Here is a 144179-nt window from a genome sequence, read left to right on the forward strand (position 1 = left end):
TACTGCACAGTTTTATTGTAGGGCTTGGATGCATGAGTAAAAACATCCCACAAGCCCCTCCTCTTGCGATGGCCATTCTGTCCTTTCACTGATGGAACTCGCAAGATCTGGGATGTTCGCCTCCTCTTCTTCCAATTCCATAGGTGGCACAGTTCAGCATCTTTTCCTCCCTCTAGCCGATCAATCAGTTCTCCTTGCTCGTCCTGATGGGAGGATTGGGCGGTACCCCGGGCCCCTTGGGTCTCTGCTCCCGGTCTCGGGATCGTCCTCCTTGGCCAGTCTCCAGGTTTTCTTTCTCCTAGGATGACAAAGAAAAAGCGGCAATACCTATTCGTAGACATTTTTCCATCACTACTAATGGTGTGGCAGACATATACATTTTATACTTTAACATACCTAACATTTTACTTTTGAGATACAAGTTATCATTCAAAGACAGTCGCTTACAAGAGTATAATATTTTACAGACTATATGTGGGATATTTTAGGGTTGGAACTGAATTAATCTGGAGCGGTCCCCTCTGGTATTGCAGAGGAATCCTCCAGTTGCTGCAAAGTGTGCCTGGGATGGCAACACTTTAGCTGGTTAATATGGACCCACTTGTCTTCCCCTTCCGCCAGACTGCCTTTGGGGATGCAGATCTTATAGGCAACAGGGGAGATCTTGTCTATAATTTCAAAGGGTCCCTTCCATGTAGGCAAGAATTTTCGCTGTTTGGCCTGGTTCCTTTGGAAATTGTATAGATAGACCCGATCACCCAACTTATATTACTTTCGGGTAGTTTTTAAATCATAGTGGGTCTTCATGCTCTCGGCTGATCTTTCTAGATTCCGCTGAGCATAGGCAAAAGCATGCTGAAGGTGTTTCCTTAACTTCTCCACATACTCATGAGTTGTGGAGGCATTTATCAACGTTTGCTCTTGGGTTCTGTAGAGCAAATGCTGGGGAATCACCATCTTGCGTCCAGTCATCAACTCAAATGGTGACATTTTGGTTGCAGATGAAGGGGTAGATCTGATGGCCATTAGGACCAGAGGTAATCGGATATCCCAACTTGGCCCAGAATCTGCCACAAACTTTTTAAGATGCTCACAATGGTTTGGTTATATCTCTCCACTGCTCCAGAAGAAGCTGGCCGGTAAGCAATAAGTAGCTTTCTTTTGACCCCCAGTATCTCCCACATCTTTGTCATTACTTCACTGGTGAAGTGGCTACCCCTGTCTGACTCAATCCTTTGAGGTAGACCAAAACGGGAAAAGATGTGGTTAATCATCAGGGCAGCTGCTGTTTCTGCCTTGCAGTTTGGGGCTGGGAGACATTCCACCCACTTGGTAAACAAGCATGTAACGGTCAACATGTACTTGTTTCCTCTAGACGAGCGAATCACAGGGCCTACAAAGTCGATTTGCAAATCTGACCATGGTAGTGTCATCCCCCTCTTTTGGAGAGGCGCACGGTGTGTGAGGGATGATGGCTGAAATTGTGCACACACAAGACACCCCTTCAAGTATTGGTCGAGGTCCTGCCCCATGTGTGGCCAGTATGCAACCTTTCTTAAGATTTCCAGTGTTGTGTGAAACCCCCTATGACCGGTGGTGGCCGCATCATGGGTGTGACTTAACATCAGGCTTCGGAATGAGGTAGGAACCATCCACTGATCGTGGCCAGCTTTGGATTTCCTTACCAGCAAACCGTCTTGGATTTGGAACATTTTTGGACATTTCATCAACACTCTTAGGTCCTCTTTCCCAATGTAATCGGTATCCGTCAGGGGAAAGTTCGCAGGGTCCTCAAGGTGTTGGTAAAACTTACCAATAATTGGATCCCCCTTCTGAGCTGTAATTAAATCAGCATCAGGGGTCTCCTTACTCCATTGTGCAGTTGAAAGATCATTGTGAGCATTTGTCTGGGACCTAGTGATAGCAGTGACCTGGATTTCCCCCAACAGGGATTCTATTTCTATTAGATCCCCTTGGATGGCCCCGGTTTTGGCCAGCTGATCAGCTAAGTAATTTCCAGTTTTGTCTTGTCCCTCTACTTTGGAATGACCCTTGATCTTTTTCCAGTAGATGGTCATCCCATTCGATGTGACCAGATCATCAATGTTTTGGATTAACTTCCCATGTTTCAAGGGTTTGTTATTAGCACATAACATGCCTCTGGTTTTCAAATTAACCAGGTGCTCCACGAACCCGTTTCGTACATAATCCGAATCTGTGATTATGACCAGTTCGTGGAGTTGATGTTGGACAGCAGTGAGGATGGCCTGATGCACAGCCATCAATTCTGCCACCTGACTACTTCGGTGACCAATTTTGTATCCAGCCGAGGGTTCTGGGAACTACTTCACCCATGCATTCCCTACGCCAGCCACCAGTTCTTTCTCCCCGTCGTTGTCAACATGGTAAGAGCATCCATCCACATAGACAGTGGGCATTCCCTCACACTTGTCTTCTTTAAAGACTTTGGGTGGGGAATTAAGGTATGCCTCCATGTTGTCCTTGATTTTTAGACTTTCGTCCTCAAGACAGTTTTCTCTGGCACAATCATGCAAGTCAGCCAGACCTTGCGCGAGGGGACTCTTCTTGTTTTGGGCATATCTGACCTCCACAGGAAAGCCTTGCATTGACAGAATCCAGGAAGTAATTCAGGAATTACTCACATTTCCAGCCCGGATTCTGTTACTTTGGAGATATTGCAGAGGCTGGTGTGGAGTCTCCACTATGATTTGTTCCCCCTGGATAAACGGGCAGTAATTCTTTAATGCCCACACCGTTGCCAGGAGTGCCTTCTCCCAATCGTTGAATTTTTCCTCCACAGAGGATAAAGTTTTGCTCGCATAGGAGATTACTTTATTGACCTTGTCATGCTTTTGGTATAATACTGCCGTCAAGCACGTATTAGAGAACCCCGTCTCCAGGAAGAACTCCTTGTTTCTGACAGGGTAAGCTAGGCAAGGCGCTTGTGAGAGGCTTCTTTTGAGTTGTCTTACCGCCTCAGATTGTTCTGGACCCCATTCCCACTTGACCCCCCCTTCAAGAGATGAATCAGGGGTCTAGAGATCTCTGCGTAGCCTTCAATGAACTTTCTGCTGTAATTAGTCAGTCCAAGGAGGCTCCTTAGTTCCCGCAGAGTTGTGGGGTCTTTCAGTTTCTGGAGTGCTTCCACTTTCTTTTCTTGGGGACAGAGACCCTGAGGAGTAATCTCATGCCCCAAGAAATTAACACGGGTTCTACACCACTGTGCTTTCTGAAAGGAAAGTTTTGCTCCGGCGGCCCTCAACTGTGTCAGAATATAACGGATCTCCGCTATGTGTTCCTCCACAGATGAACTTTTGATGAGGACATCATCTACATAAGCCAGGTTACCCCTCGCACCCTGGTCGGGCATGGTCTTATGTAGGAAAATGTTGAATTCATTGCCCGAGTTGAGGTATCCGAAGGGAGTCCGGGTCCATGTGTACTGCTGGCCCCCAAAGGTAAAAGCCAGTTTGTATTGGTCCTCCCTACTGACAGGCACGGTCCAGTATCCATTGGTCAGGTCTATTGCTGTGAATACCTGTGACCCCTGAATCTGGGCCAGCCCTTGGTCAATGTAGGGCAGAGGCCATCGGGAAGTATGGACCCGTTTGTTGAGCTCCCTAAGGTCGGCACAGAGTCTCCACTGGCCGTTTGGCTTCAATATTCCCAGCACCAGATTATTGAAAGTGCTGTGGACTGGACGGATTATTCCCCGGGACTCTAGGTTCTTAATTATTTCAGTAAGGGACTCCATGGATGCGAGAGGCAAGCGATATTGCTTCACAAACACTGGAGTCATTCCAGGGTCCGTGGGAATTGTTGTGGTGTAGATGTCGGTGCGACCACAGTCATATGAGTCTACCGCAAAGAGATCTTGGAAATCCAAGAAAATTTGTTTCAACTTTTGCTTCTGTTCCAGAGTCACACAGGCATCAGCTAGGTTGACTCTCTCTTCCACCATCTGCCTGAAGCCTGGAAAGACTTCTGGTTTGGCTATCTCAGCGGCCTCCTCCAGCTGGATGGAGAAGTCCCTGGTCAGAGTGCTGATTTGGACTGGAGGCTTCAGGTGGGAAAGGCAGCCCTCATGGACCTGGAAAATCACCTCATCCCTCCTGAAGTCACAAGTCACATCTTCCTTACCGTAAGGGCAAGAAGTGTACACAAGGAAGTTCCCCCCATGCCGGGTGAAGATCCTGTCTGGTATTGTTTTGTCATCACTGTCACTGTCAAAACAGTCCTTGGGGATTGGTCCTAACAGTTAATTTCCTAGATCAATGGAGAAATGTCGGTCATCAACCGCCATTCCAATAATGGTGCCTGCGGCTAGAGTAATACTCTTTAAGTCGCTGTTATCCACCTCTATTAGAATGGTGTCATGTTCTATGTTGACTAATGTAGTTGGGTTTACCCCCAACCCTTGCTGTTGGAGAGAAGCATTTAGATGTATATAAGCATCAGGGTTTTGCAATTTTTGTCCTCTTTTAACTTTCACTTCCAGGGACAATTGTCGGGTCCTTTCTGGGATGGTGACTTCCTCTTTGATCTGAATTTCAACTGCATAAGGTAGCAATTGAGCTGACCTAAATGCTTTTTCTGGATCATCAAAGCCCATGGGATTATCCGCTAATCGGGACCAAGCTTTGAAGTTTATTAGGTCCAAACTAATGGCAAAGCGATTGAGAATGTCACTGCCTAAGTAAAAGGCGGCAGTGACGTCTCGCACGACCCAACAATTATGGACTATGCTCTTGTTGCCAATGGAGATTTTGAGCATACACCTGCTTGGCAGGAGATGTTTGGAATTAGGTGCTTCCAGGTCCATTTCCCATTTGTCTATCAGTTTGAATGGTGGAATGGCTGGATCTTTAGGGAGTTGGCGGAACATGGCTTCGCTGATGAAGCTCTTACCGTTGTTCACACACACTCGATCGAGAACAGAGTCCTTCCCATCATTTAACTGAACAGGGATGAACAACTGCTCTCCAATTTGCTGAATATCAGCCAGGCTCTGAGCTGATTTCACATCTTTCTGGACTATAGGAGTGGGAGTTTCTGATTGTAGATTGGTGAAGAATTTCGGAGTGCTTCCTTCCAGTGTGGAATACCACCTTAAACTGGAAGGAAGGTTGATTTTCAGAAATAGAGAGGACCCCCCATCACCAGTCTGTTGTCCTACTGCTATTACTGTCACGTCTGGAGTTTGGTTGTTCTGGAAGTGAAATTCTACTTGGTCAGATTTTTGTTCAACCATGTGGCAGGTGCTGTTTAAACTAACTTGGTTGACACTCTGTTTTAATTTTATTGGTCGGCTAGTCTGGGTCCAGAGGACCTTGTTTACACAATCTATTAGGGGTGACAACCTTCTCAGGAGGTCATTCCCTAGTAAAGAATGGGTGCCCTCTGGAGTCACTACTATGACCGGGTGTTTCACCTTGTGTCGCCCAATTTTGATGTCCAAATCTGCAGTCTCCTCGACAGGAATTTCCTTCCTGTCAAAGTTCTGCAGTTGTCCAGGAAGAGATGTGAGAGGAATTTGGTAATTCTCCCCCCTTCCTGCATTTAGTTCCTCAAAGGCCCTTTTGGACAGAAGGGTAGCTTGGGATCCAGTGTCCACCAGTGCCAAAATTGTACCCTGCCCCTGTACTTGTACCGGAACACAATATCTTCCCTCCTTCTCCTCAAGGGGGCACAGATAATGCACATTTTTGGACAACTGGTGGGCTAACTTTCTGGGTTTGGACATTGCTAGCGAAGAGGTTTGGGCAGAATTCTGTGGAGAGCCTTGGGAATCTGAAAGAAAAAGTTGGCAACTGGAGATCAGCGCCATTGTGGGTTCCCCTGGTTCCGGTTCTGGGCCGCCCCGCCCTTTTTGGAGGCAGTCATCAGGATGGGTTTGACCCTTGGGATTTTGGTATTGTCGGTTCTGGGATGAGATGATGGGCGGCGGTAGCTCAGTCTCTACATCTCCCCAGTCTGGATTGGAATCCCTTGGGACCCGTTTTTCCTTGGGAGGAGTTCCCCCATCTCTGAAGGAGAACATCCTTTTCCCAGGATCTTCTGAGGATCCCCCTCCCTCAAATTGGAAGACCTGTACCTCCTCCACAAAGTGAGTCTGTTTGGGTCCTTTGTTTCTCCTACCTCCTCTCTGCTCCTTGGGTGGCAGACTTTCAGGGGCAGGAGATTTTGTTTCCGGTTCCTGGTTTTCCAGAGGCTGTTTACAAGTTGGGAAGGAGGCTTCCTCCAAGGCTTTACACCCCCCTTCCCCTTGTGCCTCCTCCCTGGGAACCGGTGGGTTATCGGGGTGCTGCCCCCGTCATTGTTCTGGAGCACCCGTTCCAGAGTTTGGGGCATTCTGCGGTGGCATGCTCAACTGAGGGTTCTGTTGAGCCCTCAGTATGTGACCCAGATCTCGTGCCATATTTTGGACCTGGTGCTCAAGTTGTGAAACCCGCTCAGGCTGATACGGGGCTCTAATTTCTCCCCTGGGCTGATCCCGGGAAGGGTAGCTATCCCTTCTCTGGTAGTACCCCTGGTTGGGAAGATTTTGGTACCCCTCCACCCTTGGCCTCCCCTCTCCCGGATTAGGTTGTCTGGGCTCAGGGAATTGGGGAAATAAGGATGGATGATTTTGGGGCTGGAAATTGGGTGGATACCTGGGGAAAAAGTTCTGCCCAGGATTTGGAGAATTTCTGCCCTCCTGTGGGACGTTGGGAGGGAAGTTCCCTGGGTTAGGTGCTTGGCTGGATCCCCCCCCTTGGGCTGGAGGAGTCCACCACACATAACCCAGGATTGGTCTGTTTCCCTTGTAGCGGGGACTTACATAGTCAGGGGGCGGGGGACCCCATTTGTGGGACTAACTCCTTGAATCCCTGTCTGTGACTGGCCCGAGGGCCTTCTGGGCTGTGAATTATTTGGAGCAGGCAGGTTTTTAGGCCCCCCCATCTCCAAATCTAAAACGGGGGCAACCTTTACCTCTGCCACCTTGGCAGTAGCAGGGGTGCTGTGGGTTTTGGGGTTTTTCGGTGCATTATTTTTATTTTCGATGGGCTTCTGCACCTCATAGATCCGGGTAGCCTGTTCAATGACCCAGTCTAAAGATCTTTTCTCATGAAAATCTCTCACAAGCTGGGTCATTATGTATTTGGGTAAACGTATTGACAAATTCTCTGCTATCCCTTCTGGTGGTCTGCGCAAAAGCACATTTTAATTCTTGCACAAACTCTTCTGGGGCCTGATTCTCCCCACATTGCAAATTGTAGGCTGCCTTGCGAGCCTCTTGAGGATTTCTGTGAACAGAAAAATGTTTCAAGATGGCCGCCTTATAGGTGGACCATCTTAAATGATTTTGGTCCTCCAGCCCCGCAAAGAAACTGGAGTATTCTGGGGAGAATGTCCATTTGACGTACTGGATGCAGCTACTGCTGTCCTTCAAATGGAAAGTCTCCATCATTTGCTCATAGAGCTCCAAGTGTTCCCAAACGGAATACTTGGCGTTCTTATGATAAGGAGTGATGACACTCCTGATTGCCTTTATTTGTTTCAATGGGTCCTTAAGCAAGGCCCTTCTTGCCTTATTGGCCTTTTTGGTTCGGGTAACCCTGGTCCATTCATCCTCCGACTCAGAAGCGCTGCTCCCAGAGGTGCCCGTCTGATCTTCCAGGTTTTCCCGGATTCTGCGAGCCTGGGAATGGCTGGCAGAATGTGGGGACCTGGTCTCCTGTGTCCTGTAATGCTCAGAGGAGTCTTCAGACCCCTCCTTGCTGCCAGGATTTGATGGGTACCCCCCCCCACTGACCTAACTGGGCAGAGGTTTTCAGGATGCCCTTAATGGGCCTACTCTCCTGGGGTTCCCCACTAAATTGCACTGTGTTTGGGTGCCCATACCCGGATACCCGCCCATCCATTCCTGGCAGGTACTGGACTATGAGCCCCATACTTCTAGCTGGATAGTAATCTGCCATCCCCGTGGCCCTGGGCTCATGTGCGCGAGGGGACATGGGGGTGGCAGAGTCCAGGGACTGGGAGAGATGAAGGCCTCTGGTACTAGGGCTCCTGAGGTTATGCTCAGGAGTTTCTCTTTCCCAGCGAACCTCATCTCTATCTGCCCCTGCTTCCTGTTGCAATGCAAGAGCCTGCGCTTTCAGTTCCTCAGTTAAGGCCTTACTAGACTCTATCAGTCTCTCCTGCATCACTACCTGTTGCTGGAGCCTATCATTGTGCTGACTGAGAGCCTCATTTTCACTCTGTGCCTCCTGATTGCTCCTGGAGTACTGGGCCAGTCTTTGCTGCAGGAGGGTTACCTCCTGAGCTGTGTCCCTATTGGCCTGCTCCTTTCTTGCCAGAGCATCCTCCACCCTCCTGGTGTGCTCTAACAAGTTCTGCTGTTCTTTTTGGAGGTCACCCAGTCCCTGGAGGGCCAGGTGATTTTCTTCCATTTTCCTTTTTAAGTGGCAGACTTCCTGGCCAAAGGTATCCCTTTCCTGACTAAGAGCCTGCATCTGTGCCGCCAGGACGTCCCTTTGCCTTTGGAAGGCACCAGCTTTCTGGCGCTCCTGGTCAAACTCTGCCTGGGTATCCAGGTCTTTCAAAATCAGTTTATTGCTCTCTGCCTTCTCCCTATCTAGGTGGCTTTGCAGGGTGACTACCTGCTCAGCACATGCCCTATTGAAGTCTAACTGTTGCTCCAGCTTTTTCTGGCTCTGCAGTAGGGAGTCCAAACCTTCTTCGTACTCCTTCTGCAAGGCCAGAAATCTGGTATCCTGGTCCGCCTTTTCCTGTTGCAGCACATCCATATCCTCCTTTATTTTAGTGATGTACTGTTTGCTGTCCTTTTCTGACTCCTGGCTCCTTAGCAGCCTATGCTCAGAAGAGTCCAGATCAGATTGGGCCTTCTCTAACAGCATCTGTTGCCTATTTGCCAGATCTTGGCCTTCAGCACATTTGTCCTGCATGGCTCCCATATATAGGTACAAATATGCCACTATCCTGGCAATCTTATTATGTTCATCTTTGGCTTTATGGGCCATATATAGTTCACTCAGGGCCACATGTAGAGGACCCTGATCTCTCCATATATCTGACCCTGTTTCAGTGACCTGTTGCGCGATTGCCTGCAACCAGACCGTTTGGTTCTGATGAGTCCACTCACCACTCACAAATAGCTTATGTAAGAAGTGCTCTCTGGCTATTTTGATGTCTACCAGTGTCGTCGTTCTGGAATTTGAGTTCCTTCCTGACTTACAGAAGTTTGTATTTTATTTTTGCAAAACAGACCGTTTCCTTAGAGCGTTCCTTTGAGGAGTGCTTTACAGCGTAACACAGCGTGGTGATCCGACCGGATGTATGTCTCCTGTCAGTTAGCACACTGTATTAATCTGCACAAGTGATAAATCTAACCCAGAATATCTATACTATATATGCTGAGGAAAACCCTTATTGATGTATTTGTATATTCTGTTCAGTACTCTGGATGACAACCCTTGTATAACACCCCCCTCTTAGAATCCACCTGACCCCACTGGGCCAAGAAGTTTGTTTTGCAAATTAAAAGGTTTATTTGAGAATTTAATGTCATGATCTCTGCTTCCAAAAGGTCAGGGTTTTCCCAACTCCCTTGGAAGCAGATCCATAACCCAGGTTCCGAGTGCCAACCATTCCCAATTGGGACCTTTTGGACCCAGTCCTGGCGCCAGTGGCACCAGGCTCAATAATATGCCCAGTCCCAGCGCTGGAAGCGCCGGGCTCATAATGCTTGGGTGGACTTACCTGCAGCAGACCATGCTGCTTACTTGCCTGCCAGTTGAGCCTCTGATCCTCTTCTGTTTGGAACTACTTTTCCTATTGGGTGGGGCAGGAGCCACTCCCTAGATTCAGAACACTGGAACTCTTCTGGAAAGCAGGAACTCTTTTCTTACCTAGGCGTGGCCGTGGAAGGAGACACCTAAGCACTACAGGAGGCTATTTAAACCACACCCGATGGATGAATCTTGCTTTGCGTTATTCTGCATCCTCAGCAGCAGAACGCTCATCGTGTCTTCTGCATCTGATCCTGGGCCTAAGGAAAAAGGCTTACCATCCTGAATCCAGTCTTCAGCAACACCTATAAAGACAAGAAAGAACAGGTTAGCATTACGGTCTTCAGTGACAGCTCTTCACTTAGCTGGTCCATCGGGTGTCACCAACGCCTCGCGCTGCATTCCGGCATCTGAAAGACAAAGGCTTACCTACTCTTCGTGCGCTCCGGAGGTCTTCACACTGCATTCCGGCATCTGAAAGACAAAAGCTTACCAACTCTTCGCACGCTCCGGAGGCCTTCGGCGCTGCATCCCGCATCTGAAAGACAAAACAAGGTGCGTTTAAAGACATTGGGGAACTTTAATTCTCACGTGCCATTACTCCTTTCCACATCTAACCCAGTGGGTATTCCGGCACCCTGCAGCCGCCCTGAACTTGTACCTGCAAAATAAAAAGACAGTTAGAGCGCATCGTGAAGCAGGCAACAAGCGCTTACTTACGTGCTTCCAGGCGCTTCTATTCATCACACGGGCTCCATCTTCAACTCACTTCAGCCCGTCATCCGCCATCGCCGGAACCCTGCAAAACAAGAGACATCATTACTAAAGACTTTAAAGACATTAGAATTACTCGAAACTTACCGTTCGTGCAGTAAACGACGGACAGCAGTCCTCTGAAGTCAAGAGGCCTGCTCCCCTTATCCAGTGAAGAAACTGGTTACAGCACCCTGCCTCGAGGCAGATGGAGAGCACAGCGTTCACTTACCTAAGGTGAGAGCGTTAACCTTTGGGGTTCTACAGGAGAAGAGAAAGGGAAGAAGAGAGAGACATTCAATAACCCAGTTCATTAATCCCATATTTTCTATCTGCAGACATCTTACCCTTCGAGTCAGACATACAGTGCACAGAGGTCCAGCCCAAAGAGCCAGCCGTGTGTTACACATCACCTTTGAAGATACGGTATACGCCCAGTCAAGACCGGCGCCTCTACGGGAATCAGGTGAGCGTTACAGAACGCAAAGCCTACCACAAAACTCCCGTCCAGGCGCTATGGAAACCTCGGTTACCGACCAGCTAGCCCAGTTACTTGGGGAACTAAGGGCAGAAGTGCATGCAGCCCGTCAGGAAACGAACGCTCTAAGAAGGGAACTGATTATTTCCAAGGAGCGAACAGATGATCTCGCTAGACAATTGCTACAGTCACAAGCCGGACAGACCCCGTTACCCGCATCTGGGGGAAATCTTCCCTCTACATCCTCTATGAATCCAGTGCAGATCAACCTACCTGGGAATGTACCTCTGGCTCCGCCCGAACGATTTTCTGGTGACCCAAAGAGGCTTGCAGTATTTATCAATCAGTGCCGGTTGCATTTCTTATGCCGGCCAGCAGCCTTTCCAACTGATCAAGCTAAAGTAGCTTTCGTGCTTTCGTACCTTAGTGGCAATGCGGCAGACTGGTCAATCCCTCTAGTAAATCAAGATGATCCGGTCCTCCATGATTTTCAAGCTTTTCAGCTCAGTATGGAAAAACTGTTCGCAAGACATTCACAGAGGCAGGCCTTGGACAATGAGCTTCTTTCGTTGCGACAAGGTAATCGAGACCTTTTGGCTTATATTGCGTCTTTCAACTGACTGATAGTGGAAACTCAATGGCCTGAGGACAAAAGGATTACGCTGTTTTATAGAGGTCTACGTGGAGAGCTCAAAGATGTGTTAGCCCAAGTAGTGAATCCCCCACAAGATTGTTCGGACTATATAGACTTAGTCGTTCAAATAGATCACAGACTGCAGAACAGGAAGGCCGATCTTTCCAAGTTTGATGCTCGAGTATTTTCCAAACCGCCAACTCCTTCCAAAGGAGTAGACTCCGGGGAACCCATGCAAATAGGGGGTCTGAAAGGTCCTCTAACACAAAAGGAGCGGGAAAGGAGAAAACAGTTGCAATTATGCCTCTATTGCGGAAACTCAGGGCACTTTCTTCGAGACTGTCCGGTGAAACCTGCCAAGAAGGCAGTAGGAGCTGCAGTTACCAAAGTTACAAACTCTGAGCAGGGAAACGACCTCGCCGGACAAGAATAGAGGTCCTCTTGCCGAGCGTGAAAACCAGTTCCGTGACCTCGCATTTCGTGATACCTATGGTCCTCATTAGCCCTGATAATCCGGATCGATTACATGCAATTGAAGCTTACGTCGACAGCGGTGCCATCGGCAATTATGTGGATCATGAAATGGTTTTGAGGATGAATCTAACTCTTTGTCCCAAGGCTGTAAAGGAAGTCATTATTACGGTGGATGGTACGGAGATAGCCTCCGGGCCAGTAACGCATACCACTCAAGAAGTGACGCTAGTAAGTCAAGATGGACACCATGAGAAGATCGTGTTCGATGTGATCAAGGCCCCTCAGTTTCAGATTATTCTAGGAATACCTTGGTTAGAGAAACACAATCCTCTGATCGATTGGCGAGCAAGAACGGTCCAGTTTCCAGAATGTGTCTCTACTTGTCACCCTCCACCTGGTGTTGCACTGGCAGCAATTTCTTCAGAGACTCCCCAGTTACCTCCCGAATACCTAGAATACCAAGATGTTTTCCGGAAGGATCAGGCTAACTCTCTACCTCCTCATAGGTCTTATGACTGCCAGATAGACCTGATACCTGGATCTACTCCTCCTTGTAGTAGAATTTATGCCCTCACCGAGCCTGAGAACCTTCACCTTCGACAATACCTGGATCAATACCTGGCAAATGGGTTTATTCATCCTTCCAAGTCCCCTGCTTCTTCAGCTTTGTTCTTCGTTCCAAAAAAGGAAGGAGACCTTAGAACTTGTATAGATTATCGCTCCCTGAACCAGATCACCGTTAAGAATAGATATCCGTTACCTTTGATCCCTGAACTCCTGGACCAAGTCAGAAAAGCATGCATATATACAAAGCTGGATCTTAGAGGAGCTTGCCACTTGGTACGAGTAAAAGAGGGCGATGAATGGAAGACGGCCTTCCGCACCAAGTATGGGCTATTTGAATATCAGGTCATGCCCTTCGGACTTTGCAATGCCCCGGCCGCCTTTCAATATTTTATGAACAATGTCCTCAGAGAGCTCATAGATGTGTGTGTTGTTGTTTACATTGACAACATCCTCGTTTATTCTTCATCGGAATCTGAACATCGGAAACACGTGAAAATGGTCCTCGAAAGATTGCGTCAACACAAACTTTTCGCTAAGTTGGAAAAATGTGTTTTCAACGTGACTGAAGTTGAATTCTTGGGATTCATATTATCACCTGGCGGAGTGCGTATGGATTCAAAGAAGGTCGATGCAGTTCTCAAATGGCCATCACCATCCTCCGTAAAAGGTGTGCAAAGCATGTTAGGCTTCGCTAACTTTTACCGCAGGTTTATCCCCGAATTCTCTCGAATAGTCCAGCCCATCACTGCCTTGTTAAAGAAAAACAAACGTTTTGAATGGTCTACCGAGGCGGAACAAGCTTTCCAGGATTTGAAGACTAAATTTATCTCTGCACCAATCTTAAAACACCCTCGCCACGAACTCCCCTACATCGTGGAAACTGATGCTTCAAGCCTTGCCATGGGGGCAGTTCTATCACAAAAGGACCCGGTAACCAATCAGTTGCATCCCGTGGCATTTTGGTCCCGCAAATTCTCGCCTCCTGAAATCAATTACACGATTACTGACAAGGAACTTCTGGCTATCAAGTCTGCCTTTAAGGCTTGGTGGCATTATCTGCTGGGGGCCCGACACACCGTTACTGTGATTACGGATCACCGAAACCTGCAATATTTGAAAACCGCAAAAGCCCAATCCTCTAGACAACTCCGTTGGGCATTATTCTTTGCCGAGTTTGACTTCATAATTACCTATCGACCTGGTACAAAAAATGGTAAAGCTGATGCCCTTTCTCGGATGGGAGTGGAAGAACACTTGATCAACCCTAAACCTGTACCAATCATTCCCGAACAAAGAATTCTGGGTGTAATCGCCACAGAATCCATAGAGGAAGTTAAGGAAAAAGCCAGGCAACTTGTAACTCCAGCAGACATACAGAATTGGCATCTGCAGGGAAAGGACTTTGCAGTAAAGGACAACTTATTGTATTTCCAAGAACGATTATACCTACCCAGCACAGATTTACAGAAAAAAGTAATCTCTTGTTATCACGATTCTTTAATGGAAGGACATCCCGGTATGGCCAAGACCTCAGAAAAGATCAAGCGCTACTTCTGGTGGCCGTCTTGGAAAAAAGATATCAGAGACTTTATAATGTCCTGTGGAGTATGCGCCCAAAACAAGAGTCAAAAGGAAAGACCAGCAGGCCTCTTACGCCCTATTGACATCCCACCTCGCCCTTGGCATACGCTTTCTATGGACTTCATCACCGATCTACCTCCATTCTCCGGATACAATACGATTCTAGTAATCGTGGACTTATTCTCCAAGATGGCGCATTTCATTCCGCTCAAAGGCTTGCCAACAGCAGCAACTCTGGCCCAAGAATTTCTCGAAAACATTGTCCAACTGCACGGTTTTCCTTCGGTTCTAATTTCGGATCGAGGTAGTCAATTTATTTCTCATTTTTGGCGAAGTTGCTGTCGGTCGGCTCAAATTGATGTGAGACTATCGACCAGTCACCACCCTCAGACCGACGGACAAACCGAGAGGACCAATCAAACTCTGGAACAGTATTTACGCTGCATGCTGCAACAAACTGAAAAAACTTGGAAAGACATCCTTTGGATAGCCGAATATGCCTACTATAACTCTGTCCATTCGGGAACTGGGAAAACCCCGTTTTTTCTTTTGTACGGCAGTCACCCTCGAACCTCGGAGTTGGATCCCCTCCAAGATCTTGAAACACCAGCAGTAGACTACCTGCATTCTACAATCACCCAAGCCTTTAAGGAAGCTGTTTCTCACCTTCAAAGGGCTAAAGAACAATACAAGAAAGGAGCAGATCAACATCGGAAGGAAGCCCCTCAATATCAAGTAGGGGATCAAGTCTGGTTATCCACCAAATATCTACCTCTAAAAGGGCCACGCACATTCAACCCAAGATACCTTGGTCCCTATTCCATCACTACCATAGTAAACCCAGTAGCGGTCAAGTTGGACTTGCCCCCGCACATGAAGATACATCCAGTCTTCCACGTCTCTCTATTAAAACCCGTGCAACCTCAAACCCGACTAACCAAATCTCCAAAACCTATCCTAGTTGATGGAGAACTCGAGTTTGAAGTCAAAAGCATTCTGGACTCCAAGATCTCCAAATCTGAACTATTTTACCTAATTGACTGGAAAGGCTACGGCCCCCAAGAGAGATCCTGGGAACCTGCTGAATACGTCCACGCTCCTCGCCTAATCAAAAGATTTCACCGAACATTTCCTGACAAGCCAAAACCCCCGGAGAAGCCCGGTTTGGGAGGGGCCTTGAGGGGGGGTACTGTCATGATCTCTGCTTCCAAAAGGTCAGGGTTTTCCCAACTCCCTTGGAAGCAGATCCATAACCCAGGTTCCGAGTGCCAACCAGTCCCAATTGGGACCTTTTGGACCCAGTCCTGGCGCCAGTGGCACCAGGCTCATAAATATGCCCAGTCCCAGCGCTGGAAGCGCCGGGCTCATAATGCTTGGGTGGACTTACCTGCAGCAGACCATGCTGCTTACTTGCCTGCCAGTTGAGCCTCTGATCCTCTTCTGTTTGGAACTACTTTTCCTATTGGGTGGGGCAGGAGCCACTCCCTAGATTCAGAACACTGGAACTCTTCTGGAAAGCAGGAACTCTTTTCTTACCTAGGCGTGGCCGTGGAAGGAGACACCTAAGCACTACAGGAGGCTATTTAAACCACACCCGATGGATGAATCTTGCTTTGCGTTATTCTGCATCCTCAGCAGCAGAACGCTCATCGTGTCTTCTGCATCTGATCCTGGGCCTAAGGAAAAAGGCTTACCATCCTGAATCCAGTCTTCAGCAACACCTATAAAGACAAGAAAGAACAGGTTAGCATTACGGTCTTCAGTGACAGCTCTTCACTTACCTGGTCCATCGGCTGTCACCAACGCCTCGCGCTGCATTCCGGCATCTGAAAGACAAAGGCTTACCTACTTTTCGTGCACTCCGGAGGTCTTCACACTGCATTCCGGCATCTGAAAGACAAAAGCTTACCAACTCTTCGCACGCTCCGGAGGCCTTTGGCGCTGCATCCCGCATCTGAAAGACAAAACAAGGTGCGTTTAAAGACATTGGGGAACTTTAATACTCACGTGCCATTACTCCTTTCCACATCTAACCCAGTGGGTATTCCGGCACCCTGCAGCCGCCCCGAACTTGTACCTGCAAAATAAAAGACAGTTAGAGCGCATCGTGAAGCAGGCAACAAGCGCTTACTTACGTGCTTCCAGGCGCTTCTATTCATCACACGGGCTCCATCTTCAACTCACTTCAGCCCGTCATCCGCCATCGCCGGAACCCTGCAAAACAAGAGACATCATTACTAAAGACTTTAAAGACATTAGAATTACTCGAAACTTACCGTTCGTGCAGTAAACGGCGGACAGCAGTCCTCTGAAGTCAAGAGGCCTGCTCCCCTTATCCAGTGAAGAAACTGGTTACAGCACCCTGCCTCGAGGCAGATGGAGAGCACGGCATTCACTTACCTAAGGTGAGAGCGTTAACCTTTGGGGTTCTACAGGAGAAGAGAAAGGGAAGAAGAGAGAGACATTCAATAACCCAGTTCATTAATCCCATATTTTCTATCTGCAGACATCTTACCCTTCGAGTCAGACATAGAGTGCACAGAGGTCCAGCCCAAAGAGCCAGCCGTGTGTTACACATCACCTTTGAAGATACGGTATACGCCCAGTCAAGACCGGCGCCTCTACGGGAATCAGGTGAGCGTTACATTTAAACAATAAATATATATCACACTTTATAATAAATGAATATCTGATAGTGCACTTAGACATATGATGTTGATCAACAATGGGTAATCTGGCACTAGCACACTTCTTTACAATCAATGAGGAGTTAGTATAGGATGGATAAAGTAGCAAAAATACTTTTATGATTTCAAGGGAAAAGCAATGAGGAATAAAATGCAGTACAGAAATACTTGATATGATTTTAGCAAAAGATAAGATAATCACTTTTTCTCTGGCAATTCACGCCCTCCCCTATGTAATGTAAGAAATGGAAGGAGATGGAAATAGGAGCACACAGTTCTCAGGAATGCAATCAAAGACAATACGAAATTCAGTTCCCCCCCAGAAAGCTTAGAGGAAACAGGTAGGAGTTTGAAACACAGGCCCAAAATGCTTTTAAATGTGATGGCAATGGATGGGAAAATGTGCCAACTGATTTTAATTCCCTCTAGAGATTCAGGGTGAGTGGGAGATGCGTGTTGGTATTATTTCAGGCTCACTTTAGCAGTGCTCTATGAGTTATTAAGAGACAAACGAATTTTTAGCACAGGAAAGCAAAAAGCTGCTATCTTTTTACAGGTAAAGAAATCAGGCCAAATCGCAAATCGCTGCAAAATTCGCGAGTGCGTGAATCGCAATTACGGCGAAAGGAGCAAGTCGGTTTTGGGTTTGTTGGAAAGCTTAGATTCGTTCCTAGCCCAAATGGTTCCAGAGATACGGACGATTAAATAAAGATAGATTTTCGGATTTAAAGTAAAACTCAAAATGACAGGTGACAGCTTGCAGCTTCAGAATTGACAGGTGACAGTTGTGCAGCTTTACAAATGACAGATGACACGATTTCTAGGAGGTTGTTCTACTTAGGTTAAAATAGTTTGGATTAGATTATTTTAAGTAAGAGATTGGTTCTGCACAGTTCTGCTAGGTACTCACAATATAAATTTGAAATAGGCCTCGCCACGGATCTGGTCAGGTTTTGGACTGGACTCTGGTTCTGGTCTCGGCACTTCACAGTGATCTGGGTCAGCTCTCTGGTTCTGCTCACAGCGGTCTGGGTCACTCTGGATCTCTGGTCTGGTCTCTGGCAATTGTTCTTGGCAAAAGAATTCAAACAGCTCGCCCGGCTGTGGAATAGTTTTCAAATGATTTTAAGGTTGCTGAGGCCTGCTGAGAAGAGTTCTCAGTTTGTGGGTTTAGGCCCTTGCTTTAAGTTCTGAAGTAAAGTTCTGGTCTTTGGAGATTGATGGATTTGAAGTCTGGATCTCTGGATGTGAAGTCGTCGGTCAGCATGCTCCGCAGCAAATGGAATTCAATGTCTCTACCTGTCCCAGCAGTCTCTTTTTATGTGTTTTGGAAAGTGGGTGTGTGCGTTGGTCATAACTAAACCTGCCCCTCTCACTTGTCATTGGCCCAATTCTCCCCTCTCCCATGATTGGGGGAAGGAAATGTGAGTCAGAGTGATGCTGTCTGTTTATGGGTCAGAGGATCCTCCCCTGGTCAGTTTGCCCACAAATCTATATTTGATTCAAATACATCCTTCCCAGATATACAATGTGTTGAAATTGCATGTACACATTATATATTCCTTATGGTCCATGCTTGTCCGCCTCTGATCTTCCTGGGGGCTTGCATTCAAAAATGACAACATTTTGCGCTTTGTAACTGGTTTTGCACTATCGGACATTTACCCATAATTACACACATGTGCGCAAGGAGTATGGACATTAATTGATGAAGTGTCAGATTTTTAACATGCAGACATTTGGAGTGAGACCCTATTTTCCGCTAGCAACCCCCCAGAATACACCACAGAGTCCTAACGCCTCTCAAAATGTTCACAGAAAAATCACAAAAATAATGATATTACTTATATAATTCTGACAAGTCCGCACTATGAGTTATCTATCTTTTTAAAATTATGCCCTGGTCAAAAAGGGGTGTGGCTTCCCACATCACAGGGTGGAATAACTGGTTTATCCACTTCCCCCAAGCTCAGCTGCTAGCAGAGACACTGCCCCTCCCAGTTTCCCCTAAGAGGAAGCCACTTTACGGCCCCCCAATATAGCATTTGCCTGAGTCCAGGACAGGCCTTTGTTCAACTCCCTGTAGTCCCAGCTGCTCCACCCTTAATCTAATCAGAGAGGTGACAACTCCTTTTGGCAAGGGGAGTGGCTGAGCAGGTTTCTACTCCTGTCGGGGGTAGTTGTCAGGCAGAATCCAGTTTCATTAAGCCAGGTTTCAGCTAAATGTCACTTTTTGTTCCCAGTTTTCTACATTCAAATCAAACTGACAATTTTTACATATACATTAAATAATTACTTCCTTCAAGTCATTTCAGAATATAGTTTTACATTGTATCCACCTCTTAGCAAGGCTTTCCTTGGTCTGGTTTGGGTTCCTCTGTTCAGTTTTACACAAAAGTCTGGTGGTTTTAAAACGCCGGCTTTCTGATAGTGGTGAGTACTGGTAATGCAACCATTTTTGGGATTAAGAAAATGAATTCCCCACAGTTCTGAGTTGCTTTTTTGGCAATCAGCATTGCCATTCCCAATGGCTTCAGGCTACTGTGTGTGTAGCCCACTGGTGGTTTTAGGCAGTGCCCTCCTGTGCTCACAACCTAGGCAAATATGGGTGGCGGCCTATTCTTCATGTTTTCCCTGTGCACTCTCTGGGGAGTTCTGGTCATCATGATGTTTTCCATGCCAGTACTGCACAGTTTTATTTTAGGGCTTGGATGCATGGGTAAAAACATCCCACATTTCAGTGCATCTTCGTGTCTTTCCTTCATGATGTCACTCTGCCCTCATCCGATTTCGCTTACAGCTCTTTGATGTCCCATGGTGTGTGCAGACATCCTTCTACCCTTTCAGTGCGAGGGCACATTATATATGGTTCTCTGAGTGCATATTGTCTTTAATACACTCAATGCAGTATTGGGATAATATCTGGTGTCCCAAATAGGGCTCTTCTCCTGCTGTTCCAATATGTTGGAGGTGCGGGCGCAAGCGTTAGGGATGATGTGTCCACCAGCTCCTCTACAGTCAGTTCAGTTATTAAAGATTTCTTTTTGCTGTGAACTCTCACTTGAACACAATTTTCAACCATGTGAATGGCTGTATTGTCTGGTGCTGTCCATTTTGCTTTTGGTGTCAGGTACTTACTGGGCTTTTTATATACTGTTAGTGATCCACCGTGGAAATTTTGTAAGGAACACGCTGAAATGTGGTAGAAATATACTCTCTGATCCTATCTGATCCTATCTTTCACTGTTGTGGACTGAAATTGTATCAGTTCAAAATGGCACGGCGGGGCTGACAATACTCACATTGTATACTGTAAAAGATATTGATGAAGTTCCTTTATGAAAGGTATACAGCGCCTTCCTATAGAGCACTGGCACAGCCGGTGTCCTTTCCAGATTAGCATTGCCTTCTGGAAGTGGTGCTTTAGGGTTGTCTGTTACAGGGGTTGATGTCAATGAAGGAGGAAGATGGGGTTATGCCATTGGATGTCAGCAAGTTCATAACAGCTAAGAGCCATGCTCAGTGGGGATGGTGTCATGGTGAAGAGAAGGCTGCGAGGTACAGGGTTGCTGTGTACAGATGATGAGCAAAGATATGGCGAGAAAGCTTGGCTGAGGCGCACTGGCATTAAGCCATAAGCTGCCACTTCGCATGTTTTTGATTGACAGTACTAAGTCTGTCAAAAGAGTCCCCTCTTGATTTTTGCCCTGCTGCTTGGAAGGAGCAGCCGGTTCCTCAGGCCCCTTCCACAGTGATTTTTTAAAGGAGGAGTTTGATTACTAAGCAGAAACAAAAGCCTATTCTGGCTGCACACCTGAGGAGGTTTCTAGACAAGTCCGATCTATGAAAGCCTCTTGCAAACAGGTGGACCCTTGCCCCTCCAAAACCATCAAAGACAACATTGATTCTCTAGACCTCTGCAACCTCTCCTTCACCACTGGAGTTTTCCCCACTTCTCTCAAGCATTTTCTTGTGCACCCTCTGCTCAAAAACCCTCTGCCGACCCTTCTATTCCGGCAAACTATCATCTCATCGCATCACTCCTTTCCTGGGCAAACTCCTGGAGAAGTTGAAATCTGTTGGTTGTCTGACCATCAGTCTGGCTTTAGAGCTTCCAGAGGCATGGAAACTGCTCTTCTGAACACCCGTCAAGACCTATTTGCAATCCTTGACTCCAACTCTCCCTCTGTCCTCACTCTCCTTGACCTCTCCTCTGCTTTTGATACAGTAAACCATAACATCCTGATCTCCTGTCTCCATGATACCCTGGGCATCACAGATCAGGCCCTGACATGGCTTGCGTCCTTTCTCTCTGACCGTCCTTTCAAGGTGGAACTTGGGTCCTTTCTCTCTGCTATCACTCTCTCTATTTGTGGTGTCCCCCAAGGATCTAATCTATCCCCCTGGTTTTTTACTGTCTTCATGACCTCTTTGGCCCACATGTCTCTGACTTCAGCTCCAACTTTAAGTGTTATGCAAGTGACACTCGGCTCTCTTTCAGGCTACCCTCGGCCTCTTCTTCCCCCTCGCTCATTCCAGACTGTCTGTACGCAATTCAGTCTTGTGTGCTGCGAATGATCTCTGCCTTAATGACAGCAAGACAGAGATCGGCATCGTTGGGACACCTGCTCCCACTTTCCCACTCTGACTCTGGCCGGCCTCCCTTTGTCATGCGCACCCACCCACTGGTGAGGCAAAAAATCTGGGGGTCTTCGACTCTACTCTCTCCTTCTCTTGTCACATGTCGAACATGTCAAAAAACTTTCACTACCAGCTGCACCTCCTAGGAAGTATTCTACCTTTTCTCACCTTCCCCAGAGGCTCACTGTCTCCAGAGCCCGGTCCTCTCCAGACTGGACTACTGCAACAGTCTCTTTCTCAATTTTCCTACTTCTTCTCTCCGACCTCTCAACTTATCCAGAACAGAACCGCAAGACTTATCCTTGGCCTCAATCCGAGGGACGCCATCTCTCTGGTGCTGAAATCACTCCACTTGCTCCCTGTGGCTGCAAGGATCAAGTTCAAGTCCCTCTGCATAGTGCACAAGGTTTTCTGGGGTGTGGGCCCCTACTATCTACAAGGCTCTCTTCCCAAATATTCACCTTGTAGAGGCCTTTGGTCGGCCTCCTCCAACTCTCTGCGGGTGAGCCGTTTTTCCAAACAGAGATTTGGGGGTATATCCTCATCCTCTGCAGATGCCTCCCTCTGGAACAGCCTCCCTCCTCCAGACCTTACTTTTCCATTCCTCTTTCTTTCTCTCTCTCCCCACTAACCTCCTCTCTCCTCTCTTCATTCCCTCCTTCTTTCTCTTCCCCAAACTGCTCAGCTCACTGACTGGTTGCCTTGTGCACCTCCAGAGCCCTACAGGTGCCAGGCTCCCCCGCCAGTCCTGCACCTGCCTCTGGGATTCTGAACTTTGCTTGGGACTACTGCATTATGCTCCATGAGAGGAGAAAATGCCCTGCACTTAACCCTGGCCCCTGCTGGACTGGCGCATGTGTTACCCTCCCCCTACTCCTCAGTCGCACTTCCTGTCTCTGGGCACTTCACGACCTTGAATGTACTAGGCCTAGCAAGTCTGTCTGTCCAGTCCTCCTCTGTCCCCTCTCCCTGGCCAGGCCTAGTACTGTTGTTTATTGTACTGTCCCCCCCCCCTTCTCTCGTCACTCTTTGTCACGCACTTAGACTAGTAGATATGCCTCTGGCTTAGTATGCTAGTTATTATTGTTTGATCATTCAGAGTCTTCAAGGCCTAAGAATGACGACTGTAATTCCTTGTTCCCTTCCTGCCTTGAAGCACTTTGAAGCACTTCACTTGTGTATAAGCATTTTACAAAGAAACAATTACAATTACAATTGCAATTACAGTTCATTTTACATCCTCTGCATCAAGGAGCATACGAGGTCGGGGAGGCTGGACCCAGTAAGTTCCATGTTTTTTTTCGCTCTCACACAAATATCCCACTTCTACATTGGAAGTAGTTCACCATGACTTTGGAGGGGGTCCAAATTTAGGTGACAGAGATTAACGTTTGTTTGGAGGTTGATGAATTTTTCCAACAGCATGATTCCACTGAAAGACATGATGCTAGTCTGAAGAGTGAAAATGAGGCCAATGCTGGGGACCCCCTCCAGCTAAGGGTGAGATGCCAAGAAGGGTCCTAGGAGGGTACGCAAACAATCTAAATGCATATTTGTAAATGATTTTGTGTAGCTCATTTGGTTCAAAATGTCATTGGGTAAATAATGCACGCATGCCCCAAGTCAATCTCCTCCATAGCCTATAGAATGTTTATTGGTTCTTAGTAGTTTGCATGTGATGCCCTGGCGATACGGCTAGGTGTGGAAGAGACAGGAAAGAAACATATGGTACATTATAGTAACTTGCCTTTAGAGATGAAAAGGCTCATGTTCTTTCTCAGGGCACTGGGAATATTTTGGCCTTTTCATGCATTGGGAGCGTGATGTTCTCCTTCTTTCCTTTTCAAGATATGCTCTTCACTTCCAAACATTGATCTATCCGTGGTCTTCAGCTGTTTGTGTCATGGTTGGCCTGGAGTAGAACTTCTTTGCCTACATTTTGACCTCTGTAGCCCCATCAACCGGGGTCTTGGCAAGCACTGTGTTCAGACTTCAGCCTGCATCAATTCTTTTTTGTTTTTAAACTTGTATTTATTAAGAGAGCAGCTCCATAGCAAGATCAGTTACATAAATATTGCACAGTGGTTAAAACATATTTGGTTACACATATGGATATAGCAATCAGGTGAATGCCACAATTTAAGGCGAGGATGCAGGTGTTACATCATCACAATAAACTTAAGAGAGACTAGAGGTAATATTTCCTATGACCGATAGTGAACAGCCCTCTATAAACAGAACTCTTAAACAATACACAATGTTCACTCGGTCCCTTGCTTCCCCAAGTCCATATTTGGTTGAACCTTACTGTATGAGGTTAATAGCCATTAAATTCTCATACTACACCATAATGTATCAAAAAATAGTATTTTATTTTTCATATTTCAACAGTAAAAAACTTTTTTCTTTTGTCTTTTCTTCTTCACAGTTCCAATTTTTTAATCTTTTTTTAAAAAGGAGTATTTCTGATAGTATGCAAATCAAAATAACTGCACCATTACCATGCAATATCGTTGTGTACATTTAATCTCATGTAACAGTTGACCATTTAACAATTAACAAAAATTCATCTCTTAACCTGGATCTACAAGTTGCTCACCCCTATCGTCGAGACAAGCAACCCAGTCCGTAAAAACCTTTCACTTATTCTTCCTAAAAATCATGCTTACTTTCATACCACATCCATACCATACCCGACATGTTTCATTCCTTAAACACTTACACACTATTGACAAGGAAATTCTTCAGGGGTAAAATTTACACAACATTCAATTAAATGCACAATCGTATCAGTCTTCTTGTAGACTTAATTTCTTGCGGGGTCAGCTTTCAATGAGATCCCATCGCACTTTTCTTTAGGGTCCAAACTTCAAAACGAATACACTGTGAGAAGCAAGTGTGGGATAATGGAAATTTAGTATTCGAGATAATATCCCGGTCGACATTTATATTATGCACAACCTGCTATGTGTCAATCATCAGCGGAAGGGTGTCATTACTTAGACCATCACCTTCTTTACATCTGTTATATCTTCACACCTCCACCCCTATCTGCAACTCGGTCCTTCAAGACCACACCCATGCTGTTATCACTTCAGGTCTAATCTTTAACTACGACACTGAGTATTTCACAACTTTATAATCAATTAACCCAATCATGCGGTACAGTTAAGTTGTCCAAGTATGTCTATGAATTTGCTTTACCTTCTACAGGCTGACTTCTTCTTATGTGTCTTCTTGGGGGGTCCCCCTCAATTTACAATCCTCTTCCTAGTTAAAGTCTGTCTGATGTTGGGGTGTGCTTGGCTCTCAACTGGATACCACTATCTGCGATCACTGGGAGGCATTCCTATTTAAGACAAAGTCACAGGTGAACCAATTGGCGTAGCCTGGCTTGATGTTTATTCTATTTGTCAGTTCATCATGCTCAAAACTACCCTGCATATCTTTATACTGACCTAGCATGATTACTTTGTGGATTCCTGTTCTATTTAATAGTTGACTTTATCCCGTGCCGCTCCTCATTTAGATAAATCTTCTAAATTTTCTCACGTGGGATGGGACGACTCTATATATCGTTTTCTAGAATGGAGAGAGGCACATCAGGTACTCGGTCGTGATTCTTCTTCGTACCGCTGTTCATTTAACATTAGAGTGGGGATATCGCCAAAAGGCTTTATGCTCTTACCTTTAACGAGCTTGCCTTTGCCGCCTTGTACGGGGTTACAGCCGCTGCTCACATGTGGCTGTCCTCTCTCTTAAGTCACACTCCTATCTCCGCCTGGTGTCCGTTTCTACCTGTTCTCATTACGTTCTCTCGCTTTTTATTGGATTTCGCCCCCCACATGACCAATTAGTCATGTGATCAGGAGGCAGCACCTTAAGGGTCTCTTTCTCTTTAAAGACTATGTCATAACCTATCTTGCCTTCGGCCCCCACTTAGCCCAGCCAAATGTGGTCGCTACATCATCCCACCGCACGGGAAAACCTCATGGTTTCTATTGAAGTCGGCAGCCAAAACTCCATCGGCATTGGCTAACACATATTTCCCGCTACGTAAGTATCGTTGGTTTAGTTTTTAATGTCCAAACATCCTACCCGCTCATTTTTTCTTAACGTTCGCTTAACATCGTTTCAACTCGATGGTTAATGTCATTTGTTATTTGACTGGCGGGTCACCAACACCGCGCCACGGCATTTCCACACATTGTAGTCGCGATCGTATGATATTCACGGGGGTATGTGCACGACAAACAACCAGTACTGATATTCCTGATTGAGTCATTTGAATATGGATGGGGGACCCATGGGAGTGGATTTTAGGGTTCCCTTACAAAACTGGCTATACCACATTGACTGTTTGCTATTTCCTGTTGGACCTTACTCTTGGTCGTTTTTTCTTCACAGTCATCCTAGAGAGGTTGTACATAAAACAGCACAGGCCAGAGTTGATTTTATTTATTCACTCTTCTCGTTCAGTCCCAATTCTGTACTTTTTGTGAGGAAAATTGCTCGAGAATGGCTTCTCTGTTGTTATTATCTGCCCTCTTCATTGCTTTTTTTGTCAATTTAGCCGGGTAGCCTCTTTCGTGTAGGTTCGACCTCAATTTTTGTGCTCCTTCTCTATAATCTGCACTATTAGTGCTGTTCTTTTTTAGTCGAATGAACTGACCAAAGGGCAGGTTGTCATGCGTGTGCCTCGGATGGAAACTTGTATAGTGCAACAAAGTATTGCGATCCGTGGATTTTTTAGATGGTTTCACAAAGAGTTCTCCCCTTGCTGGATCCACCTTGATGGTAATATCCAGATAGTTAATCTCTACCTTGCTTGTGCTTTCCGTGAATCTTAAATGTTGGTTTTTATGGTTAATCCAATTGAAGAAACTGGTTGCCTCGTCTTCATCACCCCTCCAGATGATCAACACGTCATCTATATACCTCCTCCATACCAATATGTTCTTCTTGTATGGATTAGTCTCAATATAGATGCAGTGTTTCTCAAAGGCTTCCATATACAGGTTTGCAATACTTGGGGCTAGGATGGCTCCCATAGCCGTGCCCTGTATTTGTTTGAAGAATGAACCATTAAAATGAAAATAGCTTTCCATAAGTGCCATCTCGGCACACCACATAATGAAAGACACTGGAGTGTTGTTATTCATCGTTTCTGTTAATAATCTTTCTTCCAATACCTCAAGCAATGCTCTCTGTGGTATATTTGTATACAGAGCTATTACGTCTAGGCTGATCAACATCTCAGATTTGCTGTCAAAAGGTCTACCTTCCATCTCGTTTATTATCTGTGTTGTATCTTTTACAAACGAGGCCATCTTCCTCACCATTGGTTGCATAAAGTGATCTGCAAATTTAGAGAGTGGCTCCAAAATTGAATCACATCCCGACACAATCAGTCTCCCTGGTGGTCTAGTCAGAGATTTATGTATCTTGGGGAGTATGTAGAATTGTGGAGTCCTTGGTTTATCGACAACTAGAAACACAGCTTCTTTTTTCGTTATCCATCTTCTTTCTTCCGCTTTTGTTACCTTTTGATGGATTCGTTTTTCCAATTTGAGCGTAGGGTTTTCAGCCAATTTCTGATAGTTGTTGCTGTCGCCCAGTTGATTCATACACTCGTCTATATAGTCCTTTCTGTTCAGGATAACCGTGGCTCCACCCTTATCTGCTTTTCTGATTACTATCTGGTCGTTGAAAAGTAATGTGTTCAGGGTGGTTTTTTCTGCCTGGGTGAGGTTTTGAAATGTTTTCTCTGTCTTAGTTTGATCTTCCAAAGCGGTGACTTCTTGGATCACCCTACTTTCAAAAACTCGTGCTTCAGCCGTATGTGTTTGCGATGGAGGACAGTATTCAGATTTCCTATGTAGGCCACTATCTGATTCGCTGTTATCACTTTTGTCTGAGAAAAATTGTTTCAGATGGACTTTTCTCATAAACTCAGAGAATTCTTCTCGGAATTGGAAATGATTGTGTATGTTAGTAGTGACAAACCCTAGGCCTTTATTAAGGGCCTTGGTCTCTTCTGGGGTCAGTTCATAATTTGATAAATTTACCACAGTGTCTTCATGCTGCGGGTCATTACTCGTTGGTCTGGGTCCCATTCCTGTTGGTCCTGTTCTAAAAAATGTTGTCCAACTGGGTGTCCTATATTACTGTTCCGTCTTGTACCACCTCCTCTCCTAGGGCCCCTTCTGCCTAAGTTTTGGTTTTGGGCACGACCCCTTCTTCCTGTGTTACATCATCATCAGACATCAAATCACACAAATAAAGGGGCAATAGTGTCCATATGTCCTTGGGACGACAGGGTGTCGGGACAGACAGAACGAAAAGTTCCTCGTCGTCGTTTACCAGTCTCTCTCAGAAAGTTAGCTTGAGTAGGCTTAGTTGAGGATTTCCAACATTTCAGGATGCATCGCTTGGCAACAATACATGAGATGTTAAATAGTCGCCTCATGGTTTCCTTTACCTTACCAATATCTCCAAACAAATACTTTAAGGGGGACAGGGTCGCCGGAATCAACATGATTTCCTCAAGGAGCCCCGCCACCTCCCTCCAGAATTCCACAATCAGAGGACATGACCAATACATATGATACGTTCCAGCATCAGGGGCATTACATTTTGGAAAGGCTCCTGTGCAGTTCTCAACAAATTTGGCTAACTTGGCCGGGGCATAGTGCAATTGGTTTAAAATTTTAAGTTGTATCAGTCGGAGCCCAGAATTCATTGAAACAGATTTGGTAAGTTGACAGTAACGGGACCATTTATCGTCATTGATCGGGTGCCTGTGTCATGTTCCCAGGTTTCTTTAATTGTATTACATGTAGTAGAGTGTGTCTGCACCAGGGAGTATAACCTCGAGACCCCCTTCGCCTGCCCATCTGTGGCCACCACAGCTCTAATACATTCGTGCGACTGGGGCTCTAGCGGGAATGTTGGCCATCTAACAGCGAAAGCAGCCCTCATCCTGTGAAACTGAAAGCGTTTGAGCTGTCCCCCCCCCTACTGCATCAACGAAATCCGTAAATTCGCAGAAAGTGCCGTCCTGGAACATGTCCAGCATCTTGAAGAGCCTGTTGGGGTCCCATGACTGCTGTAGAACCTTGTCAAAGGTTGGGGTGATGTTGGGAAAATTCCACAAGGGTACCGCCGGGTCGTACGGGGTCTCCAGGCCAACCTTTTTATAGATCCTGGACCAGGCCTGTATGGTGGCGTGTACCGGGTCAAATGGGCAGGTGTCTTTGTAAGTGCAGTTAAAGATAACGGAACGTATGTCATTGGGATGGGCAGTGTGTTTTTCAAGGATTATGTGTGGAGCTGTGTCTTCGGGATCGAACCAGTGCTTCGCAAATTGTGCTTGTGCCACTAGATACTATAGTCGGGAGCAGCAATACCGCCCTGTGAGAATGGTTCCACCATCTTAGCCCACCCTAGCCTGGCCGTCTTCCCATTCCAGATAAAGGAGGAGGTGAGTGACTTGAGTTTTGGAAAAAAGGATTTACCAGGCCAGATCGGAATGTTGTTAAAATAGTATAAAAGTTTGGGCAGAAGCACAATTTTAAGCAGTGCCACTCGACCGTACAGTCATAATGGAAGACTGGCCCACAATTGGAACTTGGTTGCCAGATTTAGTAGTAGTTCACCGTGATTCAGTGTATATAGCGTTGGTTTATCCCTGGTCACCATAATTCCCAGGTAGCGTACCTGAGTTTAAAGGCTTAAAGGCTTAAAGGCTTAAACCCCCTTATCTCGGATAGATCTCCAGTATTTGGGGTCAAAGGGAATATTTCGGACTTTGGAACATTAATTTTATATCCTGTGCAATCAGAGAACATGTGTATGTCTGACAATATGTGTTGTACATTTTCTTGTGGGTTTCGGACATACAATAGGGCATCGTCCGCATATAGCGATATGATCTGTGGGGGACCAGTCATCCAGAGACCTCTATGTGAGTGGTTCTTACGAATGTGTTCAGCCATTGGTTCTATGGTAAGTGCAAACAGGATGGGTGAAAAGGGACAGCCCTGTCGAGTTCCCCTATGTAACAAGAATGTAGGGGATAAGGCGTTATTGGTTAGAACTTTGGCAGATGGCTGCATGTATAATAGCCGTACACATTTTATGAAGTACTGACCGAGAGCGAACCGTTCGAGTACCAAAAAGAGGTACGTCCAGGAGACAGAATCGAAGGTCTTTTCGGCGTCTAATTCGGCCACTACCACTGCCTTCGCCGTCGGTTCTATCTGTGCCATCACGCCAAACAAACGTCTTAAGTTCAGGGCTGTGGATCTCGTTGGGATAAAGCCAGCCTGGTCTGGGTGTACCAGGATTGGCATATACGGCAGAAGTCTAGTGGCCAATACTTTAGCGAAAATCTTCGCATCAGTGTTTATTAAGGAAAGGGGTCTATAGGAGGCCATGCCTTATGCCGGTCTACAGGGTTTCAGGAGGACTGTAATGTTTGCTTCGTGCATTGACTCCGGGAGGACATCACGGTCCATAGCCTCTTCCCACACTTTCAGTAATACAGGGGCTAATACGTCCTGAAACTCCTTATATAATTCGGCGCCCAAGCCATCTGAACCGGGGGCTCGACCAGCAGATAAGGATTTAATAGCAGCAACAAGTTCCTTGATAGGTCGATCAAGTATGCCTCGTGTTTCGGGGGTTAATGTTGGGAGGTCTAGGTCATCTAGGTACTTGAATGTATCTTCCTAGGTCTTTACATCGTGATTGGAGTATAAAGAGGAGTAGAAGTCGGTGAATGTGGAGTTAATGTCTTGTTCCCTGTTAACTATTACCCCGGCAGCTGTCTGTATGCTGGGGATCGGATTGTGGTGTTTATCAGCTTTGAGCATATTGGCATATTGGCCAGGAATTTACCCACTCTATTGCTTTCCCCGTACCTGCGGGCTTTAGCTGGGGCTGACATGTATAGGATTTCCCTCTTAGCCAATTCATTAAATTCCTGTAATGTAATATGCATTTTCGACAGAGTTTCTTTATTAAGTGTAGCGCTGTATTCGGTTTGAAGCAAGTCTATTTTAGCTTCAGCTATGCTCAGTTCCCTGCGCACCGACTTCAGCATACCCGTGGACTTTCCCAGGATGGTTCCCAGAATCCAGACTTTGAATGCCTCCCAAAGGGTAGCATAGGTGCTCACTGACCCCTCATTTAGTTCCAGAAATTCCCCGATTTCAGTATGTAAGGCTTCACATATATGGGGGTCTCTCAGGATCATGGGGGGCATTCTCCATCTTCTAGCCGGAGGCGGAGTGTCACCTAAGTTGATGTCAAGTGTTATTGGTGAATGATCTGAGAGGGTGCGGCGGTGTATTTCACAGCCAGAAACCATTCCAGCTAGGGATGAACTAATAAGCCAGTAGTCTATGCGCGAGTGGGAATCATGGACGGACAAATAGAAGGTACATTTCTTCTCATATGGATGTAGTGTACGCCATGCATCTATTGTATCTGTCTGTTCCATCAACTGTGTCAATACGAGCGCTGCCTTGGATGGAGCCCTGGGGGTGGTCGACGAGCGATCCTGGGATTGATCGAGTATTGTGTTAAAATCTCCTCCCCAGATTATTTGTGCCTCTCCCGACATGGACAGCATATCTAGTATCGTACAGTAGAATTGCAGGTCATCCACGTTGGGTCCGTAAGTAATGATTAGCACTAACTGGCACCCCCTATCTCCCCCCACACCACTACATATCTGCCTTGTGGGTCTACCCTACTAGAGTGGTATTTAAAACACAGTTTGGGATGTATGAGTGTCAACAGTCGCCTAGATTGAGCTGAGTATTCCAAGTGGTATCTGTGGGGGGCCCATCGTGGCAGGAATTTAGTGTTAACGTTGCCTAGTGCATGAGTTTCTTGGATAAGAAGAATATGAGGGTTATGGCGTGTAATAATTGCTGCGATCTTCCTGGCCTTAACCAGGTTGTTAAGCCCACGGATATTCCAGGACAACAGTTTAATATTTAAGCTTTTGCTAGCCTGTGTCATGGTTGTAAATAGGATCACCCGTTTGCCTGTTGTGTTTCCACATTTCTATGCAGTGCGGATTCCCCGCTACAAAACAGCTCTCTGGTTTTAATTTTATAACTTCCCCAAACAGTCCTGGCACATTACCAGGGGTAACCCTTTCTGGAATTCCCCACCCGCCCCCACCCGCATCATCAACCCCAACCCGATGATGTAACCCTTGACCCATAACTTGGGAAGTTTTGTGGGGGTGTGAGCTGTACTCAAATGGCCGCCCAACCAAGAGGGCTCACGGCCCTACTTCAAACAGATAGTGATCAGGGCCACCTCGCCACCCTCGGGTTTTTAACTAAATACCAGTGTAATAGCAACGGATACCTGTCAGCCAGCAGAGTTGTCTAATTCCTCAGCAGGACGGGGCGACAAGTTCGGATTTATCACCCAATCTTGGGGGGGGGGCAAAGGAATAGAGGCCTCGACATATGACATGGCCTCTGTAGGATTTTAAAAAAAATGTGCCCTGCCCCGTGCTAGATCCTCATCTTTGCTGGGAAGATGAGTGCATAAGGAATCTTCTGTAGTCTCAGTTGCCTCTTAACTGGTTCGAGGGACCTTCTTACTGTTTGCAAATGTGTCGAAAAATCTGGATATATATCTATTCTGCTGTTCTCGTAAAGCAAGGTGCCTTTTTCTCTGGATACTCTCAGGATAGCGTCTCTGTCTCTATAGTTGAGGAGACTAGCTATTATCGTACAGGGTGGTGCTCCAGGTCTAGGAAAAGGTGCTAGGGTACGGTGTGTTTGTTCCACAAGGAAGTGGTCTGAAAAGGAGGGCCCAGAAGGGTTTTCAGGAGGGTTTCCACTTGGCGTTCCATGGATCCCTTGCCAAAGGATTCAGCTACCCCAACTAGGCAGATGTTATTCCTTCTGGACCGTGATTCAAGGTCTTTGCATTTATTTAGAGTTTTTTGGAGGTCCCCTTTCAGCATGGCAATGTCACGGCTGTGTTGTATTATCGAGTCCTCATTGGTGCTAAGCCTATTTTCCGCCTCCGTGATACGTGTACTCTCCTTATCAAACCTTGCCTTAAGGGAGCTGTTTGTCGCCACAATGTCATCCAGCTTGCTATTAACTGCAATGAAGCCATTTTGAACCATTGACATTAATCAGTCCATTCTCTCGTCCATCGGGGCTTCTAGATGACTTCCCGTTGGTTTTGGTGATGGTGTGGTAGACCCGGAAGGCTGGCAGCTGGCAAAGGAGTCCATTGGGCCTCTTTTCTTGGAGCTCGCCACCTTCTTTTCGTGGCGGCCCATGTGGTGGGCCAAGTGGCTTGTGTTCTCCCACGTCTCCCTGCTCTCTATAATGATATTAGCCTTGAATGGGGTATAGAATGTCTGTGCACCTTGAAGGCGATCCCTCCTACCTCCCAGCCCAAGCCTGTATAGTTCAATTGTAGTACAAAGAAGTGCCAAGGTTATGCAGTATTTCGCACCACAAAGGTTGGGCTGCAGGCCGAGCTATAGATGCTTATGTGGACTCCGCTGGCCACTATGGTTTGGTATTCCCAATGTTTCCCTGCAGATGCCCTACTGTAGTCTATTGCCAGGATCCGGGATTAGTATGTGACCCTCTGCGCACGGAATGCCCAGTGCTAGTGGCAAGCACGGTGTGTACCCCACTTATTTGCTGCTCTGTGTGAGCACCAGTAGTTGGGGGATCGTGTTTTCAGAAATAGGGTGTACGTGGTATCCACCAACAGTGCTCTTCATCCCTTATACACGTCCCAGACAGGGCCCTCCGTGCTGCCAGACAGCCTGGTCATCTGGTCTGTGATCACAGCGCAGCATCAGGGCGCAACCCCAGCTCAACAGTGCATTGCCTTCAGGGCCCTGGAATAAGAGGTTGGTGTGCTTTGGGCCAGTGGAAATCCCAAAACAATTAGGCTCACCCGGTGCAGGGCCACGTCACAGGTTCATACCGTGCGTGTGTAGGTCTCAGCCAGCAGAAATAATCACATTGCAGAAGCGGGCTGCAGAGTCCACCACCGCGGGGCCCGCTGGTTCATGTGTGGGCCCGCTCACTTCAGGCTGCCCCAGACACAGACAGACCGCAACGCCCGCCAATGCGGGGTTCGCCAGGTCCCGGCCCATTCTACTATGGCGCACCCGGGAGCAAGCGGCCCGCAGTGCCCGTTGCAGCGGGGCACGTCAGGTTATGGGCCCGTCCTCACCAGCCAGACTCAGGCAAAGGCGGCGGGTGAATCCGTGTCCCCTCATTGTTCGAGGCGGGGGACCGTGAGCTATGGGGAAGGCCGCAAGAAAGGATTTTCTGTGGCAGTCCACCGCCGTCGTAATGCAGCGTTCGGCCAGAGGAGCCGGCCCACTTCACATGTAGCACCCATCCGCTCCGGGGGCACTCGCATAAGCTTGTGTCAGGGTGGGTGTGGAGCTAGCCGCAGGTCAGCCCAGCAGTGTCCCGGCAGGCTCCCGAATGTTGAATCACGTAGCGCGGACCTTCCCTCACTCGGCCCACAACCGCAGTCACGCCTCCGGGCTGTAGTGATTTCGCCGTGGAGCCGCAGCACGGGGCCGTTTCCAATGCACCCACGGCACAGGTTCCCTGGGCACTATCTTTGGACCACAAGTCCGTTTGTTCACAGGATTTGTCCAAACAATGCTGCATATACTCCGCTGCCTCTGGTGAGTGCTTTCAGGCAGTCTGGTGGCCCCAACGAGGATTAATTTCGAGATAGGATTTATTACGGGCCGGAGCTCCTCCCTCAGGCAGCCATCAGAGTTGTGCGCAACAGTACCCCCCCACACACAGACTTCATCAATTCTGACACATTGGAATGTATCTCTTATTTTAAGCACCACAAGGTCAACTGTCACATTAATTTCTATGAGCCAGAGTGATTTCCTTTTGCAGTAGCATATTGCTATTAGGGTCCTCCTGGGAGGAGTGGATAAACACAGCACCCTGTCCGGTTGGAATGCAACACAAAGCAGCCCTTCAATTGCCCTTACTTGTTACTGTGAGGAAGAGAAGCAACTGGACACACTTTGCCCATGAGATGGTGGTGGGATTGAAGAGCCACTGCAGACTCAAAGAAAGACTTTAAATCAAGAGTTTGGCTCTAAATAGCTCCAAAGATATGTTGATATTTTACAATGCATTCTTGAGGGTAAAGGACAGAGGTAAAATAATATTTGTTAAGAATAAGAGGTCCCCTTTGGGGAGGATCAAACCCACATCTCCGGTGGCTTGTTTGCTTCACAGGGGAGCATTTTCTCCTCTTGTCCACCAGCAGTCTGGCGCTGTTATGCACTTGGGGAGATAGGAACCTGCTTTCAGCTTACAACGACCAAGCATATTGTGGACAAAGCAAGCATGAAGACCCCATTTGAAGGACTAAGCAACGCCTAGCGGGGAGGTGACAGGCTAGTTCTCTGCAGTGGTATTGGCTGCCTTTCAGTTGTATTATCGGCTGCATCTAAAGGAGATTTTGGATCCAAAATGTGGTCATATATATTAAAGTTAGGGCTAATTCGGGCGAGAGAAAATAGTGGTACATTCCAATCTCACTCTCATGTACAGTATCTCAAATACTTAAACAATAAATGCAAAATGTGAACCTAATTGTATGCAAAGGCATTCTGTTGTGTTACCAGCCAAAAAGGGATAAACTATGTCTGAGGTACCAACAAGACAAATAAACAAGAACACATGCGACGTTAATGGTGGCAGTGTGGATTGTACATAGAGCAATGGCATGCCATTCCGTATGTAGGAGACTGCATTTCCTAGAAAAGCGTATGGTCCCAGAACGATAACGTGGGCCTTTCCAGCAATGCAGCACAGCTATTATCCAGCGAGGCTGAGAGTCTTCTGTGTGCCTTCTTTTTAATAAACTCACATCGGGGATTTCCTCAGCCATGTGGGTTTGACCACATCTGTGACATTTTCAAAGCCATGGCTCATCCAAGCAAAAAGGGGATTTTTCATCTGGATGAACTTCGCCGGAGCCTATAATAACAGCGATTTGCTCTCGTCTGGCAGTTTTTAGCCGTGAAAGATCCTGCCTGTGTTCAGTCATAACACAGCATTAACTAAGAGTCTGTCTACAAGCAGAAATACCACTTAACAAATATATATATATATATGTGTCGAGCGACACAAAATAAACACTGGCAGCAAAGCGTCAAATGCCAATGAAAAAAGTCTTCACTCTTTCATTTTTTAAGATCAAAATGTGTTTTCATTTTCATTTATGTAAAATGAAAGATTTTCGGGCACAGGGTTTGCCAGGTTCTACCGGAGTCATACAGTCTTAGAATCCCTGCGTGTAAATGTACACACATACAGTACAGGCTTTCTCCCATACACCCGGGGGACGTCTTAGTCATGCTTCACGCGGAAATCACAAGGATGTCGACAACATTTAATGGAATGAGCATATCCAGCGTCGACTGCGGCGTATCCACACACTGCGCATCACATCAAGGATGGGGCTATTATCATGTTCGCGGAATGTCTCTCCCTGGCTGGTTTTACGCTTCAAGTAACTGCTTCAGAACAACTTGAGTGATGGAACCAACTACAGCCCCACGCAATACCTGCAGAGATAAAACAAAAAAGTACTCTGTGTGCCCCCAAAGCGCTCTACTGCTCAGCAGAGAGAGAACATGAATGGCGTTACTCCGAATAAACAAAGGGCATTGAAACAGAGCAATGCGGACCACTCTTCAACATTATATTGTGGGTCATGCATAGGTCAGGTCTTATCCCTCCTTACTGAGAAAGCATTTCAGAGCGAAAAAGAGGTAATAAGGGCCTGGCCAGCTTTGATTCCACCGCGAGCAAGTGTAGCATTCCATCTACGGTGCATTGCACACAAATGAACACGAGAAACGCCCCGACCCCTGAGTTAGGGGAATGCAGCATACAATACGAAGTTCTTTATTTATTTGTATTATTTGTGCCTTGGTTTAACATATGGACCTTTCACAAAACAAATATAAAAGAAAAAATATCTGATAAACCCAATTAACATCATCCAATCAATTGAGAATACTTGAATATTATTTTTAAAAAAATTCAATGCACAGAGTTAACATCATCCATGCAGTTATTAAATTCGTGAATGTTATATGAAGGATAAAGGGTGATAGAGAGTGATACACAAAAGAAGTGCAACCACGTTCATGTTATTTTCAATCATATGTACAATACTCTTAATAACATCTATGTAAGAATTCATTAGACTAATAGAATGTAAGGGTCATTTTGCATACCCAAATTATTTTTAAACACAACCAATAGCTTTTCAAAATCCTAAGAGCTTAATTGTATACTCTAAGCGTTCCCCCTTCAAAGCAGCCTTGTCAGTGGTACTGGTTTCCCAACCAGGTATTCCTGTATTGAACTTCCCCCAAATGCTGAGTGCGAACATCACGTAGAGCTGGACAGTCAATGGCTACATGCCTAATTACGAAATGTTCCCAACCAGGTATTCCTGCCTTGAACTTCCCCCAAATGCTGACAGCGACCATCACATAGAGCTGCACAGTCAATGGCTACATGCCTAATTACGAAATGTTCCCAACCAGGTATTCCTGCCTTGAACTTCCCCCAAATGCTGACAGCGACCATCACGTAGAGCTGGACAGTCAATGGCTACATGCCTAATTACGAAATGTTCCCAACCAGGTATTCCTGCCTTGAACTTTCCCCAAATGCTGACAGCGACCATCACGTAGAGCTGGACAGTCAATGGCTACATGCCTAATTACGAAAGGTTCCCAACCAGGTATTCCTGCATTGAACTTCCCCCAAATGCTGAGAGCGACCATCACGTAGAGCTGCACAGTCAATGGCTACATGCCTAATTACGAAATGTTCCCAACCAAGTATTCCTGCATTGAACTTCCCCCAAATGCTGACAGCGACCATCACGTAGAGCTGGACAGTCAATGGCTACATGCCTAATTACGAAAGGTTCCCAACCAGGTATTCCTGTATTGAACTTCCCCCAAATGCTGAGAGCGACCATCACGTAGAGCTGCACAGTCAATGGCTACATGCCAAATTACGAAAGGTTCCCAACCAGGTATTCCTGTATTGAACTTCCCTCAAATGCTGAGTGCGAACATCACGTAGAGCTGGACAGTCAATGGCTACATGCCTAATTACGAAAGGTTCCCAACCAGGTATTCCTGTATTGAACTTCCCCCAAATGCTGAGTGCGAACATCACGTAGAGCTGGGCAGTCAATGGCTACATGCCTAATTACGAAAGGTTCTCAACCAGGTATTCCTGTATTGAACTTCCCCCAAATGCTGAGTGAGAACATCACGTAGAGCTGGACAGTCAATGGCTACATGCCTAATTACGAAAGGTTGCCAACCAGGTATTCCTGTATTGAACTTCCCCCAAATGCTGAGTGCGAACATCACGTAGAGCTGGACAGTCAATGGCTACATGCCTAATTACAAAATTAAATATTAAATGTCAAATAAAGTGTCAAAACAAAGGGACTCATACATTTAGCGGTATTTGCCCCCAAATACTGCATGTGGAAATTACCATTACTAAGTTGGCAACCTGAGGTCTATTGTCTAATAATAATAAATTTACGGGTAATGCAATAAAGAAAATAGATCATATGTGGAAATAAGGCCATTGTTGGGGATGTTATCTACAAACGATTTCACCCTATGGGATCGCCAGTGTGATGCGTAAACATTTCTTTCTGGCCAGTTACAGGTTATGCTCAACAAATAAGTAAGGTATGACATCACAATGGCCGGACTCGGTGAACAATCTCTGTTTAGCTACTGACTGAATGCCACCTGCATGCCACAGCTGGATCACCACTGATGAAAATGGGGTCAGTGGTACTGCAGGAAGAGTAGAACTAGAACCCCCAGCATGCTTGAACAAGCTGCTGCTTCAACACCTGTTAGCACTGCACTGACCTTCGCTATGGCTGACATCAGGACTGCACACATTGTTGTAATGTGAGTTAGTCTTGTTCTGTATCACTGGTCAGGAGTGCATGCTAATAGAATGTTGGTGTATGTATGATAGACAGATCAGGATAATGTTGAGTGATTGTTGTGTGTGAATGTTCCTGAGCACGAGCTGAGAGGATGGCCGCTGGCTCTGTTCCTTATATGTCTACTGATGTCTACCTGATCCTGTTATGTATATATCTGCAAGTAACTGGAGTTGTACATATGTAACTATGTATAATAAAGTATCCTGGTTCAATCTACGTGGCTCAACAGCTGGTCTGTGTACATATGGTCAAAACCCTACACCCCATCATAACATTGGCGGCGAGGAAACCAAAGGGACCCACAGCAGGAAGAGAGATACTACAGGAGAGATGCACCAATCCGAAGTAAGGAGAGCTGTGGGAGGAGGAACCAGTTGCAGTCAGACCCGCCGTTCCACCCATACTGTGCATAAATCCATCCTCTCCCAGGGCATGGGTACAGGCTTTCCCCATGGGTCCTCTGGGTGGAAGGCCTCCACCAGCAGTTCCCACCCAGAGCACCTCCACCACGGGAGCAGTGGCATGGCACAAATTGGAAGTTCTGGTAGCATATGCTTGCTAGCAGCATAGGCGCTCCAACAGTTAAAAGGAATTTAAAAAAATCCACTACACCTACCGTGACAGTCAGAGTATGGTGCCCGCTGCCGCTGTTTTGTTTTTATAAGCTGCCCAAGCCCTGCAGCACTGAGCGCCACTGTGGGAGGATTCTGGGACACGTAGTCCATCTCCAGATAGCATTCCAGTGGATGGATCAGCCTATGGAGGTGAAATGAGACCTTGGGCATTGGCTGCGGGACCATTGGTGGCGCGCTCCAAATGGATCCTTTGCGTTCACAGCAGCTGTTGGGTGGAATGCACACTGAATAGCCAGGTGCCACGGGTTTGAAGAGCTGCCTTAAGAGAAGAGGACCTTCAGACATTCTACGTGCATGATGATGCACAGGGAAGTGATTCCAATAGATGAAGCATACCCCATTGGTCATGGCGTAACTGAGACTCTCTCGGCGGTCGCAAACGCAAAAGGGAATGAGCGATGCACAACGGGTCCAGCACTTTGCCATCACCGTGCCACAATATGAGGAACGATAAAGTAGGGGTATCACTTAAGGATGTAATTACGGGTGTTGTTACTATTTTGACTTGCTGAAGATTCAAATACTGCTTTAAAGTTATGTGGCTGCATTTGAAAAAAAAATGAAAAGTGTTTTTTTCGTCCCTACGTTTAAGACAATGTGCTGGCGTTCTGTAGGTGCTTCTAATGAATGATTGCAACAATACTCTTGCCAATGTGGAGTGGCTAAGTGATTCAAAGATGACCTTAGGCAGTGTGTTGAAAATGTTCCTGGTATCTAGAGGAATCAGGGATTTATATCTGTATATGCATCATGATCGATTGGTTTCTATTACCATATGGTCAGCGAGGATGTAATATAGAACCTCAAAGGTTGGAACTGCTGCGTGCAATGAAAATGTTTGGTATGTGTTTATGGTTAGTGAGTGCCCCAAAATCAGTCAATGAGTTATTATAAAGTGACCTTTGCAAGGTTCAGATCAAAAAGTTACGTTTGCTAATCATGTGCATTAGGTGTGTTATGCACAGTGTGATGTTGCAACATAAAGGACATTCGAGTGGGAACAACACTGTTGTTATATTAAGACATGCAATTGTGTGGTCTCTGCCACTAGGTTGTGAGCAGTGACCATAGTGATACCAGTATGGATAGTGTCGAACAGATGCAGATTTCATGAAGTGCAAGTGACATGAGTTGTGACTGAAAGTTATGTAACCATTTATTTTGAGTTTTGGGCCGTTGTCGTGTCAACGTGGTGTTTTGTGTCGTGGCCCACTAATGTTACATCCATTGTTTTAACCTTTTACCACATTGTTTTGTTGGTGCTTGGTCTGATAAGTAATCCAATCTCACGAGGATATGTTTGCATCCAGAATAGATGTTTCAAGTAGTGGCTATGCACCAGGTGCCTTGCAGGGTGCATTCATACAGTATGAGTTTCTCATCCAGTTGATATGTTAAAGATTTGCTGACTGCCTCAAGGGTATTTGCGCAGCAGCAGCAGCAGCGGATTAGGGAACACGCCCTGGACTGTTCTTCGGACGGACATTGGAAAAAAGAAATGGAAACGGGTAAAAGTTATCCATTGTTTTCCAAGTATTAATGGTGCACAGGCCGGAAGTGGTAAAGTAGTAAATTGTTCATAGACTGGAAAAAGTTGTAATTGGTGCATGGAGCCAAAATGTTAAAGGTTGTTGATAGTGCACCCAGCAGAAAAAAAATGTAGAATATTGTGAATTGACTCGAATAGCTGAAAAGCTGAAATATAGCTATATTGTAGAAATATTGGCCAAGTTTCCCCATTAGTTGCTCAATATTTTATTAGAATGTTATATTTATAGTTAGTTCTTGGGTGCTACCAAGAGCACTGCATCTGCGTAATATGTTATATATTTTGTGATGATGAGTGTGCTGTAGTGACAGTGTGGTGGTACGTGTGTTGTGTATGCTTGTGGGTTATGGGTGCATGCACTTGGGTGTGATTACACTGGGCGTATGTGGCGTGGGTGGAGGATGGATGATGAACATGGTAGAGATGAACATGGTTCGCTTCCGAGTTGTCATGTTGGGTTTGACATGACACCACCTGTGTGAGAGCTATCTTTGCACGTGTTGCTTTGCTGCCTCGTTCCATTTATCCCAATTGTGTATGTTGAGTGTTGTTAGTGCATGCATAGATAGGGATGCGTCAGTGTACAGTGTTTGGTGATTCTTGGTGACGGTTGCTAGCACAGATGTGATGAAGTGATGATTGAGTGTTTGCTGAGTACCTTGGTGCTTGATACTCTTGTGGGACTGTCTGACTTGGTTGATGTTTGGGCGCTAATTGCAAATGCTTGTGTCTGGAATGTGAGGGTGGAAGTTGGTGGCTTACGTATCCCTTCTATTTTTGTTGTTCCTGTTATGGGCAACACCACCTTCCCTGAGTGTTAGTTTGTGGATTCCTGTGGCAGTGTTCCACTTTGGCTCTGCATCGATGTTTTGCGTTGCATCGAGGTCCGGTGTCTGGCAATCAAGTGATCCCTTTCCCTCTTCTTGGTGTGTAGTTGGTTTCTTGTGTGTTACCCTTTTGTCGTTTGTGCCAGAGTGTGGCAGACTCTGAATTCTGGGAGTGGCCGATCCGGATGGAATGGAAGGGAGATGTTGTAACGTGAGTTAGTCTTGTTCTCTATCACTGACCAGGAGTGCATGCTGAAAGAATGTTAATGTATGTATGATAGCTCAGGAGAATGTTGAGTGAGTGTTCTGTGTGAGTGTTCCATGAATGTCAGTTGGGGGCCTGAGCTGGAGGTGAGAGTATGGCTGGTGGTGTGTTCCTTATATGTCTACTGATGTCTACCTGATCCTGTTATGTACATACCTGCAAGTAACTGGATTTGTACATATGGAACTATGTATATGTATGTACTTGCGCGATCTGAATGACACCTGACCTAATAGGATCGTTGTCTGTCTCCCCTCCGCCTCGTCGCGCCTTGAAACACTTGTGTATAGGCACGTTACAAATGCCATATCATATCATAAAGTATCCTGGTTCAACCTACATGGCTCCACAGTTGGTCTGTGTACTTATGGTCAGAGCCCTAAACCTCATCATAACACACATCACCATCATCAGCACTGCCATTCCCCCGCTCCCTCTTCCCCTGTCACCAACAGTGTTGCACCATTCTCAGCATGTAGCCAGAGCGTTTGGCACAGCTGGTTCCCCACCGGGAGGGATCCTGATAGGGCACACAAGAAACATCACACCATCAACCTGCCCAGCCTCACAAGCTGACCCAGATAATGTGCTTAATGCCCTGAAGACTGGGATGCCTTGGTAGTTGTTACTCTGGGAGGGAGGCCAATAGCCTCAACCACAACAAGTGACCATGACAGCAAAGGACGGGGAGGATACATGCATAGGTGGCAATTATCAACATCAGCCTGTCCAACCCACTCTTTATTACAAGGAAAATGGCAAGTGTGCTGATATTGGCCTAGTAGGACTTGTACCACCAATGACAGCACCATTCACTGAGCAGCAGCGATCCCCGGTCAATAAAAGAGAGAGGTTGATGACCTGACAGAATGTTCTATATCAGGCAGTCATTCCACATCTGAGGACAACGGTGATGCAGCTGATACACATGAGGTGGGAGGATCTGCTGTGTGATCAGGTAGTGGTCCTCAGCACCATACGGCAAACCCTGGCACACATGCAGAAGTCACAGAAGCCATACAACACTACCAAGAACCATAGAGTGCATGGAACTAGCACTCACTGTGGTCAAGAGAGAGTCATCTTGGTTAACCATAAATGTATCTCCATCAGCAGCCCACGGAAGTGGTCATAAAGCAAGGATAGCTTGCCTCCAACCTCCCATTCCAGCAGAATGTGGCACATGAGGTTGTAAAAAATATAATGTGAATTTGTTGTTGTTTTGGGGTGTGTGGTGAGTTTTTCTCTGTTTAGTGAGGTGGTAGGACTGTCCATCATGGCTAATGTGTGTGCTGAAGTCTTGTTGGGATGAGGGAGGACATAGGATAATTATTCTTGGGTGGGGTGTGTGATGGGGTATTTTTGGTGGTTGGGTGGTAGATTGGGATTTAGATTCATGTAAGGGCATCACATCCAAATCCTGGTGTCCATGAATTTCTTTAGAAAAGTATGATAAAATATGTTTTTTACAAGTGAGAATATTGGCCTCTTGTTTGGACAGAATATTGCCAAACCAGGCCTTAAAAAACAACAAAAAAGCACAATATCTTCCTGTTTCATGAGTTCCCCAGCATGAAGATCCTGCTGACCAAGTAGATGCTCCTTTTCCACCCGATCACTATTAGAATTATCATGTTCCAGGACACCTCCTTGTGCAACATGCAACAAAGGAGGATAATGTTACCGACCTTCTTGGTTTGCATTACATACAGAACATGTATAGTGCAGGACTAGAAACCTGTCCTTCATGAGGTCAAAGAACATCTCTATGGGTGCACAGGTCCTGAAATGCACCTTATTCAATATTTTTTCACATCAGTTTTTGGAGTCCCAAATGGATGTCAGTAGCAGTGGTAGGAGTGGAGCCCCATCCAAATTAACATGGATATAGTTGGTGTGTGATGGACTTAAGTGTTGCAATAGCGATACACTGTACCTGCAGTGACTATGGATACCTTCTTTCATCCAACCTTAATTCCTGTGCGTTGACATCAAATGTCTATCGCCATTTCATAACATGGGTCTGTAAGAGATTGTATATGGGAAAGAAACAGAGGTTAGTGTTTGAGATGGAAAGCTAGTGACTTATGTCACATGCTTAACAGGTAGGCCTTTGTTGAGCCAGGGTGCAGTTTGACTGGATCATGGAGTCCTGCATAGATGCTGGAAAGCTGGCACAGCAGTATTTCATGCACAGGCTGACATCACATGTTCTCTGGTAAGTGAGTATTTGGTGCTTCTTCCTTTTTTCAGAATAACTGAGATGGCCTGCCTGGGGATTGGTGTGTAAGTAATCAGACTTGCTTTATCATTTTTGGTGATGGTAAAAACAATAGGCAAATAATTAGTTGGCTTCCAAGACAGACAGCACCCTATTTATTAACCCGTTCCCTCCTTACTAACTCGACCCACCCTTGAGACGGGATCCCTTCATAGAGCTCCGACCACAAGACTTTGTAACTGGCGAGAAGATTTAGACTAGGCCTTTCAGCATGCTGTTCCAGCCTCCTGCCTTAAAGAAAATATATTTTCATAAGGATGTTAGTCTATCCTCTCTATCAGTGTCCAAAACTGATGTGTGATACTAGCACTTCCGATTCCCCTAACAGTGTTTCGAGGTACTTCCAGTCTCACCAACAAAGGCGAGGAATGCAGGGTTTCCACCCCCATGACAGGTTCAGTATCCAGTGATATTACCGAATAGAAAATAGAGAATAACTTTTTTACCGAAGCACAAATAACGAACAAATATCGATTGTGTCTGCTGCCTTTAAGGGAGTTCACTCAAGAAGTGATCCATCGATGACCCGTAGAAGAACTCTGCTAAACCAGCTACATTGCGGTAGTAGAACATTTATAGAAGGAACCAAGGTTATTTTAAACATATACAGACTGGGCTTGCCAATATACTTTATTTACAGGTTGCCCAGGTGGGGGGATCCTCACCCAGAACTGTGTCTTTGGTAGAGAAAAAGTATTCTGCCATTTGTTTAACCCAACTTGGTTTCCTCCCCCTGTTTATTGTTGATTCACTTTAACATTTGATTTGTATGCCATTGAGACTATCAGCAGTTGGTGCATTTTAATGGAGTCAAGAGTTAATTGTGGACCCACATAGACATTGTACGTATTTATCATATTAGTATTGCCAAAGCACAAAGTGTGTTATTGATTGTGTATATATATTTGAACCTTATTTATATAAAGAACTGTGTTATCACTAACATAGAGTGTGGGCATTCCTTTGTTGGGGGCTTGGGGATTACACCGTACTTAAGAACCAGCCTGCATCACCTCCTGAGAGCTTAAGCCTTGATTGTTCGTCCAATGTTATCATATAGAGAATCTTGGCTGGGGTGATCTGTGCTTCTACTCTGCCATATAGAAGGCAGGAGTACAGATACCCCCTCCAGTCTTTACACTAGTTATGTGGGAGGGGAAGGGAGTTGGGTTGTGGTGGAGAGGAGAGATGGGGCAGCTGAACGGCAGATGTTTTCGATTTTCTGTTTTGGGAGGTGTAATATCTGCATGGAGACATGGACAGGTGGGTAGTGAGGGAGGTGAGATATGAGTTGCAGATGAGTGTTGAACTGGGTGTGGTGAAGAGAGGAGAAGGGCTGTGCATAAGAAGGGGTGGAGAGGGGCAGGAGTGTGGAGGAAGGGGGAAACGTTTGGCTAGCTAGGTCATTAGTTAGGTTTCTGGAGTGCCAGTGTGCAGCTCTGATCTGGGGAGTGTGTGACATGGTGGTGGGGGTGTAGCCTGAAAGAATTGGAAAATGTGTGGTTAGGGCCAGATTGTGGTATGTGAGTGATGCTATGCGATCAGTCTGACATGATAAAAGGACAAAATATGAGTCTGGGTGGTGCCTGACGCTGTTTACGACTTGTGTGCCTGACTAGTAGTCAAAATCTGAGTACAAACGCTGACTGAGAATAGTTTGATTCAGAGGCAAGACCAATGCCTGCAAGATTGTTTAATTTCAAAAGTTAGGCTATGCCTGGAAATTTGTCTAAATTCAAGACATGAACAATGCCTGCAAGATGCCTAAATTCAGAACTTGACCATACTAACATGACTTATTGTTGCCAACAGGTTACCCTGGAGCACTCTAATCTGGAATCTCCCCTTTCTTCTCTTTCTAGAAAAATGATCTAGGGTCCAGAAACAATATTTGTAGTAAAACAAAGTTAACAGCATATAATTTACCCACAAAAACCAATATGACATATTCTAGTTCACAGGCAATGCATACTTTGGGTTAAGAAAACAGTTTAAAATCAATTATTATAAAAGAAAATGATCTATTACAACATAGAAAATGTAGACAGCATGGTCAAAAATGATTGACATTATGATGATGCTGATGTGTTTCAGATATCCCAATGACCCAATGTATCCTACTTCCAAGGCAGAAGTGCTACCATCTTTATTTAAATATTAACATTCAATACTTCCTAAAAGAAAGATCAATTTCTTTTGTCAATTTCTATACGTACCCTTCTGCATCCATATTTACATTTGAATGACTCTCAGTCACTAACCTCTTAATCTGTTGATTAAAATAACTGTATAACTATCAGCTCCCCAAAAGAATATCATAGTTGATCAAACTAAACATTTAAAACCCAATTGTTCTTACACGACTCCAGGTCGGCTGGCACGCAGTTGCACGTAGTTGCTTTAAAGTGTTTTCAAACCCACATTGCTTCACCAAGTATGGCAAACCCTAATGCGAAAAACAAAGCTCTCAATATATGCTCTAATGTTGGTGTGGATGTTGTGCATGCCTCTATTGTCCGCTACTTACTTTATTTGTACTGCCTTCGAACATGGACCACAGGGCACCCGACCAGCGAAACCAGTCAGGCACCTTGCGTCCATTGTTTGCAGCAGTCATCTCCATGGTACCAGCTATGGAGGAACTCCGCTTCAGCGTCACACAGGAGGCGGCCATCTTACCGTGGCGTTAACGTGGTAAACTCGAATGTGCACCGATGTGTGAAGCGTTCCTTTTTGTTTCCCTTAAGGCACTATAATAAACATTAATGTCCAAAGCCTTGGACACTAATAAACAACTGTAAAATTTGCTATGCTTGTAACCTTAAAGTTTACCCTGCTGTTTTGCTTTTCTGTCATGTGTAGTGACCCTAGAAACCACTTATCCAAATTACAAGACCAAAAGTTCCTGGACTTAAGCATACAATAATACACGCTTAGACGAATAGTTAGAGTATAATAGGCTCTTTAACGGCCCTTTATTGACATAAGGTAGAAACATACACACAATTCTGTAGGTGAATAAAGTTGGTTATGCATAGACACATACCTAAGTAAAGATGAACAAGTTACATCACCGTTAGTGTAGTCGAAGAAGAAAGCTTAATCTCAGCCACCACAACACTATCCAGTCCCAATGCAAGTAGGAAGAGAGATCACACGTGCTAACAGGGTCGGGAGCGGAGCGTCCTCCCACTCAGCGAGACTTTGTCATCCGGGGTTCCAATGCTAATCTACTACCCAGATACCTCTTCACTTATGGGGAGCAAATCCCTGCCCAACCTAGGTTGCCAAACATCCATGGCCGAAGGACAGCCAGCAAGCATGGGGGGAGGGGGACACAGAGCAGAAAAATCCAATAAATAGTGGAAAAACATAGCACGTCTCTTCCACGCTCGTTCCCAATACCCCTTATCATTGCACCTGCACAACTCCTACTCCCTTCTAAACGCGTCCTTGATTGAACAATACGCCAATTGTCCTCCATAATGAGGTCAACTGCTTGCTAATCTACAGCTTGCAACTGTGGCAGAACTCATGTCTGCTAATTGAGTTCACAGAAACGTAGACTTCCATTGCGGTCATGGAAATGAATGTCCAAAATGGCCACGCACAGGCGCCACGTTTCTTCTCGCTCGTTTTCGCCCACGCATTACACCAGTGTGGGAATATATTCATCATTGCTACATGATTGTGGTCTATTAACATCTTCATCACTAAGTGAACAGTACTAGCAATAAATTAGCATCTATTTTTCATTGTTATGTGTCAGTGTATAACCTGGCCGCTTCCATGGTAACGGCCAATCTGAGAATAGGCTGTGAGATCAGACCAGTTGCAGCCATTTTAAGCAGATGTGCATCCTATTGGTTCAATCACAAAAAGCCTGTTAAGCGTCTTTGTGGTGCTCTTGAAACACTTTCTTAATGATTTGTTTCTTAAACCATAAACCACAATATGCTCATGACTCTCACTGGTCTAACCATCTTGAAATCTTCAACATGCATTTAAATTCATTAGGTTTATTCCATCTCCCGGGCTTCTGTTCTGTTCACAAACCCATTCCTGCCATATAATAACATCAATCAACTCAAAATATAAACATTGCAGACCATGAATTTCCATCCATGTTTTGCATCCATCTAACCTATATATGTAAGATGTACATGTACATCTTCTCAGGCACTCCAACAACCTAGGTAAACCAAGGTTACTGTGTCGCATTAACATACCTAACTAATTATTTATTATTGATTGGCGTGCGTCAAGGAGTGCACGTTCAGTGCTGTTTGCTGTGGGGAAATGCTGTGAACATTGTCTGAAGCAGACATTCAATCTCTGATTGCTGGATCAATTTTAATTACTTACTTCACTCTAATTGTATAAGTGAATTGAATCCCCACCCAGTCCCGCCAGAAATCCTCAAAAACAATGGCCATGCAGATCTGCGCACGCACATTGAGGCGTTCACATTGAGTTCTGTTTGCTGTTGGGTAACGCTGTGAACTTTGTCTAAAGTTACGGCGTTACGACTCGCCTTGTCCACAAAAATGTACTTTATTTGGATCACAACTGGCTAATAACCATCTCCTTCATCTACTTTACAGCAGACATTCAATTTCCAATTGCTGGATCAATTTGACGTACTTACCTCACTGAAATTGTATCAGTGAATTGAAGCCCTGCCCACTCCCACCAAAAATCTTAAAAACAACAGCTGCGCACATCTGCACGTATGCATTGAGGAGTGCACATTGAGTGCTGTTTGCTGTTTGGCAGTGTGGCGGGGTAAGGAGGGGATTGCGTTTTAAGATCACCTTCATTATCTGTTGTTATTTCCTTGGGGAATTATGCATGACTAAGCAACGTGGCTCATTGTGCTGGTGATAGGCTTTGTGAAAGTGAACTGTTTCTGCTCATTGCCCATTTCTCTAGGAAGAGGAGTTGGATAGAGCTAAATGGTACTGTTCCTAACATGAGGCTACGTGGAGCGATTCATTGTATACGTTTTTGCTTGAGTAGTGGCGTTTGATTATGACAATTGGCCTCTTTTCACAGCACCAGTTTACGTGAGATCAGGATAAGCGCTGTGTACTAGAAAGTGGGGATTTATAAACCGCTTCTGACGATCTCTGACTAACAATCTGATGTCTTATACATACACTTTAAAAACTGCTATGATGCGAAGACTAGTGGAGGGGATGTGGGAGGACGTAAATGGGAGCATTACAGAGGGGAAGATTCAGGGAAGCGGAAAAAAACAAGGTCAGTCTCTGTCCCGATATTCGTACATGCTGGCAAAAAGGGATAGATAAAAACATGAGTGAACTAATTGTGAAAGTAAAATCCCCTATTGTCCTTAATGTGCCCCCCTTACACTCCCTGCCCCCCCCTGCTCTAAGTCTGGCACTCGCTACTTGTAATCCTGCTCAGCCACAGGAAAAAAGGCATGAGTCGGGAACACTGGTTAATTAATCTTGAGGAGATTCCTGATTCTGCCTTGGTTGAGAAGGCAAGACAGATTGAACAATTAGAGAGATTAACCACCCCGAGAAGGCAAACACTCAAACCAACAAAGATAATCTGGTGGAAAAGGATAGTGGGGAGCAAGACTCTCAGCTGCCAGTAAGAGTAGAAGCACAGGTTCATATGACAGAGTCAACTGGTAGATCGCTTCTGTACTCTGAAGTGCTGACAGACTCAAAACACCTTAATCATTAAACACCCATACAGGATACTGACAAAATTTAGAGGGGGTGGGCACAGCACCAAACCAACTCCAAGAGTACAGTTTCTGGTTCAAGATACTCAAATTGAAGAAAACCCCCAAGTCTCCCCTCTAAATCTTTCAGGCTCATCTATCCTGTACCCAGAATCAGCAGATTCCTCATTAAATACATCAACAACCTCAGTCCTATCTTTTGCTAAACCAACACTGAGACGATTGTTTGGAATGAACCCCATGAGTAATCCCCTACTCGAAATAACACTATCAGCAATGAATAATGGGAATATAATGCTGACTAAACTATTTGAATCCCTGGAAAAAAACTGATAATCATATCTGTATACTTAACTCATTTTGGGGGAAATTTGAAACACTAGAAAATAATTATTTGACCAGGCAATTTAGAGGAGGATAGGGCGGAAAATCCAGGATTGACGGGGAGGATGATAGGATTACACCAACTAATCCCATAAATAGTTTACCTCGACCTGAAAAAAGTTGGTGGAGCTCCAATTCAAAAGGAGAAAGTAACTTTTTCTGAGATAATTGATTTGAACATACAAGAGACAAATCAAAGCCGGTCACAACAGGGAGACTCACCGGACCTGGTTGAGATAAATGATTTGGGCTTGGAGCTGGTATTTAATCTATTTAAAATACAGAGGCCAAAAAATAAAAACCAAAACAAGTGCCTATTTGAAAAATAATAATCAAACCGCTCTACAAAAGTCATTATCCAGGGCTCGTAGAAGTTTATAGATATCCTGACTACTCCTCCCTGTGATTTGAGTCCCCGGCTAAAACATTACAAAGGAGGAGAAAAAAATAGCGGCTCTTGAAATCTAAAAAACAAAAAAAATATGATAGCAACTAGAAATAAGAGCCTGATCATTACACCCAGCTCGGTACTAGATCAGAGCACAGCATAAGGGAATCCCCCATCAGAAATTGATCTAATGGATATTTCTACTTATTCAATTTCCACCTTGCCCACCACAGGGATATCTTATGTCCCTTCAATGATCAAACAAACTACATTTGGGATTAGAGAAACTACAGCAGTCAGAAGTATAGAAGGTGGTAGCACGGATATAAGTGCTGATACAGGAAACTTTTCCACACTGGAGCAAAGAAGGCTGCACACCTTACTACAAAGGGAGGAAGATACCCATTATACATTGTCGGAACATGTCAGAGGAGGTCCTTCCCAAGGATTAAGAAATCAGGAAAAGGGTATGGGTGGAAATGGCATAGTAGAAAATGGGGAGGAAGGGGCCATGGGTAGCTCGGAAAGGCCTCTGTCTATCCTGCAGAAGAAGTGGTCCAAGGGGGATTCTATAGGTGGGTCAGCTAGATACAAATCAAGCTCAATTGCTTCACATGAAAGACAGACATAGAAATTATCCATTCCCAAACAGAACTTTGATCTTGTCCCTAATGAAGAGCATTCCTAATCTTTAATCCATCTAATTAAGGGATATTGAACGAATCGAATGTATGGATACCCACAGATTTGATAGAGTGAAATTAACTATCCTTTCTCAGTTAGTCAAGGGGATTATGTTGAACTCTAAAGATCATTAAAGAACAGGGTTTTCGACTGGAGTCCAACAGTGAAATACAGGCCCATGGTTCTGGGAAGTGTTTACATCAGGGAACCAAGATAGAAGCCAAAGAATCCAGATTTTTCAACCTCTACGAATTCTATGTTTGGGGAAACAAGGAGAGTTGAGAAGGGAAGTGAAACTTGTGGGCCGCCAACAAGTAGAGATAGAGTTTAGGGGATCCCGGACCTTAAATACCCAAATGAGGGAGGGAAATACTGGAGGCATTTAACGTTTAACTCCCAGAAAAGAAAAGGAAGTAAAAATTGTCTCATGGAACAATAGTGAATTTAAGCATTTGATGGCCGAGAAAAAAAAGAATGTATTATTACCCTTTGTTATTATACTACTGAAAGAACTATGGCTGATCTCTCCACCAATCTGGGATGGTTATGCAATGTGCCTAAACCCGGCCGTAAAAGGCCCAAAAGGGAGACCGTCGGCAGGCCTGCTGACGGCATGCACACTAAGCTTGGGATTCACATTGAAACCTTGGGCCTCACCTAATCCTTATATACAACTGGCTAGATTCCGATCAACGGAAATTAGCGGCAAACCAACAAATGAGTGTAGAATCATGAACCTCCATTGGATTCTACAGGTTATTTCAGACGATAACTTTTTATCAGCATGGGAACACTTCTAGATCTTATTATGATTGATGGCAAAGTTAAAACTATCTTAATAGCTGGGGATCTCAATATCAAGTGGCTAAAAACAAAAAAATCTACCCTAATGGATAAAGCTCAGCACTGGCTATATTTAATGAAAAATTGAAATGTCATAATGCTTAATGGGGCATTCATAGCGGATACTCCACCTCAGTCTACCTGGCAGAAGTCGAAACAGACGGGGACAATTGATCATGCCTTTGCCTCCAGAACTGCGTTTAATGAAATAACAGACTTTCATATTATCCAGACCCAGAATAGTGACCATGAAATCTTAACTTTTGACTGGCTACAAGCATTCCATGATCCCTCACAGCTATGATATGATATGATATGATAGATTATTTATAACACGCTTATACCCAGAGGTTTCTAAGCGTTGACCTGGGGATCAAACCTGTGTTGCTATGTGTCGTCTTGCTTCCTAGGCGAGCATGTTGCGAATAGAGTTATAGTAGAAGGGGGTAGAAATAGATTGAAATGGACCGAACTGAAGCTAGAAAAACAAACAAAGTGTTTCAGTGAAAACTGTCAAAAGGACCATGACAGGGAGGGCCTGGGATATATTTTCATGCTAAAGTATGTAGTAGTCAGTGTCCATACTTCATTTTCAAACATATATTTGATCAAGAAGTACAACGGATGTAGTCTCAGTATAGAAAGGAAAAAAGATTAGTCCTTCAAGGGGACTATAAAACCAAAGGGACTATGTTAGAAAAGATAAAGCTCAAATATAAAAACTAGCTAAGAATGCATAAGTCCACCATGGTTCAGAAGGCTGGAGGGAGTATGTTGCAGGCACTATCCTCTAAATCAAGTGCTCAAATATGGGCCCTATTGAAAATAGGGTCAAATGATCTGACTTTTCCTGTAATGATTAACCTGATTCATGAAGGAGTGTGGAGGGCCTACTTCTCCGATCTGTTTGCTAAATCGGGTGAAGGAGTCATAGGGGTTAAACAGCCAGACAGGATCGATCTGTCTGACTGGGTGTTCAGTCAGGAAGATATCTTGATTGAGATGGAATAATTGAGTTCCTCAAGAGCACCGGGCCCAGATGGTCTAGAGAATGTAATGTTGAAATCATACCCTGAATAATGAGTATCAATAGTATTTCTGATTTTTTGCCAAGTAGTGGAAACTGGGAAGATTCCTCACTCCTGGAAACAATCGGTAATCGTTCTGATTTTTCAGAAGGGAGAAAGAGAAAACCCTAAAAACTATTGTCCGATAGCACTCTTAGATGCCCCAGGAAAATTGTTTGCCCGATTATTATTGAAGGAGATATTAGATTGGATAAAGAGATACGAACATTATGACATACAACAATCAGGGTTTGTTGCAGGTTTGGGCATGGCTTGCCTCATCATCCTGCTTTATCTCTCTTCTGCCTTTGACACTGTCAACCATGCCATCCTGCTCAACCGTCTCCGTGATAACCTGGGTATCACTGGTCAGGCTCTGGTGTGCCTGATTTCTTTCCTCTCCGACCGACCCTCCCAGGTCCAACTTGGGTCCTTCCTCTCTGCTATCTTCTTCCCTACCTGTGGTGTCCCCCAGGGGTCTAACCTCTCTCTCTGGCAGTTCAACCAATACCTGGCACTCCTGGCCCACCGCATCGGCGCTCTATGCCCACACTTTCAGTGTTATGCAGATGACACCCAACTCATCTTCAGGCTACCCTCGGCCTCCTCCTCTACTTCCCTCATCTCTGATTGTCTGTCTGCTATCCAGGAGTGGTGTGCCACCAATGACCTCTGCCTTAATGCCAGTAAGACTGAGATTCTCCGCATCGGCACACCCACTCCCTCCTTTACTGTAGCTGTCTGGCGGCCTCTCTTGGCCCTCCTCCTTCTCCCACCTGCAAGACTAAAAACCACAGGGTCATCTTCAACTCTACATTCTCTTTCTCTCCTCACATCTCTGATGTCTCTAAGAAGTCACACTACCAGATGCACCTCCTCTGAGGTATTCTTCATTTCCTCTCCTTCCCCCAGAAGCTCACTGTGTCTAAAGCTCAGGTTCTCTCTAGGCTTGACTATTGCAACAGCCTCTTTCTAAATCTGCCTGCTTCTACTCTCCGCCCTCTGCAACTTATCCAGAACAGGACTGCGAGACTTGTCCTTGGCCTCAAGCCCAGGGATCATATCTTTCCAGGACTGAAATCTCTGCATTGGCTCCCTGTGGCAGCGAGGATTAAGTTTAAAAACCCTCTGCATTGTCCACATGGCCTTCTGGGGCCTGGGGCCTCAATACCTTCAACTCTCTCTTCCTAAATATCCTCCCTTCTCGAGCTCTTCGCTCATCTGCCTCAAACTCCCTCAGTTCATGGTAGATATCTTTCTTTGGCTGGTGCCTCCCTCTGGAACAGCCTCCCTGCCTCCCTGAAACTTGAGGAGAATCCTCTTCGGTTCTGGCAGCACCTCAAAATCTTTCTCTTTGCTTCTGCTTTTTCTCCTCCTCTCCCTTGCTGATTTCCTGGCTGACACTGAAACGGCACTGGTTACCTGGCCACCCCATGATCTTGGACCCAGGTCCCCGCCTCCTGCAGTCGCGCTCCTGCACTGCCTTCCTGGCAACCACAGCACTTGGAGACTCTTTTCTGTATCCCTACAGTACCACTACCAGCACTTGATTACTGATGTCTGCACATACCCTTGCACTTGCCACCTGTTGGCCGTACTTTTATTTATTGTCTATTTATGTCTTATCCCATGTACTGCACTGTCCTCTTCCCCTTCCCCCCACACTTCTCCTCCCTCCCCGTCCCATGCACTTGCACGATCTGAATGACAGCTGGCCTAGTAGGATTGTTGTCCCTCTTCCCTCTGTTCCCCCTCCCTTGCCTCGTCGCACCTTGAAACACTTGTGTATAGGCACGTTATGAATGCCATATCATATCATATATCATAACTTGTTAACATTAACCTAAATAAAAAAGCAGGTCTAGCAGACTGGGCAACCAATCTATCTTGCGTTTGTGGATTTCAAGCAGGCATTTGATCACTCCCAAGGGAACTCCTCTAGAAAAAGATGTGAAATGCGGGATATGTGATGTTTTTTAAATCTTATTATTCAGCTTTATTTGGAAACCTTCATTCAAGTAAAATTAAACCAGGAGGGCACACTGACAGGACCAATACCAACATTCTGTGGCCTTAAGCAAGGCTGCATTTTGGCACCAATCATGTTTAATATTTGGATAAGAGATTGAATAAAATCAACTAATTTCCTCCTAAACTAGGAATGGTCCTCATCTCATTGCTGTCATATGCCTATGACTTGGTGCTATTTGACAACTCTCCAATTGGATTGCAGAGGCAACTAGAGGCAACTGGAGTCATTAGAACAGTGTACAAGGGAAAACCCCCTAACAATTAATGTAGATAAAATCAACATTCTAATTATGTTACAAAAAAAGGGTCTATAAGATTTATCCATTCAAATGGACGATGTATAATAAACCGCTGGAAATCGTTTCAGAGTACAAATACTTGGATCCGAGTGTAAACACAAGTAGGCAGGAAATCCCTTATACAAACGGCACCAGGCTTAAAATGGAGATTATGGCTGCACAGGGAGCCATGATTCAGAGGAGATATAGTACATTCTCATGCATACCAATTATAACCTTCTACAAACAAAAAACTGTTCCCACTGTAATCTATGGATCGCAAACCAAGCTATGTGAACACAGGCCGAGTTGGGAACTACTGAAGGGGGTTTATTGGAAGAGGGTGCTTGCACTTCCTAAGAGCCTGCCTATACAGATTATTCATTTTGAATTAGGCTTCCTATCGTTTAGGATTACAGTAGCCTGGCACACCCTATCTCCATATAGAAAATGTCTTTTAAATAAGCAAATAATGTCTAGTATACCCCACTCCATTGCACATATTCTAGATAATCAACAAGATGAATCTCTGACATCCTGGAAGAAATACACTGTGACATTAATGTTGGAGGCAGCTATCAAAGAAGACACCCTCAACCATAACCGAGCAAAAAAGAAATTGTGGTTTTACGATTGGACAAAGACCTCGGAAGAATGTAATAGATACAACTTATTTAAGGCGGATGCTTTCATAATTAAACCTCTCCACCAGATTTATCTGCACAAATTCCCTGATCAAAAATACTGTAATCAGTTCTTAAGATTCAGATTTAATTTATGGATTACTAGAGAAGTAGAGGCAGACGGTTAAAATGGTCAATAGAATAGAAGTCTTGCAGTTTCTGTCAACATGTGAAAGAAGGAGAGTCTTTAAAGCATATTCTAGTATTTTGCCCTAAGCTTCTAAAGGAAAGGAAGCTATTCCTTCTTAAATATTTTGTGGAATTTAAAATATTAACTTCAGATGAATTATGGGGAAACATTATTTAATGGACATTTTGTATCATTAAATTTAGCAGTGATGAATGTTTTGATGTTTTTAAAAATGTTACCAAAAGCTCCTTCTTTTTAGGAATTGTAATAACTTGCTTTTCATGGAATGAATTTGACCTTGAAAGAAATATGTTCTCTGGGGTAGACTTGCCTAGAAATAAGCAGAATAGAGCGTATGTTTGATGAATAGTGGAAGTCTAAGATAGGTGAACATATTATATTCTATGGAAAGAGATTTTGAGCAGCAAACGTAAAGATGTGTATTAATCGTCTGTTTTATGCAAAAAATTCTTATTTGTAAATGCTAATACTTCTTTTAATGTGATAAAATGTTCTAATTGTGCTATTATGCAACAACAACAAAAATATTTTCTTCTTTTTCTATTTGTAAAGGTTGACATTTCTCAGCCAAAACAATAGAATCATAATAATTATAATAATTATAATAATAATAATTTTTATTATTATTATTATTATTATTATTATTATTATTATTATTATTATTATTGATGTCACATTTGACATATCCCTTGTGACCTACTGAAACCTCTAATGATTCTTCAAACTCCGGGTGACTGGTCCCTTCAAAATCTAGTTTGGAGATACCATGTACATACAATTCAACACTCCCATATTCATATTGCTCTCATGCTGTCCTCATGGTGTTCAAATAAATAATCTCAAAACTCTCATGTTGTACGAGGGTAGTTCAAAACGATCTGTCCACTCTTTTACAAGAAACATGACAGATCCCATTCAGTATTCAGACCGTGAGGGGTCAAGGATTCTAAAGCCACTATCCATGCTGTTTCTCTGTGTAACAGTTTCTTCTGCAGATTACACCCTGTACGTACGTGCTTAAGAATAAGATATTGTAGTTCTGCAATGTTGTTTTTTGCTTCTAAAACATGTGTTGCTACTGGAGATTGTTGGTTCCTAAGTTTGACTTGTGCTCCATGCAACGTGTCTTGGCTTTGCGCGATGGTATCCTTACAGAGTATTAACCACAAGGACATTTTAACAATAGACAATGTTGGAGGAGTCAGACGTACTTGAATGCTTCAATAGAAACTTCTTGCCCGAGTACGGATGTGTAATAAAATTGCCTTTTAGAATGTTACCTCAATGTTGGCAATTGTGGCATGGCTGTGTACCCATGCATTTAGTCTTGGACGGCCCTTTTTGTTTAAACTCAGCTTGCACTAAAATGTTTTTCAGTGCCGCACTTGTCTTAAATGCAAATACTGGTGGATTTTGGAAAAACATCTCCATGGTATGACTTACTTTCAAAATCTTCCAAATTCTATTCAAAATTTGCTTGATTGTGTGACTTTGGGTAGAGTAGGTCATAACATAAACCAATGACGGATTCTCCTTGGTTGATTTAGACTTCAGAAGGTCCTCTCTAGGGATCTGTTCAACTTTGTTAGCTACTGCTTAAATCAGTTCTGGGTCATATTTACTTTCTGTAAATGTATCCTTCAGGTTCATTGCCTCGATCTTGCATCCTTCAATTGACGAGATGGTACATCAGTACCTCATAAATTGGCTTAATGCAACGCTATCTAGTATCTAGTGTCCATTTCAGGTAGAAGCTGGTAGCAAGCAGTAAGCTATTTCGGTATGTGGACTTCGTGAAGATCCTAGATTTAATGCATTGTTCTCACAGTATACTTCCACATCAAGACCATTAACATTTGTCAAGTTGTATTTCGAAGTAAATTTGATCTGCAATGCATGTTGTCCATCATTTTAAAGAAATGTTCAAGTTCATTCAGGGGACCTCTCTATATACCGAACACTTTGTCTATATATCTCGTATACAGGTGCAGATGTTTTTCCATCTTTCTGATTTTAAGACATGTTCAGTCTCCAAATATAGCATAAATGTATTTGCATAGCTTGACGCCATTGCTGCCCCCATGCCAGTAGCAGAAATGTGTACAAAATATCTATCTCCAAACCTGAAGAAGTTGTTGGTTAGAACTAGCTTCAACAATGTTAGGAGAAAAATCGTATCCGCCTTACAGTTATCTGTCGACAGTAATAGCCATTCTGTGGCTTGCATCCTTGCTTCATGTACAATATTTGTGTACAGTGAGGTGATATCCATTGTGAAAAGGATGTCACACCCTTGGTCAATGTCAGCATCTTTGTTTTAATACGAGCTGCTTGTATCCCGAAGGTAGGTTGGACTGTCCTGTATTAAAGGTTATATTGCCTTATCTATGTATAGTGCAAGGGGCTCTAAGAGACACCCCATGGCTGAAATAATTGGTCTCCTTGGTGGATTGGTTAGACTCTTGTAGATTTTCAGAAGTGTGTACATTACAGGCATCATCAGATGGTCTACCTGTAAAAATACTTTTGTGTGGTCTGTTATTACACCCCGCCTTTCGGCCTCATCCACAACCTCTTTAATCAATGCCCTCACCTCGTCGGTCGGGTCATATGAGATCTCTCTATACGTTTCCTCATAATCAAGTTGTCTGTGGATTTCTCTCAGGTAATCTTGTTTGTCCATCAAAACAAGCCCTGCACCTTTATCAGCCAATTTTAATAAAACCTCTTGATTATCTAACAAGTCCCTTAATACTTGTCTTTCGCAATGAGTAAAGTTCATGCGCCTACGCTGCTTAAATTGCATCTTCCCAAGGTCATCAAACTCCCTTTTCTCAAAGATGGTAAGTACTGAGTTTTGGATAGGAGGATTAAACATACTCTTTGAATTAATTTTAAAAAATGTGGGTATTTCAGGTTCATCTGCTTCCTCTAATGATTGAAAGAAGACATACAGCTTTAACTTTCTCATCAGCCTGGAGAAGTCTATTTTCTCTTGGGGAACGGTACATGTACATTGAGGTACAAATGAAAGTCCCTCTCGAAGTACATTCTTCTGAAATCAAGTAAGTTGATAGCTAGAGATATTAATCACTAACTCTTCTTTGTTTGCACTATCTTTCTCTGTTGATGTTTTCTTCTTACTTCTCCTGGTTGGTTTCCAAATAAAAAGACATTTGTCTATTGGAAGTTGACGCCATTCCCCTTTCCTCTCCTGGCTCACCAGTGATTTGCTTTATTTCTTTTTCAATTCTCCCTTCGGATTCACCAGTAGAGATGTCTAATGAGACAGTATCGGAGGTACCCCCACTCCGTTTTCTTGTATCTTTCTTACTGAAGTTAGTATTCCTGCCAACTATACACAAGTCCATCTTATAATCAACTGAGTCTCTTCTAAATGTTCTTAACTTTTTAGACTTTAGCTCTAAATTCAGAACATGAACATTGCCTGAAAGTTGTCTGATTTCAAAACAAGTGAATTTTCTGAACAGATTATCTAAATACCAAACATACACTGTGTGGATCAAATACACCGAGATTCAAGACATACCCGGTTGTGGGAAAAAGCATCTAGATTCAAATCATATACTGTGCAGAGAACACACCATTTTTTTGAATGTACCATGTAGTGGGAAAACACCTATATTAAAGATATATGATGTGAGGAAAATGTCACATTGATTCAAAACCTGCCCTGCTGTGGGAAGATGCACTTAGATTCAAAACATACACTTTACTTGGAAATGCATCTAGATTCAAATCATACAAAGTGAGTAAAATTTCATCTAAATTCAAAGTATACACTAGAGTGGGAAAAATGCACCTAGATTCAAAGCACACAATGTGGGGAAAATGTAATCTAGATTCAAACATACAATGTGAGGAAAGTCCCCCCGAGAATCAAAGCCTTCACTGTAGTGGGAAAACGCACCTAGATAAAAATAAACACTGTATTTGGAAATGCCCCCAGATGCAAAACATAAACTGTAGTGGAAAAAGTCTATATGCAATAAATACACTGTAGTGGGAAAATGCACCCAAAACACTTCAGTGGGAAACTGTAAGAGGATTCAATTCAACACTACAGCTAAGTCAATGCCTAGTCTGGGATACTGAATGGAAACCCTTATTGATATATCTTTATGTCCAGTTCATGCGTTCTGGATGACTACCCCTATATAACACCCCTCTTTTGGAATCCCCCTGACCCCACTGAGCCAAGAAGTAGTTCTGTTTTGCAAGTTAAAAGGTTTATTTGAGAATTTAAACAATAGATATATATATCACGCTTTATAATAAATTAATAATTGAATATCACACTGAATCTGATATGATAAGGATTAACAACGGAGAATCTGGCACTAGCACACTTGTGAATAGGAACACAAGAATAAGGTGGTAGAGAATACTTTATATAAGTTCCGATGGATGTAATGTTGAATGAAAATGCAATACAGAAAATACTCAATATGATTTCAACAAAACAAGGTAATCACTTTTCTCTGGCAATCCCCTCCCCCCTTTATGCAATGCAAGGAAATGGAAGGAAAGCACACAGTTCTCAGAAATGCAATCAAGTGTGATTCAGTTCACCCCAGCAAGCTTAGACTACAGAAGTTGGAAACACAGGCCCAAAATGCTTTTATATGTGCTGGCAATGAAGTGAAAAATACGCTAAAATGTTTTTAATTCCCTCTAGGAGGTTCAGGGTGAGTGAAATATATTTGGGATGAGTTCAGGCTCACTTTAGCAAGGATCTAGGAGTAACTAGCAGGTTAAACGAATTTTTGGCAAATGAAAGCAAGAAAACTTCTGTTTTCACACGTGGAGAAATTTGCAAATCGCGGTAAATTCGCGAGTGCGTTTTTCACGATTGCGGCAAAACTATAGGGGGTAGGAATGCGTTTCTAGGTTCCTAGAAAAGCCACGATTCCCAGCTTTCAGAGGAAAGTTACTGCAAGTCTCTAGCACAAATGGTCACGGAGATATGAGCGATTAAATAAAGGTCGTTTTTCAGATTTGAAATTTTAAAGTTCAAAAAGACAAGTGCAGCTTGCAACTAGAAAATGACAGGTGACAGCTTTGCAAATGACAGGTGACAGTTAGGAGGCAGTTCTACTTAGATTAAAATAGCTTGGATTATATTATTTTAACTAAGAGATTGGTTCTGCACAGTTCTGCTAGGTACTCACACTATATTCTTGAATTAGAATGGGCCTCGCCACGGATCTGGTCAGGTTTTAGACTGGACTCTGGTCTCTGCACTTCACAGTGATCTGGGTCAGCTCTCTCTCTCTCTCTGGATTCTCGAGATTGATGGATTTGAAGTCTGGATCTTTCTGCACAGCTTTCTCTAGAGATTGATGGAGGTAAAGTATGGATTTTCCGGCAGAGCTTCCAGCTCCAAATGGATTTGAAGGTCCCTATCTGTCCTGCCTGTCTGCTTTTATGTGTTTTGAAAATGGGTGTGTGTGCAGCATCACTAGGCTCTACCCCTCTCCACTTATCATTGGCCAAGCTTTCATTTCTCCCCTGATTGGGGGAGCTAAGTTGTGTCAGAGTGATGTCATTTTACAGCCTGCAGAAAGTCCACTCCTCCTATCAACTTGCACACAAATTTAGATTTGAACCAAATACATATTTGCAGAGGTACATATTGTTTTAAAATTACACGCACCCATCACATATCACAGGAGGTATACCCTGTCCAAATCTGCTCTTCCTGAGAGCTTGCATTCAGAAATGGCAATATTTTTCACTTTTTAACTGGTTTGCAATACCGGACATTACCCCAAATTTACACACATGTGCGCAAGGAGTATGGACATTAGTTGATGAAGTGTCAGATTTTTCACATGCACACATTTTGAGTAATATCCTCTTTTCCGCTAAAACCCCCCTGAACATACCACCGGGTCCTAACACGTCTTAAAATGTGGGCAGAAAAATCACAAGAATTATGGTGTCATTTAAATAATTTTCACAAGTCCGTACTATGAGTTATTCATCTTTTTAGAGTTATGTTCTGGCCCCAAAGGGGTGTGGTTTCAGGTCACATGGTACAGAAACCAGTCTTTCCAGTTTCTTCAAGCTCAGCTTACTTTCACAGGCAGTGCTCCTCCCCTGTCCTTCCAGGAGGAAGCTCCATTTACGACTCCCGCCAATAAAACATTTGCCTGAGTCAGGACAGGGCTTTGTTCAGAGCTCCTGTATTCTGTGGGGGCTCCCCTTAATTCAATTATCAGAGAGATGGCATATCCTTAGTGTGGCCAGCAAAAGGCAGATAGGCCTGGGAACACAGCTGTGACTCAAGTTTCATCTCCTGTCGGGGGTAGCTGGTGGGCAGAATTCAGTTCCTTAAGCCAGGTTTCAGATAAAATGTCACTTTTTGTTACCCAGTTTAAGTCAAGACAATGTTTACATATGCAGCTAGAATGCTGATTCTAAGTTTAAAACTATGACATTTAAACAATTGAAACCTATGTGACACTCAAAAGTAGGTCACTCAGTCAATTTAAACATTTAGATTTTTAGTGTCTTTCAGTCCAAATTTACTTAAACTGCTGAAATCCAGAGCTCAGCCAGTCTTGTTATAAACCTTCAAGTCACTTCAGAATAAAACTTTACATTGGATCCACCTCTCAGTAAGTCTTTCTTTGGCTTGCTTTGGGTTCATTTATTCAGTTTTCTACAAAAAAGTAAAATCTGGTGTTGTTTTAAAACGCCGGCTTTTTGATAGTGGTGAGTACTGGTACGGCACCCCTTTTTGGGATTTAAGAAAAAAAAATGAATTCCCAACAGTTATGGGTTTGCTTTTGGCAATCAGCATTGCCATTCCCAATGGTTTCAGACTACTGTGTGGGTAGTCCAATGGTGGTTTTAGGCAGTGTCTTTCTGTGCCCATAACATCGGCAAAAATGAGTGGCAGCCTATTCTTCATGCATTTCCCTGTGCATTTTCTGGGAAGCTCTGGCCATCATGATGTTTTCCATGTCAGTACTGCACAGTTTTGAGGTAGGGCTTGGATGCGTGGATAAAAACATCCCACAAAACGCACTATACACTGTGTGAGAAGATTCAATTATGCACAAGTATAAGTCCACCTGAAATCAATAACTTTACCAGGTGCAATGAATGCTTATCCTCCCCTCTTTTCCCAGCGTAACAGTTTGGCCACCCTGCCCGATCTTCTAGATGTGAAGTGGTGGCTATGCAATGATGAGCTGAAGAGCACAGTGTGAATGAAAACAGTGCTAGGAGCAGGTAGGTAGTAATGTAAGAGTGGTAGGGTTTTACCTGGGCACAGTAATGGCTGTGCTCACTGCCTATACCACCTTACCTTAGTCGTTGCTGTAGGATGTTCCGTCAGATGTCCATGGGCGAACAGGGGCAAACAGGGAGATGAGCTGCTCATGTTGTCATGGAACAATTAACTCAACAAAATATAAAATGCGTGTCCATATGCCAACCCTTGCAAGCTGTAGTCAATGCAACGATGCAATGTTGAAAAATGAAAGGCAACCCATACTTCATATCAGCTCCACAGACAAACTAGAAGTGCATAGCATGCCACTCCCTATATGTCAGCAAGTAACAGCACGACTAAATAGCTTAGAAAAATACATCTCCAACACAGTTGGATTAGAAAAAGTATTAACTCTGTGTCTAAACAGCAGAGTAATTCTAAAATGTAACCTTGATGTAGAACAAGGTATAGTCAATATAGCAATTAGTACAGTTGTTGACTTCCAAACATATCCACATGACAACAACATTCAGTTGTCAACATCCACTTTGACAAACTTGCAGAGGTACAAACAAATAGGCAGCACAATAGCACATTTCCTTCTTTTCAAAGACATGTACGTACAGAGAGAGCAATTCTCTCTCTCTCTTGCACATGCTGTCACTGTTCACAAATCGCAAGGTCTAACCCTAGATCACAAATTGATTGACATTGGCAGCACAGTCGTTAAAGAAGGTATGAGTTATGTAGCATTTTCGCATCTGCGTGAATGGTCTATTCTTAGTTAACGTTGATGCAAATAAAGCCAATGTTGACATTCCTTGTATCATAGAAAACAACAGGTGACGTGCACAGTCCACCCTATCTAGATATGTACCCTGTACCTTAAAAAAGGAAACCTTTCAAAAGAAATCTATACAAACATAACCTATAACACATCTCCCAACAATACTGCTAAATAAACAAAGAACAACTGCTGATCCAATAAAAAACTGTCTAGTCCAAAATTAACTGCACATCCATCAGAATACAAAGACACAAATGTCTCTTCTAAGAAACAACTGCAGGCCCATCAAAGGAAACAGAGTCACAACTATCTGGTCCATTTAAATTAAGCAACACAACTGGGGTAAATTGATATGCAAATGTAGCAATCAATCTTCCCTTCCAATTGCCACCAATTGTTCACAACATTTACTTAAACGGTTCGGGGCAGTTGGGTTTGCAAATGCTCGTCCTTCATTGAAATGCCACAAATATTCCTGACAGAACCTACAGTGTCTCAGGCATAAGGCATGAATTGGCCTACTGTGCAGGAATGGTTAAATTCACCATAAACACACAGGAATTCGTAATGTACTTACTACAAGCACTGGAAACCAAAAACATCCCTATAAATCAAATCTTCCAAATTTCATACATGTGGAAACATACATGCACTCTATGCAACCATGTTTCACAAGACCACATGCCTAATGAACGATTTGTATATGTATCCATACCAAACTCTGAATCCATTCCAATTCACCAGTTGCTTTAGAATGCAAATCATAGCATATTATGCCCTTTTTGTAATTGAGACAATCGTTCCAACATACAAATAAACTCACATAGACAGTATGTGATACTAGTGCTTCTAAGGTACAATGCAGATGATACTAAAAACAACTGTAAGCTTACTAGCTTCACACACGGCCAAGTATCTCTTAGCAAGAATTCCTTCACAACAGTGGGCATAATCTACCACACTGATGCTACAACCACTTCAGGCCACTATACTGCATTTGTCAAAAAAATAATGCCTACTTAATATTCCATAAACCCAAATTTTATCACTAAACGATAGCAGAATAAACAGTTAGAATACGCCAATGGGCATGTAACTAAACCTATAATACTAGAATAGTACTTTTAAAAATCAAGATAGTTAGAAAAGTTAGAGGCAAAGGATAACCTACAAACGGGTTTCCAAAAAAACGGAAACACTTCAATTAATATCATGATCATTAACATCTTAAAAGCCAAGGTAAAGGCAGGGGCTCCAAAGGTCCATCTAGCTTTTATCGACTTATCCAAAGCATTTGATAAAATGATTGAAATTTGCTGTGGACTAAACTAAACACATGCAATTGCCCCCAGTCGGTGCTTGACCCAATCAAAGCACTCCATTCACAAAACACTGTAAAAGTAAAACTAAATCAGCAAGGATTGCTATCTGAAGAAATAAAGGTTAATAGAGGAGTCAAACAAGGCTGCCCTTTGGCACCAGCCTTATTCATTGCTTTCCTGGGCGACCTACAATACTCTGAAGCGGAGTTGAGAAGCTTCCCCCCGAAAATGGGCAAAACTAACATCCCTAGACTATTATACGCTGATGACGCGATTCTAATCGACCAGACCAAAATCGGATTACAACGAAAACTTTCAAATCTGGCAAAATACATCAATGACAATCGACTTGCAATCAATAAAACAAAACCAAAATCCTGACGATTGAAAAAGCACCGAACAAAAAATCTAAACAGCTGACTTGGTTTTTGGATAACGTCAAAATTGAATCAGTCAAAAACATCAGATATTTGGGCGTAGAAATTGACAGTTCGGGAACAGACATGGCAATGCAAAACATGCTATGGGTCAAAGCGAGAAGATTAACATCGCAAATGAGAGTCATCGACAGAAAATTCGGGAAGTTCTCACTAAGCCCCGCTTTAAATTTCTACAATGGGACAGTGGTTCCAGCACTAACCTACAGGATGGAGGTTTCACTCTTCATACCAACCACGATCTGGAGTAGACTGGAGGGAATGGTCTGGAATGCAGTCCTAGAAGTCCCTAAATCTACATCAATGGCGGCTATCAGAAGAGAGCTGGGTCTGTTATCCTTAGCATCCACGGTAGACCAAAGAGCCATGAGCTTTTTTAGGAAGATGATACTGGCTGAGAATTTGCCGGCTCTGAACATCATTAAAGATGAAATGGAAAGCAGGCAATGTCTAGCCCTGAACAGCTGGGTGGAAAGGAGGAAAGACAAACTACAGGAAATTGTGTGCACAGAAAAAGAGCTGATAGAGAATCCTGACAGAATTAAGCAAAAAATGGAAACGATGGATTGGGTTCAGACACTTGAGTCAGCTACAGAGAACAAATTACTATCGCATCTCCCTGCAAACTCTGAGACATTTAGTGATACATTGCCCTAACACACAATATAACAGAACCGTTCACCTACTACCTCTAATCGAGAACCCGTGGATATTGTGTGAAAACGACCTATGGAATAGGTTAATATCGGGAGAAACCACAAGATGGACTGTGGCAATGGCGAACATAATCGAAGCAATTTTCCGACAGATTCGGGAGTTGCTGTCACTGATTTAAGGGGAACGCCGGATTGACACACTGTCATCAGGAGTGTCGAGACGACTGAAGCTTCAACAGCTGAAAACGTTTTGATAAATTTGCTCAGGTTTTCCCTGATCAAAAAAGTCAATAAAAAAAAAAGATAGTTAGAATACTTCAAAAATACCCTTCATTGCAATACACATCAAATATGCCATCACAGTTCTTGTTACTGCAATACTTTTTGCAAAATCCAATACAATTACAATACGCCAATGTTACCACCAAATCTAACAAATGCCTATTTAATAATCCTTCACCCCAAACCTACTCACTAAGGTACAGTACAATAAACAGTTAGAATATGCCAACTAGTATTTAAGTACATATACAACACTAAAATAGTACTTTTAAAACCCAAAACAGTTAGAATATGCCAACAGGTATATAACTACTTCTAACATACCCTTCATTGCAATACACTGTACATATAACATCAAAGTTATTCTTAGTGCAAAACTTCTTGTAAAGCCCAATATAGTTAGAATATGCCAACAGATGTCATTTCTTTAGTTACAACACACGTCAAACAAACATACTATCACACTTACACTCACATAATTATAATAGTTTTTGTAATCCTCTATGGATTATTTTCCCAATGACCCATGGTTATTTCATGTCAATACAACAACAGTGTAGCACACACTAATGTTGTACCAAACATAGTACATAGAATGTACTGTTTATGAGGGGTAGAAAAGTTAATGTATATGTACAAATGTATGCAATTAAAGCTTTTAAACTATCCTACTTAACAAATTATACTGTTTTTTTCCACAGAAAAAAGTACCAGAGATTCCAGCTTTACTGCTGTATGCAACTAAGTAACGATACCAAGTATTGTCCTATTTGTTTTCTTCACAAAGAATAAAAATACATATTGCATAAGCACTATCCTCAATTGTACTACAATCATAAATTCCATATACACTTCAATTATATCATTCCACCATATTATAAATAATGTATACTCCCCTTACAGCAACTATAATTACTATATACATATTACTATACAATGGGCCTCATTACAAGTAGGGCGCAAAGGGATACCGGGCACCGGTAATGACACTGGTGCCGGTAAACCCTTTGTGCCCTACTACGAGTTCCCTTTGCGGTTCCTTCCTTAACGCCTGCTTTTAGCTGCCGTTAAGGACGTGACCCGCAAAGGGACACCGGGGTCAATAACGGTAAAGTAATTTACGGTACCGTTATTGCCGCCTTCCCATTGAGCCCTATGGGGGCTCAAATGGGAATGAGGAATGGGTCCCAGAATGGGGACTTAACGGTCCTGCAAAGGTCGGAATGACATGGTAAGTCCCCATTCCGGGAACACGGACCCGGAATGCGGTAAGGGGGTAGCCATGGCGCTAATAGCGCCATGGCTACCTCCTACTTCGTAATGAGGCCCAATGTGTTGCCAGTGGCCACAATCACCAGAATAGAATAAAACCATATAACAAGTATGTACAATACACCTTCAAATAACAAGACTCACCCTGAACCCCCTGCAATCCAAATGATGTCTGCAGACAATAAAATTGACTGTGGACTCGGCGGCACCTGCACACCTTTTTTCACCTATAAAAACAGCTCCATGTCATCTTTATTCCGTTCCCCACCATTTTCAAATGCTCTTTCGGCCACCAAATAATCCCACATGTGTTTTCCAGACTGTTTTCTCACTGCTCTTTTCGTGGTAAGCAGTGATGTCTGCGGACTCAGTGGCATTTGGAAGCCCTTTTTTCACCTATAAAAACAGCTCCATATGAAATGTATTCCACTCCGCCACCCTTTCCAGCCCCTCTTTCGGCCACCAAATAACCTCAAATGTGTTTTCCACACATTTTCCTCACTGTGCTATATGTGGACACTGGTGGCTGTCCGCGGATCCAACATGGCGACCGCTCCCAAAAATATGACGCAGCTCAGGTTTTTCAACATCCAATCTGTGGGCATGTAAGATGTCGACCCAGATATCACTAATGTTTGTTTACCTACTTTTTGTCCATTGAAAAAATAAAATACTGGACAGATTTACATCAAATTTACACAAGCACGTTTTTGGGACCAAGCCACAGCTCCTGCTGAATATTTGGTAAAAATCCGTCGAGCAGTTTGGGCGGTAAACACAAGCAAACTTTTGTTTCCATTGTGTCTATGAGGATTCTCACAAATTTTGGGATCCCCCCATAACTTTGCACCCCCCCCTCCCCCCCGCCCCAGATGAAACTGCACCAAACCTGGCAAAACCATTCTGAGGGGCCAAATACTTCCTTTCAAAAGTCTGGTGAGGATTTGTCCGGGGAGGGCAAAGCTATAAACTGCCTAAAAAGTGTTCTATGATTTGAGCAACTTAACCATAACTACAGGGCCGCTACCGCAGGCCCTGTAATATATTACTTTAAACGTTGTCTCTAGTTCCTAGGCCCTTATTGTATAGCTTATTTATGTCTGTTCTTTTTCTCCGCCCTTGGTTTATTTCTCTCCTCACACCCCCTTTAGCACCTGCATCTGCACTCATTCAGCTATCCATACCCCAATTGTAAAGTCATTCGATATAGGAATTGTCACTGCACTCTGTGCTTCTTTGTATGTATATAATTTCTGATATACATGACCTCTTACATTGTTCAATAGATACAAACACCAAGCAGTGTGAGACTACACCTTAAATTTGATGACTATTCATAAAATATGAAGCTTTACCTAACATAAGATTCAAGTGCTTGGGTAGTTGATACTGCAAATGGTATGGGTTGTCAGAACCTCAGGGCTGTAATGTACATGCAAGTGATGGCTGTAGCTGGCATCAGATTGGAATACATGGCCATATGAAGCTGTGCTTGCATATGCATGTAGTGCCCTTCATGACTGCATCCATGGCATTTCAAGGCAGTACCCTATTTAATATACTCTTGCAGGCCATCTTAAACACCTTTGAGCCCCCCCCCACCCCTGAACCAAATGAATGAAAAAATCCAAAAGATCTGGTTGTGCCCCCCTCATCGTGCTCACAACCCATAGCTAGGTGTGCTGCTTTGCAGCGATCAAAATAAGCATGGGTACTCCCTTTCTGTCCCACTAAGTTCTTCGTCCACGCTATAATCAGAATGATAAACAAGGAGCATTTCAAGGGCAACATTAGCAGACGACGACAAGAGTATGTGTATTCTATCACACGTACAGGACACTTTTCATTTATAGTAGCCACGAGGAAGGCAGACCAGCCATAGTATAAATGAAAAAGGTGCACATAACCCAGAATAGACAGAGGACTCGGATTAGATGCCTAAATGAATGCAACAGTCCTCATGCATGGATACAGGAAAGCAATTGAAAGCAAGGAGAAAGATACAGATACCATAGCATAGCTAGTGGATGAAGATTAGAAGCGACCAGGAACAAGTCCATATTAAGGCATAATGAGATTAGAAGAGGGACATGTATTTCAATAAGTGTTGCAATTAAAGAACAACGTAGTTCTGGGGTGCAATATAGCAATGCTCACTTTTATTATAGCAGAAGCAACACTATAGGGAGTGAAACCATGAGTGAGGCTTTTTTGAAGGTGACAACCTGAGAACAAAGTCCAACCGAAGGGTGGCAATGTCTAAAGGTATAGACACTAGTCATTTTGACATGTTATGCAATACAAGATTAAATGAGATGACTAGGATCACACATTGGTTAAGAGGTGAGGCTGGGATTTGCACCCACTCTTTAATGTCTGCACTTTACCATTTTCTTTTACAGTTCTCAACATGAACTAAAATAATCCCCTTTTATAGAACTGACCTGCAAAGTACACAATTCACGTAATCCAACATAACAATTAAAAAAAAAATGTTATAGAAGCATATTATGCAAAATGGGAATGATTCTAGCTTTATAGTCTCCATCATCAAGGACTGTTTAAAAGTACCAGGATGTATGTATTGATGTGATCCTAATATATTGTATCTGGGTTTCTGTTTTGTATTTTAAAGCTTTAAATACTCCCAAAGCACAAACTTGTTTTTTATAGATGTACAGAAAAACCTTTGAATTGTACAAAAGGGTGAACCCAAGAATATTTTAAGGTCTACTTATTTGACACAAAACATTGTGTGAAATAAGTAGACCTTAAAGTATTCTTGCCAGAGGCCTGTGATACCTCGTCCACTAACTTCTCTCTAGAACCCCTGCCACTACAAGAGGAATGCTACAGGAGTTGTGCTGCAGTGACTGCACAAACTATGCATGTGACAGTGAACACAGAAAGCAGAGCAGAATGTACATGTCAACAACGGATACAAAAAAGGTTTAGACTCTCAGCAGCATGCCATAAAAGGTGCTATTTTAAGTATGGCGAACAATGAAAGTGACTTCTTTAGATGTGGCTGCCTTGTGGGGCCCCGTCTCCAAGGTGGGGACCCGGGGCAAGTGCCCCTTTTGTCCTCCCATTAAAACGTCTCGTTGGTAACTAAAATAGCCCGTTGTCTGTTTTGGGAGATTTTATTTTATTTATGTACATTTATCGGAGGTTTTTGAATCATTGTTATATCCTGAGATGTCAGCTAGGACAAGGGTCATTTGACATCACTTTGTGCAATGCCTTTAAGGTCAAAGGTCACTTCCTGTGATCTCATCGGCCACATTATGTCCCCTCTGCTCCCCCTGACATTGTTTGGTGAATGGAAATTCTTGATTGGACCTTATTTAGGTAATTGAAATGCCTTACTGCTGTTCAACAAACTACTCTCTGGTGAAGAGGAAGAAAAGGCTGTAAGGGGACACAGACAGAAAGATAAGAAAAGGAAACACAGGGAAGGGACAGGTAAGTGAAGAGTTGGAGAGGAAGGCTCTGAGCAGAAATGTATTGAAACACATGACTGATCTTATAGAAGAGTGTTACAAGGATACTCTGGCAGAACTTCCATGACTATTGCCTCAGGCCGGGGAAGTGGCAACACCTGAGAACAGAGCGGAAGGACTGCGGAGCTCCATCGCAAACCAAGACATACTTAAAAAACCTAATGGAGCAAAACTTAAATCCACACCAAAACACATGCTAAGAAATCAAACAATAAAAACAAAGCACAGCTTCAAGTCTTGCCAGGTTCTTATAATGTAACTCACTTCTGTTTCTCTGTTAGGGTAAATGGTTTCAGAGTAGCTCTTCTGAATCCTTCAGAGCAACCTCATGAATTATGTGCACCAAGGGTTAGATATTCTAGGTTTTTTCTATGTTTATAGGTCAAGGAATGGGTTCAGCTACTTGTCCCATAGATACCGCTAAATGAACAAGCACTCATGATTGGAGTGAGTGCATCTCGGAGCACCCATGACTGGAGTGAGTGCATCTTGGAGCACCCATGACTGGAGTGAGTGCATCTCGGAGCACCCATGACTGGAGTGAGTGCATCTCGGAGCACCCATGATTGGAGTGAGTGCATCTCGGAGCACCCATGACTGGAGTGAGTGCATCTCGGAGCACCCATGATTGGAGTGAGTGCATCTCGGAGCACCCATGACTGGAGTGAGTGCATCTCGGAGCACCCATGACTGGAGTGAGTGCATCTCGGGCCATATCGTTCCTTTTACACAGCCTGTATTTCTCTTATTACTTTGCTCTGTTTTTAAATGTCAGTCATACATGTGCTATTTAGGACCCACCTATATAGTGTTCTTTTTTCACATCATACATACGATTTATAATACAATCACATTGCTTTAATGTACAGGGTGAGTTGTTTTCTGAAATGTTTTAGGTCATGATTTCTAGTGCTCCTAGTGCCTGAAAACTGTGAAAGGTAAATTCCTTCAAAATGTTATGAGAGGGAGGACTAGAGAGGGCAGAGAGAGGAGAAAAAGAGAGAAATACAGAGGGGGATAATGAGGAAATAATGGCGGGAAAGCGCGCACGCGTGCGTGCGTGAGTGCGTGTGTGTAAGAACGAGAAAAACGGGTATGAGACAGAATGTGGGTGAGCGAGAGAAGCATATGGGAAGGACAGACAGACCACCCCCAGAAACCAAACTTAATGAAGGCCAGACAAACTGTTTAAGAGGAGATCAGTGATCTCTAGCTATTGTTTGTGTATCATTACAATAAACACACATGTGGGCTTAGTGTCTCTCTTCGTGATTGGCAACTGGAACCAATTAACAAGAAACGCAGCCCTCAAACTCTCCCCTTCTCAATGCTCAAAGGCTCAGAAAGCTTGGCAAATAACACGAGTCCGCGGATCCCTGTCTCGTGTATATAACTTCTCCCATAATAGAGAACATCAGAGCTGGCGCACGCTGCAGACATGTCAAACTTCAAGGAAGCAAAAAGCCACTTCCAGTAGCTGGAAACTGAAAAGTATATGGGCACTCTCATTGGAAACCACCAGAGAGACCCGGGCTCTGTAATCATGGCTTAAATATCATGAAGCACACATGGCGCAGTGACTTAGCCGCCACACGTCTTCTAGCCCATGGTAACTTGCACACAGATTGCTGCACATGTGCTCCGGGGAAGGAACAAGCAGACTTCGGTGTGAAGTCTGCTTACATTCAGGGCATTTTGTACCATATCACCAGCCTTCTGGTGCTCCCTTCTGCATGCCTGGGCATGTCCAGTAGTTGAGTGGGGGCGCATGGCAAAGTAACTAGGAAAAAAAACAATATTGTTGGCACGCAAAAGGAGACTATTTGTTGGGGGTTTCCATCTTGAAAACATCTGCTCTCATTCTACGGAAACCCGATATGCTTTATGATTCAGTAAACTACATGCCTTTACTATGAATTAAATTGTTAATACAATTAAAATATTGCATTCAATTGTGTTTATTTGATTTTAAAACAACACCCTGCTCCATGACAAGACTGGCAGGATGCAGACCATGGCAGAAGCAGGGAGACTATCATTTCAGACACCAGTGAGCACCTGCTGGCCTCAGGTGGACACCAGCATTTCCAGTGGTCGAAGGGAGTGGGAATGGTTGGCAGAGGACACCGTTCCAGGGGTGGACTGGGAACCAAAAGAGGCCCTGGAAATAATGTTCAAAGTGGCCCCTAATTACAGATTTTCAGCAAGCCCAACCCTTGTCCTGTGAGAAAATGTGGAAATACCACACAAAGGAGGCCCAGGTTGTAGAGACCTATGGGGGAATCTCCAAAGTTCTCTGTAGGCCAGTCCACCCCTGCACTGATCAAGAACCATGTCTTTGTAAAAACAAAAGCATGTAAAGACATCTGTGTGGCAGAGTCGCACAAGAGCAGCGTTGCCGCGGCAGCACCTCGCATCTTGCAGACTATGGCACTGTGGCGCATTCATGTTCAATGCTAAGCACAGTGCCCAGGCATGGCCCTTTCCACAAGCTGCCATTTGTTTCATATCGGACCAAGAGAGGGCAAAGGCAACCCTGCGGACTCTGGCTGCGCTGAGCCAGTCTGATGTCATAGCGAAGCAGTAAGCGAGAAAAGCAGAGCAAGACTGCAGGCAAGGGAACCCGCCTCTTCCTGACATGTTTGCTCACATGAAATGTCATACAAGTCATATGAGTGTTAAGTTCTCCGACTAACTCGCTAATTACAGAACTACTGCCATCTTCCACCAGTTCAGTAGCCCCCAGAGAAGGCGCACAGAACACAGCTTGACGCAAAGTCTCACTTATAAGACGAGGTCACAGTGACTGGCCAGCTCTATTCTCTCTTGTATTAAGAGGGTATTTTTCAGCTTTGGTGTCTAAGTAACTGCTGTGGTCATCAGTCTTTTCGTGGGGTCTGCCATACTGGAGAGGGCTCTTCGATTTCATTTCCAAAACACCAAATAATGTCATTTTGAAACCATGTCTGTGCCAATTTCCCCAACACTTTTGAACCCCCAAAATGTTAAGTGATATTGGAATAAGGATCAGTGAATTGGCAAGCATCATGCTGAACTCTTCGATTCACAAAGTGTTTCTTTATCTTGAACTTGAATCTGTAATAACTGGCACTTTTTCCATAAGCACCTGATGTTTTAGGGGAAATCTCGCCTGTACCTCTTTCATAGGTTTAATAAATTGTATTACATTTAGCTATGTTGAGAGAGTAGCAAACCCTCGGATGGGAAGAACACCAATAATACAAATGGCGATGCCAGACTTTCATATGAGTAACCTTAGAGAATATTATGATGAGCTGTACACATTTTAACTTCACAGTAATTTAAATCTCTGTTATTTAAATTATCCAAGTGTCACCTCTCCTAATAGAGCTACAACAGTACCAGCCAGATGCCATTTCACCGAAATGTCACATTGTTGGGATGTATATAGCATAACACAAAATTGAAATAGTTAAGTTGTGTACCATGTGTGGTTTTCATTTTCTTTGCCCCTTGGCCTCTTTTGAGGAGGGTCAAAGACAGGCCACTACTCACATGATCGTAATCCTATTTTAGGGGGTTCCATTGAAATTGAATTCACGGGGAGAATTCTGCAGCCATCCAGGATTGTTTTACATACGGGACGGTGCCGACCACAGTCTTGGAGGGGCTTGTGTCGCCCCCTTTAAACTTTGCTAGATGGGAGAGCTGTACAAGATGTCCAGAATGCTGCTCCTGGATTAATCAGATGGCAGCAAAGGCTGACTTTCCACCTAGTGTTTATTTTAAGCAGCGCTATATTAAGGGGTCTCGCAGGCACTTCACTCAGTGAGGAAAGAATCTGACAATGTCTTTGACAAGTAGAGGTGTCAATGTATGTCTTAGAATTTGGTAATTAACACCACGGGGACGCCACATATGTATTCCAAAAACGCCACCCCCCTAATGCCTCAAGTACATTGAATCCTGATGTCATACAAACCTTTTCTTAATTTGACTAGCTCATTATTTCTTCTTGTTTAACATATTCATGATTGTGTCTGAATAGAAACGTGCATTCACATAGTTCATAACAGCTTGATGATGTGTGCATGTGTCAAACAGATCAGGGTGTCTAGGTCTTGAAAGTGGTGCAATCCATAAGCAGTCAACCAAGATCTCAACCTTTCTCATGTCGGTCAGGTGGCGAGGAATTAGCCAGTCCTGACTTTTAGGCTCACGTCCTATTGAATTGTAGTATTTGCATTTTATCACATCACATCACCTAAAATGAAAAATTGCATGCTCTAGCTCTAAAAAAAAAGCCAGGACTTGCAGGGCCATTCTTGAGAGCACTCTTTCTGCATAGTTTTGAGAAGCATGTGTAATGGTGGCGATATGTGGGTAGCAATGTGTTCGCTTAACACTCTTGAGAGCTTTTTTAATCAGTAATTACTTTTTGTGCAGATTACTGTTCTTTGAAAGAATACAAACATTTCCTGTGTCAGTAAAGTGGGTTCAAATGATCCGATGTGTGACACATATATGATACGTAGCTCTCCAGAGATCAGTGGTGATCACTGTGCAACCAAAAGGGAGGATAGCTCAGCGGCAACGTGTTCGCCTTGGAAACAAGATGACAAGCAACACGGGTTCGATCCCCGCGTACCACGTTTAGAACCTCTGGGTATTCAAGCGCGTTACAAATAAGCAACTAAGACAACAAAAAAAACAATTACGCAACTTAAAAAACAAACAATTGCTGTAACAGCGCCTCGATGCCCTCGAGGCCTGTGTGAACGCTTTAAAAATGCAAATCATACTAATAATAATAATAATAATAAAATGTGGCATGGCAGTCTTCATGCATTACCCTCCCAAAGGAGCATAGTGGCGCATAGGACATTCTTTCTTGTTTGCTTTGAAACAGAGAAAGGGACTGAGGGCATAGCATAGCAGAATAGCCTGTTACCCATGTTGTACATGTTAGATTGGGGAAAGCCTTCTAATAATAACAATAATTTGGATGTATGTAGCGCTACGAACCCTCAGGCGTCTAAGCGCTGCTTGTTATTACCCACAGTGTGTGGTGCTCATTTATCGACCTCGGAAAGATGAAAGGCTGAAGCTCTGCACGGATATGAAAGTGAGCGTTCCACTGCTGTGATATCTGACCGGCTTCTCTGCTACAGGTCATGTACCTCGTGTTTGGAAGACGTTTGCACTTGCGCTGCCTTTGTTGGAACGCCTGTATGAGGGAACCCCACACCGCCCTTACCTCTGTTGAGCCTATTTTTGTGATAATCCTTGCACTGCTGCACGTGCTGTGCGGTGTACCTGCTCTATGGAAGCTTGCACTGCTACCCACCTGGCTGGACATGGTGTGCATAAAAAGCCTTACTCGATATGTTGGGCATGAGAACCATGCCTTTTATGGGGCACTTGCACTGCTGCTCAACTTGCTGGACCTGTTGGGCACGAAAAACCTTTCCCTGTATGTTATGCACGAAAATCATTTCTCTACAGCCATTTTCTTTATTGCATAAACGGCCTTTCCGTATAATTCTATGTGTTATAGCCTAGTAGCTGTATTACAATCAAAGGCCAAGAGAAAAATCCCAGAAAGGCCTTTCATTCTGCTCTAGCTACACCCTTGGACTATTGCATGTGCTTATGATCCTCCTGGATCTCTCTGAGGCATAGGGCACTTTCCACCACCAACGTATCCTGCTTCACCCCAAACACCATCCTGGACATCCAGGGAATAGCTAGGAACTGGACTGCCTCTTTTCAAAGGGACCATTCTCCAAAGGTGTTGATAAACGTGTTCAGGTCACACACGAAATCCCAGCCTTCCAATGTCCCTGAAGGATTGGCACTGTCATGTTAACAGTTGAGCACCCATGGGCTGCCATTGACCTCAGAGCTGGAATGATCTAACCTGGCTTTTGACCTTTATGCAGATGACTCTCTGGTGCTCCTTTGCCTTCACATCAATGGTTCAGAGCAGGTACACCTGAAAGAAGGTCTGAAAGATGCCCATAACAGGAAGAACTTTAGCTTCCTCCACCCTAATGAGTCTAAACCACAGGTTAACTGTAGGACCCACTCTCCAGCCATCACTGCGTCCCAAATTGGCACCAAAGCCCACACCTGCAGCCCACTCCAGTAGACAAAATGTGTAACTTGGGTCCCATATTTCACAGCAAACCGTGTGCCACACTTCAAATTAATCCCCTGACGAGCAGCTGCCACCTCCAACTCCATATCCTAAAAAAAAAGTCTCCCACTACTGGAATCCCAACAAAATATCCAAATCACCCAAGCCCTGCAGGTTTCCAAATTCGACAATAAAACAGTATGTACAGAAGAATCGTCAGGAAGGACACTCCAGGGGCCCAAATACAGCAAAAGATCTTGGCCACTGACTATAGGTCTATATACATTGAATTACACATCAGAAGTTCTGAACAACCTGCCCTGGCTTCCTGTGAAACAGCAAATGGACTTGAAGAAACGTTGCCTTAGCCACATAGCCTTCTGGGGGCAGGATGCCAACATTCTTGATCAAGAGGCTAAAGCTTCTTAACCAATGAGTAACCTCTAATGTAAATGACCTAACCCCCTATGGAACACCCTCAGCCCAGCACTCCTCGGCAAACAACAATTAACAGGGTAATTCGGGTCTTCATTAATATTCCAGGACTATGGAATGCACTTCCCTCAAACTGAGATAGGCTCGTAGGAGACTGCTTTTGTTTTGCAGAACCTTGCATTTGGATCATTGACCCCCTCAGTAATGAAATGTCATCAGATAATCTCAGCATCTAGAAGGCAACTCGTTGAATTGCCATGAGTGATGCCCTTAGGTTTAATTCTTACCCCGGTTCTTCCCGGACCTCCTGTGAACCCACCATTTTTCCCCTCTTGGTGCTTCGAAAAGACTTTGGGGCGCAACTTGCTCATTACAATACACCAAATAAAACAAGCATTGACAAAGCCAAAAGGTTTGACATTTACTGCTGTTCTTTGCATTTTGCATTTCTAGGCACCAGGGTGCACACAGGAGAGTGCAATCTTTCAAGGTCAGGTGTGAGAAGGGATGCAGGTGTGCAAGAGAATGTGATGGGAAGAGAGAAAGGGAGAAAGCCATCTAGAGAGGGTGCCATCGATGATGAGAAAGAGGAAATATGAGTGAGAAAGGGTGACAGAGAGAAAAAAGAAAGAGTGTGAGAAGAAGGATCAGAGGGGTAAGGGTGTGGGTATAGAGAGTGGGGGTATGGTCGGTGGGGGATTGAAAGGGTGGGTGTAGGCTGGGTGGGTGAGTTGGGGTAGAGAGGGTGGTGGTAGGTTGAGCGGATGGGGTAGAGAGAGTGGGAGTAGGGTGGGTGGGTTGATGGGTATTGGTAGAGAGAGTTGGAGCAGGGTGGGTGGGTACAGAGATGGTGGAGTAAGGTAGGTTGGAGTGGCTAGAGACAGTAGGGGCAGAAAGGGTGGGTATAGAGTGGGTGAGTGGGGGTTGAGAGAGTGGGGATGGAGTGGCTGGGTGGGAAGAGAGAGTAGGAGTAGAGAGAATGGGTGTAGGGTGGGAGGGTCGGGGTAGAGAGAGTGGGGGTAGGGTATCTGGCAGAAGAGAGACATTTCCTGACCTCCATGTCCATGTCTGAACTGCTGCGCAGAACATCGCTGATTGCATGCAGTGTGTTCGAGCTGTTGGAGGTGAAGCTATCAAATATTAAAAGAGCTTCCCATAGCAAATCAAGGCTTCCTGGTAGAAAACATGAAGACCAAATCAGCTTCAGGAAGAGTGGAAAATCAGATCTGCCACCGGAAGTAGCCAAAAAATCACCTAAACAAAACTCAACCTGCACGTGCCCGTATTTCCCGCACAAATGGGACGAAGCAGCTTCTGGAAGAGTAGAAAAACAGATCTGCCATGGGAAGTAGCTCAAAATACTCCAATAAAAACATTTTATTCTAAATGTTTTTTTTCACAAAGACCTATTTTATGATGTACACGACTCCTGCTGTACCTGACTCCTGTAACTTTGCAAGTTTTAACCCCTTCAGTGCCAAGGGCGAGGTATCTCGTCCTTGGGATTACCTCCCCGTTGCCAAGGACGAGATACCTCTTCCTTGGCACTTAAAGGGTTAATGAAACAGAACATATTAGAAGGCATTGAATGGCAAAAATACCAAAATCACCAAAAAAGGCTTGGCACTGGGGGCGAAAACAACATGGGGCATATACAGTAAGTATTAAAAACCTGAACAGCTGAGGCTGCATGGCATCCGCAGTCGAATCATACATGGGAAGGGAGGATAGTTTTGTTGCAATGTGCGGGTCTTGGAAATAAGACCACGCTGAGCAAACACAGGTTCGAATCCCGGACCCGTGCTTGAAAGCATTATAAATGAAACTAGCGCCTATATACCTACTGGTTATGTGTGCTGTAAATAAATGCAAAAAAATGAAAATATATAGATAGTGCCCAGTTTGGTTCCTCTTAGACAACCTATTCTGGCTATGGAATCATCAATGCCCATCAGTGCGATCTCTACATATATGTCTCCATATATCAAAATAGTCTTCCACTAAATGATGAATGTTTTTTTTCAGCTCTTCCCCTGAATAAACCATGTTCATTATACTGAGTTGTTTAGAGGATTTGTTGCTTATGCATGCTGCCTATCTCGGCGAACATCCCTCCATGCAACTGGTACTGGATTTTGACAGCAGAACATTCGGTAAATTGACTGCTCTAAACTGCAATGCCTTCACTGCAGAGTGTGAATTGACAACCGGAAGGTGACCTTCTACTATAGCACGGTGCTTCAAACTGAAAAATGAAGGAATGTGCGTGCAGAATTCCTCCTGATGTGACAAAGGTGCACTGTAACTCCAGGTGCCATACCTACTGCCAGTCCCTGAACACAAGGCCCAACCTGTTAACTGCACTGATCTCTAAACGGAAACCAACAAGTTCTCCAAGAAGTTGAACATGCGACATAACAGCACAGGTTCTTTGATAGACCCGTGTTGGGACACGCGTGCCTGAAAAAAGCTCAGAATGAGAAGGAAGGAGAACATCCCCCCATAGCCAAAGAAAGTTACATTGTCTCAAAGGAAGAACATATGTCATCTTCACTGCGGAGTCCAATGTGTAATTTTACTCTTTCGTCCTCTATCATGAAGAAGTACATTTAACATTTGCTTTGCAAGTGTTTACATGAAGTTACAGTACTCTGTGTTGTGTTCTTCCCACCCATTTGCGGAGGTGTATTGTCATTGGAAGGATTTTATAGGTTAGTACAGTACTCTGTGCTGCGTATTTAACAGTTGAAGGTGTCTATCACAATAAAATGCTGTTTTTTTGTGTCTTGAGCAGGAACACTTCTTTACCTCTATCAGTGCTGCACATCATCAACTCTGGTATAGGTGTGCATGAAAAGTAACATTGACATGGAATTTCCCAGAAGTTATTGACTTATACTCATGGTCTGATGGAAAGTGGGGGTTTTGAGGAAAGGATATGCAAGAGACCCATTGACAACACTACCACCAGGTTAATGGCGGGCAAGCACACTTTGTCATGCAAATTGTTGTATTTTTGTCCATGCTCAAACACCTCCAGCACACTGATCCGGTTGTAGGTCAGAATCGCTGAACGATTCAGAGCTGGGGCTCAGCATCTAGATCAGTGTTGGCCCAGCAGGAATGCTTTCTGTGTTGGCAGTATTGGCTGGTGCTGATATGCTGGCTGGCTGCTAGGAGGGGAACATTAGAAGTATTGTGTGTTTATGCCTCTCCTCTGCATAGTGCTGAATCATAAGAGGCTGCAAAGATGTGGTGCAAAAGTTGATCCCGGGCTACCCTTGGTTCACAGATTTCAGAGTGCCAGTGGTTTGATGTTGTCGATGATTGTCCTTGTTTAAAAAATTCAACACTTTGAATATTAACGGTGGACTAAGATATGGCGTACTTCACATCACTGTGGAGGTGGTGGCGGTGGTTGTAATGTTGGTGGTCTGGCTACCACACAGTGATGCTTTGAATTTCCAGATCTTCCAGATTGTGTTTGATAGGCACTGCACAAAGGTGGATGAGTAGCTTGGTCTGTACCTCCCATCTCTGTAACCGTGGCATTGTCCTCCACCTCCTCGCAATCAGTGGTTTCCAGAATTATACAGTGTTGTTCACATGACTTGGATTCGTCATAATGTTTATTCAGCTCCATCATCATCATCATTCTCAGACTCACTCTATGTGAATGCTGGAGACAAGGAACTTCCTATGTACTGTGTTGTTTCTCCTGGATCACCATTCTCTTCTCCATAGTGTTGGGGCATGTTGTTTCTTTATCATTCCTTCCAACAGGCACATGCTGACTGATTTATAGTGCCTTTCCTCTTTTATTCACTAAATGCTCTCTTTCTGCAGACTTTTCTAATATTCAATGTTGTTGACATATTGCTCTTAGAAATACTTACTTCTTTTCTACATGCACAGACCGAACTTACAAAACTGCTTCCTGGCCCTTTTCAAGGCCACTAGTGACCATGTGAACAAGGGAGCGGGGTTTGTCATGTTTATGCAGAGGACTAGTTGAAGGGGTACAGGGAGTTCTCTCCATGAAGGGCTGGTAGAACACTTTCAGTGGAAAGCGGAGAGAAGGAACTCATCACTTGATACGTCAGCCGGTTATTTGGATCAATGACAGATTCATGCCATATAGGTTGACAATGGGGTGTGTGGGGCAGAGATCTCTTTCACCAGAAGGACTACGATGATGATTCTGAAATATTCTTGTTACATTTTTTAATTAGTCAGCTGACAATGGCATATAAAGGCTTGTGGTCTTCGGCAGATCAGGTTGTTGTGGTCAGTTCCCACAAGTGATGATGTATCTGAGGTTTTGTCTTGTAAAACAAAGCTGTTTCTGGTTTGGCACTACCCCAAACTGATGTGTGAGCTTGGTTTCTCCGACAAGAGTGTGTTATTTTCCCTGGCTCCTCATGCTCCTTCACACTGATGATCAGCTGGGTAAATCTGCACCTCTATCCCGTATACCCTAGAGACAGAAGAAAGAGTCTCCTCCTCCAACGGAATTCCTAAGCATGTCCTTCTATCTCCTGCTTTGAACTGAACATTGATGCCGCCAGTTTCGAATGCACAATTCGAGATTACCCTGTGCATATAGAAGCGGTTGTGGCCGATGTAAAATGCCCTCTGGTTGCATGCCTCCTTCTCCGCTGTCGTGAGAGAGAATTGGGCTAGTCCAATCTTAACTGTAAAGAATTTGTAATGTTCACACATGAAAAGAGATCAAGACCATGCCCTGCCCGACACGTGTTTCGACCAATGTAAATATTTCTCAAGGCTATCAATTGGCAAGCATCATCTTGTTACAAATTCTTTACTAAGTTACAAAATATTCACTTGAATTAACAAGTGTAAATATATTCAAATTAAATTCATGGGTGTGACACCATTCCTGGTGTAAATATATTCGTGGTTATAGTCCCATTTTAATTCTCATTCTATGGCTTCCAATTCAGCCATTCCTAGTAATGTGTTCTCACGTCTCCATTAGATTCAATGCATGCTTTGTGAATAATGTGTATCCACAGTTGTGTACAATTAAATGTAGTAACGTACAATATTACCTAGGTGAAAACACATGCGGGACGCTGAATGAGGTGTGGATGATCCTGTCCGGACATCCACTAATATTGTTAGAATTGGAAGCCTTAGATTGATGTATCAAATGGTGCTATAGACGTGAGAACACATTACTAGTCTGCTCAACACAGATGCTGAAAAACAAAAAGATGTATGAATTTGTATTGTTGTGCCCTGAATCTCATTTAGCGATTTGTTGATGATGTACTGCCGAATATTTTTTGCATTTGATGGTCATGCTTTGAGATCCCTTGCCTCTTGTTGTTTGAGCCTCAGCAGTGTAGCCAGATGATGTATTACCATCCTCCACATTCTCCTTTGTGGCTGATAATCCTGCCCCTGTGCAGGCCAAAAGCATGCATGGATATGGTGTTCATCATGCTGCATTGCTGCATCCTTTGGTGCATTCTGGTCTCAGCCAAAATCTGATCAGTACTGATCATGGCCTGGCAGTTCATATGCACCAGGAACATTCTAGCGTACAACAGGTCATGGTCTATCTGGCAGATAGTGTTGGCATGATATATGATAATTGTTTGGTAATATACCAGATCTAGTAATGGTTGTGTTGTTGGTTTTTGCTAAACCTTCCCCGTGCCTTGGGGCATGGAGATAATAGGAACAGCATCTGGTCATGGAGGGGCTCAATTTATTGGTTCGTCCTGCCTTCTCTGAGTGACCTGAGTGATCTGTGCTGCTTCTGAGGGTTTCACCTGCTGCTTCCTGGTGAGAAATGACGCAAAACAAGATGTTGATGGCTCGAAAGTTCTGAATGAATTATACCCTTTGGCATTGCTCTGGACAACCCTCCAGACCTTCATTTTTCAGCCTGCTATGCCATAGAATAAGGGGAAAGACTATAAAAAAATCATCTTGGTTCTACGATGAAAGGGGCAGTCCATCCCTAACTTCTAGGTCAGGGCCCTTGTGCCTAGAACCACAAGTAACACCACACATGTGTCAGGCTCATTGCCCATCATCAGTGAGGCATCTAGGAATTACACACTTGGGACCCACGTCTAGACATACCAGTCCCACTTGGGGTAATTTCATAAAAATAAAAAGGCAATGTCTGGAAGGTTTTGAATTAATCATAAACTCTGGCATTTCTCTGGGCACTGCTGAAGACCATCATATTTCAGCCTGCCATGACATTATAGAAGGGGTATGACCATATGCAAGTCTGGCCAGAAGGACATTACAGCATAGATATCTTTGTTTTGGTTACACAGTTGGTTTGCAAGGCTATAGAGTTCCAACTATGATGTAAGCTTGTTTATTGTGCTAACACAGAATTGTCCATGGCAACTGTCACTAATTATAGTATTTTTCTCTTCTCCCCAGGGAGAGCCTTCACTTGTTTTGTTCCTCCCCACCCCTCACCTTTTGTTTGCAAATCCCCTGCACTACCAAATTTCGAGAGGGAATAGAACATCAGTCTAATACGACAGAGGTCCGGCACATCCAGCAATGGAGAAACCATTTTGAAGCAGGATACCAAACGAACCACGCCGAGACCATCAAAGAAGGGAGTGTGAACCACTTCCTACCGCCAGCATCTGTATATGGCAGCAGCTCAAATTGAAGCCAAAAACAGGAGACCGGTGAAACCGAAGAATAAGAAGTCTAACTTTGAAGAGGAACACCTGAGCGAATGCCATGTCCTGCAACCTTCCCCTGCATACAGAGTCGTAACGGGGAGAACGGAAGAAGCAGGAGGTCGCTGGGGCAACATTATATGGAGGGAGAAACTCGTCCAAGTTATGACGAGATACTAACTACAAAAGTGTTGAACTGGAACTATTCAAAGCATATGAATAGTAGAGCGAATAACCCTGTTTTGTAAGTAGACAAAGGCATGGAACAAAGACCAGTGAAAGAAGGAAACATACCCCATGAGTCCATAGGTGAAGAATGAAAAAAGTATGGCATAATATCCTGTAATAAAGGAGAGGAGATAAGACTATCAAGTGAACACGAAAGTTACAGAGAGAGAATCTAAGAGTGGTGAGATACCAAATTGGTTCAAACCACATCTAAGATGAGAAAACCTGGAGCTCTACAAGTTCAAACAAGACTGTGAGAAACTATTACAAGGATAGGTGTCACAGACATATCAGTAAAGAGAGTACAGGGCCCAAGAATATTTTGGAAGAGCTGGAAGAACTAAAAGAATGAATCAAGGAGATAACTAGAGAGTTTAATAGAAGATTGTGTTAGGAAACAAGCACAAAAAAGAAAGACATTGATGTAAAAAGATTAACAGAAGATAACAGAATACCATGAGAATTAAGCAATTCTCCTGGCCTCATTTAAGTCGGTTGTATTAGTGGTAAGGTCAGGTAGAATTAGATTTGGATGGAGGACATTATATTCTGTGAGACTTGCTGACGACAGATGAGCACCTTTAGTTCCATTAGATAGGCAGAAAATCCCTCTAGCAGTAGGGAATGATAAGCCTTAATCTTATAGATTTATTAAAAGCAAGTCAGAATGTCCTTAAAGTGTACGACTCCTTCTTCTGACCCGCCACACTACTTTGAATATGATGTGTGTTAATGGCAATCAGTTCAGGACAGCCTTGTTGAGCCCCATAAAGAAATGTACAATCAGGCGATATTCCCCCATGTGGCGGGCCCAGCCTGTAGGTAATGTCTGGCCACCCATGTTTAGGGCCAGAGCGAAGTGAGGGTCCATTAAAGAGGGTGGTGAACTTTACACAAAGGGTGGGTGCAGCCACCGAGGGCCATATCTCTATTGCACCCATGAAGCATGCGACACAGCTGCTAATGTTTTTTGTTTTGTAATGGAAATATTTTTTTTTCCATGCACGTAGAAAAAATACTGTACCAACATGGCGGGCATGGAATAGGAAGGCAGGTCTTCTTATGGAGACCCTCTTCCATTACCGTGGCAGCCAGAGCGGGGACGGGAGCAGCAGCAGCTGCGGCAGCAGAACTCACCACCGCGGCTAAAAGGTAAGTGAAATTGGGGAGGGATTAAAAAAAGCATGGTTCTTGGGGGGAAGATGGTGGCCGGGGTAGCCGGCCATCCTGCGGCATAGAATGCAGGCTTTCACTGGTAGCGTCAGCCCATGTTCCAAGCCACCTGATTGGCTGGCTCCCCTGCCCAGGGTCTTATGTTGATTATTGTCTTGTGATCCCTATTCAGAGATTGATCAGGACTAGCAAATAGGGATCTCCCTTGACCAGGTTTGGAGGGGATCTTGGATGGCTTGGAAGGGAGCTGTCTTGGTGCTGCATCTTGCTCTGAAGTCAGATTGATAGGCATGCAATAACTCAAATTTATTGATCCTGCCCTGCAGCTTTCTCAGAGATCTACCATATAAAGGAGAAATGGTTAATGGGGCTTTTTTTGGTTAGGTCATCACAGGTAAGTGTGGATTTCTTGAACTGAAGGAGAATCTGTCTACCTCCAAAGTGACCCACACATCTTGGCTGGCCAACAAATGTTACCTATGGATACTAAAATTCTGTCATGCATGTAACAGAATTATACTATACTTGATGCATTTCCTTAATTTTCCTAGTATCTAATGAGGCTAGCTCAAATCTAATTTTGGGTGGGACCTATTTTATTGCATGTTTAATTCTGCTTTTCATGTCACTGAAAGGTTCACCAAATCATCATACTTACAACCAGTTCATCACCTACGTTAAGTGAGGTCCCAAACCTCATATCTCACATCTGGATGTGAATCTTTACTTAGAGACTGACTGGTAATCCGTCCATACCAAACTGGCTTGGAGTGAAAGAGGCCAGTAATGGCTGGCAATGAACTCTTCAAATACGAAATAGCAAAACTAAACAATAACATTGCCCTGGGATTACCTCTGACAAGAAAATTAAGAAAGCTCAGTGAATTTGCAGATAACTGTGATAAACTGGCAGGTCATAGGTTGAATGGCATTGCGCCGTCTCAACGTTTTATTGTTCTCGGGTTGATAAATCATGTAATATTGTGTATAGTTATGGCCAGCAAATGTATTTACATTTCTTCAAAAATACAATAATTGTATAAAAACAAGCTGATATTATTTGTATGATTATTCTTATAGCAACATACATAGTATCCAGGGCATCACATTTATATTTTGTTCTTCTTGCTGTCAAGAGCTGGTCTTACCAGTGGTTGGGAATGACAGTTTTTGGTAAACTGTGGTGTTCCCTCTGAAGAAGCCACCATGCCAGCAGGTCAACTGCCAATCCGGCTACCTCCAAGGGGTGGAGCCAAACCTCAACGGGAAAACCCCCAAAGGGGAAAAAGCTGTGTAATGTTTCTTCAGACTCTGGTCAGAGCAGATGGTGAATCACTCAGCAATGATAGCGAAGCAGCCAGAAGAACCAGGAGGCAGAAAGACAGAAGTAACCAGGAGGAGGACAATACAAAGGACAGATGTTAGAATAGGGAGTGCCCCAAGCAGGAAGGGGTAGGGAACCAAAAAAACAGCAGCGAAGGCAGACAACAGGAACAAGAAAAAGACAGAACAGAGCGCATAAGCGAGCACGTACACTAAACAGGTGCAGGCAGCGGCAGGATGATCTTCCTTCAATCCTTCTCCATGACAGCGTTCGGAAACTGAGGAAGCCCTGGAACCGGAAGAGCACATCCTAGTGACATAGACCAACATCAGTGCCATCCTGCGAAGGGCATGTCAGGAATTACCCAATGCTGCTTTGCTGCAGTGATTCCACAACCGCCAGGCGCCCCTGCCATTCATAACACTTGGATAGTGAGTAGCATTTAATACTTTTCCACTGTATGCTGTTCTTTTAGTTATTGGCCTCACTCTGCTTTTTTTCCTCATAAGTGGTCTTGATCAAGTTCCTATCAGCGACCTCTGAATTTATCATTTACTTTTAATGGATCCTCATTCAGCTGTGAGAGATGTCCCTTTGACAACTGACACCTGAGAGTCCAGCCCACCTGGGCAAGTGGACTGTTTGACTATTATCCTTCCATATCATTGGGCACTACTTGTTTCTGTTGTTTTCTCGCATGCCTGCATCGCGCGATTGAAAATGATTGAAACTGTTTGCTTTAGAAACTTTTTTTGTGTAACAGACAGCATGCTTTTTCAAAACTGTACTTCTCATTTAAATGCCTTGCTGAGAGAAAAGCACTCTCCTTACTTGTATTTGTTTCTGGAGCAAAGTGCTCTGTGTCTGACTACATTTCCCAGGTCTCCCTGGGGTGCCCAAGGAGAAACGAAACGTCAGGCGCTTCAGCGTCGGCATTTCATAGCCAAGCCGGTCTTCACTGGTCAGTGCTAAACGCACTGCTTGCTGCCGTTACAGTCCTGGTCAGCCCTGGTGTCAGGTCAAAGTCTATTTTCACCACTTATTCTGGCCACGCATTAGATGTTCGTACATTGGGTTACCAACACTGCCCTTATTGTCTACATTCACCATTTCTGTCTCGACCTGCTTCAGGGTCTTTGTTTGCTACTTCCTGCAGCCCCGCTAACATGGGTATGCACCCAAGTCTTGTACTGCTTCTTGAACCACAAAGGCTGAGTCGCAAAAAAACTATTCAGGATTACATCTCTAATCACAATACTAATGCTAGGCCACTACCGCGTTGCACCCCTCCAACAGAAACATGTTTAGACTAAGAACCAGGGAACTGCACCTCACACATCCAGTCCTGTGCAGCAAGTGTAGCTGCAACCAGACCCATTGATCTAGTTAAATCAGATAGCTTGCCCCTTCCTGGGAAAGTAGAAGGCACTGGACAGTCGTCAACTTCACAAAATGTCCTCCTTATTAAATGGGTTATTGATGTGCAAATACCACAGATTCAGCTGGACCAATAGTTAACTCTCATGCTAACTCTGCCACACCATCTATTGATAGTCAGCTAAATATTACAATACAACCGGTAATCTCGGCAGTCACCCGGCTAGATAAGGCTAATTCCATTCCTTCCTCTGATCCTTTACCACTCCTCAGAGAGGCACTTCTAAATGCCCAGTCACTCAGGAAGCATGCCATGAATATGCACAATCATATTGAGGCAGAAAACCTGGATACGATGTGTGTTACATAAGCATGGCTTAAAGGATAGTTCCGGGACTTTTTTTTTATTGTCCCTACGGTTCGGCCATGTGTTTTTAAGCATAACTCGGTAGATCGTAGAAAACTTTCCTATGGACCTTACCCGACTTTTCGTCCATTAACGCACTCGAAATCAGCCGCCATTTTCTGATAATCCTATCATTTCCCCCCATCACCCTGGCTCACCTGCTTTTGCGGCACTAAATCAAATCCCCCGCCCCTGAAACAGACTTTATCAAAACATTCATATTCCCCGCCTCTATCCGTGACGTGACTGAGCTGCGTAGGTAAACGCGCCCAGGCGTCTTCTACGCGACTCCACACAGAACCCGGAAATCAACACAGATGAGCTCACACAACACAGCGCGCCACAATTGGGAATATGAAACTGTACTTTTAAATTAAACCGCAAGATTGTAAATTTGGTAAAGTACATTTATTTGACATCAAATGTTTTGAGAATATTCAGCGATTTGCATTTTTATTTGCTCTCGATCCAAAATAGTTCGTCTTGAGGCAAGCGATGTTCGTGTGCAGTACACAGGGTGTTGGTTTACGATAAAATAAGCTCTTCGGTCGCACTGATAATCGCATGGCTGTTCCAACAACGAGGCACTAGGCCACCACAACGGTCTGTATGTTGCATCTAGCCGTTAGTACCGCGTAAGGGCATACTTGTACTTGGCGATCGTCCCATAAAATGGTCAGGGTGGTAACGTTGTTCACGCGGAGAAGCAACTGGCGGTTAAAAAACCCATCCGCCGGTGTCTGGTACTCGTGACACATGCAATAATGAATGATGTACCTGTTTGAAAAACATAAAAAATGAAATTAGTCTCACCATCAGATCTTTATTAAAATTATTCATTTTATATATTAGGTCGGGAAATTATTTCATAGCTAGGACAGTGCAACTGGGTATTATACGTCAAGGGGGGGCTGTAGGATACTGAGACAGTCCCCCAGTGCAGGGGTTGACAGGGAGGCAGTGCAGGTGGAGAGTGGAAGGGCCCAGGACCGAGGTCGCAGACAGTGGACCAGTTGTAGCAGGGGAGAGGGAGAGAGAAAGCAGAAGCAAAGAGGAAGGTTTTGAGGTGCTTCCATAAAAGGAGATGGTTCTCCTCAAGATAGTGCGCGGTACAAAACAATATGCCACATAGAACGAACAAGTACAACTTAACCCGTCTTTAAAGCTACTGTATAGTAATTAAATTGCGGTATAAACTCATCTAAAGAGTTACTTACATTATATTTGCATTTTCCATTGTGTCTGTGCGTAGGGCAGCCCCGAAATACCACTCCTTCTATGCCAACGTTATTTCTTCTAATGAACGAACATTAAATGGCTTTCGTTTCTGAAATTATATTCATTATCGTTTACGTTATTGCACCACACCCCCAAAAAGAAGTCTTTCGGGATGGTCCCGGCCTGTCAAGGTCAAATAACAATAGAACCTTATACTGAGTCGTGGGCCATTCCGGCACCCGAGCAAAAAATCAAAGCAGCTGACCTTCACTTTGAACGAGCAGACATTCCTAGTTAGGTACATTCAGTGTAAGGCCATCTCACAGGACTTGAAATTTACACTCCATCTTTGCATTTTGTCTGCGTGCATTTGCAGCCCCAGAGAACCATAAATACAGAGACATTCTATATTTTTTGAAAAATTATTTATATTACTGTTTGGTTTAATTTAATGCGCAAATGAACAAGGTTGGATAGACACATTGCATGTACACTGAGCAATCAATTTTATTTACACAATACATAGCTACACATATTCAATGGGCCTGCGACATGAGGAGACTCCAGAGCAAAGTCACAGGTGACACCCGGGTGGTTCGCACAACTGCACGGTGAAGGGAGGGGCAACGGTGGAGAGACACATTGCATGTACACTGAGCAATCACTTTTATTTACACATTACATAGATACACATATTCAATGGGCCTGCAACATGAGGAGACTCGAGAGAACAGACAATCAAATTACAATCATTTAAACCAATGTGTATTTCTCAATGAGCTCTTCTTTAGGTGGACATGGAACACAGGCAATGTTGGGTGGCAATGCAGTTGTCCCCTGCACAGGTTCGTTCACAACTCCATTTATGTGCCTATCTAGGACGTCAACAATAAGTCTTTTAATAAACTCATATTGCATATCCTCAAACACTGGTTTGATCACCCATTGTTTACTTCTTTTAGTGAAGGCCTTATTGTAGCGAAGCGTCCCTAAAGTTCCGGTCGTCCTACTTTGTTGACGGCCAACATTATGGTTATGTGCCAAGACCGCTAGAAGAGTCCGATTTATCATGCCCTCCATGCCAAAATGCAATCGTTTTGGCCTGTACTTTAGGCACATATTGTGGAACACCTCCAAATCTCCTGTGTGGCAGAATTCCGTGAGTCCCCTCAAATCTCTTATTATAGTTTTATCAAATACAATCTTTTCAATGGCTTTGTGAGTGGGTGATGAAGGAATCAACCACTTCTTCTTCCGTGCCTCCTCTGTGGACAAATGGCCATGTTCACAATTGTGGAAATGTTGGTTTGTGTTCCAACGGTGAACGTTGGTACAGTGTAGCAATACTGACCGCCATTTTTCCAGTAGAATTTCCAACGACCCTCCACATGTTTTTGATCTCCACCAAAGATGGTTGCTGATTGACTTGGACCACTGTGAAATACCTTGCATATCTTTTTTTTTACCTGCAGCCGACATTTTTTTATTGATTGTTTTTGCAAGATGCCAAACGTCAAATTGGTGATTTATATTTTTGTACTCTTCTCTCATTGTCTTGGCAATTGAAACGTGTCTGTCCGTGGCTATCAGGTCGATCGCCATTCCCCGCGATTGTAGTTCTTGCAATGATGCTACAAAGCCAACTTTCTCCATGGCCACTGAGGATGTACTTTGTGACGCCTGCACGACCACCGAACTCACAATTTTCTTACTTTCCATGTCCTGAAAGTGGTAGGTGCAGTACTTGGCTGAAAATCCTGGGCTGTCGCACTGTCCATCACCGGCTAGCCTGAACCGTTTGCCCGCGAATGTACTATCAATAGACATTTTTTCCATTCTCCAAGCTTCGCTAATGGCTGGAAATAGATAATCGGTTTGGTATTTGTAGAACTGAGTTTTCGCAATGAAATGGATTCCCACAAACTGAAAGAAAGACTCTAACTTTTTAAAACTTGAACCACTAAAAAGTGCAGCCGCTGCACAAAGTAGATTGCCTGCTGGCAGTTGCCCCAGCATGGGTTGTGCAGACCATGAGAAAGGATGATATTTTGTACAGGTGGCATGTATTTTAAGGTTAGTGCCTCGAATTGCACGAGTCACATTAATCAATGGCTCCCCACATACTTCCCCACCAACCGAATGCCCACATTTCATCCGAATAATAATATCAATCAAACAACTATCGAATACAATGAATTTGGCCTCTTTCCTTATACTGTCACTCTGCATCCCAGCTGGTTCGGCCTGTAACGTTGAGGACATGTCACTCACATGAAAGGTAGAATCTCTGATATCGTCTTCCGCTATGTTCAGTGATATTGATGGTGTTTCATTGTCGTCCACTTCATTCTCTTCCATTGCAACATCTGTTCCTTCTCCGGCGATGGGTGAATAAAACAATTTCTTCAACTTTCTCGCGGTCTTAGTTTTTGCGGGTGTGGATTCTGTGAATTGATCTCCGACTGCATCCGAACTACCAGGAGGACATTCACTATCAATGGCTGGTGGTGGTATAGCTCCGTTGTCAATCACTTCATATTCTTCCCATTGGCACGATGCATCTCCAGGCTCAAGTCCCTGCCAAAAGGTTTGACAAGCAACATCTCTCGTTCGCTTCACTGTCTGTGTAGATCTAGTTCGTACACCCACTCGCAACTAGAGGACAGATTGGAAAAGGGATGTTCAGTTTAAACACAACTTACAGTATTGAACTATTAACAGTGAAAAACAACATAATATAGTGACCAGGACACTAACCTTCTTTTGCTTTCTTTTCTTTGAAACTTTCTTGCCTCGAACTTCAACATCAGGACGTTGTTGCTCCGACTCGTGTGTGCATGTCTCCACTTCCTCTTGCGCTGCAACGACTATATTTTCATCATAAGCACATCCATCACGCACTGACGCTCCATCGACTCCCTGAAACATAGAACTTTCATTAGTATGTATAATAATATCGAAAACACAAAACGTACTTGGAGACCAATACACACGTACATCTCAATAGCAAAACACGAATGAACGCTTTGTGTAGAACATTCAAACGACAATTATTCACGCATTGTTGATCTAGTTAGAAGGAACTGTCAAGATCCATACCTCGGGCTCCTCATAGACTTCCATTGATGATATTATTGAAGATGATGCTTCAGTAACTCCCTGAAACACAGTAATTGCATTAGTATGGTTTTCTATTTTGTTAAAAAGAACATAAACTTTGTGCAGGCGTCAACGGCTCATCTAAATAGACCTGCACAAATGATCAGTTGTCTAAAATAAATAATGGATATGTAAATATGATTCGATTTGCTCGATCGTTGGAAGTGTCACCACCCAGAGATCTGCATCAACTACTAGAGGTGATGTTCTTGTAGAAGAAGCTCCGTCATCTCCCTGAAACATAGTACTTGCGTTAATAAAGAAGGAAGTATAGCGGATGTAATCACGTCATATGATTTCGCTTGATCGAACTGTCAGTATCCATACCTCGAAATGCATAAGAACATCAAGGGACGATGTAACTGCGGTGCACACTTCTGCAAGCTGTTGCGCCGACCCGTAACTGCATGCTCCCCCTTCTTCTTGGACTAATGCTCCATCGACTCCCTGAAACATAGGACTTTCATTAGTAATGAACACAATATTGAAAAAAGAAGACACATAGGAGGGCGACGACAGAAGGACATATCAATGGCTAAAAACGAAAGAAACATTGTGTGTAACAATCACGCTACAAGAATGCAAGATCTGATGATCTCCATCGATGGAACTGTCCAGTAACGTACCTCGAGCATCTGAGTGACATCAACGGTAGTCGTCAATACGTTGGACTCCTCAGCATCTCCCTGAAAGACAGTACTTGCATTATTTTGGATAACAATAATTATAACTGAAAACAAAGACTAGAGGACGAGTACAAGGGTGTACCATTAGGTAAAATAATTACACGATAAATTAAAACTATTGATTTACATGCCTAAAACAAGTCAGTGGCAGAATAGCCAAGTAAGATTACCCGATAGGCGCTTGAAGTGGCTGATGACTGCAATAACGACACGGATGGAGAATCTTCCGCCTTCATATTGAGTGGATACATAAATGGGGAAATTATTGTTAGCCAATGCTACACACTACCGCAAGGCCGAGAGATAAATACGTAAACTTGACTCACCAGTGGAGGGATGTGGACGAATAGAGTGGGAATAGTGGTTGAGAGCAATTTTCGCCTCGCTCGCGGTGTGTTCTTCTTTATTAGCAATGATGTGGAGTACATGTCAGAGGTAAAGTGCCTGCTGCAGATGCGGTATCGATCACCCCTCTTGTCTGCAAAGACTTCTAGGACTCTACTTTCAAGCTCAGACGGTGGATATCCGCAATATCGGACCCATTCTCTTATCTGATCTATTGTCTTAGGGAAAACATGCATTATAGTACCTTCAGATTTATTATGGGTCTTCGAAGGGCAACCACCAATGGAACAGGCAGGCATTGTGGAAAGTTCTGAAAAGTAAAGATCAACAATTCTCTATGAATACCAATGTAAACTCAGAACATGTGACTAGTTCCTTGCATGTACTGTCTTGAACGAAAAGAAATTGGACGCAAAATTATTATGGTATATGGCCTTACCTTGACGAACAAACAGTTAGATGCAGGGATCAGAGTAGTTTCTTGTCGTAGAACAGGGAGCAGTTCACAGGTTGCAAACTGAGGAGTTTCCTCGAAGTGGTCACGGAAGTTCACAGAGACGAAGAGCAGATAACCAGCACCTTCACGGGTTGACTAGCAAAGCGCAAAGAAGTGCTCATTAGAAATATGAAGTGGGTTATAAAGAATTCGAAACAGGGGTGTGTTTGTGAATGAATGACGTGTATATGTCGTGGCATTATGTGGTTTGCAGGGGGCCGTCCAGCGTGAGGGGGGATGCTTGGCAGGAGACACGGGGTCTGGAGGTAGACATGGGAACAACAACCCATGCTCTATAGACCACTTTGAAGTGTACATGGTCTTTGGCACCTCTTGGCCTTTATCACTCCCTGACAGCTCCAGTTGCCAGCACAAGTACCCCGGTGCGAACTGCCTTTGATAGGGCGGGGGGTGGATTGGGGCGCTGGTCGTGCAGACAAGACACAGGAAGACTCGTGAATGGAGACACACTTATGTGGATTGCAGGGGGCCGTCCAGCGTGAGGGGGGAATGCTTGGCAGGAGACACGGGGTCTGGAGGTAGACATGGGAACAACAACCCATGCTCTATAGACCACTTTGAAGTGTACATGGGCTTTGGCACCTAGGCAGTTAGTCAGCAGCAGGCTGGCCTGTGGTGGCAAGGCGGCACGGGCCAGAGGGGGTCATCTCTGTACCCGGTGCCCAAAAGGATGATTTATTATGATCAACCATATTGATTATTTACCTATAACCATGTTTTGTATCAATAAAATCCAACGGCCTTCCTTTTATTGCCAACGCTTGAACAAAGTGGTGTGGTAAGTATTTTTGGGGGAGGAGGCAAGGCCGGGAGGCTTGATGCCAACCCGCAAAATACCATATGTATGTCTCTGCATATGGGTTCAACGGTTATGTGGATTGAAGGTGGGCGGCCAGCGTGAGGGAGGATGCTGGCCTGAGACATGTGGTGTGACAAGACAAGGCACAGGAAGACTATTCAATGGAGACACACTAGATTCATTTAAAAAATCAAAACAACCATTGTTAAAATATATGTTGGGTTTTATTTTAGATCTTAATTTCAATTGAACATAAATAATAAACATTACACATTGTAAAGTTCCGGTTGCAGCACATCCAGGGAAAATCCGCAGTATTGTCCACTGTCGCTGGGGAAATGTTGTCTAATGGCAAGTACCGCACAGGCAGGTATTACTCTCCGAACGCGGTGTCCGAGCCTCCAGTGAAGCCACCAAGTGAAGCAACGATAGGCCACCAGCCTGTACCACCTGTGAAAACGAAAGATGCAAACTGTATTAAAATGACAAAACTTTCTTATCACTGTCGATTCAGGTAAAAAATGTCATTCTGCTTTGAAAAAAATTCTATCTAGAAAATGCACAATATGGAACCAATTTACATGCATTCGAATGATATGTAGATGTAATTTTATATGTGGGAGACGACCATGACATAGTAGTGGCATCACTGACATCAAAACCAGAGTATACTTACTCGTTACTCGGATTACGCGGACGAACAGTGCCGCGAAGTTCGTGCATAAGCACCATCATCATCCTCAACACGGTCCGTGAGAGGCAGGCTTCCCTGAACTCTGGCAGCTCGGTGATGCATTGCGGACTTGGCTCGCCTTCCGAAATGTAGGCCAAGCACCCAGACTTTTCACGGCAGCAGCAGTTCTCCTCCTCAGTTGGCATTAGCTCGCACCGATTGCACGTGCACCAGGTGGAGACGCCGTCCATGCGACATGGTCCAGGCTCTTCATCCGTTGACTGGTCCTCCCAACTGCCGTCCGAATCCCCATCGTTTTCGCGTGCTTGCCTTTCCAGTAGTTCTTCCTCGGTGTACTCGGGCTCGTACATATACGGCATTATTGTAGCCATTGTGTGGTAAAGAAAGTAAAATAATTTACAGAGATGGTACAGGTGTTCACAAGGCCTAGAAGCGGCGAAGGTAGCTGACCAGAGCACAGAAACGAGTCACAGAATACTCAAAGTAACACAGAGAGAGTAATGGAATCGAAAATCTGCTGCTGTGTGTTGTGAAACGGTGTGTTTATACTTATAGAGGAAAGAGGCGTCCTGCCATTTCCATGGCGACACTTCATTAGCTGAGGCGCAGCGATTGCTGACACGAAACGTGCTTTGGCGTTGGGAAATGGGCGGTACGCGTCTGCTGATGTCAGGCTCAGGGGCGGGGGATTTGATATAGTGCCGCAAAAGCAGGTGAGCCAGGGCGATGGGGGGAAATGATAGGATTATCAGAAAATGGCGGCTGATTTCGAGTGCGTTAATGGACGAAAAGTCGGGTAAGGTCCATAGGAAAGTTTTCTACGATCTACCGAGTTATGCTTAAAAACACATGGCCGAACCGTAGGGACAATAAAAAAAAAGTCCCGGAACTATCCTTTAAAGACGTAAAATAAGTATGGCAACTCTCCCAGGTTACAACCTCTTTAGTAAAAACAGGTTGCAGGGAATGGGAGTCAGGGTGGCATTCATTGTTAAATCCATCCAGCTTTCCTTGAAACACCTATCGAATGTGCGGGCTGCGAGATTCTGCAATTAAAACTTACATGTAATACAATTGCTGCTCAAACTTTATATTGATCCACTGACCTCCAAATGATATTCCGGTATTTAATGAGGATCTGGTCCACCTTTTAGCCTCATTAAACAAACCTAGCTCCTCCACGATTCTGCTTGGCTGCTCCAATCGCTGGTTAGACAGCCCGAGCGATAAGGAAGCTTTGGACTGGAAAAAACATCTCAATAATCTAGGATTTCTTATTCACAATAACAAATCTGCTCATTCTGGAGGCAACATTATCGATTGGGTCACCTCGCAAAACATCTCCATGAGGATTACAAACATCAGGTCTTGTAGTTGGTCAGACCACTCAATCGTAGAATGCTTTATTAATCTTCCAGGTAAATGTTCCCTATAATATGCTCATCCCAATAAAATATATAATTAACTCTAATACTCTGAGAAAAGACTGATTTGGGAGTAATACACTGACTGCTCTTCAACTTGCCATTTATGCATCAGGAATGAGCAGTCCCCTGTAATCCGCTCTGCCTCCTAACAGTTACACAATCTATGTCCAAGCCTCTGAGTAGATGCCCTGTGCATACCTACTAAGATGTCTTCAGAACCTGTACCATAGAAACAGCACCTCTTCTCTGCCCCACATTAACCTCCCCTGACTCTTCTAGCCACTGGTGCCAGCTACTCGCCTGCGCACCAGCAGCGAGACACAGTCCATCCCTTTTGATCTCTAAAACCCCTATGGCTGCTAGCTTGAGTTGGAGATAGCAAGCTTGGGAATGCTACATCTCCTTGACTTCACTGCTTGGTTTGCACAGTATTAAAAGCATGATTCACAAGACCCTGTGCGCCTTGTCTCCATGGCTGTAGAGGTCCTACCCTCTGAGAACGACCTGTCGTTGCTGCACACATCAGTGGCATTGTGGTGTATGCTGTAGCCAGAGTAAAAATAAACACAGTACATTGTGTGGAGTTAAGGATGGCTATATTGTAAATAGAAACTGTCTGGTTCCCCAATATACATCTTGGCCCATGCTATAAAATAGGGATAGTACCAGGATTTCAAATAATCATTGTGAGAACCAAGTCGCTAGCAATGCAGATTAGATGCATTGACGCAAAATGGCAGAACATTAATAAGAAATAGCTGTCACAATGAATCTATATGCATGCTTATTAAATACTTTGAATATCTGCTGCTCTGTCCCCAGGGTTGATATTTGTTTTAGATGATTGAAATGCATCCTTTTTTCCACCTCGTCTTTACTGGAGTCCTGGTGGACAGACACATTGGATGTTTTGCTCTCCTCAGAATAGATTCCGCTTCTCTCTAGCAATTGTAAGAATATCTCACTTTGCTGTGCATCTCGTCGACTTGATTACAAACGGCTTTGGTTATTGCTATCGCTTTCCCCAGGTGCCATATGAGTCTTCTCAATTTGCTCTGAATTAAGGAAAGATTCAGTAGCGTGGGTAGTCCATTGTGCAAAATTTCCCGTGTGCTGTTCCCCTCACAGTTCTCAGGGAAGCCAGACATTCCCAGAGTATCCCTTCAGCTTCAGTTTTCCAAGGCAGTGCTTTTATTCGATTCATGTTTTCAATGAAAGTCATCCATCATGGGAGCCAATTTATAACTTTTCTGTGGGAGGGAGGTCATTTGGGGGATGGGCAGGAGCTAGATCTTAGTGACATGCAATTGAAACCCGATTGATGTATGGCGCAGATTGCTTTCCCTGCAGTGTGCCTGGGCCCCAGAGCACCCGCATGCTCTGTATACCTGAAACCCATGAGTTTATCCTCTAGAGTTTCATTCCAGTCTCAGCTCCCACAACTCTTTCAATTACATATTTACATTTCTTTCAGTGATGTTCACTTTGTCACATAATGAGCTTAAGTCACCGGACCATTTCCTAGCATTTGAAAAATGTGTTCCTATCTCTTCTCCAAAGTCTTAAGAGACACACTTGATTCATTGTATCACTTGGATTTTAACTATTATCATCAACTCAATATTTCCTGTTAGGCTTCTGTGATTTCATCAGCAGGGAGGTCTAGAGTTCATTAGGCATGTGTTCATAGCCACTTTTTAATATGGGGAGGACATCTAAGATGGGCAAGCACCTGGAGCATCAGCCTATTTATTTATTTATTTATTTATTTATTTATTTACTTACTTACTTACTTACTTACTTACTTACTTACGTATTTATGTATTTATTTATTTATTCACATTTGTAAAGCGCACAGCAGCCCTGAGGCATTGTGGCGCTGTTTCAGAGCATACGAGCTTGGTTACATAGTACAAAATATAAGGAAATGCATGCAGTACCTACTTAGTTACAGAAAACGTGGAATTAGAGAAACAGTATCGGATGAGGAGAGAAGGCAAGAAGAGCAGAGGGTTAGCTGAATAGGGTAGTTTTTAAAGCTTTCCTGAATGCTGAGAGGGAAGGTTGAGCTCTGAGTGAGTTGGGTAGTACATTCCAATGTTTAGGTGCAAAATGGGGGAAACCAATGCCCCCGGCTTTGGCCCTTTTTATGGCGGGGATGCAAAGTTTGTTGGCATGACAGATACTTTTTGGGTGAGTGGATACATCTCTAGCAATAGTGTCTGAGAGGTAGGGTGGAGGATTGAGTTTTAGACTCTTGTGTGCGAGTGTGAGTGTCTTGAACGTGATCCGCTCTTTCACAGGGAGCCAGTACGCATCACGCCTTACTTGCATGATATGGTACCTTTTGGGTAAGTTGAGAGCAGCTCTAAGGGTATTGTTCTGGATAACCTGGAGGCGGTTTAGATTTTTAGCAGAGGTCCCTGCTTGGAGGACTTTGCAGTAATCTAGTTTTGCTCCGATAGTTGCTCTGGCGATAGCGAGGCAGTTTTGTTTTGATAGATAAGGTTTAACCTCATTGATGAGCTTCATGGTATAGGCCGAGGCTGAGGCAATGGGGCTAACCTGACGTGTCATGGACAGAGTTGAGTCTAGGTAGACACCTAGGCCCTCATTACGACCCAGGCATTAAGGGGTTAACAGCGCCGTAAAAGGTGGCAGCGCCGTTAAACCCTTAACGCCTGATTACGAGGTCTCTTTGCGGGTGGCACTTTAACGCCTGCTCTTAGCAGGCGTTAAAAAACCAACCCGCAAAGGGACCTTGGTGCTAATTACAGTGCCGCAAATTGCGGCACCGTACTTAGCGCCTTCCCCATTCCCATTGAGCCCTATGGGGCAAAAATGGGAATGGGGAAGGGCCATGGCGACATGGGGAATTACCACCCCGCCAACCTCGGAATGGGGCGGTAATTCCCCATTCCGCCATGGTGGAGTCGGTAAGTTACTATTAGCGCCATGGTCCAATGCCTGGGTCGTAATGAGGGCCCTAGTGTCTTAACTGATGAGGACACAGGGATGATTGAGTTATTTATGGTGAAATTGCACTATTGTTGGTCTAGTTTAGCTAAAATCTCTTTGGGGCCGATTATGAAGATCTCAGTTTTATCACCGTTTAGGCAAAGCCCATTTGTTGCTATCCAGGCTTGGATGTTGCTGTAGATTAAGTGGAGTGCTGCTGTGTCTTGGTCGTAGGAAGCAGAGAGGGATAGAACTACCTGAGTATCATCATCTTATTTCGTGTAGGCTATGCCGAGTGAATCCAGTTTGTCGAAGAGCGATTTGGTGAACAGGTTATAGAGAGTAGGGTCTGTGCAGGAGCCCTGTGGGACCCCATAGTGTATGGTTGTGGGGGCCGCATTAGCCGGGCTGGAAACAACTTTCATGACTCTTCAATTTAAGAAGGAGGTAATCCGTGAAAAGGCCTCATTGGAGAATTGGGCTGCATTGATGAGGTGAGAGGTGAGGGTCTGGTGGTCTAGGAGCCTAGAGCTGCCATATCCTGCAAAGATCATATGAACACGCAATATCAAGGTAGTCTGAGGGAGAGTCATGCTGAATACATGAGCGGTAGCTTTGTAACGTGAAGTGTACATGAGATGTCAAAAGCATAAGACAGTCATATGGGTAATATATGAGGTAGCTTTTCTGTCGTCGGCCTGAACCTATGACGTCAGTGTTATCTTAGGTACAGCTCTGCTGTCTAACGCCTAACAATATACAATCTCTGCTACATGCTGTGTAGCTTAACTGATTAAAACCTCACTCTGAAGAGATATCTTCTAAATACTGTGGGGTGCATTCAAAGGCCCTAACCTGAAGTCCCTTTCACATGAAAAGCATGATTTTTAAACACTGACATAAAAACAGATTTTCTTGTGGCTGCAAGTGAAAAGTAAAGGTCCTTTTCACCTGAAAAGCAAGATTTGTAAACACTGAACCCAGAAAAAACAGCTTGACATCTGTATTTGCAGTTTAAATGTGAAACATTGACCCCTGCTAACATTTTAAAAGAAATGCCCACGTTGTTTCCATGAAAATGTTTCTGTCGGCCCAAGGCAAACCCTTTTGGCTTGTGGGTGGGCAAACCTCACAAAGAAATCCCCCACTGCAAGCCTGATGTTACATCCTCCATCTAATTACAATTGCAATAAAGTGTGTCCTGCTGAAGGTGTGGAAAACTCAGTGTTCCCCAGACTTGCTGGCTTGATGGCAGTGATAGCAGGACAGCTCCCCTTGGCTGGAACATGACCAAAATGTGTGAAAATGTGGGCTACAACCAGTGGTCGAAGTCGGCGGGAGCGGTGTTCCTCTACTTATTTTAATTAGGTTTTACCATTCCTATACGTTTATTTTAAAAAGAAACCTTTACGGAACTGTTTTGTTTTAAAATAAAAGTGTAGGAAGAAGTTGAAACTTGCACTTTCAGTGCACTGCGCAGGACGTTCCCTTAAATAGAACACCCATTTTCTTTATTTTTCATTGTGCATGGGATGGGGCGCAGTGATGGGGTCTGTGGGGAGTGGTGCAGGCCAGTAGGGAACATAGTTCCACTACTTCTTTTCGTACACTTCGACCACTGGCTACAACTTCAAAGAGCAAACAACCAACTTCAAAGAGACTCATAAAAAGATGTGGTCATGGGCTGTCTGAGGGAGACAGCTGGCTGGATGAAGCAGATCTCCCATTTGCTGGACATACAGATTTGCAATGAATTTAAAAGGACTATGATAACTTAGGCCTTTTTCCCAGCAATCATACGGCAGATTTTCTTCATTTATGTACCATTGTTTAGGTAATTTCCAGGCGATTTTGGAGACATAACATTCACGCACTTACGAGTTAGGGAAATGTAATGGCCAGTTAAACTGGGTTCCTGGCTGATATGAAAATGTTCCGAATGTAAGAGTTGGTGAACTGGTGAAGGGTAAAATTAGGAATATAGGTAAGAATGTACATGTTCATACCTGTTGTGCTTTCTGTGAAAATGGCAGAACATTTTCAAACAGCTTTGCAAAATGGTGCAGACCTGGCTATCATCTTATTTTATTCCCCATGATTAACTGAAAAGGAAAATATATAGGTTATGGCAATTGCTAGAAAAATTATTAGGTTTTGCTACATTACATGTTTTTTCCAAAGATGTTAAAGGTGAACAAATGGGGATTTCAAATGGGGCTGCCATATGTCTGTTCCAGACTCTTTAACCAATTTGTTGAGATTGGGCTGGATTTGGGAGGAGAGAGAAGGGCAATTGTCCAATCCTAGTTGGGAGTACTCTGGCAGGGTGCTTCCCCAAGACTGTAAAATGTGTGGTGCCATTGCTGCTATATAAGGGGGACTGCACTAGGAGGGACGGACAGAGCAAAAGAGTGCTGCTGCAATTTGCAATCTGACAGCTGCAAGATAACACCAGAGGAGATTGCTGAGAGTGCCTCTGGGTAGAGCTGTCTATTGCTAGGAAGGCCTAAATGCTGACTGGGTCCAATGGTGGAGAGCAGGAGGGCATCCTTGAGAGTGGAGTGACCAGATCCTTGCCCTATCTTTCCAGAGGGTACTGGCATGTAGCTGGCTGTCCTGACCTCTAAACAGAGACTTTCTATGTAAGTAAAATGTAACCCTGGGAAACCAAAAGGTGAGGGAGTCTGCTTGCCCTAAATCCTTTCCCTATATACTGGGGGTGGGGGCAAAACTGTGTACATCCTCAGCCTATTTAACTAAAAAGATTAATTTAATGAATTCCCCATTTGGTGGAACACTACAAGTGATTCTTGCTGAAATTTGAAATTAACAAAGCTCACTTCCATTGTGAGCTGAAAACTATAGCCTATCATTTAATTGGGAAAAACCTTTTTGCCCTGTTGACCCTGACTTCTTTAAGGAAGAGGGGTGTCTTTGTTCTTAAATCAGTCCAATCTTTTTGTCCAGCTTCCCACCAGAGGCCGTTCAATGGAGTGGAGTCTATAATCCCAAATGCCCCAAATCATTCAAATTTTTCTGTTCGACTTTTCCTACAAAAACTTAAGTACTGGGTGTCTGAAAAACAAACCACTAAATCAGCCTGTGTTTATTTTAAACCAAATGTGTGGGTGAAATTATAATTGCCATATGTATTTGTACCAATCTTGAAATCCTACTGCTAGCCTTTAAAGCCTGCAGGAAAACCAAAATTGCACAGCACTACATTTATAATTTTTCTGGTTATCGATCAGTTTAATTATTTCTTGACGTGAAATTTGTATTAGTAAAGTGTTGTGATTTGTGTTCTTTTCAACTCACTTTTGGGATTTATTTATGTTGAGAGTAGTTTATTGTGCCACAGATAAAGTGGTGTTTGACATTTGTGTGCAAATTTCTATTCTTTTTAATTTAAATAAATACAAATATATTTCCTGTACACTGGCCTGGTTCTTGGCTCATTGTTAACTCGCAGGGGGCTGAATAAAAGAATCTGTTAAACAGTTTGTTGCATCACACTTTGAGCGGGGAGGGAAGGAACTCCCTGTGTTGAGGATGGCTACTCAATAAACTATTACAATACAGACATTTAAGAACAGCATATCCTGAGAGATAGACCTGCTGCTTAACATCCAAACCTATGACATTGTTAGGGAGAATTCTCAGAAATGTGCTAATTTCCCTTCCTTTTCAGACCCCCAGCAACTTGGCTGTATTGCTAGGACTTAGATTTCTACCTGGGAAGAGTGTGAGCCTTTTTTCCCACTCTTTCATGTATTTTGATCTGTGTTTTACTTTGGATATGGAGTTTTTAGACAAACTCCATAGGCATCATCTTTTGCTTGTGTGTCACACAGCACCTTCAGTGCAGCGGCACAGGGATGTCTTTCAGACTCTCCAAGGTTTAAATACCTTCTCTGGGACTGACTACTGTCTCCCAGTACATGTAAAGTTAAATTGACTTTGCTAGTCTTTTTAAAGACATAGACCCAGTACAAACTATCTTCCTATAGAGTGCTGGAGGGATTGCCTTGCATCCACTATGTCTAAACACTCATGTAACAGTCAAATGTTACCCTTTCCTCTTGAAATGGCTGGTGGCAGTGGTTTCAGAACAAACTACCATTACTTTTTCCGACCGCGAACACCGGTAGCTAAAAATCGGGTCAGCCATGTTTTTCAATATGGTTCCCAAGACCCCTCTGTAAAAACAGACTCTGGTCATCTTTTTTTGATGTTTCTTTTAGGAAAGGTCCTTCTAGTGATTGTCTCTACGTGCCAAAGCAGGTTTGGTCCTTTTGTTTGTAGACCTTTGGCGGGCTTCAGTGCTGAAGCCCTCCTCTGGCGCCTGAGTGTCTGGGGTGGATGGGATGTGAGGGAGGGGCCCGAAACTCCCTTAGCTTAGTTTCCTAGGAGACCCAAATGCACTCTGGCATGATTAGCTGGTTGACTGTCCAGCAAGGACAGCCACTCTGCTGGGTGAGTGACAGCTAGGCTTGAATGAATGGGAGAAAACTGTTTAAAAGCAGGTCTCTGGGACTTGGAAAGCAGAGTCCACCACTGGAACGAAAGAGCCGAAGACGAGCTGAAGGAAGACGACTGCTGCAACTCCTGGACCGTTGGTTTGCCCGGTGAAGCCCTGCTGCAGGTTCAAATTGCCTGAAACTCCCTCAACAGAGAAGCCCTTCAAGGATGACTTCTTCCCTTGAGCTGGTGGGAACAACCTACTCGCAAGCCACCTGGAAACCATACTGGTCGAATTTTCATCAGAGTGCTTTTGAAAACCAGTTAGCCAGTGAGAAGGATACCAGTTTGTGGACTTTAAGGCACTCACACCTTAAAACCATCGTTTAGCCAAGCTTATGGCTTCTTCCCTGGGCAGTGCAGGAACCTCCCGACGTCTTCCTTCTTGTACCCACGACTGAATCTTAGGAACAGCGAGATCTGCAGGAACTGCCAGGAACAACTGCCTCAGCTACAGCTTTTCTTCATACTTAAGGTACTGTGCAAACACGGTGTGGAAATCCTTTCTGCCGCAATGAAAGTTTGTGAAACTTTCCCAACTTTGGAGTCTTGTTCGCTCCTAAACCAATCTACAACTCTTTTTTGTGCAAACTACTTCCAAGAACATGGGCAAAGATTTAACCGTTTACTACCAGAACTGTGCTATGCTATCCAAGACACTGAACCATTGACTTTGACTCAGGCCTATTGAATTGAATTGCCTCTTGTAGTGAACTGAAACTATTTGCCCTGCCTATGAAAGTAACTGTGTTTTGATTCTTATAACCTTTGTCTTTGTACCCCTTTTGAAAGTTACTAAAGTGCCATTTTGCTCCCACTTCAGGGGAGCCTAACTTGTTCAGAAACGTATTGGTTTAGTATTGTAGTGTATTGGTGTGTGATATTGAGCTGCTTATTACTAGTGGAATGTCTTCTAACTAAATGTGTAAATAAATGTATATTCTTTTACCAAGAAACCTTGATTAAGTGTTTGTTTGAACTACTGTGATTGCAAGTCCTTTGGTAACATCTTGTACTGGTCACATCCCTCTTGAGATAAGTCTGGCTGTTCAGCCACTGCTACCACATAACTGGGTAGTACAGGCTTGTACCAAAGGTGAGATTGTGCTTACACCTGTAGTCTTATTTGTGTGTAGTGTTCCCAAAGGGTACTGCATGTAATTCTGCCTAACAGACATATGTGTAACCTATGAAATAGCTCCACTGTGTGCAGCCTAACTCCAGACACTCAACATCACCCAATCCCTGAAAACAGATTCACTGTCTCCTGAGGTCAGACTCCGGCAACCTGTAGAAACTCCCCCCACCCTAATACGGCAATACTGCGTTTGCATGCTTCATTGATGCACACAACACAGCTTCAAAAAATGGGCTCCTGGTTATGGACCTATTCTACACAGGAGGGTTACTTTAAGACAAAAATTACAATTGAATAGGTAGAAAGGAGAGTGCTCTAATGAAAACACACTGTTTCACCCCTTATTACCCTCTGCATTAAAGGAGAAAAAGAAAGAAACTCACTTTTTTTGTTGTTTGGAGAAAATAATAGTTTGTTTATCTATGCAGTTGTAAAAATCAACATAGAGTGAACAGTTCTCCAAACAACATAACATCACACGGTTTAATGAAACCAACCGTACAGGCTTATAGGATATATTTACAAACACATGGGGTCACATAGTTTGACACAACAGTCGTGTAAGTAACGCAAACTCAATCAAAATACATAGTTTGTTATGGTGATTCATATACTTCAGTATAAAACAACACAATTAGACAAAGTAAGCAACAACAGACAAAAAAAAGGGGTTCGTGAATTGACAATTGGTAGTGGACAGTGACAATGCACTGTTGTTCGGGGTGCGTCTACACCAAGGTGTTTCGGCCGTTTAGGTGGACCAATTATGTCCCATCATATGTACGGCCTTCATCAGGACGAAGTGCTGCACGGGGTGGAATAGGTGCTGCAGGGGAAAGGGAAAAACTCGTCAGGGGAGTGTGTTCGAGCGTGTATCATTTAAACAAAGGAATAAATTCAATACTGTGAGGCCACAGCTTACCTGTGGATAATTATTTCCACTGGCACGAATTTCTAGTATTACGCCAGGCGTCGGAAGGATCTTAGTGTAATCCTATTAAAAAGCAAAGAAGGGCACTCAATAGTGATCTGGTGTCTTACAGATACTTAAATAACAAATGAGTTATAGGTCAACCAATCTTACCTCACTTGTGTGGATCTTGGAGTGGGATGGACTCTGATTTTAAATATGCGGTCCTCGCGCGGGAACCTGAACACATAAATGAATAAGGGGCATATTAGTGGGGGTTCCACTCAGGGAACAAAATGCCTGACCTAATGGTGGTGTGTCTACAAAGATCTTACCTTTGTGCATGAATCATGAATAGCGGGCCAGTGGAGAGCGCTGTAGGAATGTGCTGACTCACTCCGGGGCTCGAAAGGGGCCTGGCGGCATAGCGTTAGTAACGCTGTTGCTAGGAGCCTTTTCTATTTATATGGCGGCCATTTTGGATTGAGTGCGTCCGAAAATGACAGATAACTCAACCATTAGGGCTCGGACTGGAAATATACACTATTATCAGTCTTGGCCATGGTATGGCCAATATAAAAACGTAATTTAGAATGTAAATTTGAAAAATGATATCTACGTCGGCCATGTTGGATCGAGTGCGTCCGAAAAAGACAGATAACTCCACCATTAGGGTTCGGACTGGAAAAATACACTAATATCAGTCTTGGCCATGGTGTGGCCAATCTAAAAACGTAATTTAGAATGTAAATTTGAAAAATGATATCTATGTCGGCCATGTTGGATCGAGTGCGTCCGAAAAAGACAAATAACTCCACCATTAATGCTCGGATTGAAAAAATAAACATTTATCAGTCTCAGCCATGGTGTGGCCTGTCTAAAAAAGTAATTTAGAAGTGTAAACTTGAAAAATGGTTTCCATGGTAACCTCAGAAGCCTTGTTGAAGAACAGGGCGTATTAGTGAAACTAAAGGGAAATTAAAATAAATTAGAACACTGAAAGCGCTCCTTGTGCTTGAAATGACTGGCAGGGTAGTGACATGACGTGATGTTGACATGCTTTTAGTAATGGAAAACAAATCCACATAGTAACATAGCACAATTTGTACACATGTTCGACAAGGGACAATTTGTACACAGGTTCGAGTGGCCCAGTCAATTCAGTGTTATGCATGCCATTCGACATTGTTGGAAATCTTTACAGCTGATAGACACTGATAGGCATCTTAATTCATTCATAGCCCTTTGGTAGAGATTTCATATTACATTTCTTGACCGCAGGTCATAGGCATTTTACAGGTGCATATACAAGATGACGCTGCCAATGTTTGGGATCTACAGAAAAGATTTCCATTCTACCGCAATATTCAAACCTGCGTGCACAGTGTTTAGTTTGTGGACCCAACGCTGTTCTAATTGCGTCAGTGTTTTATTTAAGTCTCCCCCCCGCTTTGCAGGTGTTACTTTTTGTAGAATGAACCATCGTAGATCTGTATCTTTGTGGTTTTTGTTGGTAAAATGTTCTACTAGTGGCTTGTCGGCAACTTTGTTCCTGATACAGGACCGATGTTCCGATATTCGCATCTTGATGGCCCGTATGGTTTTGCCTACGTATATCAGGTTGCAAGGGCATTGTATCACGTAGATCACTCCCTTCGTGTTGCAGTTAGTGAAATCATTCATGGTCCATTTTACTCCGTGATGTTCAAAAGTTTTTTTCTGTAGAGTTAAAGGGCATGCTACACAGTGGCCACACTTGTGGTGGCCCACTAAGGGAGGCATATCCCATAATGTGGCTTGTATTGCTCGTGGTGGTTCTATGAACGTGTGAACCAATGCGTCTCTTAAGTTTCTGTTCTTTTTGAATACAAAACATGGGACCTTGTCCAGTGTCCCCGGATGTTTGATCAAATGCCAATTCTTTTTTATGGTTTTCTGAATCAATGGACTTAGTGGTCCAAAGGTTGTGAAACATACCATCCTGTTCAACTCTATCTTGGGTTTATTTTCCAGACAGATATCTCTTGGTGTGTTTTTGGCTCTTTTTCGGGCCTGACTGATGGCCTTTCGTGGGTAACCCCTGTTGATTAGTCTTTTTCCTAAATCCTCTGCATGCAGTTGAAATTTTTCCATGTCTGTGCAGTTCCTCCGTATTCTTAAAAACTGCCCGTAAGGTAGGTTATATTTTAACCCCATAGGATGGTAGCTTTGAAAATGGAGAAGACTGTTACGATCAGTGGGTTTCCGAAAAAGTTCTGTCTTGAGCTGGTCGCCTGTTTTGTAGATATATAGGTCTAAAAAGTCGATTTGGTGGTGATCCCATTGTATTGTGAACTTTATGTTGGGATTTCTTGAGTTTATCCAGAGATGAAAGTTCTGTAATTCCAGAGGGGTCCCTTTCCATATGATGATAATATCATCGATGAATCGTTTCCATAAGGAGATGTTTCCTAGGAAAGGGTTCTCTTCACAGAATACATTTTTGCTTTCGTAGTGTGACATATATAAATTAGCAATGTCAGGGGCAAAAGTGGCTCCCATACTGACACCCTTAATCTGTTTGTAGATCTGGTTTTGGAAAAGGAAGAAATTCTCCGACATCGCAAGTCTGGCACACTCCAAAATGAAATTCGTCGGGGCGGACTCAGTATCATTTCTAGTGTTCAGGCATTCTCGTATGGCTTCTAGACCATCAAGTTGGGGGATCGATGTGTATAAAGCCTCTACGTCCATTGTGGCGAGTAGACTGTCGGTGCTCAATGTGAGATCGTTTAGCAGGTTGATAGTGCTCGTTGTATCCTTTAAATAGGAGGGCATCTTCAGAACGAAGGGTTTTAGAAAATGGTCTGTGTAAACAGATAGTGGTTCCAGAAGTGATTCACAGGCAGACACTATTGGTCTGCCAGGGGGTTTTTTAACATTCTTATGCATTTTGGGCAGAATGTAAAATGCCGGAACGTCTGGGATACCGCTGACTATAACATCGAATGCCTACGCCTCCTTGACGATCGAGCTGCTTATCAACCTCTGGATCATAATCCCACAAAAGATCTTCAGGAAGAAATTGCCAGCCTGACACAGCATGCTCTAATGCAGGGTTGGATATGCGAAGAAGAAAAAAGGTTCTTAAATAAAACAAACCCACGCGTTCCGGCATTTTACATTCTCCAAGGTGAGTGGGGCGGTAAATCCCCATTTCCCATTTACCCTTCCCCATTCCCATTTTTGCCCCATAGGGCATAATGGGAGTGGGGAAGGCGCTAATTACGGCACCGTAATTAGCACCAAGGCGGTTTAGCGTCATGGATTTTAACGCCTGCTAAAAGCAGCCGTTAAAATTGGAATCAGGCGTTAAGGGTTAACGACGGCGTTAACCCTTACCGCCTGGGTCGTAATGACCTCCAGTGTCTGACTCCCAAAATGGACGGATCCTCCAGCAAGCACTTATATTCACTTTAGAGGGATAAATTACACAAAGTAAAATGCACCCGAATCACCAAAGGAAATAGAAGTGCAGAGTACTCAAATTACCCTGCACATTAGCAAATAGGTTCATTCAGGTCAACGAAGGGTATTATATGAAAATGCTCAGCTTAATGTCTATTTTACACTTGTGTTTCTTAATGTGAATGAAGGTATGCAACTATATCTATCTAACGTGGATGTAAGTATATTGGTGAATAAACAGGCTTTTCTTTTGTAATTGCTTGTTGCCAGGGTAGTTGCTGGGGTGCAATGATTAGGATGCCCAGGGCAAACTTCTATTTTGGTGTCATCCTGTGGGGCCAGATTTCTTGTTGTTAGGGTCAAAATGGCAGCCAAAAAAATGGCCAGCTGGTGCCTTAGGAGGCTACCTCGAAGGCCCTTGTGGCAGCACCGTCCCCACATTTTATTGATGTTGCTGAAGAAAGTAGGGGCACACTACTTTCCATGCATACTCCACATGGCAGCCTGCAGTTCACACGTAGATTATCGGGCACTCTCTTCCATTAGCCTTCTCCATAGCATTTAAAAGGGAAGCACTTCCCCAAAGCTTTTAATATTTCAGGCTCTGACCACTCATTGAACTTACTAAGAAAAGTTGCGGTGACATTTCTGGGTAAGCCACGTGCTAACTACTGTGCACACTTCCGATATTTCATCAGATAGCTTTTGTCTTGTGCTGCCGTGCCACATGCCTGCCATCAAGGTCTCAGCAGCAGAAGGCATGCCCAGTGGCTGCCATGCGCAGGTACTCCGCCGGCTTTGCTTTCTTTATGATGTAGCAGAGGAAGACAAATGGGAAGAATCCATAGACTTAATAATAATTCTGCATGTTTACAGTTAAGTAGCATACAGGCACGTTGAACCTTTTTTGATTTTTAACTATAATTAATTTCCATGTTTGTATCTGTGGACTGAGATTAGGTGTGATTCCTACTTCTGGCTTAGAAAGTGGAGCTTAGAGGGGTCTGCCCTAGTCCTAAGCCTAAAATGTCCGCCTTTATCTTGTACAGGAAGCAAGAGCATCCAGTTGAGTTGTGGTTCTATCACTGCAGCCCAGAAAGGTTGAATATGAATATAACAAAGTTTGTCAATGAGAGTTGGGGGTATATGACATAAAGGAGCATTCGTCCTCGCCCTAGTAGCAGTACCCTTCTATGGGGTGGACACATGGCTATATTAAGAACCTAAAATAAATGTATCTATTATTTTTTATTTTATTGGACATTTGTATGGCGCCTTTTCACCAGTTTTTCCACCTTGGTCTTCAATTTTCCTTTTCTCTTAGTACCCATGCCTTTACTAAGAGGTTGACATTTATTGTCATATAGTAAGGATATTTTGGGTATTAATTCATTATTAATTTGTTCCACTGGACACATGTTCCTATAGTTGAGTTATCTTGTCATTAATATAGACAGTGTTAGTGGTGGTTAGGGTTTTCTTGGGAGGTTGGTTAGTGCCTGTAAGTGTGGGAATTAGGCCAACATCATCTAATCAGATGGAAATCGCTGATTCCTGATCTTTGGGAGCTACCTCAAAAAGAAGAAGAATTTCATCCATTTTCTCTGGGTGCTTTTCCTGGACGATTGAGCCTTCTAAGCACATGTCTAAGCAAGAGCGTGCAGGTTTGTATATAACACTGGAAAGTCGGGGGTCGGGAAGGGGTAGTGAAAGATGAGATTGCATTAGTGATTGGAAAATTGAGCAGTGGAAGGAGCGAGTTAACTATGGCTTCTGTGGCCCAAAATGATCAGCCAGTGGATTGTTCGTTCATGCCCCAAGCGCCAGTTTCTCCAGCCGACCCCTGGCATATGGCCACAAGACCATTGGTTAAATAAATTAGGCAATGTTATGAAGAGCATCTACCTAATTGGTTGAACTGACTCCCCTCTTTAAATGTGATCTTGTAAGCAGGCTATATAGTTCCAAAAGGACCGGTGCACATTAGAGGAAGGTTTTCCCTGTCACCGCAGCAACACTTTGGAACTTGCTCCCCCCAGCCTTGAGAGCTGAACCCTCTTACAGATTTTTCTGGGAACCGCTAAAGACTTACCTGTTCAACTAATGACACTCATGACCTGGTTTTCACTCTTCCACCTTGCATATAGGTTTGCTCATCTTGTAACTCGCGCCCTGCATACATGTCTTTTCTCCTGTAACTGGCGCATAGACGCTGTGGGTTATGTAAGTACATTTGAATGAATGAATGAATGAATGAATGAATGAATGAATGAATGAATGAATGAATATGGGCTTACTTTAACTGGGGGGTTTGAAGACAGCCTGGGATGGGTACTGGTATGTCCTCTATTATTTCCTGCTCAAGGAGTTACCTCTTCTCCCCTTCTACTGCTGCTTGATGGTGGATTCCATGGTGGATTCCAACTTTCCATTACAATTGTGCTATGGCAAGTATGGCCGAAGCCCCCAGGATGATCCTAGGCTAGGTGGGCAGCGAAATATGAAATGCTCCGTGTCAGAACCCAAGGAGGTGACAACAGCCCTCAGAGTGATCCCATGCAAGCTGGCGATGAAAATCTGTATGCCGCGTGCCGGAGCTTTCACAAAGGAAGCACGCCCGTGGCCTCACCTACTGATTAAACTCCTTATTGGAGGAGGAAGAAGTGCAGCAAAGACCACAGCCTAAATTGTTGGATCTCTGCGGCCTGGCACAGAAGAGAGCAGGTGGCGCGTTGTCCCCTGCATCCATGTAGCAAGCTCCCTGTTGGAGTGGGCAGCGACGTGGCATCTGCCACCACGTAACTTGGCCAGGCTCTTGCAACCAGCAGAACCGGCCAGCATTGTGCCTCCGCTGTCCCCAGAATAATACCGGGCCATCCAGTGGTGAAAGGTGGAAGCGTTCGTCAGAGCTGAAGTGGAAAGTGAGTGCCTTGCCCACCCTCCTACAGGCAGCAGTGCCAGCCTGTTTGTTCCCACTGCACCCCACAAACCCAGATCCATTGGCGGTGATGTAATACTCATAGTTCGGGGTTTTGGAAAATGGGAAAAATTTGCCGCACAGCTGCCGGTTCTCTCCTTGTCCTTGAAGGGCCCGGGCTGATGAGCGGTGAACTATGAGTGCTCCTGTCATCGGTGCTCCGGTGGGAGAAAAATAGTGCAGTTCTCCGTGTCCGAAGAAGGGAGAAAGATCCCGGGCCAAGAGGTGAAATGTTAGCTCTGTGGAGTTTTAAAAACAAAAAGATGTGTGATATGCCTCAGGAGTGTTTTGAAAGCAGGAATGCAGAAATGTAACTACCATGTGAAGGTTGCAGCTCTGTAGGAGTTCTTGTCCCCCACCCCCTCGCTGTCGGTAGTGTCATGCCAACAACCCCTGCCTGGGATGGGGAGTCAATCGGCTGGTGCCTCCCCAGGAAGAAGAAAGGAATCCGGTTTGGGGGAGTGAAGCAAGTGGCCGAGACACCCTGCCACCGGTGATGTATCGCTGTTCTGCCCCAGTATAAATGGATTAGGCCAGTGTGGCCCCTTGTGCCCCTTGGTGTGGCTTTGCTGGCCCCTGGACTGTGTTATCAACTGCACTGAACTGATACTAGTGCCATTTTGAACTGGGTTCCTGAATGCCCGCAAGTGCTTAAAGTGGACTCAGTGAACATGTCTCTTGATGCTGTGAGCCTGCATGCTAAGGACATGCTTAAAGTGGTCCCAGTTAGAATGTCCTTCTGAAGCTCTGCTCCTTAAGATTGTAGGTATGCTCTATATGGTGGCAGCAGCTGACAATGTGTCAAGTTAGTAATTGAAGTTCCATCTTCCAAGGGGTAATAACGTTTCTCTCAAAAGTAGCTGAACTGTCAACATGCCACCGACCCTGCTATCACCCTTAATGTCTGTAAAGTCTGCCCGGTATATGCTTGGTGTTTGCCCTGGTCTGAGTACCAATGTATGTGGTCATGGTGTTGTACTTATCAGTCCCAGTATTGCTGTTTGTGACTGTTAATTTACTTGATGCCCAGTGATGCTTGTCATTGTTTCATTTTATATGGAAAAGGAGGAGTGTAGTGTGCTCCCCCTTTATGAGGATCGAGTCCCTGCTAAGGGCGTGTGCAGGTGTCACGTGTCTGTGCACCAGGTGACAAATGTAATTAAAGGGACGAGTTGTTTCCTGCTCGTCAGTCAGATCCGCCAGACTCCTGCTTGATGAGTGTTCTTTTCAGCGCTGTGCCAGTGCTGCATTCCAGGCAGAGGGCCTGCTGTAAAAGCAAAAGAAAATATCGAGGCTGAGTACCCCAAAAGGAAATACACCAAACACAGGCTTATAAAGATTCTCAGATCTTTATTCAAATAACTGTACAGTTTACAAAGAAACAAAGTATTCAGATAGCTATCTGGCCCTCACTACGTCACAGTGAATACCAGCACTTTCAGTGTGAGAAGTGAGAGGTACTGGACGTCTAAACATTTGCATCTTTTATATAGTTTCCAATCGTAATGTCCAACCCCTCTGCAGGTTAATAATTCTCAGTCTAGGGTGTGTGCCGAGTTCACCTCTAGTTTATCCAAATATATGCATGTGGATTATTTCCAGTTTGTACAACAACAAGTCACAATGGCAACAGTGTATCTTCGAATTTAACATTCAAGCCTTAGTACACGTCCTATACAATGTAGTTCAACAAATGTTCATGTTTTAGTATTTAAACAACATTGTATTTGATGTATGTCCGCGGATCGGACTTGTTGGCGCAGGTAATCCTCGATCTACAGGTCAAACGTAGGGCAAGGTCTCATTACACGGTCTGAACATTTGGCCTACAGGCAGTTGGGACATTAACTTTGCGCGAAGGTCAGGACGGATAGGTTACAAGCAGGATACACTGTCCACCATTTTAGAACACAGAGTGACTTTGAAACGGAAATAAAAATGGCGGATGGACCTAAAATGGCAGCTAGGTCGATCTAAGGTCGGAACCTTGCAACGAGGATTTTTTCACAGAGCGACTGGGCTTAGGCCAACATATACAATAAAAGAGTTACAATATGATATCCCGTTTAACAAGCCCTGCAGAGCCCTCCACAATGGCAGTGCCCCTGCGAGGCACCTCAGCCCCCCCTGTATCTAGCAGAGTCCCTCTGTGGCAACTCTGGCTGTGTGTTCTGTAAAGGGTTGGGTGCCCCCAGGCCATGGGGCACCTGTTTGCCCATGGAGCGACCATGTCACCACGGGCTAGCAGGTTGATTCCTGTTATTGTATGTCAGGTGGTTGCCCCCAACAATCATGTGCCTGGACCCTGTGCCCTGGGGGTCCAGATATATCAGGCATCAAGTGTGAGGGATCAACAGAGACATTGAGACTCTGAATGTGTGTTCTACAAGGGTTTATTTTACAACAAAAGTAGGCCCAAGGGGTGAACTCTATTGCCTGTGCTGTCATTCACAGCACAGGAATCTACTTTGGCATCTTTCGTTGCCATGCTGTAAATGGCACTGCGTGCAGCAAGGTCGGGAATGAGGTGGTAGTGGTCTGGAAACGAGTGGGGGGTACATTAAGGGGAAGAGTAGGGGTAGACAGGGATGAACAAGCGATCAGCATGGCCCATTAACAACAGAACTGCGCTTCAAGTGAGTGCAGAGGGGCAGGTTGAATTGGGGGTCGCAGAAGGGACCTCCCAGGGATCCAATGGGAGGTGTCCCCTTCAAAACAACACTGCCGAAGTACAGCAGGGAGAATTGGGGGTCTCCCCTTTGAGATACAGGGGAGTGGGCACAGGCAGAAAAAGCAATAGCAGGAAAGGCCCACACGTGTCAATGACTTGCAAGCATCCAGAGTTTACCGCAGACTGGATATTAGAAGAGTGGATAAGCAAGAAACAAACACAGAAGAGCAACTACAGATTAATTGAGGACCTTAGTCTGTCATTCTCCCTTCTATTTCCTTTGGGCTTCATGTGGTAAAGTGACATGTATCACACACTCTGAGCGGTTTCAAGTGTCCACTGCACTTCCTTCCTGTATTGATTAGGTGGTCGGTCTATAATCGCCTGGTCATAATGTTGCTCTCCCATGTGGTCTCTTCCACCTGCCAGTGCTCAAGGGGCCCTGCATCACTGACCTTGGAGGGCCAGGGGGGTCACATAGTACAGGCTCTGGGATGTGGATGGCACACTTTGCTACATTTTCCTTACGCACTTGGTTTACAGTGGAGCCCTGTCCACAGGATACCACTGAGCACCCACCCCCACGTTCACCTTGACTTGCCTCCTCTTTTCCCTACTGTTCTGACTCCTCATGCTTCCTCCTTGATATGTCACAATGACTAATCCCCTCCACCTCCCCTCCTGTCCTCCAGTCCTCTATTTCTTCTACTTTCTCTCGTTCAGGAATCTTACTTCCCCTTCAGTTGTTTCCATACAAGAGACGTTGTGCTGTCCTCCTCCCCTCCTTCCTTGTTCCTGTCTTCTCTCTTCCTTCTTTCACTCCCACAGTTCTTTTACAATCGCCTCCACTCTGCCAGTTACGGTTGCTTGCACCCTCCTGGGATCATTCTGCTGCCTTGCCTTCTTCCCTCCACTTTGCTCCTTTTCTCCTAACCTGATTGTCTGCCAATCTCTCAATCATCAAACCCTTCCGCACTACAATTCTTCTTTTTCCTCTCATAGCTACTCTTTGTCTGGCCCTTCTTCCTTCCTCCTCTTCCTGCTCCCTTCCTTATATCTCTTCCTCTGCAGGTATTTCCACTGTTCCTCTCTCATTCCTCTCCCACTCCTGCTCGGGCGCTTTTCCTCCCCTTCTGCTTGCTCTCTTTCACTCACTTTACTTTCCTCTCCTCCAAATTTCCACTGTAGAATTGTGAACGCTTTTGTAATGTTAATGTTAAAGGTATTTGTACAGTGCAACGTCACCAACGGAATTGGTGCCCAGGCGCTCAGGTTGATCCGCAAACAAGAAGGCAGGGATTGGTTAGTAGGGTGAAGAAGGAATAGCAAAGTGAGAAAAGTGGTGTGCTGTTGACATCTTCAGTTCGGTTTTCACTGTATGTTGAACTTTGGTGTGAATATTGGACCAATGCGAGACCTCGTGTGCTGTTGGTGTGATTTATGTGTTGTTTCTCTGTTGTTGCATTGTGGTGAAGTGCGTGCGGTTTGCTGAGCGAGAAGATGGTTGTGTGGATTTTTGTGTGAGTTAGGTATGCAGAGATTTGAGCATAGGGTTAGTGGGTTATATGTCCCTTAGTCCTTGTAATTCCTGTTCTATGTATCCGGTTGTTCTATAGGTAGGCATATTTTCCACTTTTTCCTCTACTAGCCATCTAATTGTTATGAGTGATGGTGTAGCACGTTCAAAGCTGTGTTGTTTTGACCTTAGTGTAATAGGTAGGGGCGTGTCTTGTTCACCACTCTGGTATTGGTGCTGTAAATTAGCAATCACCCACTCTGTTGCTATTGTAACAGTGCTGACACAGCCCTGGTTCCCACGAACACTGAACCGCGCATAGCTATACAGCCTGACAAGTTGAGCAGGGGATTGGTTTCCTGAATTGACATTTCTTTGTGCAGCTACAAACTGTACCTCTATCTGGGCTGCCGGTTATTTTGTTTGTTAAATCCTTAAGACCAATCCTTCTTGCAGCAGTTGTCAGTCCTGCCCTCCATGCCCCTTCTATGCTTGCGAGCACTCCTCTTTTGAGCTTGTGGGTCCACCCATGTAAGTTGGTGATGGTCCATTGGGCCTTTTTACTGACGCTGTCCTTGGCTGCAGGAGTCTGAATTCCCTTTATCCAATGGAGGTCCCACTGCCCATGCCTGTAATGTTTTGATGCTCATGTGTATGTTATGTTGTGTTTTACTGTAGAGCTTTTATATTACACTAAATCACCACTGAACGGGGTCTCAGAGCACCAAGAAATGTCCGTGGTTGACGTATTGTGTCCCTGGCAGGGTGTCCATGACTGATCTGTGTAAAAAAGAGGGGAATTAGAGAAAAAGAGAGGGGTAAGGGTGAAGGAGGAAGAAAGTGGTGGTGAGATGTCTGGGTGGAGAGGATTTGTGAGAGTGTTGATCCTGTTAAGAAAATGCCCTATTTCAATGTTGCATTTTAATAAATGTGATGTGTTTTAAGTGTGAACAATTGGCTTGATTGCAAATGGTGCATTGGGTGTGTGTGTGGGGGACAGGGGGACGGGGTGGGGAGGGGTTCTGTGATGTGCTCAAACAGAACGGGTAGTTAAGAAAGCTCAATTCCTCTATGAGTGTCTCACATTTTCCAGAGGGCTAAATTCCAGAATCTTAATTCTGGGACTGCCAACTGGAAGGCCAGGGATGCTCTAGTTAAGCCAGTATTCGTCAACCTAGAATGCCGGGGAGGGAAAGAAAAGGGGTAGTAGAGAGACTATTGTTCTTTTTTGTAAATATAATTTGAAGTGTTCAGACTCAGTGTGCTGCACCAGTGACTATGAGACAGCTGGACTGACATTTTTATGGGCCTCAGTCGTACTCTATGGGAAACAGGGTTAAGGTGGAAGGGTTGCGTGATTAAATAGTTTATTAACCCCAAGAGCAATTGGCTACAGTTGAGGACTCTCCTATACTTGACATTAGAACACATGCACAGTTAATAACATTCAGTCACAGTAAATTACAAGCACATTTGTCACGTATGTTACCAATGTACTCTAAGCATGTTCACTTGTCAGGCCACATTTGATAATGAAAAGATCTATATGACATTCGTATGGCAGATAACTGGTGTTAGCCATAGGTGTATATAGCATGGTTCACGGCACAGTGGGACTCATTACGACCCTGGCGCTAAACCATAGTGCTATTAGCACCATGGTCCATGCCGGGGTCCGGCATGGTGAATGGCGGAATTACCGCCCCATTCCAAGGTTGGCGGGGTGGTAATTCCCCATTCACCATGGGCCCTTCCCCATTCCCATTTTTGCCCCATAGGGCTCAATGGGAATGGGGAAGGCACTAAGTACGGTGCCGCAAATTGCGGCACCGTACTTAGCACCAAGGTCCCTTTGCGGGTTGGATTTTAACGCCTGCAAAAAGCAGGCGTTAAAATCACCAACCCGCAAAGGGAACTCGTAATCAGGCGTTATGGGGTTAACGGCGCCGCCACCTATTGCGGCGCCGTTAACCCCTTAACACCAGGGTTGTAATGAGGCCCAGTGTATCACAAACAAATCAAATGATAATCATATGAGAAAAATGTACACAATTACACAATACTTCTGGAGTGCAGACAAACCTTCTGGAACACCACTGAAAGTGCAAGTCAGGGAGAATTAATGAACAGTTTATCAGAGGCCCTTTGGAAGGTAGGTTTGTCACAATAGCAGATCCTGAGCTGATACTGAGAAAATCCCAGAAAATGCTTATTGAAAATGATTCTTTTGTCAAGGATGGAGTATTCAGCAATCATATCCCCAAGAGCGATTACAGCATATTTCTGTGAAATCTCTTAATAATGCAATGCTGAAACAAGTTCTAACACAAGTTGAAATATGAAGGCTTTATACCAAGCTGCTAAATTATGATGGAAAACCTTCCTGGCAGAGGAGAAGCAGAAACTCACTATTTCCATCACACAGGACATAGTTACTACAGCAATACCACAAGAACTTTGGTCCTTTTTCAAATGGTGGATGGGTGGGAGAATAACGTTTTATGGCTTCCCAGTTAAAAATAAACATTTTAACCAGGAGGCTACTGCTTTGTCACAAACTCTTACCTATGAGGGCCTAATCGAAAGGCAGGCCTCATGGTGCCTGAACGTGAGCAAAGTTAAGACACACATGAAAGTCTGGTTCAGGTTGCTGTTGGCCTAACAGTGCATTCCAAAATGTGCAGCACTGTATGCCTGCTACCTTGTAGTGTTGCCCATGAAGCATACATGTGCAGGAATTCCTAATAAGGCAGAAGAGTTACAAACTAAATGCATTAAGAGCTGTGATATTCAAGACCTGCTAGCAACCAGAGAGAAATGTAATATATGTCTGAAAATATTAAGAGTTTGGCACAGTCTTCAGGATAACTTGCCAATGGTTGAATCTTTGATGCAAGTAATACGGCCTGTTAGATGCAGTGACTACAATTAACCTGTTTCATCGGTGAAAGCAATCACTGGCTGTGTCTTTGTAGTAAACGTTCATGAATACTCTGGGATGATGGCATATTTTCTTTCATGGATGATTGCGTCTGATCTACTAACATGGTAAGCATTTGAAAAAGGAAACTGGGTTGTGAGGAAAAAGACGTCACTGTTCTGCATATATGACAAGCAAAACCTCAATGGGGAATTGTTGATTGAAAGGCACACTTTTCTCTGATGACTGACATGGTTCAAAGAATGCCTAGTAATAGTGGTTATAGGTCCTGTAGGGACAAAGCGTCATAGTTTTATATCAGACATAGGGGCTTTGGAAGGAAGGTGTGATCACAGGGCAGTTGGTAAGACATTGGGGCTCATTAGGAGTTCCTCAGTGCAGAAAACAAATGTAAACACGCAGGTAAATCCAGCAGCAGCATTTTTTCCAGACTGGGGAAACACAGGTTTGCCTGTGGGGGGCGCTACTAGCAAATAAATGCCGGAATCACCGGCACCAGCACTACCAGTGCCATTAATCCTTTCAAGCCCATGGAATGGGAATTTACCGGCGTCTCCGCGGCCCTAATATCCCAGTAATACCGGGATATTGAGTGGCGGAAACAGTAAGTCAGTTTTGCCAGTATCCCACCAGAATTGCTGGCGGGATACCAGCAAAAAAGTTATGAGGGCCCTTGTATTTTAAAGATGACCTGGGGAGCTTGAAAGATCCAGTGTGTACCCTATCCAGGCCTGACATCATGGAGCTGGTGCTGGCACTTGGGACCACTTAAGATCCCAAGTCCCATCTACTGAGCCCAAGCATGGGACTCTGTTGAAAAGGCCTGTGTGATGAAGTCCAAACCTCGAGTGTCATAAATAGTCCTGAAAATGGACTTACCTGCTGCATGAAGACCCACATGAAATGCAGTTGGTCACATGGGCCACTCAGGAAAAGAGCGAACAGCTGCATCTGACATACCACCCCACAACAAGACCATTTATCAAGAGATCAGAAACAAAGAATGCTGGAAAATAATGAGGGCGCTTTCTTAAAATAAACCTTAAAAGAATAGAGAGAGCCAATCAGGCAAAGGGCTGAGAGGTATGAGATGGGAGGAGAACAAATATAGGGAGAGAAGCTTGGAGGCATCAGGGAGACAGTGTGGAGGTCACAGAGGAAGAAATGTGGAGGAGCAAAGAAAGAGCGAGTGCTGTTAGCTGTTAAATGGTTTGGGGCCATGTGGAGCCTTGACCCTAGGAGCACTGGATGCGGGAAGGGTTCGTAGTCGCGGAGGCAGTGGTACACAGAGGCTTCAAGAAATCCAGCATACACTGATAATAAAATTGCAGAAAACCCTCCAGACCGAGCAGCCCGAACAGCGAGGGAGGTGTGGTGGTGATTGTGCCCAAAGATCAGTAGAGTTCCTGAGAGAGCTGACGAGGCAAATCTGTTATTCGGAGATAGAGGCGGTGTGCTGGGAGCAACAACTGGAGAGGCGGCCTGGTATCCAAAGAGAAAGACAAAGTACTGTAGGCGAGAGATGTAGAGAGTGAAAGATGGAGGGCTGCAAGAGGGGCCTGGAGAAACAAGGCCGGTATAGCTGAGCGCCAATCAAGCCATGCAGGAAGGTCATGAGCAAAGTCCAGGCCGCTGGTGAGACAGTACAAGGTCAATGCTGAGTGGGAGGGTGTCCCTCGCGGTATGCCTGGTACTGCATTTTGAGAACTATATTCTAAGTACCAAAGTGTCAATAAGCGACTGTGGAAGGATGAAAGCTCTGGCACTGTAAGGCGAAGCCTATCACTGTATTCTGGGAAGCCTAGACAAAGTGCCGAAGCACCTACAAGAGAAAAAAAGGGTTCTGTTGCTGTAGTAAAGCACTCATGAGTGTCTGCGAGCAAAAGTCAGCTTTAGCACTGCGTTCTGGGAAATGTAGTTTAAGTGCCAAACCATCTGTCAGCGGCTGTTTGAGAAAGAGTACTGCGTTCTGGAAAATGTAGCCGAAGTAATTAAGTTTACATAACGGATTGTTAGGAAGGGAAATTAATCTAATACCACGAAATCTCACCAAATGACTGACATTTGTGAGTGAAATTCGAAAGTCTGACATTGGGATACAATATTATGCCATTCCAGATAAGACCCATGTACAATCGAAACTGACCATAGAGTTCTGATGTAGTAGCAGCCCCTGCAGATGAAACATGCCCCACCAATCTAAATCCGCAAATGGCCACTCACGCCGACCCCAATCCATATAGCTCTCAGATAAGCAGGGCTGTCTTCAAGTGGCTGAATGGGAAATAGAAAGGCACTCTCATTTTCTAACACGCATTCATCATAGGCACAATACAGCACTCCAATTTTAGTTTCGACTCATGGGTGCCATGCTAACAACACCTAGGGAGGCAAACAATGTTAGCATGAGAGTGTAGGAAGCGGGTATAGAATATGAGGAGGGATCCTCAGCATGTGCGTGACTTCTCGCTTTTTACGCACCCATGGCTATGCTAATTCAGGTAAGCACTTACACGCACTCTCCGGCCATCCCAAACCCACCCCGGGGGTCAGGGAGATGGAAGGCTCATCTCGCTTTTTACGCACCCATGGCTATGCTAATTCAGGTAAGCACTTACACGCACTCTCCGGCCATCCCAAACACACCCCGGGGGTCAGGGAGATGGAAGGCTCATCTCGCTTTTTACGCACCCATGGCTATGCTAATTCAGGTAAGCACTTACACGCACTCTCCGGCCATCCCAAACACACCCCGCTGGTCAGGGAGATGGAAGGCTCATCTCGCTTTTTACGCACCTATGGCTATGCTAATTCAGGTAAGCACTTACACGCACTCTCCGGCCATCCCAAACACACCCCGGGGGTCAGGGAGATGGAAGGCTCATCTCGCTTTTTACGCACCCATGGCTATGCTAATTCAGGTAAGCACTTACACGCACTCTCCGGCCATCCCAAACACACCACGGGGGTCAGGGAGATGGAAGGCTCATCTCGCTTTTTACGCACCCATGGCTATGCTAATTCAGGTAAGCACTTACACGCACTCTCCGGCCATCCCAAACACACCCCGGGGGTCAGGGAGATGGAAGGCTCATCTCGCTTTTTACGCACCCATCGCTAAGCTAATTCAGGTAAGCACTTACACGCACTCTCCGGCCATCCCAAACACACCCCGGGGGTCAGGGAGATGGAAGGCTCATCTCGCTTTTTACGCACCCATGGTTATGCTAATTCAGGTAAGCACTTACACGCACTCTCCTGCCATCCCAAACACACCCCGGGGGTCAGGGAGATGGAAGGCTCATCTCGCTTTTTACGCACCCATGGCTATGCTAATTCAGGTAAGCACTTACACGCACTCTCCGGCCATCCCAAACACACCCCGGGGGTCAGGGAGATGGAAGGCTCATCTCGCTTTTTACGCACCCATGGCTATGCTAATTCAGGTAAGCACTTACACGCACTCTCCGGCCATCCCAAACACACCCCAGGGGTCAGGGAGATGGAAGGCTCATCTCGCTTTTTGCGCACCCATCGCTAAGCTAATTCAGGTAAGCACTTACACGCACTCTCCGGCCATCCCAAACACACCCCGGGGGTCAGGGAGATGGAAGGCTCATCTCGCTTTTTACGCACCCATGGCTATGCTAATTCAGGTAAGCACTTACACGCACTCTCCGGCCATCCCAAACACACCCCGGGGGTCAGGGAGATGGAAGGCTCATCTCGCTTTTTACGCACCCGTGGCTATGCTAATTCAGGTAAGCACTTACACGCACTCTCCGGCCATCCCAGACACACCCCGGGGGTCAGGGAGATGGAAGGCTCATCTCGCTTTTTACGCACCCATCGCTAAGCTAATTCAGGTAAGCACTTACACGCACTCTCCGGCCATCCCAAACACACCCCGGGGGTCAGGGAGATGGAAGGCCCATCTCGCTTTTTACGCACCCATGGCTATGCTAATTCAGGTAAGCACTTACACGCACTCTCCGGCCATCCCAAACACACCCCGGGGGTCAGGGAGATGGAAGGCTCATCTCGCTTTTTACGCACCCATGGCTATGCTAATTCAGGTAAGCACTTACACGCACTCTCCGGCCATCCCAAACACACCCCGGTGGTCAGGGAGATGGAAGGCTCATCTCGCTTTTTACGCACCCATGGCTATGCTAATTCAGGTAAGCACTTACACGCACTCTCCGGCCATCCCAAACACACCCCGGGGGTCAGGGAGATGGAAGGCGCATCGTGACCTTACCAACTGGTAAGGATATGCAACACAATTAGGCTGTGATGCAATTAGATAGATCTTGCCGCATCCCTTTTTGGAATTCCGTGGCTATAATGTGGAAACTTGATAATCAGAAGAATTCAAAGTGCAAACAGGTAATTTATATATTCCTTTATTTTGTTCCTCTTTCTTTTTGGGTACTCTGCACTAATCACTTGCAAGACTATTGAGAGAAAAAGAACAAACAAACACACTTTAAAGTATTAAGGAAGGATAAAAACCTTCTCATTAGACAATTTGGAAATGTTCTTGGGTGAGTAGTTTACCCTTAATTTATTAAGGATTTGAATTCTGACTAAGACCCTGTGAATATAGGCCTTGTTGACTTGATTATGATACTGATCTGTGTTGTACTTATTGTTCTAGAAATCTTTCCTGATGAGCCGCTGCATGAAAGTGGGGAAACACGTGCAGAGATAAAGGCCCTGATTCTTGGATTATTTGCGCCGACAAAAACGGGATTTGTGCGCCATTCTGCCCGCAAATCCCCATTTGTTAAACAGGGATTTGCGGGCAGAATGGCACTCAAATCCCGTTTTCTTCGGCGCAAATAATCCATGAATCAGTTTCAAAATGTGTTAACTAAAATGGGAAACGGAACCAAAATGAGATCCATCTAAGTGTGAAATCTGAAATGAATCAACATCTGGGAAATTGGACAAAATAAAAGTAAGTAAAAATTGAAGAATGTGTGTCTGTTCAATTGAAGCACCTGTCAATGTATCAGGATTGTGATCTACTGCCAGCCGGCGCATAAGGATGATAGCCATAGGTAACGAAAAATATTTGAGCTATTAGGTTGTTAACACTTATGCGCCAACTGATGATTATTGATGGATCTATGTGATCACTGCAACGGCCGAAAATGGCGACTTTGTTTTTTTAACCCTTTTCACCACATATATATGCGGGAGAGAGACCCCCCGCAGCTCCCTCATATTAATATTATACACTTAACCCCCCACATATATATGTGGAGTAAGGGAGGGGTTAAAAAGAAAAAACAAATCAGCATTTTCGGCCGTCGCAGTTCCCAGGTCGACATTTTTGTACTATTCCATTATTGACAACTGTAGACTCGCCGTGTGGCTTGTTTCTCTTGACTGCAAATTTTATAAAACTCCCCTAGGGTCCACTATAACAGTATTCTGTGATTCTCTTCAGTCAGTTCCCGAAGTGTATAATTGCTAAGGATTATTTGATGACGAGTCTGTATGTGTAAGGATTGTGTGAAGAGCATCGAAGTTCATCTTTAGTGCGAGCGGGCCGGAGCAACAGGAGAGTGACTCAGCGGAAACCGGGCTGGCATGCCATGGGTCGGCACCTCCTAAAAGAAGTCTTTCCTCTTTTTCACTTCTCCGTCAAGCCTGTGCCTCAGACTGGCCCGTATTGCTGGGGCTAACCTAAGTCATTCACGTGCCGGTTCAAAGAATTCACTACTTTACCACCCTGCCCAGGCACCACAGCTACAGGTTAAAGGGCATGTGAGCAAAGATGTACAAACCGATTTCGTGCTATTTGGAAACTGTTTGGAAACAGAAGAGACCCATGTAAGCAATTCTTGGTATAAACTGCTGGGCAGCAAAACTTGACTTAATGATCATCACCTACAATGAGCCATGTCTGTAGCAAGCCCTGTACATAATCTCAAAAAGAAGCAGCATGATGCATTTGTCGGTGGTAACAAAAACATTCAGTCCCCTCAAGAGGTGAACACAGCTTGTGCTGTGCCTCTGCTGTATTGGAAAAGAACACTCGAGTTGTCTAAGCCGAGATGTGAATAGACCACCCTGCCCTGGTTTTACATGTTGTATTCTGGACATTGTATGTGTGCCTTTCACATTAGCAGTGCATGACTACACATCCCCAAAATGCAGACTGGATGAGCAAATCACGACTGGCCTGGCACAACGTGCCAGCTCTGTCAATGGGGGTTGTGAAGGCCTGGATCCTGACCTGACCTGTCCTGTCATCAGAACCTGAACATCTGTCCTCAGGAAGATCTCAGCCCTAACACAAGCCCTGTTAAAGATAGTCGAGCTGGAGCCAGAGAGACAGCTCAGGAAATCAGGAAAAGATAATCAAGATTTCACACATATGATCAGTCAAGAGTCAATGGAGCACACATCACACACTTGATTTTTGATAGATTAAGTGAACTATAATTCTAAGATAAGGATAGACCCCCTCTCTCTGTGTTTATGTCCAAAAACCGCATGAACACCCATTTAATCTGCATGCAACCACACTCTGCGCATGTGTTCTAACACTGTATGCACAATCATTTATGCCATTCTTAAACCCATAAATACCCACATATGCACCAAAAGACACACCGCACACTCAACCTCATACTGTGTCTGGCTGTACCTAATGCCCATACATAGACACACTCCAAACACACCATCCCTTGCCTTACAAACACACACACACACACATACACTGTACATGAACCCTCACACTTTAAGTTCACCCTCACACTATACAGGCACCCTCATACAGTGCATCCACCCACACAATACACATACACTAACACTAATTTCATACACCAGACACTGTGCATATATCCCCACACTGCAAATACACCCCTACATAACTTGCACACACACGCACACACTGCATATACACCCACACGCTGAACATGTACTAACACAAAATGATCATGTAACTCAAAGGGAACTTAAACATGCACACTGCATATACATGTGCACACTTCACGCACATGCTAAGATTGAACATGCACCCCCACATGCACATATGCCCTTAAAAGGCACACACAGCCTCAAGCTGCAGAGATGGCCACACCCTACACACATACACACACACACACTGGCATTCGCTGACACACTGTGCATATATCCACACATTGCACCCCAATGCTCACACTGCATATTCATCCACACAATGCAACTATATGCACACAATGTCAATACACATGTTTGTATGTGTATTTGCCCACAAACTGGCCATATTCCCACACAAAACTGTACACCAACAGACTTAACATATGCCCACATAATGCACATACTGTATGTCCACACACTACATATACCAATAAATAGCTTGTGCACACACCTGCACACCTACACACACTGCACACATGCTCACACACTACCTATGGACCCACATACTCCAGGAATTCACTTAGAATGAACATCCAACTACACACACACTCATTGTACATACACCAACACATTGTGCATATGCCAACACATTGAACGTGTATGCTCATACTGCATATACAGCAACACAATGCAAATATATCCACACAATGCAGATACACATGCTTACACTGTGGAAATACCACCAAACTGTCCCTACTCCCACACAACATTATGTGTTCAAACACTGCATGTATGCCCACATAATGCAAATACTGTAGGTCCATATATCCCCACACAATGCCAAACCCATAAATAAGATTTGCCCACCTCCACGCACTGCATACACACTCATGCACGGTCCATGCACTCACACACTCTAGGCACACCCTTAGACTTCACATACACCTACACAACACACAAACACACTCACACAGATACACACAGAATGCACATTCATTGTACATTCATTTTCACATTCAAAATTCACATGTATGTTCACACAGCATCCACATACTCACACTACACATACACCCACAAACACAACACACACAATGTGCATGCATTGACCATGCACCTTTGCATTTCGCATGCATATGCAGAATCCACATGCTTATTCACACATCATTTACATGCTCACGCTGCACATGCATACTTACACTGCATATAGAACAACACAATGATCATGCATTCAGACAATTTAGATGAAGTCCACTGCTTAGTTCTAGGGAGCACCAAGGGCATGAAGAGGGGGTCGGATACTGCCTTGAGTCAGTGGATGTTGGGCCAGGGGTGCAATGGGAAGGTTCCTTTGGTGACCTTCCATTAGTGCCATCGCAGGGGAGATGACAATCACAAAGTCCCAGTGTGGTACAGCCTGGATATCACTGACCATTCCTCACATTTTAGGGGGTCATCAAAGGACATCGTGGGTAGTCCTAATACTTCCAAAATTGCAACCAAAGGCAGCCAAAATAATAATTTTCCACCCCAACCGAGAGAACTTGAAGCTCTGTCTAAGCCAATCCAATCTTTCAGCAAGGAAAAACAATTGCTTCCCTTCAAGCGAAGTCACTTTCATTCAAAGTTGAAAGGCTTGGTATTCTTCAAATTGCGTCAGGACAAAATACACCAATTTGAAATTAACAAATAGTTGTTTCACAATTTTCCTTGCATATTTATTGATATATGCATACACTGCCCTGCATATATATGAGTATGGTAAATAGAATGTCCTTACTTTAACACGTGTTTCGGCCTTGAGCCTTTTCCCAAACCGGACTGGTCCTTAATCACAATAGCTAAATCATTCTATGTACATTGGTAACATTATTTACGTTCAAATAATAGACAAAAAATGAGGGTTGGAAAAAGGTAGGATTCGAGGCAAAACAAAAAGGACACAGACCACAGATTTAATTAGTCATATGTGACACTTGATAACAGATATAAACTTCAAAGTTACCAGTATTTGATTTTCATTATTTATCTTGTGTCTTACTCAACCATTATACTTGGGTAATAGACGAATGTCATGGATTTGTGGAACGTTCCTGGGTTAGTTCCCTATTTCTACAATAGAAACAATCCATACTTTAATTACAATATGTTTTGCTTCCCTCGTATCTTTACATTTATCCGATGTTGTTTGCTAAAATAATTCTAGATTCTTCTCTCCTAAGTAGAGTCACATCCCTCTCTGTTCAGTTGTTACCCGGATTACAATACAATAACGTGTTTCGTTGCCTTAACTAAAATTGTCATAACGTCCATTAGTCCCGCCCCCTCCGATTTCTCCAGACTCTTTGGTGTGAATGTTCACTCTTGCGATAATACCAGAGTATAGGCAAATTAGTTAGTCTCTAGTTCACTAATCCACTCTCAACATTTGTCCTATGTTGAATAACAAAAACAAACTCAAGAACACATCTGTTTTCCTCTGCCCTCCATTAAATCCCATCCCTGAAGGTTCAATTGTTACCCAGATCAACGTCTCATTACTTTAGCCATAATCCTCATAGTGTTCTTTAAGGTTTTAGGCACCGCCCCCCTGTTCCAAAAGAAGGACTTCCTTCCTTCCTTCCTTCCTTCCTTCCTTCCTTCCTTCCTTCCTTCCTTCCTTCCTTCCTTCCTTCCTTCCTTCCTTCCTTCCTTCCTTCCTTCCTTCCTTCCTTCCTTCCTTCCTTCCTTCCTTCCTTCCTTCCTTCCTTCCTTCCTTCCTTCCTTCCTTCCTTCCTTCCTTCCTTCCTTCCTTCTTTCTTTCTTCCTTTCTTTCTTGTATTGTTAATCCGTGGTATGATGGAGTGATGACGCGTTTGCTTGTCATTATTTATTTATTTGTTTTGGTTACATTTATAACCTTTACAAAATGAATTCAGTTTTAAAGTATTGCTAAAAATTTAAATAATACATCACAGAAAAAAACAGAATATTATATAATAAATTCCAGAAAAAAAAAGAAAATTAACACAAATCATAAATACACAACATACCTAGACATAATAGAACAGAGTTAAGAATCCAAATGATTACAATCAAGTACGTAATGTCCTTATAAATTACAATTCGTTCATCAACACAATTCAGTTACTACCAAACGATCAAAATAGGATAACGCATTATTCCAAACTAACTAATATACCCCAGCGCAACAAGGCATGGTCATAGATACAAATTAATTCATTAATACTCATAAAACCGACTTGACTAAAATTAAAATTCATACATCAATACAATAAGAATAAAATGTTTACAATAGGTTTATATTCAATATGATTTATCCAGACTACTACAGTAATTGGCACACCTCAGGTAAGAATCTTAAAACTGCCAAGTGCAATGGTACGGAACAATTTTGCAGCATCTACCACAAGAGCAAATATAAGTCAACTCTTTGGGCATTCGTCACGTATCTAATGAAGGATCGTATAGGAAATTGTCTTTAAGTGGAACAATCTATTACTAAATGTCTCAAAGTTTCTCTGCAGTCCTTCTGTTGACAGAATTTGCACTTTGATCCGATGGTCACTAGCCCACCTCACATGTCCCGTAGCTCCCCTGTGGAGAGAACATTGAAACGAAACCTCAAAAAATAGCTTTGTCGTCTTTTATCCAGAAACTGCACAAGACACGGTTGTGGGCGACCCAAACCTTTATAATTAGAGATCAACTGATAGAATAGCTTAGTGTTAAGCACACCCTGCATAGTCTTAGCCCAATCGTCGTACTGAAGTAGATTTTGGATTTTTAATGGGCTACAAATGAGAGAGTCCAAAGTAAGTCCCAATGTATCAAGCATGCCAATGCATTCTACCTGTAAATTGGACAGAAAACCCCCCTCCGGGGAGCCTAAACGTATGCTCTTCCCTAAGATTGCATAGACCGTCACCCCATGGCCTACTAAATGTTTCCTGCAAAGGGATAGTCTTCTCCAATCAATCAGACTACCCATTGATTGTACGCCAATTTCATATTGCATGGCTACATATGAAACTGAATTGGGCAGGCAGCGAAAGATGGATCTCCAGAGTTTCGCTTCATATTTACCTTTTTCAGAACTAGCCCAGAGGGGGAAAAGCTCCAGACCATAACATATTTTGGGGACAATCTTTGTTTTATAGAAGTGAAGAAGGGGAATTAAAGAAAACATCCCATACTTGTAGTCCATTTTTTTCATCTGAGATATGGACTTCTTTATATTCTACTCTAGATATTGATGAGAATGCAATTTTTTGGAGTTCTGAAAAATAGGGAACCCAAAGTATCTCATGGAAACTCTGCATGCAAGTTTCTCATTGTTCAGAAATCATGCATAACCAAATCCTGTAGTTCTCCCACTCAACCTCATTATGACCGATTTGTTAACATTAATTTCAAGGTAATTCTTCGAAGTATAATCATTAAAGGTGTTAAGCAAGTGTTGTAGACCTTTAGGGGTATAGTCAATAAGCAGATAATCATCTGCATATGCATATGCCAGGATATTTTGGTCCCTTCAATTTTCGGGGATGCAAAGGCAGCCTTCTCCAGTCATTTCCCTGCATCCAACATATATAAATTGAAAAGCGTGGGGGGCGAAAATACATCCCTGTTGAAGGTGGTTTGATATACTTATAGGACCTGACAGTAGGCCCTTATGATTAAGCTTTACTTGGACCATAGTACCTTGATGCAAATGGAACAGAAGTGAAACGAGACCAGCTGGAAACACTAGGTCGATTAATTTCCTCCATAATAAATTGCGGTTGACCAATATAAATGGGAGGGCTATTTGTCCTCCACGCCTTCTCATTCATAATTGTCAGGAACATACAACCCGCATCCGTCCCCACACTCTTCCTAAACCCAATTTGTTGTGGCAAAAGTATATTATGAGTTTCCGTCCACTCCTCTACATGCTTCAAAATTAAGCCTGCAAACATTTTAGAGTCAGCGTCTAATAACGCAATAGGGCGGTAATTACTAGGGCAGGAACAGTCACCCTTTTTGTAGATGGGGACGATATATGAGGTGTGCCAAGAAGTGGTTAACGATCTCATCAAAATAATATCGGAAAACAGGATATAGAGGGCTTTTGCCTACAGTGCAGAATCACCTTTTAGCATCACATTCGAAAGCTGATTTGGCCCAGCTGCTCTAGACCCGTTAGCTTTATAAATACACTTTTTAATCTCCGCAATAGAGAATTGAAAATTCCATGGATGCTCGGTTAATCCCTCGAAAAATCCCATCGAGAATCCCTACATCTTGGGAAGAGCACTCATTTTGAGAGCTAAAATGTCCCTTCCATATATCTTCAGCAATCGCTGTGGTTTGAATTGAGCTTTGGGAAGTTCCCATTGCATTGATCAGGATCCACAACTGTCTAGACGACCCATCTTTAAGTGCCCTGCACATTAACTCGTCCGCTTGATATAAGGAGGCTCGATACCCCTTGTCCAGTTTTCTGACTGGTTCTTCACCTTTCTGACTTCTAGATATTTAACCTCTGGTGCAAGCGTTGAGTTTAAAATATTCCTCATTTTTTACAAATCAACCTTTTATGCGCTTGAACACGCTATCAAAAGAGTGAGGTCGGTGCATCGAGCCCAAACCCGGAGGTGCCCCTTTGTCTGATTTCTTTATCAATGTGTCCACATATGTACCAAATTGGTCATGGGAACAACAAGATAATTTGGTTTGTAGCTTTCAGGCATTGAAGACTCTGAGAAACACATTGTTAAATTTCCCAACGTTCCCCTTGTACCATGTAATTCTAGCTGTGCATTATTAACCAGCAAGGGTTTGCTGTAGACATCCTTTTGCGACGTTCAAATCATCAGCAAGAACCTAGTTTCCAGCATACGATGGTCACTACATAAAGTACTGCACAAATTAAATCCAATTACCATGTCTATCAAAAATGTCAACATAAAGATATACAGGCCGATTCATGGAATAAATAGCGCGGCGCAAGTGAGCAAAAACGTGCGAATCGCAGTGGAATTGAGAAAATCGCAGTGCAATCGCGAAAATCGCACGAAAAGCAGCGCACATCGATTCATGGAAGGGCGTGCGCGAAAAAATCATCTGATGTGCGCTAAAAAAGTGCGCGGCGCACGTTGGCGCACAGGCCATCTAACGGCGTGCGCCAGGTGACAGCGAAAATCGCACAGGCCACAGCGAAAATCGCACATAGCGCGGCGCACGCTACAAAAGTAGGCGGAACACGTGGCGTAACACTCGGAATGGGGAACAACTTGCCAAAATGTGGGCGTCACGGGGGAAGTACAGGGTGCAAGTGCGCGGAACGCCCACACGCTCGCCTACAACACGTATTCATGGAATCGAATAGGGCAAAACAGCGCACGGTCAAACCAGCGCACAGGCACAAACACGACCGCCACAAGAAAGCAGGCGGTAGCGTCCCTGCGCCTGTAAAAAATGTGTCCCAAAAGGTGCGCCAACAAATAGCACCTATGTACAGCTATGATGAATGTCCAATACTGTGGCCCTCCAGGACAAATGACGTGCAAAAGGGTACCCACAAACACGGACACCCGCTGACTGAAAAATAACGTGTGCGTGTATTTCGGGGTGCGCGGGAAGTTTCACACGCGAATTGGCAGGGTACGTGGATTCCAGGGGTGCGCGAGAAGTTCCACACGCGATTTGGCTGGGTACGTGGATTACAGGGGTGCGTGGGAAGTTCCACACGCGATTTGGCCGGGTACGTGGATTTCAGGGGTGCGCGTGAAGTCCAACACGCGATTTGGCTGTGTACGTGGATTTCAGGGGTGCACGGGAAGTTCCACACGCAATTTGGCTGGGTACGTGTATTTCAGGGGTGCGCGGGAAGTTAAACACGCGATTTGGCTGGGTACGTGCATTTCAGGGGTGCGCGGAAAGTTCCACACACGATTTGGCCGGGTACGTGGATTTCAGGGGTGCCTGGGAAGTTAAACACGCGATTTGGCTGGGTACGTGGATTTCAGGGGTGCGCGCGAAGTTCACACGCGATTTGGCCGGGTACGTGGATTTCAGGGGTGCGCGGGAAGTTCAACACGCGATTTGGCTGGGTACGTGGATTCCAGGGGTGCGCGGGAAGTTTCACACGCGATTTGGCTGGGTACGTGTATTTCGGTGTTGCAGGGGAATGCTACACGTGATATGGCCATGTGGGTCCCCCCAGGTGTTCCCTCTACACCCTCCACGGCCCCTGCAGGCAGCCCACACCACAGGGTACTACCCTGCACCCCTGTTCATGTCCCACAGGCAACCCATCCACCATGGCCATGCCCACCAGCCAACCCACATGTCACCTTGCACCACTGATCACCAACACATGTCTACCACCACCCCCACCCCCCATCCACCAGAGGCAGATTCCACCAGGCCCCCACTCATGTCTACCCCATCCCCCAGCCACCAGGGGCAGCCTCCACCAGGCCCCCACTCATGTCTCCCACCAAACCCACCCCCCATCCACCAGGGGCAGCCTCCACCAGGCCCCCACTCATGTCCCCTATTAACCCCACCCCCCGCAGTGCAGAGGCACCCTCCACCAGGCACCCACTCATGTCTCCCACCACCCCCACCCCCCAGCCACCAGGGGCAGCCTCCACCAGGCCCCCACTCATGTCTCCCACCACCCCCACCCCCCAGCCACCAGGGGCAGATACCATCAGGCCCCCACTCATGTCTCCCACTACCCCCAGCCCCCAGCAGTGCAGGGGCAGCCTCCACCAGGCCCCCACCCATGTCTACCACCACCCCCACCCCCCAGCAGTGCAGGGGCAGCCTCCACCAGGCCCCCACTCATGTCTACCACCACCCCCACCCCAGCCACCAGGGGCAGCCTCCACCAGGCCCCCACTCATGTCTCCCACCACCCCCACCCCCCAGCAGTGCAGGGGCAGCCTCCACCAGGCCACCACCCATGTCTACCACCACCCCCACCCCCCAGCCAACAGGGGCAGATTCCACCAGGCCCCCACTCATGTCTACTACCACCCCCACCCCCAGCCACCAGGGGCAGCCTCCACCAGGCCCCCACTCATGTCTCCCACAACCCCCACCCCCCAGCAGTGCAGGGGCAGCCTCCACCAGGCCCCCACCCATGTCTACCACCACCCCCACCCCCAAGCCACCAGGGGCAGATTCCACCAGGCCCCACTCATGTCTACCACCACCTCCACCCCCCAGCCACCAGGGGCAGCCTCCACCAGGCCCCCACTCATGTCTCCCACCACCCCCACCCCCAGCCACCAGGGGCAGATACCATCAGGCACCCACTCATGTCTCCCACCACCCCCACCCCCCAGCAGTGCAGGGGCAGCCTCCACCAGGCTCCCACTCATGTCTCCCACCACCCCCACCCCCCAGCAGTGCAGGGGCAGCCTCCACCAGGCCCCCACTCATGTCTCCCACCACCCCCACCACCCAGCAGTGCAGGGGCAGCCTCCACCAGGCCCCCACTCATGTCTACCACCACCCCCACCCCCCAGCCACCAGGGGCAGCCTCCACCAGGCCCCCACTCATGTCTCCCACCACCCCACCCCCCCAGAAGTGCAGGGGCAGCCTCCACCAGGCCCCCACCCATGTCTACCACCACCCCCACCCCCCAGCCACCAGGGGCAGATTCCACCAGGCCCCCACTCATGTCTACCACCACCCCCACCCCCAGCCACCAGGGACAGCCTCCCCAAGGCCCCCACTCATGTCTCCCACCACCCCCACCCCCAGCCACCAGGGGCAGATACCATCAGGCCCCCACTCATGTCTCCCACCACCCCCACCCCCCAGCAGTGCAGGGGCAGCCTCCACCAGGCCCCCACACATGTCTCCCACCACCCCCACCCCCCAGCAGTGCAGGGGCAGTCTCCACCAGGCCCCCACTCATGTCTCCCACCACCCCCACCCCCCAGCAGTGCAGGGGCAGCCTCCACCAGGCCCCCACTCATGTCTACCACCACCCCAACCCCCAGCCACCAGGGGCAGCCTCCACCAGGCCCCCACTCATGTCTCCCACCACCCCCACCCCCCAGCAGTGCAGGGGCAGTCTCCACCAGGCCCCCACCCATGTCTACCACCACCCCCAATCCCCAGCCACCAGGGGCAGATTCCACCAGGCCCCCACTCATGTCTACCACCACCCCCACCCCAGCCACCAGGGGCAGCCTCCACCAGGCCCCCACTCATGTCTCCCACCACCCCCACCCCCCAGCAGTGCAGGGGCAGCCTCCACCAGGCCCCCACCCATGTCTACCACCACCCCCACCCCCCAGCCACCAGGGGCAGATTCCACCAGGCCCCCACTCATGTCTACCACCACCCCCACCCCCCAGCCACCAGGGGCAGCCTCCACCAGGCCCCCAGTCATGTCTCCCACCACCCCCACCCCCCAGCCACCAGGGGCAGATACCATCAGGCCCCCACTCATCTCTCCCACCACCCCCACCCCCCAGCAGTGCAGGGGCAGCCTCCACCAGGCCCCCACTCATGTCTCCCACCACCCCCACCCCCTAGCAGTGCAGGGGCAGCCTCCACCAGGCCCCCACTCATGTCTCCCACAACCCCCACCCCCAGCAGTGCAGGGGCAGCCTCCACCAGGCCCCCACCCATGTCTACCACCACCCCCACCCCCCAGCCACCAGGGGCAGATTCCACCAGGCCCCCACTCATGTCAACCACCACCCCCACCCCCCAGCCACCAGGGGCAGCCTCCACCAGGCCCCCACTCATGTCTCCCACCACCCCCACCCCCCAGCCACCAGGGGCAGACACCATCAGGCCCCCACTCATGTCTCCCACCACCCCCACCCCCCAGCAGTGCAGGGGCAGCCTCGACCAGGCCCCCACTCATGTCTCCCACCACCCCACCCCCCAGCAGTGCAGGGGCAGCCTCCACCAGGCCCCCACTCATGTCTACCACCACCCCCACCCCCCAGCCACCAGGGGCAGCCTCCACCAGGCCCCCACTCATGTATCCCACCACCCCCACCCCCCAGCAGTGCAGGGGCAGCCTCCACCAGGCCCCCACTCATGTCCCCTATTACCCCCACCCCCCAGCAGTGCAGGGGCAGCCTCCCACAGGCCCCCACTCATGTCCCCTATTACCCCCACCCCCAGCAGTGCAGGGGCAGCCTCCACCAGGCCCCCACTCATGTCTACCACCACCCTCACCCCCAGCCACCAGGGGCAGCCTCCACCAGGCCCCCACCCATGTCTACCACCACCCCCACCCCCCAACAGTGCAGGGGCAGCCTCCACCAGGCCCCCACCCATGTCTACCACCACCCCCACCCCCCAGCCACCAGGGGCAGCCTCCACCAGGCCCCCACCCATGTCTCCCACCACCCCCACCCCCCAGCCACCAGGGGCAGCCTCCACCAGGCCCCCACTCATGTCCCCCTGAACCCCCACGCCCCCAGCCACCAGGGGCAGCCTCCACCAGGCCCCCACTCATGTCCCCCTGCACCCCCACCCCCCAGCCACCAGGGGCAGCCTCCACCAGGCCCCCACTCATTTCCCCCTGCACCCCCACCCCCCAGCCACCCAGCCACCAGAGGCAGCCTCCACCAGGCCCCCACCCATGTCTACCACCACCCCCACCCCCCAGCAGTGCAGGGGCAGCCTCCACCAGGCCCCCACCCATGTCTACCACCACCCCCACCCCCAGCCACCAGGGGCAGCCTCCACCAGGCCCCCACTCATGTCTCCCACCACCCCCAACCCCCAGCAGTGCAGGGGCAGCCTCCACCAGGCCCCCACCCATGTCTACCACCACCCCCACTCCCCAGCCACCAGGGGCAGCCTCCACCAGGCCCCCACCCATGTCTACCACCACCCCCACCCCCCAGCAGTGCAGGGGCAGCCTCCACCAGGCCCCCACCCATGTCTACCACCACCCCCACCCCTCAGCCACCAGGGGCAGCCTCCACCAGGCCCCCACCCATGTCTCCCACCAACCCCACCCCCCAGCAGTGCAGGGGCAGCCTCCACCAGGCCCCCACCCATGTCTACCACCACCCCCACCCCCCAGCCACCAGGGGCAGCCTCCACCAGGCCCCCACTCATGTCTCCCAAAACCCCCACCCCCCAGCCACCAGGGGCAGCCTCCACCAGACCCCCACTCATGTCCACCTGCACCCCCATTCCCCAGCCACCAGGAGTAGCCTCCACCAGGCCCCCACTCATGTTCCCCTGCACCCCCACCCCCCAGCAGTGCAGGGGCAGCCTCCACCAGGCCCCCATTCATGTCTACCACCACCCCCACCCCCCAGCCACCAGGGGCAGCCTCCACCAGGCCCCCACTCATGTATCCCACCACCCCCACCCCCCAGCAGTGCAGGGGCAGCCTCCACCAGGTCCCCACCCATGTCTACCACCACCCCTACCCCCCAGCCACCAGGGGCAGCCTCCACCAGGCCCCCACTCATGTATCCCACCACCCCCACCCCCCAGCAGTGCAGGGGCAGCCTCCACCAGGCCCCCACCCATGTCTACCACCACCCCTACCCCCCAGCCACCAGGGGCAGCCTCCACCAGGCCCCCACTCATGTCTCCCACCACCCCCACCCCCCAGCAGTGCAGGGGCATCCTCCACCAGGCCCCACCCATGTCTACCACCACCCCCACCCCCCAGCCACCAGGGGCAGCCTCCACCAGGCCCCCACTCATGTCTCCCACCACCCCCACCCCCCAGCAGTGCAGGGGCAGCCTCCACCAGGCCCCCACCCATGTCTAACACCACCCCCACCCCCCAGCCACCAGGGGCAGCCTCCACCAGGCCCCCACCCATGTCTACCACCACCCCCACCCCCCAGCAGTGCAGGGGCAGCCTCCACCAGGCCCCCACCCATGTCTACCACCACCCCCACCCCCCAGCCACCAGGGGCAGCCTCCACCAGGCCCCCACCCATGTCTCCCACCACCCCCACCCGCCAGCCACCAGGGGCAGCCTCCACCAGACCCCCACTCATGTCCCCCTGCACCCCCATCCCCCAGCCACCAGGAGCAGCCTCCACCAGGCCCCCACTCATGTTCCCCTGCACCCCCACCCCCCAGCAGTGCAGGGGCAGCCTCCACCAGGCCCCCACTCATGTCTACCACCACCCCCACCCCCCAGCCACCAGGGGCAGCCTCCACCGGGCCCCCACTCATGTCTCCCACCACCCCCACCCCCCAGCAGTGCAGGGGCAGCCTCCACCAGGCCCCCACCCATGTCTACCACAACCCCCACCCCCCAGCCACCAGGGGCAGCCTCCACCAGGCCCCCACTCATGTCTCCCACCACCCCCACCCCCCAGCAGTGCAAGTGGCAGCCTCCACCAGGCCCCCACCCATGTCTACCACCACCCCCACCCCCCAGCCACCAGGGGCAGCCTCCACCAGGCCCCCACCCATGTCTACCACCACCCCCACCCCCCAGCAGTGCAGGGGCAGCCTCCACCAGGCCCCCACCCATGTCTACCACCACCCCCACCCCCCAGCCACCAGGGGCAGCCTCCACCAGGCCCCCACTCATGTCTCCCACCACCCCCACCCCCCAGCATTGCAGGGGCAGCCTCCACCAGGCCCCCACTCATGTCCCCCTGAACCTCCACCCCCAGCCACCAGGGGCAGCCTCCACCAGGCCCCCACTCATGTCCCCCTACACCTCCACCCCCAAGCCACCAGGAGCAGCCTCCACCAGGCCCCCATTCATGTCTCCCACCACCCCACCCCCCAGCCGTGCAATTTGCCTGGGTACATGTACTTCGTGGTGCGCGTGAAGTTCCACACGCGATTGTACGTGTACTTCGGGGTGTGCGTGAACTTCCACACGCGATTTGCCTGGGTACGTGTATTACTGTGGGTGCGCGTGAACTTCCACACGCGATTTGCCTGGGTACGTGTATTACTGTGGGTGCGCATGAACTTCCACATGCGATTGGGCCTGTGAGAGTGGGTCACATGTATTCCAGGGGTGGGCGGGAATATTAACCCGCGACTCTGCCTATGAGAGTGTGCTACGTGTATTCCTGGTGTGGGCGGGAAGATTCACACGTTCGCCTACGACGTGCCGAAAAAGTGTCCAATCCTGACACACGAACGCCAGCATGAAGCAGGCGTACGTCGACCCGCACAGCATAAAAGTGCGCGAAAACCACATACAAGCTCATACGCCAGGATGAATATACCATTCCTAGCAGCAGTGGCCGTGGGTTACCAAAGGAGGAGGAGTAGGATAGTGAGGGCCCGAATTTTCACTCCCAGAACCAGCCTTTTTGGGATGCCTGATGACCAGGTGTATGGGAGGCACAGGTTTCCCCCACACATGATACTTGACCTGGTCAGTGAGTGGGAGGATGACCTCACATCACCCACCCTGTGCTCCCAAGCACTCAGCCCCCTGGAGAAGGTCCTCAATGTACTGCACTTCTTGGCCACAGGATCATTTCAGCGGACAAGTGCCATAGTGGGTGGGGTGTCACAGGCCACGCAGTCACGCTGCCTACACCAGGTCTTGAACATCATCACTGCACGCCCATCAGTCCGTAGGCACATATACCTGCCCAGGACACCTGCAGAAAGACAGGCTGCCACCCTCGATTTCTACGGTGTGGCACAATTTCCAAAAGTGCTAGGTGCCATTGACTGCACCCATGTGGCACTACGTCCCCCCAGGGCATCTGAGCACATCTATAGGAACCGCAAGCACTGGCATTCCATCAACGTGCAGGTAGTATGTAATGCTAAGGGAATCATCACCTCAGTATATGCAAACTATCCAGGGTCCACCCACGACAGCTTCATTTACCGAATGACTACCCTAAGCCGGGACCTCGAAGCTGGGCGGCATGGTGATACATGGCTGCTTGGTGAGTATGAATGCCACTGCACATGCATGCATGTCAGATGCAGAGTAATGTCACTACCCCACTAATGATACCCATCACCTCCTCACCAGGGGACAGTGCCTACCCTCTGAGCACCCACATGATGACACCAATTCGGAACCCCATCACAAAACCAGAGGTAAGATACAACACAGCCCATATAGCAACCCGGGGCATAGTGGAGCGCACATTTGGAGTGCTCAAGTCACGCTTTTGCTCCCTTGACCGGTCTGGCGGGCAGCTGTTATATGCGCCCCCAGTAGTGTGCAGGATCATAGTGGCAGCATGTGTCCTGCACAATGTTGCAACACGCCGGGGCCTGGCCGTGGACATGGTGGTGCCCCCACATCCCCAACCACATGCACGCCCGCTGCGCATGGGAGGGGAGAGGGCACAGGGTGAGGCAGCCCGTACGCAGCTGGTGGCTAATTACTTCACATAGAAATCACACCCCAGTGGAGTGCACACAGGCCTGGCACATACCATCTGATTAGCAATGATGACTCGGCCTGACAATTAAGATGAACAAAGGGACTGTCAACTGTCAGAACCATAGCAGCCTGAGATTGTTCATGTGGAAGTGTCACAATGTGTGCATCCCTACCCACACAAACACCACCAATGCAGTGTCATGAAAATACACTTCCATGCTGCATAAATGAATACCCACTTGCAAAATACTACACGAAAACAGTGCCATGTCACCCACCCCTTCCACGGCACGGCCACACAACACACCATGGCATGTCATGCAATGTGAGAGGAAAGAAATGAATCCCCACAACATGCCCCAAGTGTCAGCAGCTACAGTGTCCCTAATGGAAACCTGTCCACACATGAAATGCTCACAGTAATGCAGGACCTACAGCCCACATTACCAAATACTTACCCATAATACCAATCACCTACACAACCTCCAACCCACCTTAAACATGACATTACAGACTTAAAAATTAGCTAGCCTCACCACCTGATGATGACAGCCCTCCGAACACTTGCAAGTATACAGTGTTGGCGCCACGCAAGAGTGTAGGTGCACTGCTTACAACATGGTCTCCAGTTCCAAGGTGGACCGCATTGTGAAGACATGAGGAATGGACCTGAAAATATGGAGGATGAGATGGATGCAGAGGCACATATGAATACACCACGCAGTGTACAATACAACAACAATATGCACTATGAATGTATACACAGTATTGACTACAGACTGCCCACACAGCTCATGGGAGTCCAATGTCACCATGTACGTCAATGTCACTTGGGCACACCCTTTGCAAGCCCATGGAAACGGGAAGCAGGAGGGGTGTGTGTGACAAAAACCCAAGCATCTGAACCAAATCCATGACAAGCCTGCATGTGCCCAGCCACAATGCAGCGCATGCCTACGGGAGCCACACAAGGCAACACACTGTCCCAAATAAAAAAAATAAAAAAAAATAAAATAAAAAAAATAAAAAAAATGGCCATTAATGGGCCCGGGGGGGGGTTGCGGAGGCCACCAAGGAGGTCCGAGGACAGGGTGCACACCAAAACCCACCTGTGTGGATCTTGCGAAAAAAAAACACCTCCATGGGCTCATGGCCCACACGGCTACCCTATTGTGGGAGTATCACTGCTGTCGCTATTCTCACCCTGTGCAGCTGTATCCAGAGGAGGTGGCACTATGGGAGGCAGCCGACGCAAGGCCCTAGTCTGTTCCTCCATGGCTGCAAGCATGCGGGTGTGGTAGGTCTCGTTCTGGAGGATGAGTGT

Source organism: Ambystoma mexicanum, chromosome 6q, assembly GCF_040938575.1.
Source record: "Ambystoma mexicanum isolate Mex_15411 chromosome 6q, UKY_AmexF1_1, whole genome shotgun sequence".
NCBI lineage: Eukaryota > Metazoa > Chordata > Amphibia > Caudata > Ambystomatidae > Ambystoma > Ambystoma mexicanum.